Below are 136,629 nucleotides of genomic sequence, written 5' to 3' on the forward strand. Positions count from 1 at the left end.
TATATGTTGACTGTATAGCAGTATATATCTACTGGTTAGCACAAAGTTACTCATCTGACAGAGTGCCGTGGTGAGGCCTAGTCCCGTGCAGAGCCCCCGGCCTCGCCTAGATTGCCCAACCGGCCGAGGCTGGGGGCTGGGCCGCTACCCCCCCCCCCGCGCTACAATATTACTGTCTAAGCGCAATAATTTTGGTATATACCGACCCTATAATAAGTGCACACATTGGGTTGGGGGGGGGAGAGAAAAGGACATGACACTTTGATTAATTTACCTCAGCATTGCGTGTAAATTTTTTTGCATTTTGAACGCGAATGAGAAATTGCGCCACGACCCTCCAGCGATGGCGTATGTGCGTTGCCAGGGGCAACTCCTGTTAGCTTTTCGCGCATGCGCAATAGCGTGCTTTGTCCCACGCCGGGTGGAAAAAGTAAATAAATAAATAACAAGAAAGCGCACAAAAACGCTATTTTAACTTCTTTCAAGTTTCTGGATGGGAAAAACGGAATAGCCTATTTCCACCGCTTAGGGCGTGCTGCCTGGCAAATTTTTTCCTACGTATTCCCCACCATTCGAGAACCAAATCCCTCGCAAGCGCGCGTACGCAGACGGACAGATAGACGGACAGATATTTCACGACAGCGACGCTTAACCTGAATATTTCATCAAGTTCACGTCGCCTTAGGCCAAGAATGTGACCCTTTTGTGGCATCCATGCCACGTTGGAAAATTATGTTTTGCTTGGGAATCCTCGATCTTAAAAACAGAATTACCGCATATTTATTTTATGGTTTGCAAGCCATCGTTGGGCCAAATGCATGTTACATCATTTTAATAGGTTCTTTCAGATTATGGACATCGCTGGGATGAGGTTAAGGGTGTATTGTAAAGCTTTAACATTGATGGTATTCTATTGTGGGTTGTTTTATTTCGTTATACAGTAACCAATTAATACAACTTAAACATTTAACATTAAATTTTAACTATAAGCCGCATTACTTTTCAATAAGCAAAAAATTTATGTAGAGACATCCAGACTACAGAGAGCAATACTTCTCTTGACACCCCAATGTTTGGGGATGTTTATAGTGTGTCAAACGACTAAGGGCCTGATTCAAGTAGTCATTTTGGTTGTGATTCGATAACTTTTTTGCAGAATGGTGGCCAATTTCAGATACAATCAGAAACTTGTCGTATTTAACAATGTTTGTACAGCCAATTTGGCAGTTTTATAAAATGTCCATGTGTTCCACCAATTATTGCCTTAAAGGGACTGCAAGCAGTATGCGCACACCACAGCAGTCACTCATTTGAAGCTGAGTTGACCTAGAAGAGACTCAGAACAGGTTGTGAAACTACTTGCCACCGAATGTGTGCCGTGGCTCGTAGTACATTCCCAAATCACTGTGCTCCAAACCTTACACACACAAACATCAACAGAAACAACAACAAAAGCTTTCATTTGCCACTAAACTTTGAGGTCACGTGAAGTGTGGAAAGCTCACTTGCAGATCACAGGACAGAGACAGGTATTGTGGGTTAACTGAGATGACAATTGCCCACACACAGAATAAATAATGCACATTTATATACACAGACATTTGTACACGCAACACATGCCTATGCACACAAACACAATGATTCTCCATGTCTGTTAGACTTTTTAGATCAATTATGGAGTGGTGAGATGGGTGGTATGCAATAAAGTCTTATGCACCCAGTGACCTGAATTAATTTACTGGCTCATGGCTAATGGGTTTCTCATCACTGGAATGACCACCTTTTATTTTACTCGAACTTACCGCTTCCTGATGGCAGCATCATCATCCCCCTCAAATAACTTTCCCACCTACTTCACGGTCTCCGCAATGTGGCCCATCAGTTGGTGCTCGCACGCAATTTCAACAGTTCGGATTTGACTGCACCCATCGTCGATAGTTGGTCTCGAGGCAATTTTGCCTGCCACAACGGGGTACTCGCCAACGCTGGCACAACCCAGGTATCTTCCACAGCCACCAAGGGCACGTTCGATCTCTTCATTTAACCTGTCCTTGGCCGTTGTCTCTCTCCAATCAGGTCAACCCAAGTCACATTCTGACCACCAGCTTATCATCACTTCTCTACAAGCACGCAGGCTTCTCATGAAAAACCGCTACTCGTGCCATTTCAGAGAACATCGATTTCCCTATCCTTCAGCATCCACTCGCCAACTCCATCTCCATCTTATCGTCCTCTCTCTAAACCCGGGTGTTTGTGCCCTTTAGCTCGAAGCTGATCTGAGGGCAGAGTTGGATTAAAATGGAACTTCTCAAACCTTGCACCACTCGCGCGTTATTACACGGTTCCCACTGCCCATCCACTGTCAATCTACACGAAAGGGAATCAGGAGGCGATACAAACGGACCTACTCCAACAGCAGGCTCGCCACTGACTCACCCATTATAGAGGGGTCTGCAAGAGAGTAAACAAGCTGATTCTTGCATCATGCACCCCTTACATCAAAGGTCGTGTGCAACTGCCTCAGAAAGCCCTCACAACCATTTGAAGGCTATCAAAGACCTCCTCCATCCCGGAAGTACCCTGGCCCCCAGGCACAATGACCCACGCACATTTTAAGTACGCAAATTCCTTTCACACACTTCACCACAAACTTGCTGCCGCTGCCACGATAATCAGGGCCATCCCTCAAACTTTACACAAACCTTTCTCATGCCCCAGCCCCCACGCCCCTGACTCCGATACCAATGTTCCTGTCCTCCGTGCTGTCGACAGACATCTTCGCCCTCATCGAAACACTTCACGCTGGCGTCACGTTCAAACAGTGGCACTGCAAAACTCTTCATAAGTATCGCCAATATCACCAATGGCTCGTTCACACTTGGGCATTTTCTGGCATCCTACAAAACGATTAAAGTCACCCTGCTGCTCAAGAAACCAGGCCTCCACGTGACCACCCTGCCAGCTATGCACCCATAACCAACCTCTTCACCTGCTACAAACTCTGAGAATGGCTTACCCTGGCTTTGTACGGTGCGAAAGAAGTTCAATATACAGCTCAAGGTCCACCATACCTTCTCTCCAAACTCTTGCTCCTTCCAGTCTGCCTTCCGTCAGACCTACTCCACTGAGACTGCACTGAGAGGAGTCCCTGTTGACAGTATCTCAATTGTGGACTCCGGTTCAATCATCACACTCATTGGCCTCTACATTTGTGCAACTGTCAAAACCATTAACCACTCCCTCGTTGGCCTTTCTGGAATCTGACTTCGATATCAGTGGCCCAGCCCTACAAATGTGTGAGCCTTCATCCACGGGACGAAAGCTTGTCAATCAGATTCCCTCAGGGTTCTTTCCTAGTCTCCATGTTGTTTGTGGACTGCACGTCTCCCATTGGTCACTGAATTGAGAGCTTTGGTGTCAAATTCCACTCCTATGCAGATGACACCCTACTCTTCACCTTTTTGTTTTCAGTTGTGTTGTCTTTTCCCCGTACCTCCGATGAGTACGGTTGTCTACGTACGGTGCGAAAGAAGTCCAACATGCAAGCATACTTCCGTTGATTTCACCCGTGCATCATGATTTGAGAGGTTCTCGGAGCCACGATCTCTCCTTGAATTCTTCCAAATCCGAAACGAACCTTATTGGCATCGGAGAGCGTCTCACCACATGTACACACTCCCTTCCAGCATATGCATCGCTGTCTGCAATATCCATTTCTGCAACCATATCAAATTCCGATTTAAAGCTTTCGTGACTGCAGGGATTCATCTTGTTGGTTATTTCGGTAAAGTCACGTAGAAGGGAAATAATAAAATTATAATAAAACATAATAAAATACAATTCTCACGACGTTTCGGCCACAACGCAAACAACCGTCCTCAGGTGAAGAACAGGTCTGTAGGAAAGACAGCGTCTGAATGAACACCACCAAGCTTGGCAGCGTATATTTAAGCTGGGTTAGAGGAGGAGGGCGCCTTGACAAAGGAATTTGCATATCAACAGAGGAGCTGCAGCAGCCAAACCACCACGCGACATAGAATTGTAATGTATGACTTACTGTTAGTAGCTCAGCTTATTGGAGAGTATATTTAGTATATTGATGATATTGATGTAGTTTATATTTTAGTTTTTTTACGTGGTGGTTTGGCTGCTGCAGCTCCTTACTATTAAAATGCCTTCCCTTTATTACTGCTAACCCTACTTCCTCCCTTTGTTGCTGCTAATCCTACATACTGCATAATGCACGGGCATAATATGACTTTGAGACCCCCCCTCCACCTCCTACGCAATCCACAAGTAGTGACTAATCCCATATCTGCATTTTCCATAAATATGCTAAATTCCTCTGTTGATATGCAAATTCCTTTGTCAAGGCGCCCTCCTCCTCTAACCCAGCTTAAATATACGCTGCCAAGCATGGTGGTGTTCATTCAGACGCTGTCTTTAAGACAAACCTGTTCTTCACCTGAGGACGGCTGTTTGCGTTGTGGCCGAAACGTCGTGAGAATTGTATTTTATTATGTTTAAATGTTATTATTTTATTATTTCCCTTCTACGTGACTTTACCGAAAGAACCAAGAAGACATATCAAATTCCTTGGCATCAGTCTCGAATCCCTTCACTCTTACCCTTTGCAGCTGCACTAACCACGTCATATATGACCATAAAACTGTTTATTGGAGTTGAACACGCAAAACTAAAAGACAGCTTGAATGTGATTTGCAAAATACACTTATAGTGGTACCTCGGTATACATCGTTAATTCGTTCCAGAAGGTAGGACTTATACCGAAAATGACGTATACCAAACCAATTTTTACCATAAGAAATAAAGGGAAAGGAAATAATCCGTTCCAGAGTATAAGAAATGATATTTTATATGGCATATTATACATTTATAGGGTTGTATAAAATAATTTAGACACTACTTCTTCCTAAAATGTATACGTAAATTAAAATAAATGCAGAGAGTTATAGCAAAGTTTGTGCACTGAACGAGATCTACTGGACAGGCAGACTGAGGAGCGGTGCTTTGTTTCAATCGTGAACGGGGTATACGTGGGTACATGGTAACTCATCCCGACTCATACAAGTTCTAGCAAGCGCGTAGTATCCCAAGCAAGACATCGTATCCCAATACATTCTCTCTCGTCAAAACACGATGTATACCAAATTCAACGAAATTCCAAAGTGGTCGTATACCGAGGTATGACTGTATATTTTTAAGTCACATTAAAGGTTTATAACAAGCAAAACATTGCTCGTAGGAGCGCTACTGGGGAAGGTCATTATTTTTTGTGAATGCAGTTAGACAGAACAAAACGTTGCCATCGTTAAACTAGTTACTACTATAATGAGCCATTAATGTCTGTGTGTCCCTCGTGTGACGTCAATCCACGTCGGCCAGCCCCCCTCATTAATGATTATGAACAGGTGACGTCCTACACATGGTGCCCCGTCATTAATAACCATAAGCGGGTGACGTCACTCCACATCGAACAGCCCCCCTCATTAATAATCATGAAGAGGTGACTTCCTCCAAATGGACACTCCACCATTAATAATATTTGGCGGGTGACGTCACTCCACATGGGGGCGCGAGGTGCCTCCTCCCCCCTCCTCAACGTCAACTTACAACCCTCACTCCAAAGGCAGAACCCTCACGTCACGCGATCTCCGTGACGCTATTGAGACATAGAAGTAAAAAGGACGTCATGATGACTAAGGCGTTATACGTGTTAAATGAAATAAGTCTGTGTCACCGCGGCCTTACAAATTGCACACAAATTCATGCAATGAATATCACGTCGCGGTCTGCTTTTCACTTGCAAGATTCAGATTTACTCAAATACACCCGTCCTTGGACGGGCAAAGCGCTAGTTGGAAATGTTTGGCCTGCTTTCGCAAACATATTTATGTTTTACAAAATGCACATATGGCAATATACTCATCAGTTGTGGAGTTAACATCAAAATAATTAAATGAAAGAACATGAACATTTATTTTCGTATGGGTCATGGAGACTGTTTGATCATACTTCGCCACTTTAGCCAGGGACTGGTTCAAATATCAGATTATGATGCTAGATGTGGCCAGGATTCTCATCGCCCTAAAAAACTAACAGAACCAGAGGTGAAAACCTCTAATCTAATAACACCACTTGTGTCATGAGCTAACATTACCCAGAATAAGTTTTTTAGGGGCTTTGCTCAAAAACCTGACCATCAGTTAAGTGTTTAATAATTTAAAAATGGTTAATTTCCTTTACAAATGAGCGTTTTAATCATATAGTTTTCATTTTTAACATTCATTTATTTCACTTTTATTTTTTATTACAGCCACGTAAAAGCTGGGCATAAAATTTTCGTGACTGCAGAAATTCACATTCTATGGTTCTTTACCGAAAGAACCATAGAATATGTAAAAGCCTTTGAAGGGCCCATAGAGTAAAGGTACAGAATTCTGGTTCGTATCGGGATAGTGGGAGCAACCCAACTCATACTTACCTGACAGGGGCGGCACCATGATCAGTTAGGTGGTCCTCCCAGGGCGAGGCTCATCCATTGCACTGCGGGTGGGTTGACCCCTGCGATTTCCCCAAATGCGGGAAACTCGACTGTGTAATTTGTGGTACTGGGGGACTGCGTTCGCGCTAACCCCCGATAATGAAAAAATATATATTTTAGGTCGCATTAAAGTTTTATAACATTCCAAAAATTGCACGCAGGAGCGATAATGGCGAAAGTCATTATTTTTTTGACTGCAGTGAGCCAGAACAAACTGTCGCCATCGTTAAACTAGTTACTACTATAATGAGCCATGAATTTCTGTGTGTCCCACGTGTGACGTCACTCCACGTTGGCCAGCCCCCCTCATTAATGATTATGAACAGGTGACGTCCTACACATGGTGCCCCGTCATTAATAACCATAAGCGGGTGACGTCACTCCACATCGAACAGCCCCCCTCATTAATAATCATGAAGAGGTGACTTCCTCCAAATGGACACTCCACCATTAATAATATTTGGCGGGTGACGTCACTCCACATGGGGGCGCGAGGTGCCTCCTCCCCCCTCCTCAACGTCAACTTACAACCCTCACTCCAAAGGCAGAACCCTCACGTCACGCGATCTCCGTGACGCTATTGAGACATAGAAGTAAAAAGGACGTCATGATGACTAAGGCGTTATACGTGTTAAATGAAATAAGTCTGTGTCACCGCGGCCTTACAAATTGCACACAAATTAATGCAATGAATATCACGTCGCGGTCTGCTTTTCACTTGCAAGATTCAGATTTACTCAAATACACCCGTCCTTGGACGGGCAAAGCGCTAGTTGGAAATGTTTGGCCAGCTTTCGCAAACATATTTATGTTTTACAAAATGCACATATGGCAATATACTCATCAGTTGTGGAGTTAACATCAAAATAATTAAATGAAAGAACATGAACATTTATTTTCGTATGGGTCATGGAGACTGTTTGATCATACTTCGCCACTTTAGCCAGGGACTGGTTCAAATATCAGATTATGATGCTAGATGTGGCCAGGATTCTCATCGCCCTAAAAAACTAACAGAACCAGAGGTGAAAACCTCTAATCTAATAACACCACTTGTGTCATGAGCTAACATTACCCAGAATAAGTTTTTTAGGGGCTTTGCTCAAAAACCTGACCATCAGTTAAGTGTTTAATAATTTAAAAATGGTTAATTTCCTTTACAAATGAGCGTTTTAATCATATAGTTTTCATTTTTAACATTCATTTATTTCACTTTTATTTTTTATTACAGCCACGTAAAAGCTGGGCATAAAATTTTCGTGACTGCAGAAATTCACATTCTATGGTTCTTTACCGAAAGAACCATAGAATATGTAAAAGCCTTTGAAGGGCCCATAGAGTAAAGGTACAGAATTCTGGTTCGTATCGGGATAGTGGGAGCAACCCAACTCATACTTACCTGACAGGGGCGGCACCATGATCAGTTAGGTGGTCCTCCCAGGGCGAGGCTCATCCATTGCACTGCGGGTGGGTTGACCCCTGCGATTTCCCCAAATGCGGGAAACTCGACTGTGTAATTTGTGGTACTGGGGGACTGCGTTCGCGCTATCCCCCGATAATAATGAAAAAATATATATTTTAGTCGCATTAAAGTTTTATAACATGCCAAAAATTGCGCGCAGGAGCGATAATGGCGAAAGTCATTATTTTTTTGACTGCAGTGAGCCAGAACAAACTGTTGCCATCGTTAAACTAGTTACTACTATACTGAGCCATGAATGTCTGTGTGTCCCACGTGTGACGTCACTCCACGTTGGCCAGCCCCCCTCATTAATGATTATGAACAGGTGACGTCCTACACATGGTGCCCCGTCATTAATGACCATAAGCGGGTGACGTCACTCCACATCGAACAGCCCCCCTCATTAATAATCATGAAGAGGTGACTTCCTCCAAATGGACACTCCACCATTAATAATATTTGGCGGGTGACGTCACTCCACATGGGGGCGCGAGGTGCCTCCTCCCCCCTCCTCAGCGTCAACTTACAACCCTCACTCCAAAGGCAGAACCCTCACGTCACGCGATCTCCGTAACGCTATTGAGACATAGAAGTAAAAGGACGTCATGATGACTAAGGCGTTATACGTGTTAAATGAAATAAGTCTGTGTCACCGCGGCCTTACAAATTGCACACAAATTAATGCAATGAATATCACGTCGCGGTCTGCTTTTCACTTGCAAGATTCAGATTTACTCAAATACACCCGTCCTTGGACGGGCAAAGCGCTAGTTGGAAATGTTTGGCCAGCTTTCGCAAACATATTTATGTTTTACAAAATGCACATATGGCAATATACTCATCAGTTGTGGAGTTAACATCAAAATAATTAAATGAAAGAACATGAACATTTATTTTCGTATGGGTCATGGAGACTGTTTGATCATACTTCGCCACTTTAGCCAGGGACTGGTTCAAATATCAGATTATGATGCTAGATGTGGCCAGGATTCTCATCGCCCTAAAAAACTAACAGAACCAGAGGTGAAAACCTCTAATCTAATAACACCACTTGTGTCATGAGCTAACATTACCCAGAATAAGTTTTTTAGGGGCTTTGCTCAAAAACCTGACCATCAGTTAAGTGTTTAATAATTTAAAAATGGTTAATTTCCTTTACAAATGAGCGTTTTAATCATATAGTTTTCATTTTTAACATTCATTTATTTCACTTTTATTTTTTATTACAGCCACGTAAAAGCTGGGCATAAAATTTTCGTGACTGCAGAAATTCACATTCTATGGTTCTTTACCGAAAGAACCATAGAATATGTAAAAGCCTTTGAAGGGCCCATAGAGTAAAGGTACAGAATTCTGGTTCGTATCGGGATAGTGGGAGCAACCCAACTCATACTTACCTGACAGGGGCGGCACCATGATCAGTTAGGTGGTCCTCCCAGGGCGAGGCTCATCCATTGCACTGCGGGTGGGTTGACCCCTGCGATTTCCCCAAATGCGGGAAACTCGACTGTGTAATTTGTGGTACTGGGGGACTGCGTTCGCGCTATCCCCCGATAATAATGAAAAAATATATATTTTAGTCGCATTAAAGTTTTATAACATGCCAAAAATTGCGCGCAGGAGCGATAATGGCGAAAGTCATTATTTTTTTGACTGCAGTGAGCCAGAACAAACTGTTGCCATCGTTAAACTAGTTACTACTATACTGAGCCATGAATGTCTGTGTGTCCCACGTGTGACGTCACTCCACGTTGGCCAGCCCCCCTCATTAATGATTATGAACAGGTGACGTCCTACACATGGTGCCCCGTCATTAATAACCATAAGCGGGTGACGTCACTCCACATCGAACAGCCCCCCTCATTAATAATCATGAAGAGGTGACTTCCTCCAAATGGACACTCCACCATTAATAATAATTAGCGGGTGACGTCACTCCACATGGGGGCGCGAGGTGCCTCCTCCCCCCTCCTCAGCGTCAACTTACCACCCTCACTCTAAAGGCAGAACCCTCACGTCACGCGATCTCCGTAACGCTATTGAGACATAGAAGTAAAAGGACGTCATGATGACTAAGGCGTTATACGTGTTAAATGAAATAAGTCTGTGTCACCGCGGCCTTACAAATTGCACACAAATTCATGCAATGAATATCACGTCGCGGTCTGCTTTTCACTTGCAAGATTCAGATTTACTCAAATACACCCGTCCTTGGACGGGCAAAGCGCTAGTTGGAAATGTTTGGCCTGCTTTCGCAAACATATTTATTTTTTACAAAATGCACATGTGGCAATATACTCATCAGTTGTGGAGTTAACATCAATAATGATTAAATGAAAGAACATGATAATTTATTTTCGCATGGGTCAAGGAGACTGTTTGATCATACTTCGCCACTTTGCCAGGGACTGGTTCAAATATCAGATTATGATGCTAGATGTGGCCAGGATTCTCATCGCCCTACAAAACTTACAGAACCAGAGGTGAAAACCTCTAATCTAGTAACGCCACTTGTGTCGTGAGCTAACATTACCCAGAATAAGTTTTTTAGGGGCTTTGCCCAAAAACCTGACCGTCAGTTAAGTGTTTAATAATTAAAAAATGGTTAATTTCCTTTACAAATTAGCGTTTTAATCATATAGTTTTCATTTTTAACATTCATTTATTTCACTTTTATTTTTTATTACAGCCACGTAAAAGCTGGGCATTAAAATTTTCGTGACTGCAGAAATTCACATTCTATGGTTCTTTACCGAAAGAACCATAGAATATGTAAAAGCCTTTGAAGGGCCCATAGAGTAAAGGTACAGGATTCTGGTTCGTATCGGGATAGTGGGAGCAACCCAACTCATACTTACCTGACAGGGGCGGCACCATGATCAGTTAGGTGGTCCTCCCAGGGCGAGGCTCATCCATTGCACTGCGGGTGGGTTGACCCCTGCGATTTCCCCAAATGCGGGAAACTCGACTGTGTAATTTGTGGTACTGGGGGACTGCGTTCGCGCTATCCCCCGATAATAATGAAAAAATATATATTTTAGGCGCATTAAAGTTTTATAACATTCCAAAAATTGCACGCAGGAGCGATAATGGCGAAAGTCATTATTTTTTTGACTGCAGTGAGCCAGAACAAACTGTTGCCATCGTTAACTAGTTACTACTATAATGAGCCATGAATGTCTGTGTGTCCCACGTGTGACGTCACTCCACGTTGGCCAGCCCCCCTCATTAATGATTATGAACAGGTGACGTCCTACACATGGTGCCCCGTCATTAATGACCATACGCGGGTGACGTCACTCCACATCGAACAGCCCCCCTCATTAATAATCATGAAGAGGTGACTTCCTCCAAATGGACACTCCACCATTAATAATATTTGGCGGGTGACGTCACTCCACATGGGGGCGCGAGGTGCCTCCTCCCCCCTCCTCAGCGTCAACTTACAACCCTCACTCTAAAGGCAGAACCCTCACGTCACGCGATCTCCGTAACGCTATTGAGACATAGAAGTAAAAGGACGTCATGATGACTAAGGCGTTATACGTGTTAAATGAAATAAGTCTGTGTCACCGCGGCCTTACAAATTGCACACAAATTCATGCAATGAATATCACGTCGCGGTCTGCTTTTCACTTGCAAGATTCAGATTTACTCAAATACACCCGTCCTTGGACGGGCAAAGCGCTAGTTGGAAATGTTTGGCCTGCTTTCGCAAACATATTTATTTTTTACAAAATGCACATGTGGCAATATACTCATCAGTTGTGGAGTTAACATCAATAATGATTAAATGAAAGAACATGATAATTTATTTTCGCATGGGTCAAGGAGACTGTTTGATCATACTTCCCCACTTTGGGCCAGGGACTGGTTCAAATATCAGTTTATGATGCTAGATGTGGCCAGGATTCTCATCGCCCGACAAAACTTACAGAACCAGAGGTGAAAACCTCTAATCTAGTAACGCCACTTGTGTCGTGAGCTAACATTACCCAGAATACGTTTTTTAGGGGCTTTGCCCAAAAACCTGACCGTCAGTTAAGTGTTTAATACTAAAAAAAAATGGTTAATTTCCTTTACAAATTAGCGTTTTAATCATGTAGTTTTCATTTTTAACATTCATTTAGTTCACTTTTATTTTTTATTGCAGCCACGTAACAGCTGGGCTTAAAATTTTCGTGACTGCAAAAATTCACATTCTATGGTTCTTTACCGAAAGAACCATAGAATATGTAAAACCTTTGAAGGGCCCATAGAGTAAAGGTACAGGGTTCTGGTTCGTATCGGGATAGTGGGAGCAACCCAACTCATACTTACCTGACAGGGGCGGCACCATGATCAGTTAGGTGGTCCTCCCAGGGCGAGGCTCATCCATTGCACTGCGGGTGGGTTGACCCCTGCGATTTCCCCAAATGCGGGAAACTCGACTGTGTAATTTGTGGTACTGGGGGACTGCGTTCGCGCTATCCCCCGATAATAATGAAAAAATATATATTTCAGTCGCATTAAAGTTTTATAACATTCCAAAAGTTGCACGCAGGAGCGATGATGGCGAAAGTCATTATTTTTTTGACTGCAGTGAGCCAGAACAAACTGTTGCCATCGTTAAACTAGTTACTACTATAATGAGCCATGAATGTCTGTGTGTCCCACGTGTGACGTCACTCCACGTTGGCCAGCCCCCCTCATTAATGATTATGAACAGGTGACGTCCTACACATGGTGCCCCGTCATTAATAACCATAAGCGGGTGACGTCACTCCACATCGAACAGCCCCCCTCATTAATAATCATGAAGAGGTGACTTCCTCCAAATGGACACTCCACCATTAATAATAATTAGCGGGTGACGTCACTCCACATGGGGGCGCGAGGTGCCTCCTCCCCCCTCCTCAGCGTCAACTTACAACCCTCACTCTAAAGGCAGAACCCTCACGTCACGCGATCTCCGTAACGCTATTGAGACATAGAAGTAAAAGGACGTCATGATGACTAAGGCGTTATACGTGTTAAATGAAATAAGTCTGTGTCACCGCGGCCTTACAAATTGCACACAAATTCATGCAATGAATATCACGTCGCGGTCTGCTTTTCACTTGCAAGATTCAGATTTACTCAAATACACCCGTCCTTGGACGGGCAAAGCGCTAGTTGGAAATGTTTGGCCTGCTTTCGCAAACATATTTATTTTTTACAAAATGCACATGTGGCAATATACTCATCAGTTGTGGAGTTAACATCAATAATGATTAAATGAAAGAACATGATAATTTATTTTCGCATGGGTCATGGAGACTGTTTGATCATACTTCGCCACTTTGCCCAGGGACTGGTTCAAATATCAGATTATGATGCTAGATGTGGCCAGGATTCTCATCGCCCGACAAAACTTACAGAACCAGAGGTGAAAACCTCTAATCTAGTAACGCCACTTGTGTCGTGAGCTAACATTACCCAGAATACGTTTTTTAGGGGCTTTGCCCAAAAACCTGACCGTCAGTTAAGTGTTTAATACTAAAAAAATGGTTAATTTCCTTTACAAATTAGCGTTTTAATCATGTAGTTTTCATTTTTAACATTCATTTAGTTCACTTTTATTTTTTATTGCAGCCACGTAACAGCTGGGCTTAAAATTTTCGTGACTGCAAAAATTCACATTCTATGGTTCTTTACCGAAAGAACCATAGAATATGTAAAACCTTTGAAGGGCCCATAGAGTAAAGGTACAGGGTTCTGGTTCGTATCGGGATAGTGGGAGCAACCCAACTCATACTTACCTGACAGGGGCGGCACCATGATCAGTTAGGTGGTCCTCCCAGGGCGAGGCTCATCCATTGCACTGCGGGTGGGTTGACCCCTGCGATTTCCCCAAATGCGGGAAACTCGACTGTGTAATTTGTGGTACTGGGGGACTGCGTTCGCGCTATCCCCCGATAATAATGAAAAAATATATATTTCAGTCGCATTAAAGTTTTATAACATTCCAAAAGTTGCACGCAGGAGCGATGATGGCGAAAGTCATTATTTTTTTGACTGCAGTGAGCCAGAACAAACTGTTGCCATCGTTAAACTAGTTACTACTATAATGAGCCATGAATGTCTGTGTGTCCCACGTGTGACGTCACTCCACGTTGGCCAGCCCCCCTCATTAATGATTATGAACAGGTGACGTCCTACACATGGTGCCCCGTCATTAATAACCATAAGCGGGTGACGTCACTCCACATCGAACAGCCCCCCTCATTAATAATCATGAAGAATAATCATGAAGAGGTGACTTCCTCCAAATGGACACTCCACCACATGGGGGCGCGAGGTGCCTCCTCCCCCCTCCTCAGCGTCAACTTACAACCCTCACTCTAAAGGCAGAACCCTCACGTCACGCGATCTCCGTAACGCTATTGAGACATAGAAGTAAAAGGACGTCATGATGACTAAGGCGTTATACGTGTTAAATGAAATAAGTCTGTGTCACCGCGGCCTTACAAATTGCACACAAATTCATGCAATGAATATCACGTCGCGGTCTGCTTTTCACTTGCAAGATTCAGATTTACTCAAATACACCCGTCCTTGGACGGGCAAAGCGCTAGTTGGAAATGTTTGGCCTGCTTTCGCAAACATATTTATTTTTTACAAAATGCACATGTGGCAATATACTCATCAGTTGTGGAGTTAACATCAATAATGATTAAATGAAAGAACATGATAATTTATTTTCGCATGGGTCAAGGAGACTGTTTGATCATACTTCGCCACTTTGCCCAGGGACTGGTTCAAATATCAGATTATGATGCTAGATGTGGCCAGGATTCTCATCGCCCGACAAAACTTACAGAACCAGAGGTGAAAACCTCTAATCTAGTAACGCCACTTGTGTCGTGAGCTAACATTACCCAGAATAAGTTTTTTAGGGGCTTTGCCCAAAAACCTGACCGTCAGTTAAGTGTTTAATAATAAAAAAATGGTTAATTTCCTTTACAAATTAGCGTTTTAATCATATAGTTTTCATTTTTAACATTCATTTATTTCACTTTTATTTTTTATTACAGCCACGTAAAAGCTGGGCTTAAAATTTTCGTGACTGCAGAAATTCACATTCTATGGTTCTTTACCGAAAGAACCATAGAATATGTAAAAGCCTTTGAAGGGCCCATAGAGTAAAGGTACAGGGTTCTGGTTCGTATCGGGATAGTGGGAGCAACCCAACTCATACTTACCTGACAGGGGCGGCACCATGATCAGTTAGGTGGTCCTCCCAGGGCGAGGCTCATCCATTGCACTGCGGGTGGGTTGACCCCTGCGATTTCCCCAAATGCGGGAAACTCGACTGTGTAATTTGTGGTACTGGGGGACTGCGTTCGCGCTATCCCCCGATAATAATGAAAAAATATATATTTTAGTCGCATTAAAGTTTTATAACATGCCAAAAATTGCGCGCAGGAGCGATAATGGCGAAAGTCATTATGTTTTTTGACTGCAGTTAGCCAGAACAAACTGTTGCCATCGTTAAGCTAGTTACTACTATAATGAGCCATGAATGTCTGTGTGTCCCTCGTGTGACGTCACTCCACGTCGGCCAGCCCCCCTCATTAATGATCATGAACAGGTGACGTCCTCCACATGGTGCCCCGTCATTAATAACCATAAGCGGGTGACGTCACTCCACATCGAACAGCCCCCCTCATTAATAATCATGAAGAATAATCATGAAGAGGTGACTTCCTCCAAATGGACACTCCACCACATGGGGGCGCGAGGTGCCTCCTCCCCCCTCCTCAGCGTCAACTTACAACCCTCACTCTAAAGGCAGAACCCTCACGTCACGCGATCTCCGTAACGCTATTGAGACATAGAAGTAAAAGGACGTCATGATGACTAAGGCGTTATACGTGTTAAATGAAATAAGTCTGTGTCACCGCGGCCTTACAAATTGCACACAAATTCATGCAATGAATATCACGTCGCGGTCTGCTTTTCACTTGCAAGATTCAGATTTACTCAAATACACCCGTCCTTGGACGGGCAAAGCGCTAGTTGGAAATGTTTGGCCTGCTTTCGCAAACATATTTATTTTTTACAAAATGCACATGTGGCAATATACTCATCAGTTGTGGAGTTAACATCAATAATGATTAAATGAAAGAACATGATAATTTATTTTCGCATGGGTCAAGGAGACTGTTTGATCATACTTCGCCACTTTGCCAGGGACTGGTTCAAATATCAGATTATGATGCTAGATGTGGCCAGGATTCTCATCGCCCGACAAAATTTACAGAACCAGAGGTGAAAACCTCTAATCTAGTAACGCCACTTGTGTCGTGAGCTAACATTACCCAGAATAAGTTTTTAGGGGCTTTGCCCAAAAACCTGACCGTCAGTTAAGTGTTTAATAGTTAAAAAATGGTTAATTTCCTTTACAAATTAGCGTTTTAATCATATAGTTTTCATTTTTAACATTCATTTATTTCACTTTTATTTTTTATTACAGCCACGTAAAAGCTGGGCATAAAATTTTCGTGACTGCAGAAATTCACATTCTATGGTTCTTTACCGAAAGAACCATAGAATATGTAAAAGCCTTTGAAGGGCCCATAGAGTAAAGGTACAGAATTCTGGTTCGTATCGGGATAGTGGGAGCAACCCAACTCATACTTACCTGACAGGGGCGGCACCATGATCAGTTAGGTGGTCCTCCCAGGGCGAGGCTCATCCATTGCACTGCGGGTGGGTTGACCCCTGCGATTTCCCCAAATGCGGGAAACTCGACTGTGTAATTTGTGGTACTGGGGGACTGCGTTCGCGCTATCCCCCGATAATAATGAAAAAATATATATTTAGTCGCATTAAAGTTTTATAACATGCCAAAAATTGCGCGCAGGAGCGATAATGACGAAAGTCATTATTTTTTTGACTGCAGTTAGCCAGAACAAACTGTTGAAATCGTTAAACTAGTTACTACTATAATGAGCCATGAATGTCTGTGTGTCCCTCGTGTGACGTCACTCCACGTCGGCCAGCCCCCCTCATTAATGATCATGAACAGGTGACGTCCTACACATGGTGCCCCGTCATTAATAACCATACGCGGGTGACGTCACTCCACATCGAACAGCCCCCCTCATTAATAATCATGAAGAGGTGACTTCCTCCAAATGGACACTCCACCATTAATAATATTTGGCGGGTGACGTCACTCCACATGGGGGCGCGAGGTGCCTCCTCCCCCCTCCTCAGCGTCAACTTACAACCCTCACTCTAAAGGCAGAACCCTCACGTCACGCGATCTCCGTAACGCTATTGAGACATAGAAGTAAAAGGACGTCATGATGACTAAGGCGTTATACGTGTTAAATGAAATAAGTCTGTGTCACCGCGGCCTTACAAATTGCACACAAATTCATGCAATGAATATCACGTCGCGGTCTGCTTTTCACTTGCAAGATTCAGATTTACTCAAATACACCCGTCCTTGGACGGGCAAAGCGCTAGTTGGAAATGTTTGGCCTGCTTTCGCAAACATATTTATTTTTTACAAAATGCACATGTGGCAATATACTCATCAGTTGTGGAGTTAACATCAATAATGATTAAATGAAAGAACATGATAATTTATTTTCGCATGGGTCAAGGAGACTGTTTGATCATACTTCGCCACTTTGCCCAGGGACTGGTTCAAATATCAGATTATGATGCTAGATGTGGCCAGGATTCTCATCGCCCGACAAAAATTACAGAACCAGAGGTGAAAACCTCTAATCTAGTAACGCCACTTGTGTCGTGAGCTAACATTACCCAGAATAAGTTTTTTAGGGGCTTTGCCCAAAAACCTGACCGTCAGTTAAGTGTTTAATAATTAAAAAATGGTTAATTTCCTTTACAAATTAGCGTTTTAATCATATAGTTTTCATTTTTAACATTCATTTATTTCACTTTTATTTTTTATTACAGCCACGTAAAAGCTGGGCTTAAAATTTTCGTGACTGCAGAAATTCACATTCTATGGTTCTTTACCGAAAGAACCATAGAATATGTAAAAGCCTTTGAAGGGCCCATAGAGTAAAGGTACAGGGTTCTGGTTCGTATCGGGATAGTGGGAGCAACCCAACTCATACTTACCTGACAGGGGCGGCACCATGATCAGTTAGGTGGTCCTCCCAGGGCGAGGCTCATCCATTGCACTGCGGGTGGGTTGACCCCTGCGATTTCCCCAAATGCGGGAAACTCGACTGTGTAATTTGTGGTACTGGGGGACTGCGTTCGCGCTATCCCCCGATAATAATGAAAAAATATATATTTTAGTCGCATTAAAGTTTTATAACATGCCAAAAATTGCGCGCAGGAGCGATAATGGCGAAAGTCATTATTTTTTTGACTGCAGTGAGCCAGAACAAACTGTTGCCATCGTTAAACTAGTTACTACTATAATGAGCCATGAATGTCTGTGTGTCCCTCGTGTGACGTCACTCCACGTCGGCCAGCCCCCCTCATTAATGATTATGAACAGGTGACGTCCTACACATGGTGCCCCGTCATTAATAACCATAAGCGGGTGACGTCACTCCACATCGAACAGCCCCCCTCATTAATAATCATGAAGAGGTGACTTCCTCCAAATGGACACTCCACCATTAATAATATTGGCGGGTGACGTCACTCCACATGGGGGCGCGAGGTGCCTCCTCCCCCCTCCTCAGCGTCAACTTACAACCCTCACTCTAAAGGCAGAACCCTCACGTCACGCGATCTCCGTAACGCTATTGAGACATAGAAGTAAAAGGACGTCATGATGACTAAGGCGTTATACGTGTTAAATGAAATAAGTCTGTGTCACCGCGGCCTTACAAATTGCACACAAATTCATGCAATGAATATCACGTCGCGGTCTGCTTTTCACTTGCAAGATTCAGATTTACTCAAATACACCCGTCCTTGGACGGGCAAAGCGCTAGTTGGAAATGTTTGGCCTGCTTTCGCAAACATATTTATTTTTTACAAAATGCACATGTGGCAATATACTCATCAGTTGTGGAGTTAACATCAATAATGATTAAATGAAAGAACATGATAATTTATTTTCGCATGGGTCAAGGAGACTGTTTGATCATACTTCGCCACTTTGCCCAGGGACTGGTTCAAATATCAGATTATGATGCTAGATGTGGCCAGGATTCTCATCGCCCGACAAAAATTACAGAACCAGAGGTGAAAACCTCTAATCTAGTAACGCCACTTGTGTCGTGAGCTAACATTACCCAGAATAAGTTTTTTAGGGGCTTTGCCCAAAAACCTGACCGTCAGTTAAGTGTTTAATAATTAAAAAATGGTTAATTTCCTTTACAAATTAGCGTTTTAATCATATAGTTTTCATTTTTAACATTCATTTATTTCACTTTTATTTTTTATTACAGCCACGTAAAAGCTGGGCTTAAAATTTTCGTGACTGCAGAAATTCACATTCTATGGTTCTTTACCGAAAGAACCATAGAATATGTAAAAGCCTTTGAAGGGCCCATAGAGTAAAGGTACAGGGTTCTGGTTCGTATCGGGATAGTGGGAGCAACCCAACTCATACTTACCTGACAGGGGCGGCACCATGATCAGTTAGGTGGTCCTCCCAGGGCGAGGCTCATCCATTGCACTGCGGGTGGGTTGACCCCTGCGATTTCCCCAAATGCGGGAAACTCGACTGTGTAATTTGTGGTACTGGGGGACTGCGTTCGCGCTATCCCCCGATAATAATGAAAAAATATATATTTTAGTCGCATTAAAGTTTTATAACATGCCAAAAATTGCGCGCAGGAGCGATAATGGCGAAAGTCATTATGTTTTTTGACTGCAGTTAGCCAGAACAAACTGTTGCCATCGTTAAGCTAGTTACTACTATAATGAGCCATGAATGTCTGTGTGTCCCTCGTGTGACGTCACTCCACGTCGGCCAGCCCCCCTCATTAATGATCATGAACAGGTGACGTCCTCCACATGGTGCCCCGTCATTAATAACCATAAGCGGGTGACGTCACTCCACATCGAACAGCCCCCCTCATTAATAATCATGAAGAATAATCATGAAGAGGTGACTTCCTCCAAATGGACACTCCACCACATGGGGGCGCGAGGTGCCTCCTCCCCCCTCCTCAGCGTCAACTTACAACCCTCACTCTAAAGGCAGAACCCTCACGTCACGCGATCTCCGTAACGCTATTGAGACATAGAAGTAAAAGGACGTCATGATGACTAAGGCGTTATACGTGTTAAATGAAATAAGTCTGTGTCACCGCGGCCTTACAAATTGCACACAAATTCATGCAATGAATATCACGTCGCGGTCTGCTTTTCACTTGCAAGATTCAGATTTACTCAAATACACCCGTCCTTGGACGGGCAAAGCGCTAGTTGGAAATGTTTGGCCTGCTTTCGCAAACATATTTATTTTTTACAAAATGCACATGTGGCAATATACTCATCAGTTGTGGAGTTAACATCAATAATGATTAAATGAAAGAACATGATAATTTATTTTCGCATGGGTCAAGGAGACTGTTTGATCATACTTCGCCACTTTGCCCAGGGACTGGTTCAAATATCAGATTATGATGCTAGATGTGGCCAGGATTCTCATCGCCCGACAAAAATTACAGAACCAGAGGTGAAAACCTCTAATCTAGTAACGCCACTTGTGTCGTGAGCTAACATTACCCAGAATAAGTTTTTAGGGGCTTTGCCCAAAAACCTGACCGTCAGTTAAGTGTTTAATAGTTAAAAAATGGTTAATTTCCTTTACAAATTAGCGTTTTAATCATATAGTTTTCATTTTTAACATTCATTTATTTCACTTTTATTTTTTATTACAGCCACGTAAAAGCTGGGCATTAAAATTTTCGTGACTGCAGAAATTCACATTCTATGGTTCTTTACCGAAAGAACCATAGAATATGTAAAAGCCTTTGAAGGGCCCATAGAGTAAAGGTACAGGGTTCTGGTTCGTATCGGGATAGTGGGAGCAACCCAACTCATACTTACCTGACAGGGGCGGCACCATGATCAGTTAGGTGGTCCTCCCAGGGCGAGGCTCATCCATTGCACTGCGGGTGGGTTGACCCCTGCGATTTCCCCAAATGCGGGAAACTCGACTGTGTAATTTGTGGTACTGGGGGACTGCGTTCGCGCTATCCCCCGATAATAATGAAAAAATATATATTTTAGGCGCATTAAAGTTTTATAACATTCCAAAAATTGCACGCAGGAGCGATAATGGCGAAAGTCATTATTTTTTTGACTGCAGTGAGCCAGAACAAACTGTTGCCATCGTTAAACTAGTTACTACTATACTGAGCCATGAATGTCTGTGTGTCCCACGTGTGACGTCACTCCACGTTGGCCAGCCCCCCTCATTAATGATTATGAACAGGTGACGTCCTACACATGGTGCCCCGTCATTAATAACCATAAGCGGGTGACGTCACTCCACATCGAACAGCCCCCCTCATTAATAATCATGAAGAGGTGACTTCCTCCAAATGGACACTCCACCATTAATAATATTGGCGGGTGACGTCACTCCACATGGGGGCGCGAGGTGCCTCCTCCCCCCTCCTCAGCGTCAACTTACAACCCTCACTCTAAAGGCAGAACCCTCACGTCACGCGATCTCCGTAACGCTATTGAGACATAGAAGTAAAAGGACGTCATGATGACTAAGGCGTTATACGTGTTAAATGAAATAAGTCTGTGTCACCGCGGCCTTACAAATTGCACACAAATTCATGCAATGAATATCACGTCGCGGTCTGCTTTTCACTTGCAAGATTCAGATTTACTCAAATACACCCGTCCTTGGACGGGCAAAGCGCTAGTTGGAAATGTTTGGCCTGCTTTCGCAAACATATTTATTTTTTACAAAATGCACATGTGGCAATATACTCATCAGTTGTGGAGTTAACATCAATAATGATTAAATGAAAGAACATGATAATTTATTTTCGCATGGGTCAAGGAGACTGTTTGATCATACTTCCCCACTTTGGCCAGGGACTGGTTCAAATATCAGTTTATGATGCTAGATGTGGCCAGGATTCTCATCGCCCGACAAAACTTACAGAACCAGAGGTGAAAACCTCTAATCTAGTAACGCCACTTGTGTCGTGAGCTAACATTACCCAGAATACGTTTTTTAGGGGCTTTGCCCAAAAACCTGACCGTCAGTTAAGTGTTTAATAGTAAAAAAATGGTTAATTTCCTTTACAAATTAGCGTTTTAATCATGTAGTTTTCATTTTTAACATTCATTTAGTTCACTTTTATTTTTTATTGCAGCCACGTAACAGCTGGGCTTAAAATTTTCGTGACTGCAAAAATTCACATTCTATGGTTCTTTACCGAAAGAACCATAGAATATGTAAAACCTTTGAAGGGCCCATAGAGTAAAGGTACAGGGTTCTGGTTCGTATCGGGATAGTGGGAGCAACCCAACTCATACTTACCTGACAGGGGCGGCACCATGATCAGTTAGGTGGTCCTCCCAGGGCGAGGCTCATCCATTGCACTGCGGGTGGGTTGACCCCTGCGATTTCCCCAAATGCGGGAAACTCGACTGTGTAATTTGTGGTACTGGGGGACTGCGTTCGCGCTATCCCCCGATAATAATGAAAAAATATATATTTCAGTCGCATTAAAGTTTTATAACATTCCAAAAATTGCACGCAGGAGCGATAATGGCGAAAGTCATTATTTTTTTGACTGCAGTGAGCCAGAACAAACTGTTGCCATCGTTAAACTAGTTACTACTATACTGAGCCATGAATGTCTGTGTGTCCCACGTGTGACGTCACTCCACGTTGGCCAGCCCCCCTCATTAATGATTATGAACAGGTGACGTCCTACACATGGTGCCCCGTCATTAATAACCATAAGCGGGTGACGTCACTCCACATCGACCAGCCCCCCTCATTAATAATCATGAAGAGGTGACTTCCTCCAAATGGACACTCCACCATTAATAATATTTGGCGGGTGACGTCACTCCACATGGGGGCGCGAGGTGCCTCCTCCCCCCTCCTCAGCGTCAACTTACAACCCTCACTCTAAAGGCAGAACCCTCACGTCACGCGATCTCCGTAACGCTATTGAGACATAGAAGTAAAAGGACGTCATGATGACTAAGGCGTTATACGTGTTAAATGAAATAAGTCTGTGTCACCGCGGCCTTACAAATTGCACACAAATTCATGCAATGAATATCACGTCGCGGTCTGCTTTTCACTTGCAAGATTCAGATTTACTCAAATACACCCGTCCTTGGACGGGCAAAGCGCTAGTTGGAAATGTTTGGCCTGCTTTCGCAAACATATTTATTTTTTACAAAATGCACATGTGGCAATATACTCATCAGTTGTGGAGTTAACATCAATAATGATTAAATGAAAGAACATGATAATTTATTTTCGCATGGGTCAAGGAGACTGTTTGATCATACTTCGCCACTTTGCCCAGGGACTGGTTCAAATATCAGATTATGATGCTAGATGTGGCCAGGATTCTCATCGCCCGACAAAACTACAGAACCAGAGGTGAAAACCTCTAATCTAGTAACGCCACTTGTGTCGTGAGCTAACATTACCCAGAATAAGTTTTTTAGGGGCTTTGCTCAAAAACCTGACCATCAGTTAAGTGTTTAATAATTTAAAAATGGTTAATTTCCTTTACAAATGAGCGTTTTAATCATATAGTTTTCATTTTTAACATTCATTTATTTCACTTTTATTTTTTATTACAGCCACGTAAAAGCTGGGCATAAAATTTTCGTGACTGCAGAAATTCACATTCTATGGTTCTTTACCGAAAGAACCATAGAATATGTAAAAGCCTTTGAAGGGCCCATAGAGTAAAGGTACAGAGTTCTGGTTCGTATCGGGATAGTGGGAGCAACCCAACTCATACTTACCTGACAGGGGCGGCACCATGATCAGTTAGGTGGTCCTCCCAGGGCGAGGCTCATCCATTGCACTGCGGGTGGGTTGACCCCTGCGATTTCCCCAAATGCGGGAAACTCGACTGTGTAATTTGTGGTACTGGGGGACTGCGTTCGCGCTATCCCCCGATAATAATGAAAAAATATATATTTTAGGCGCATTAAAGTTTTATAACATTCCAAAAATTGCACGCAGGAGCGATAATGGCGAAAGTCATTATTTTTTTGACTGCAGTGAGCCAGAACAAACTGTCGCCATCGTTAGACTAGTTACTACTATAATGAGCCATGAATGTCTGTGTGTCCCACGTGTGACGTCACTCCACGTTGGCCAGCCCCCCTCATTAATGATTATGAACAGGTGACGTCCTACACATGGTGCCCCGTCATTAATACCATATAGCGGGTGACGTCACTCCACATCGAACAGCCCCCCTCATTAATAATCATGAAGAGGTGACTTCCTCCAAATGGACACTCCACCATTAATAATATTAGCGGGTGACGTCACTCCACATGGGGGCGCGAGGTGCCTCCTCCCCCCTCCTCAGCGTCAACTTACAACCCTCACTCTAAAGGCAGAACCCTCACGTCACGCGATCTCCGTAACGCTATTGAGACATAGAAGTAAAAGGACGTCATGATGACTAAGGCGTTATACGTGTTAAATGAAATAAGTCTGTGTCACCGCGGCCTTACAAATTGCACACAAATTCATGCAATGAATATCACGTCGCGGTCTGCTTTTCACTTGCAAGATTCAGATTTACTCAAATACACCCGTCCTTGGACGGGCAAAGCGCTAGTTGGAAATGTTTGGCCAGCTTTCGCAAACATATTTATGTTTTACAAAATGCACATATGGCAATATACTCATCAGTTGTGGAGTTAACATCAAAATAATTAAATGAAAGAACATGATAATTTATTTTCGCATGGGTCAAGGAGACTGTTTGATCATACTTCCCCACTTTGGCCAGGGACTGGTTCAAATATCAGTTTATGATGCTAGATGTGGCCAGGATTCTCATCGCCCGACAAAACTTACAGAACCAGAGGTGAAAACCTCTAATCTATTAACGCCACTTGTGTCGTGAGCTAACATTACCCAGAATACGTTTTTTAGGGGCTTTGCCCAAAAACCTGACCGTCAGTTAAGTGTTTAATAATTAAAAAATGGTTAATTTCCTTTACAAATGAGCGTTTTAATCATATAGTTTTCATTTTTAACATTCATTTATTTCACTTTTATTTTTTATTACAGCCACGTAAAAGATGGGCTTAAAATTTTCGTGACTGCAAAAATTCACATTCTATGGTTCTTTACCGAAAGAACCATAGAATATGTAAAAGCCTTTGAAGGGCCCATAGAGTAAAGGTACAGAATTCTGGTTCGTATCGGGATAGTGGGAGCAACCCAACTCATACTTACCTGACAGGGGCGGCACCATGATCAGTTAGGTGGTCCTCCCAGGGCGAGGCTCATCCATTGCACTGCGGGTGGGTTGACCCCTGCGATTTCCCCAAATGCGGGAAACTCGACTGTGTAATTTGTGGTACTGGGGGACTGCGTTCGCGCTATCCCCCGATAATAATGAAAAAATATATATTTTAGTCGCATTAAAGTTTTATAACATTCCAAAAATTGCACGCAGGAGCGATAATGGCGAAAGTCATTATTTTTTTGACTGCAGTGAGCCAGAACAAACTGTTGCCATCGTTAAACTAGTTACTACTATACTGAGCCATGAATGTCTGTGTGTCCCACGTGTGACGTCACTCCACGTTGGCCAGCCCCCCTCATTAATGATTATGAACAGGTGACGTCCTACACATGGTGCCCCGTCATTAATAACCATAAGCGGGTGACGTCACTCCACATCGACCAGCCCCCCTCATTAATAATCATGAAGAGGTGACTTCCTCCAAATGGACACTCCACCATTAATAATATTTGGCGGGTGACGTCACTCCACATGGGGGCGCGAGGTGCCTCCTCCCCCCTCCTCAGCGTCAACTTACAACCCTCACTCCAAAGGCAGAACCCTCACGTCACGCGATCTCCGTAACGCTATTGAGACATAGAAGTAAAAGGACGTCATGATGACTAAGGCGTTATACGTGTTAAATGAAATAAGTCTGTGTCACCGCGGCCTTACAAATTGCACACAAATTCATGCAATGAATATCACGTCGCGGTCTGCTTTTCACTTGCAAGATTCAGATTTACTCAAATACACCCGTCCTTGGACGGGCAAAGCGCTAGTTGGAAATGTTTGGCCTGCTTTCGCAAACATATTTATTTTTTACAAAATGCACATGTGGCAATATACTCATCAGTTGTGGAGTTAACATCAATAATGATTAAATGAAAGAACATGATAATTTATTTTCGCATGGGTCAAGGAGACTGTTTGATCATACTTCGCCACTTTGCCAGGGACTGGTTCAAATATCAGATTATGATGCTAGATGTGGCCAGGATTCTCATCGCCCTAAAAAACTAACAGAACCAGAGGTGAAAACCTCTAATCTAATAACACCACTTGTGTCATGAGCTAACATTACCCAGAATAAGTTTTTTAGGGGCTTTGCTCAAAAACCTGACCATCAGTTAAGTGTTTAATAATTTAAAAATGGTTAATTTCCTTTACAAATGAGCGTTTTAATCATATAGTTTTCATTTTTAACATTCATTTATTTCACTTTTATTTTTTATTACAGCCACGTAAAAGCTGGGCATAAAATTTTCGTGACTGCAGAAATTCACATTCTATGGTTCTTTACCGAAAGAACCATAGAATATGTAAAAGCCTTTGAAGGGCCCATAGAGTAAAGGTACAGGGTTCTGGTTCGTATCGGGATAGTGGGAGCAACCCAACTCATACTTACCTGACAGGGGCGGCACCATGATCAGTTAGGTGGTCCTCCCAGGGCGAGGCTCATCCATTGCACTGCGGGTGGGTTGACCCCTGCGATTTCCCCAAATGCGGGAAACTCGACTGTGTAATTTGTGGTACTGGGGGACTGCGTTCGCGCTATCCCCCGATAATAATGAAAAAATATATATTTTAGGCGCATTAAAGTTTTATAACATTCCAAAAATTGCACGCAGGAGCGATAATGGCGAAAGTCATTATTTTTTTGACTGCAGTGAGCCAGAACAAACTGTCGCCATCGTTAAACTAGTTACTACTATAATGAGCCATGAATGTCTGTGTCCCACGTGTGACGTCACTCCACGTTGGCCAGCCCCCCTCATAATGATCATGAACAGGTGACGTCCTCCACATGGTGCCCCGTCATTAATAACCATAGCGGGTGACGTCACTCCACATCGAACAGCCCCCCTCATTAATAATCATGAAGAGGTGACTTCCTCCAAATGGACACTCCACCATTAATAATATTAGCGGGTGACGTCACTCCACATGGGGGCGCGAGGTGCCTCCTCCCCCCTCCTCAGCGTCAACTTACAACCCTCACTCCAAAGGCAGAACCCTCACGTCACGCGATCTCCGTAACGCTATTGAGACATAGAAGTAAAAGGACGTCATGATGACTAAGGCGTTATACGTGTTAAATGAAATAAGTCTGTGTCACCGCGGCCTTACAAATTGCACACAAATTCATGCAATGAATATCACGTCGCGGTCTGCTTTTCACTTGCAAGATTCAGATTTACTCAAATACACCCGTCCTTGGACGGGCAAAGCGCTAGTTGGAAATGTTTGGCCTGCTTTCGTAAACATATTTATTTTTTACAAAATGCACATGTGGCAATATACTCATCAGTTGTGGAGTTAACATCAATAATGATTAAATGAAAGAACATGATAATTTATTTTCGCATGGGTCAAGGAGACTGTTTGATCATACTTCGCCACTTTGCCCAGGGACTGGTTCAAATATCAGATTATGATGCTAGATGTGGCCAGGATTCTCATCGCCCTACAAAACTACAGAACCAGAGGTGAAAACCTCTAATCTAATAACACCACTTGTGTCATGAGCTAACATTACCCAGAATAAGTTTTTTAGGGGCTTTGCTCAAAAACCTGACCAGTCAGTTAAGTGTTTAATAATTAAAAAATGGTTAATTTCCTTTACAAATGAGCGTTTTTATCATATAGTTTTCATTTTTAACATTCATTTATTTCACTTTTATTTTTTATTACAGCCACGTAAAAGCTGGGCATAAAATTTTCGTGACTGCAGAAATTCACATTCTATGGTTCTTTACCGAAAGAACCATAGAATATGTAAAAGCCTTTGAAGGGCCCATAGAGTAAAGGTACAGGAATTCTGGTTCGTATCGGGATAGTGGGAGCAACCCAACTCATACTTACCTGACAGGGGCGGCACCATGATCAGTTAGGTGGTCCTCCCAGGGCGAGGCTCATCCATTGCACTGCGGGTGGGTTGACCCCTGCGATTTCCCCAAATGCGGGAAACTCGACTGTGTAATTTGTGGTACTGGGGGACTGCGTTCGCGCTATCCCCCGATAATAATGAAAAAATATATATTTTAGGCGCATTAAAGTTTTATAACATTCCAAAAATTGCACGCAGGAGCGATAATGGCGAAAGTCATTATTTTTTTTACTGCAGTGAGCCAGAACAAACTGTCGCCATCGTTAAACTAGTTACTACTATAATGAGCCATGAATGTCTGTGTCCCACGTGTGACGTCACTCCACGTTGGCCAGCCCCCCTCATTAATGATTATGAACAGGTGACGTCCTACACATGGTGCCCCGTCATTAATAACCATAAGCGGGTGACGTCACTCCACATCGAACAGCCCCCCTCATTAATAATCATGAAGAGGTGACTTCCTCCAAATGGACACTCCACCATTAATAATAATTAGCGGGTGACGTCACTCCACATGGGGGCGCGAGGTGCCTCCTCCCCCCTCCTCAGCGTCAACTTACAACCCTCACTCCAAAGGCAGAACCCTCACGTCACGCGATCTCCGTAACGCTATTGAGACATAGAAGTAAAAGGACGTCATGATGACTAAGGCGTTATACGTGTTAAATGAAATAATTCTGTGTCACCGCGGCCTTACAAATTGCACACAAATTCATGCAATGAATATCACGTCGCGGTCTGCTTTTCACTTGCAAGATTCAGATTTACTCAAATACACCCGTCCTTGGACGGGCAAAGCGCTAGTTGGAAATGTTTGGCCTGCTTTCGCAAGCATATTTATTTTTTAGAAAATGCACGTGGCAATACACTCATCAGTTGTGGAGTTAACATCAATAACGATTAAATGAAAGAACATGATAATTTATTTTCGCATGGGTCAAGGAGACTGTTTGATCATACTTCCCCACTTTGGCCAGGGACTGGTTCAAATATCAGTTTATGATGCTAGATGTGGCCAGGATTCTCATCGCCCGACAAAACTTACAGAACCAGAGGTGAAAACCTCTAATCTAGTAACGCCACTTGTGTCGTGAGCTAACATTACCCAGAATACGTTTTTTAGGGGCTTTGCCCAAAAACCTGACCGTCAGTTAAGTGTTTAATACTAAAAAAATGGTTAATTTCCTTTACAAATTAGCGTTTTAATCATGTAGTTTTCATTTTTAACATTCATTTAGTTCACTTTTATTTTTTATTGCAGCCACGTAAAAGCTGGGCTTAAAATTTTCGTGACTGCAAAAATTCACATTCTATGGTTCTTTACCGAAAGAACCATAGAATATGTAAAAGCCTTTGAAGGGCCCATAGAGTAAAGGTACAGGAATTCTGGTTCGTATCGGGATAGTGGGAGCAACCCAACTCATACTTACCTGACAGGGGCGGCACCATGATCAGTTAGGTGGTCTTCCCAGGGCGAGGCTCATCCATTGCACTGCGGGTGGGTTGACCCCTGCGATTTCCCCAAATGCGGGAAACTCGACTGTGTAATTTGTGGTACTGGGGGACTGCGTTCGCGCTATCCCCCGATAATAATGAAAAAATATATATTTCAGTCGCATTAAAGTTTTATAACATTCCAAAAATTGCACGCAGGAGCGATAATGGCGAAATTCATTATTATTTTGACTGCAGTGAGCCAGAACAAACTGTTGCCATCGTTAAACTAGTTACTACTATACTGAGCCATGAATGTCTGTGTCCCACGTGTGACGTCACTCCACGTTGGCCAGCCCCCCTCATTAATGATTATGAACAGGTGACGTCCTACACATGGTGCCCTGTCATTAATAACCATAAGCGGGTGACGTCACTCCACATCGAACAGCCCCCCTCATTAATAATCATGAAGAGGTGACTTCCTCCAAATGGACACTCCACCATTAATAATAATTAGCGGGTGACGTCACTCCACATGGGGGCGCAAGGTGCCTCCTCCCCCCTCCTCAGCGTCAACTTACAACCCTCACTCCAAAGGCAGAACCCTCACGTCACGCGATCTCCGTAACGCTATTGAGACATAGAAGTAAAAGGACGTCATGATGACTAAGGCGTTATACGTGTCAAATGAAATAATTCTGTGTCACCGCGGCCTTACAAATTGCACACAAATTCATGCAATGAATATCACGTCGCGGTCTGCTTTTCACTTGCAAGATTCAGATTTACTCAAATACACCCGTCCTTGGACGGGCAAAGCGCTAGTTGGAAATGTTTGGCCTGCTTTCGTAAACGTATTTATTTTTTACAAAATGCACATGTGGCAATATACTCATCAGTTGTGGAGTTAACATCAATAATGATTAAATGAAAGAACATGATAATTTATTTTCGCATGGGTCAAGGAGACTGTTTGATCATACTTCGCCACTTTAGCCAGGGACTGGTTCAAATATCAGATTATGATGCTAGATGTGGCCAGGATTCTCATCGCCCTAAAAAACTAACAGAACCAGAGGTGAAAACCTCTAATCTAATAACACCACTTGTGTCATGAGCTAACATTACCCAGAATAAGTTTTTTAGGGGCTTTGCTCAAAAACCTGACCATCAGTTAAGTGTTTAATAATTAAAAATGGTTAATTTCCTTTACAAATGAGCGTTTTTATCATATAGTTTTCATTTTTAACATTCATTTATTTCACTTTTATTTTTTATTACAGCCACGTAAAAGCTGGGCATAAAATTTTCGTGACTGCAGAAATTCACATTCTATGGTTCTTTACCGAAAGAACCATAGAATATGTAAAAGCCTTTGAAGGGCCCATAGAGTAAAGGTACAGAATTCTGGTTCGTATCGGGATAGTGGGAGCAACCCAACTCATACTTACCTGACAGGGGCGGCACCATGATCAGTTAGGTGGTCCTCCCAGGGCGAGGCTCATCCATTGCACTGCGGGTGGGTTGACCCCTGCGATTTCCCCAAATGCGGGAAACTCGACTGTGTAATTTGTGGTACTGGGGGACTGCGTTCGCGCTATCCCCCGATAATAATGAAAAAATATATATTTTAGGCGCATTAAAGTTTTATAACATTCCAAAAATTGCACGCAGGAGCGATAATGGCGAAAGTCATTATTTTTTTTACTGCAGTGAGCCAGAACAAACTGTCGCCATCGTTAAACTAGTTACTACTATAATGAGCCATGAATGTCTGTGTCCCACGTGTGACGTCACTCCACGTTGGCCAGCCCCCCTCATTAATGATTCATGAACAGGTGACGTCCTACACATGGTGCCCCGTCCATTAATAACCATAAGCGGGTGACGTCACTCCACATCGAACAGCCCCCCTCATTAATAATCATGAAGAGGTGACTTCCTCCAAATGGACACTCCACCATTAATAATAATTAGCGGGTGACGTCACTCCACATGGGGGCGCGAGGTGCCTCCTCCCCCCTCCTCAGCGTCAACTTACAACCCTCACTCTAAAGGCAGAACCCTCACGTCACGCGATCTCCGTAACGCTATTGAGACATAGAAGTAAAAGGACGTCATGATGACTAAGGCGTTATACGTGTTAAATGAAATAAGTCTGTGTCACCGCGGCCTTACAAATTGCACACAAATTCATGCAATGAATATCACGTCGCGGTCTGCTTTTCACTTGCAAGATTCAGATTTACTCAAATACACCCGTCCTTGGACGGGCAAAGCGCTAGTTGGAAATGTTTGGCCTGCTTTCGCAAGCATATTTATTTTTTAGAAAATGCACGTGGCAATACACTCATCAGTTGTGGAGTTAACATCAATAACGATTAAATGAAAGAACATGATAATTTATTTTCGCATGGGTCAAGGAGACTGTTTGATCATACTTCCCCACTTTGGCCAGGGACTGGTTCAAATATCAGTTTATGATGCTAGATGTGGCCAGGATTCTCATCGCCCGACAAAACTTACAGAACCAGAGGTGAAAACCTCTAATCTAGTAACGCCACTTGTGTCGTGAGCTAACATTACCCAGAATACGTTTTTTAGGGGCTTTGCCCAAAAACCTGACCGTCAGTTAAGTGTTTAATAATTAAAAAATGGTTAATTACCTTTACAAATGAGCGTTTTAATCATATAGTTTTCATTTTTAACATTCATTTATTTCACTTTAATTTTTTATTACAGCCACGTAAAAGCTGGGCTTAAAATTTTCGTGACTGCAGAAATTCACATTCTATGGTTCTTTACCGAAAGAACCATAGAATATGTAAAAGCCTTTGAAGGGCCCATAGAGTAAAGGTACAGGGTTGGGGATCGTATCGGGATAGTGGGAGCAACCAACTCATACTTACCTGACAGGGGCGGCACCATGATCAGTTAGGTGGTCCTCCCAGGGCGAGGCTCATCCATTGCACTGCGGGTGGGTTGACCCCTGCGATTTCCCCAAATGCGGGAAACTCGACTGTGTAATTTGTGGTACTGGGGGACTGCGTTCGCGCTATCCCCCGATAATAATGAAAAAATATATATTTTAGGCGCATTAAAGTTTTATAACATTCCAAAAATTGCACGCAGGAGCGATAATGGCGAAAGTCATTATTTTTTTTACTGCAGTGAGCCAGAACAAACTGTCGCCATCGTTAAACTAGTTACTACTATAATGAGCCATGAATGTCTGTGTGTCCCACGTGTGACGTCACTCCACGTTGGCCAGCCCCCCTCATTAATGATTATGAACAGGTGACGTCCTACACATGGTGCCCCGTCATTAATAACCATAAGCGGGTGACGTCACTCCACATCGACCAGCCCCCCTCATTAATAATCATGAAGAGGTGACTTCCTCCAAATGGACACTCCACCATTAATAATATTTGGCGGGTGACGTCACTCCACATGGGGGCGCGAGGTGCCTCCTCCCCCCTCCTCAGCGTCAACTTACAACCCTCACTCCAAAGGCAGAACCCTCACGTCACGCGATCTCCGTAACGCTATTGAGACATAGAAGTAAAAGGACGTCATGATGACTAAGGCGTTATACGTGTTAAATGAAATAAGTCTGTGTCACCGCGGCCTTACAAATTGCACACAAATTCATGCAATGAATATCACGTCGCGGTCTGCTTTTCACTTGCAAGATTCAGATTTACTCAAATACACCCGTCCTTGGACGGGCAAAGCGCTAGTTGGAAATGTTTGGCCTGCTTTCGCAAACATATTTATTTTTTACAAAATGCACATGTGGCAATATACTCATCAGTTGTGGAGTTAACATCAATAATGATTAAATGAAAGAACATGATAATTTATTTTCGCATGGGTCAAGGAGACTGTTTGATCATACTTCGCCACTTTGCCAGGGACTGGTTCAAATATCAGATTATGATGCTAGATGTGGCCAGGATTCTCATCGCCCTACAAAACTACAGAACCAGAGGTGAAAACCTCTAATCTAATAACACCACTTGTGTCAGTGAGCTAACATTACCCAGAATAAGTTTTTTAGGGGCTTTGCTCAAAAACCTGACCATCAGTTAAGTGTTTAATAATTTAAAAATGGTTAATTTCCTTTACAAATGAGCGTTTTAATCATATAGTTTTCATTTTTAACATTCATTTATTTCACTTTTATTTTTTATTACAGCCACGTAAAAGCTGGGCATAAAATTTTCGTGACTGCAGAAATTCACATTCTATGGTTCTTTACCGAAAGAACCATAGAATATGTAAAAGCCTTTGAAGGGCCCATAGAGTAAAGGTACAGAATTCTGGTTCGTATCGGGATAGTGGGAGCAACCCAACTCATACTTACCTGACAGGGGCGGCACCATGATCAGTTAGGTGGTCCTCCCAGGGCGAGGCTCATCCATTGCACTGCGGGTGGGTTGACCCCTGCGATTTCCCCAAATGCGGGAAACTCGACTGTGTAATTTGTGGTACTGGGGGACTGCGTTCGCGCTATCCCCCGATAATAATGAAAAAATATATATTTTAGTCGCATTAAAGTTTTATAACATTCCAAAAATTGCACGCAGGAGCGATAATGGCGAAAGTCATTATTTTTTTGACTGCAGTGAGCCAGAACAAACTGTTGCCATCGTTAAACTAGTTACTACTATAATGAGCCATAAATGTCTGTGTCCCACGTGTGACGTCACTCCACGTTGGCCAGCCCCCCTCATCAATAATCATGAAGAGGTGACTTCCTCCAAATGGACACTCCACCATTAATAATAATTAGCGGGTGACGTCACTCCACATCGAACAGCCCCCCTCATTAATAATCATGAAGAGGTGACTTCCTCCAAATGGACACTCCACCATTAATAATAATTAGCGGGTGACGTCACTCCACATGGGGGCGCGAGGTGCCTCCTCCCCCCTTCTCAGCGTCAATTTACAACCCTCACTCCAAAGGCAGAACCCTCACGTCACGCGATCTCCGTAACGCTATTGAGACATAGAAGTAAAAGGACGTCATGATGACTAAGGCGTTATACGTGTCAAATGAAATAAGTCTGTGTCACCGCGGCCTTACAAATTGCACACAAATTCATGCAATGAATATCACGTCGCGGTCTGCTTTTCACTTGCAAGATTCAGATTTACTCAAATACACCCGTCCTTGGACGGGCAAAGCGCTAGTTGGAAATGTTTGGCCTGCTTTCGTAAACGTATTTATTTTTTACAAAATGCACATGTGGCAATATACTCATCAGTTGTGGAGTTAACATCAATAATGATTAAATGAAAGAACATGATAATTTATTTTCGCATGGGTCAAGGAGACTGTTTGATCATACTTCGCCACTTTGCCCAGGGACTGGTTCAAATATCAGATTATGATGCTAGATGTGGCCAGGATTCTCATCGCCCTAAAAAACTAACAGAACCAGAGGTGAAAACCTCTAATCTAATAACACCACTTGTGTCATGAGCTAACATTACCCAGAATAAGTTTTTTAGGGGCTTTGCTCAAAAACCTGACCATCAGTTAAGTGTTTAATAATTTAAAAATGGTTAATTTCCTTTACAAATGAGCGTTTTTATCATATAGTTTTCATTTTTAACATTCATTTATTTCACTTTTATTTTTTATTACAGCCACGTAAAAGCTGGGCATAAAATTTTCGTGACTGCAGAAATTCACATTCTATGGTTCTTTACCGAAAGAACCATAGAATATGTAAAAGCCTTTGAAGGGCCCATAGAGTAAAGGTACAGAATTCTGGTTCGTATCGGGATAGTGGGAGCAACCCAACTCATACTTACCTGACAGGGGCGGCACCATGATCAGTTAGGTGGTCCTCCCAGGGCGAGGCTCATCCATTGCACTGCGGGTGGGTTGACCCCTGCGATTTCCCCAAATGCGGGAAACTCGACTGTGTAATTTGTGGTACTGGGGGACTGCGTTCGCGCTATCCCCCGATAATAATGAAAAAATATATATTTTAGGCGCATTAAAGTTTTATAACATTCCAAAAATTGCACGCAGGAGCGATAATGGCGAAAGTCATTATTTTTTTTACTGCAGTGAGCCAGAACAAACTGTCGCCATCGTTAAACTAGTTACTACTATAATGAGCCATGAATGTCTGTGTCCCACGTGTGACGTCACTCCACGTTGGCCAGCCCCCCTCATTAATGATTATGAACAGGTGACGTCCTACACATGGTGCCCCGTCATTAATAACCATAAGCGGGTGACGTCACTCCACATCGAACAGCCCCCCTCATTAATAATCATGAAGAGGTGACTTCCTCCAAATGGACACTCCACCATTAATAATAATTAGCGGGTGACGTCACTCCACATGGGGGCGCGAGGTGCCTCCTCCCCCCTCCTCAGCGTCAACTTACAACCCTCACTCTAAAGGCAGAACCCTCACGTCACGCGATCTCCGTAACGCTATTGAGACATAGAAGTAAAAGGACGTCATGATGACTAAGGCGTTATACGTGTTAAATGAAATAAGTCTGTGTCACCGCGGCCTTACAAATTGCACACAAATTCATGCAATGAATATCACGTCGCGGTCTGCTTTTCACTTGCAAGATTCAGATTTACTCAAATACACCCGTCCTTGGACGGGCAAAGCGCTAGTTGGAAATGTTTGGCCTGCTTTCGCAAGCATATTTATTTTTTAGAAAATGCACGTGGCAATACACTCATCAGTTGTGGAGTTAACATCAATAACGATTAAATGAAAGAACATGATAATTTATTTTCGCATGGGTCAAGGAGACTGTTTGATCATACTTCCCCACTTTGGCCAGGGACTGGTTCAAATATCAGATTATGATGCTAGATGTGGCCAGGATTCTCATCGCCCGACAAAACTTACAGAACCAGAGGTGAAAACCTCTAATCTAGTAACGCCACTTGTGTCGTGAGCTAACATTACCCAGAATACGTTTTTTAGGGGCTTTGCCCAAAAACCTGACCGTCAGTTAAGTGTTTAATAATTAAAAAATGGTTAATTTCCTTTACAAATGAGCGTTTTAATCATATAGTTTTCATTTTTAACATTCATTTATTTCACTTTTATTTTTTATTACAGCCACGTAAAAGCTGGGCTTAAAATTATCGTGACTGCAGAAATTCACATTCTAAGGTTCTTTACCGAAAGAACCATAGAATATGTAAAAGCCTTTGAAGGGCCCATAGAGTAAAGGTACAGGAATTCTGGTTCGTATCGGGATAGTGGGAGCAACCCAACTCATACTTACCTGACAGGGGCGGCACCATGATCAGTTAGGTGGTCCTCCCAGGGCGAGGCTCATCCATTGCACTGCGGGTGGGTTGACCCCTGCGATTTCCCCAAATGCGGGAAACTCGACTGTGTAATTTGTGGTACTGGGGGACTGCGTTCGCGCTATCCCCCGATAATAATGAAAAGATATATATTTTAGTCGCATTAAAGTTTTATAACATTCCAAAAATTGCACGCAGGAGCGATAATGGCGAAAGTCATTATTTTTTTGACTGCAGTGAGCCAGAACAAACTGTCGCCATCGTTAAACTAGTTACTACTATAATGAGCCATGAATGTCTGTGTCCCACGTGTGATGTCACTCCACGTTCGTGTGACGTCACTCCACGTTGGCCAGCCCCCCTCATTAATGATTATGAACAGGTGACGTCCTACACATGGTGCCCCTGTCATTAATAACCATAAGCGGGTGACGTCACTCCACATCGAACAGCCCCCCTCATTAATAATCATGAAGAGGTGACTTCCTCCAAATGGACACTCCACCATTAATAATATTAGCGGGTGACGTCACTCCACATGGGGGCGCGAGGTGCCTCCTCCCCCCTCCTCAGCGTCAACTTACAACCCTTCACTCCAAAGGCAGAACCCTCACGTCACGCGATCTCCGTAACGCTATTGAGACATAGAAGTAAAAGGACGTCATGATGACTAAGGCGTTATACGTGTTAAATGAAATAAGTCTGTGTCACCGCGGCCTTACAAATTGCACACAAATTCATGCAATGAATATCACGTCGCGGTCTGCTTTTCACTTGCAAGATTCAGATTTACTCAAATACACCCGTCCTTGGACGGGCAAAGCGCTAGTTGGAAATGTTTGGCCTGCTTTCGTAAACGTATTTATTTTTTACAAAATGCACATGTGGCAATATACTCATCAGTTGTGGAGTTAACATCAATAATGATTAAATGAAAGAACATGATAATTTATTTTCGCATGGGTCAAGGAGACTGTTTGATCATACTTCGCCACTTTGCCCAGGGACTGGTTCAAATATCAGATTATGATGCTAGATGTGGCCAGGATTCTCATCGCCCTAAAAAACTAACAGAACCAGAGGTGAAAACCTCTAATCTAATAACACCACTTGTGTCATGAGCTAACATTACCCAGAATAAGTTTTTTAGGGGCTTTGCTCAAAAACCTGACCATCAGTTAAGTGTTTAATAATTAAAAATGGTTAATTTCCTTTACAAATGAGCGTTTTAATCATATAGTTTTCATTTTTAACATTCATTTATTTCACTTTTATTTTTTATTACAGCCACGTAAAAGCTGGGCATAAAATTTTCGTGACTGCAGAAATTCACATTCTATGGTTCTTTACCGAAAGAACCATAGAATATGTAAAAGCCTTTGAAGGGCCCATAGAGTAAAGGTACAGAATTCTGGTTCGTATCGGGATAGTGGGAGCAACCCAACTCATACTTACCTGACAGGGGCGGCACCATGATCAGTTAGGTGGTCCTCCCAGGGCGAGGCTCATCCATTGCACTGCGGGTGGGTTGACCCCTGCGATTTCCCCAAATGCGGGAAACTCGACTGTGTAATTTGTGGTACTGGGGGACTGCGTTCGCGCTATCCCCCGATAATAATGAAAAAATATATATTTTAGGCGCATTAAAGTTTTATAACATTCCAAAAATTGCACGCAGGAGCGATAATGGCGAAAGTCATTATTTTTTTTACTGCAGTGAGCCAGAACAAACTGTCGCCATCGTTAAACTAGTTACTACTATAATGAGCCATAAATGTCTGTGTCCCACGTGTGACGTCACTCCACGTTGGCCAGCCCCCCTCATCAATAATCATGAAGAGGTGACTTCCTCCAAATGGACACTCCACCATTAATAATAATTAGCGGGTGACGTCACTCCACATCGAACAGCCCCCCTCATTAATAATCATGAAGAGGTGACTTCCTCCAAATGGACACTCCACCATTAATAATAATTAGCGGGTGACGTCACTCCACATGGGGGCGCGAGGTGCCTCCTCCCCCCTTCTCAGCGTCAATTTACAACCCTCACTCCAAAGGCAGAACCCTCACGTCACGCGATCTCCGTAACGCTATTGAGACATAGAAGTAAAAGGACGTCATGATGACTAAGGCGTTATACGTGTCAAATGAAATAAGTCTGTGTCACCGCGGCCTTACAAATTGCACACAAATTCATGCAATGAATATCACGTCGCGGTCTGCTTTTCACTTGCAAGATTCAGATTTACTCAAATACACCCGTCCTTGGACGGGCAAAGCGCTAGTTGGAAATGTTTGGCCTGCTTTCGCAAACATATTTATTTTTTACAAAATGCACATGTGGCAATACACTCATCAGTTGTGGAGTTAACATCAATAATGATTAAATGAGAGAACATGAGAATTTATTTTCGCATGGGTCAAGGAGACTGTTTGATCATACTTCGCCACTTTGCCCAGGGACTGGTTCAAATATCAGATTATGATGCTAGATGTGGCCAGGATTCTCATCGCCCGACAAAACTTACAGAACCAGAGGTGAAAACCTCTAATCTAGTAACGCCACTTGTGTCGTGAGCTAACATTACCCAGAATACGTTTTTTAGGGGCTTTGCCCAAAAACCTGACCGTCAGTTAAGTGTTTAATAATTAAAAAATGGTTAATTTCCTTTACAAATGAGCGTTTTAATCATATAGTTTTCATTTTTAACATTCATTTATTTCACTTTTATTTTTTATTACAGCCACGTAAAAGATGGGCTTAAAATTATCGTGACTGCAAAAATTCACATTCTAAGGTTCTTTACCGAAAGAACCATAGAATATTTAAAAGCCTTTGAAGGGCCCATAGAGTAAAGGTACAGGGTTCTGGTTCGTATCGGGATAGTGGGAGCAACCCAACTCATACTTACCTGACAGGGGCGGCACCATGATCAGTTAGGTGGTCCTCCCAGGGCGAGGCTCATCCATTGCACTGCGGGTGGGTTGACCCCTGCGATTTCCCCAAATGCGGGAAACTCGACTGTGTAATTTGTGGTACTGGGGGACTGCGTTCGCGCTATCCCCCGATAATAATGAAAAAATATATATTTTAGGCGCATTAAAGTTTTATAACATTCCAAAAATTGCACGCAGGAGCGATAATGGCGAAAGTCATTATTTTTTTGACTGCAGTGAGCCAGAACAAACTGTCGCCATCGTTAAACTAGTTACTACTATAATGAGCCATGAATGTCTGTGTGTCCCACGTGTGACGTCACTCCACGTTGGCCAGCCCCCCTCATTAATAATCATGAAGAGGTGACTTCCTCCAAATGGACACTCCACCATTAATAATAATTAGCGGGTGACGTCACTCCACATCGAACAGCCCCCCTCATTAATAATCATGAAGAGGTGACTTCCTCCAAATGGACACTCCACCATTAATAATAATTAGCGGGTGACGTCACTCCACATGGGGGAGCGAGGTGCCTCCTCCCCCCTCCTCAGCGTCAACTTACCACCCTCACTCTAAAGGCAGAACCCTCACGTCACGCGATCTCCGTAACGCTATTGAGACATAGAAGTAAAAGGACGTCATGATGACTAAGGCGTTATACGTGTTAAATGAAATAAGTCTGTGTCACCGCGGCCTTACAAATTGCACACAAATTCATGCAATGAATATCACGTCGCGGTCTGCTTTTCACTTGCAAGATTCAGATTTACTCAAATACACCCGTCCTTGGACGGGCAAAGCGCTAGTTGGAAATGTTTGGCCTGCTTTCGCAAACATATTTATTTTTTACAAAATGCACATGTGGCAATACACTCATCAGTTGTGGAGTTAACATCAATAATGATTAAATGAGAGAACATGAGAATTTATTTTCGCATGGGTCAAGGAGACTGTTTGATCATACTTCGCCACTTTGGCCAGGGACTGGTTCAAATATCAGATTATGATGCTAGATGTGGCCAGGATTCTCATCGCCCGACAAAACTTACAGAACCAGAGGTGAAAACCTCTAATCTAGTAACGCCACTTGTGTCGTGAGCTAACATTACCCAGAATACGTTTTTTAGGGGCTTTGCCCAAAAACCTGACCGTCAGTTAAGTGTTTAATAATTAAAAAATGGTTAATTTCCTTTACAAATGAGCGTTTTAATCATATAGTTTTCATTTTTAACATTCATTTATTTCACTTTTATTTTTTATTACAGCCACGTAAAAGATGGGCTTAAAATTATCGTGACTGCAAAAATTCACATTCTAAGGTTCTTTACCGAAAGAACCATAGAATATTTAAAAGCCTTTGAAGGGCCCATAGAGTAAAGGTACAGGGTTCTGGTTCGTATCGGGATAGTGGGAGCAACCCAACTCATACTTACCTGACAGGGGCGGCACCATGATCAGTTAGGTGGTCCTCCCAGGGCGAGGCTCATCCATTGCACTGCGGGTGGGTTGACCCCTGCGATTTCCCCAAATGCGGGAAACTCGACTGTGTAATTTGTGGTACTGGGGGACTGCGTTCGCGCTATCCCCCGATAATAATGAAAAAATATATATTTTAGTCGCATTAAAGTTTTATAACATTCCAAAAATTGCGTGCAGGAGCGATAATGGTTAAAGTCATTATTTTTAAATCCTTTATATTAAGTTCGCGTGCTTGCTTGCTTGCTTGCGTGCTTGCGTGCTTGCTTGCTTGCTTAGGACCGTGCAAATATTTCGGTAGTTTTTTAACCCACTTCCCGTGATCCAATCGAGCTGACATTTTCCACACAGACTCGTTGTGCCAGACAATTATTGTTCGTGAAAAAAAATCCCAAAATTTTACACTTTTTAGGAAAAAAAAATTCTTTTACATATATTCAAATAGAACGCATTCATGGCTTTGGCTGAACGTCAGAGTGTAAGAGCCCAGAGCGTAACCCCTCCACAGGCCGTGGCGGAGTAGCGCAGTTGGTAGCGCCCTCGCTTCCCATGCCAAAGGTCGCGGGATCGATCCCTGCGTCCTCCACAGGCGAATATATTTTTAAATCCTTTATATTAAGTTCGCTTGCTTGCTTAGGACCGTGCAAATCTTTCGCTCGTTTTTTAACCCACTTCCCGTGATCCAATCGAGCTGACATTTTCCACACAGACTCGCTGTGTGTGACAATTAATTTTCGTGAAAAAAATCCAAAATTTTACACTGTTTAGGGAAAACAAATTAAATATTTAATTACCAATTGCTTAATGGTGGCAGACAATCATCTGACGCATAGGTGGCAGCCATCTCAAGCCAGAGGACGAGAGGACTCTAGCTACCACGCATATAAAGGATTTATAGTGAAAAACTTCGTTTTTACGGGTTTACTTGTTTTGACTGCAGTGAGCCAGAACAAACTGTTGCCATCGTTAAACTAGTTACTACTGTAGTAGAGTTACCCACTCGATATTCACAAACTGGGAGAGCTAATCGTTGACAAGGTTTTCCCGCTCAAACTCACGGTCAGGGTCTCACAAGTTGTGAGAGCTGACCGTAAGCAAGGTTTTCCCGCGCGACCTAACGGTCAGGGTCAGATAGGGTGAATTGGGATCGAAAAGCAGATTGGGAACGACCAATCACAGGGTTCCACAAGGTGGCCGGGGATTGGACAACCCGGCCAAGAACAAGTATAAAGCCAGAGCGCTCAGAGCTCTCGGGGAGTTCGACGACACGAAGACCCAAGACGGCGGAAGAAGCATAGGACCCTGGACCAAGCCCTCCAGCCCTTATAAGGGCTAGGGTTCAGAGTAACCAGTGGTCAGGGAGACATCTCCCTAGGTCCAGTCAGAGGACACTGAAGGAGCGGGGTATGAGTAGCCTGTAGGCTTGTACGTTCGGAGTGTAACGGGTGAGGGGACCGTATACCCCTCAGTGCATAGGGACTGTATTCACAAATAAAAGTGTGTGCTACTAAAAGACGTCGAAGAGTCCGTCTGTACAACACTACATTGGCGTCAGAAGATGGAAACAAGACGAACGAACCGCACGCGAAGTCCTGATGCAAGCTCCGACTCACCCGTGGGTGCTGCGGGCGGCTCTGTACAACACTACACTACTATAATGAGCCATGAATGTCTGTGTGTCCCTCGTGTGACGTCACTCCACGTTGGCCAGCCCCCCTCATTAATGATTATGAACAGGTGACGTCCTACACATGGTGCCCCGTCATTAAAAACCATAAGCGGGTGACGTCACTCCACATCGAACAGCCCCCCTCATTAATAATCATGAAGAGGTGACTTCCTCCAAATGGACACTCCACCATTAATAATTTTTGGCGGGTGACGTCACTCCACATGGGGGCGCGAGGTGCCTCCTCCCCCCTCCTCAGCGTCAACTTACAACCCTCACTCTAAAGGCAGAACCCTCACGTCACGCGATCTCCGTAACGCTATTGAGACATAGAAGTAAAAGGACGTCATGATGACTAAGGCGTTATACGTGTTAAATGAAATAAGTCTGTGTCACCGCGGCCTTACAAATTGCACACAAATTCATGCAATGAATATCACGTCGCGGTCTGATTTTCACTTGCAAGATTCAGATTTACTCAAATACACCCGTCCTTGGACGGGCAAAGCGCTAGTTGGAAATGTTTCGCCTGCTTTCGCAAACATATTTATTTTTTACAAAATGCACATGTGGCAATATACTCATCAATTGTGGAGTTAACATCAATAATGATTAAATGAAAGAACATGATAATTTATTTTCGCATGGGTCAAGGAGACTGTTTGATCATACTTCGCCACTTTGCCCAGGGACTGGTTCAAATATCAGATTATGATGCTAGATGTGGCCAGGATTCTCATCGCCCGACAAAAATTACAGAACCAGAGGTGAAAACCTCTAATCTAGTAACGCCACTTGTGTCGTGATCTAACATTACCCAGAATAAGTTTTTAGGGGCTTTGCCCAAAAACCTGACCGTCAGTTAAGTGTTTAATAGTTAAAAAAATTGTTAATTTCCTTTACAAATTAGCGTTTTAATCATATAGTTTTCATTTTTAACATTCATTTATTTCACTTTTATTTTTTATTACAGCCACGTAAAAGATGGGCTTAAAATTATCGTGATTGCAAAAATTCACATTCTAAGGTTCTTTACCGAAAGAACCATAGAATATTTAAAAGCCTTTGAAGGGCCCATAGAGTAAAGGTACAGGGTTCTGGTTCGTATCGGGATAGTGGGAGCAACCCAACTCATACTTACCTGACAGGGGCGGCACCATGATCAGTTAGGTGGTCCTCCCAGGGCGAGGCTCATCCATTGCACTGCGGGTGGGTTGACCCCTGCGATTTCCCCAAATGCGGGAAACTCGACTGTGTAATTTGTGGTACTGGGGGACTGCGTTCGCGCTATCCCCCGATAATAATGAAAAAATATATATTTTAGTCGCATTAAAGTTTTATAACATTCCAAAAATTGCGTGCAGGAGCGATAATGGTTAAAGTCATTATTTTTAAATCCTTTATATTAAGTTCGCGTGCTTGCTTGCTTGCGTGCTTGCGTGCTTGCTTGCTTGCTTAGGACCGTGCAAATATTTCGGTCGTTTTTTAACCCACTTCCCGTGATCCAATCGAGCTGACATTTTCCACACAGACTCGTTGTGCCAGACAATTATTGTTCGTGAAAAAAAAATCCCAAAATTTTACACTTTTTAGGAAAAAAAAAATTCTTTTACATATATTCAAATAGAACGCATTCATGGCTTTGGCTGAACGTCAGAGTGTAAGAGCCCAGAGCGTAACCCCTCCACAGGCCGTGGCGGAGTAGCGCAGTTGGTAGCGCCCTCGCTTCCCATGCCAAAGGTCGCGGGATCGATCCCTGCGTCCTCCACAGGCGAATATATTTTTAAATCCTTTATATTAAGTTCGCTTGCTTGCTTAGGACCGTGCAAATCTTTCGCTCGTTTTTTAACCCACTTCCCGTGATCCAATCGAGCTGACATTTTCCACACAGACTCGCTGTGTGTGACAATTAATTTTCGTGAAAAAAATCCAAAATTTTACACTGTTTAGGGAAAACAAATTAAATATTTAATTACCAATTGCTTAATGGTGGCAGACAATCATCTGACGCATAGGTGGCAGCCATCTCAAGCCAGAGGACGAGAGGACTCTAGCTACCACGCATATAAAGGATTTATAGTGAAAAACTTCGTTTTTACGGGTTTACTTGTTTTGACTGCAGTGAGCCAGAACAAACTGTTGCCATCGTTAAACTAGTTACTACTGTAGTAGAGTTACCCACTCGATATTCACAAACTGGGAGAGCTAATCGTTGACAAGGTTTTCCCGCTCAAACTCACGGTCAGGGTCTCACAAGTTGTGAGAGCTGACCGTAAGCAAGGTTTTCCCGCGCGACCTAACGGTCAGGGTCAGATAGGGTGAATTGGGATCGAAAAGCAGATTGGGAACGACCAATCACAGGGTTCCACAAGGTGGCCGGGGATTGGACAACCCGGCCAAGAACAAGTATAAAGCCAGAGCGCTCAGAGCTCTCGGGGAGTTCGACGACACGAAGACCCAAGACGGCGGAAGAAGCATAGGACCCTGGACCAAGCCCTCCAGCCCTTATAAGGGCTAGGGTTCAGAGTAACCAGTGGTCAGGGAGACATCTCCCTAGGTCCAGTCAGAGGACACTGAAGGAGCGGGGTATGAGTAGCCTGTAGGCTTGTACGTTCGGAGTGTAACGGGTGAGGGGACCGTATACCCCTCAGTGCATAGGGACTGTATTCACAAATAAAAGTGTGTGCTACTAAAAGACGTCGAAGAGTCCGTCTGTACAACACTACATTGGCGTCAGAAGATGGAAACAAGACGAACGAACCGCACGCGAAGTCCTGATGCAAGCTCCGACTCACCCGTGGGTGCTGCGGGCGGCTCTGTACAACACTACACTACTATAATGAGCCATGAATGTCTGTGTGTCCCTCGTGTGACGTCACTCCACGTCGGCCAGCCCCCCTCATTAATGATCATGAACAGGTGACGTCCTCCACATGGTGCCCCGTCATTAATAACCATAAGCGGGTGACGTCACTCCACATCGAACAGCCCCCCTCATTAATAATCGTGAGGAATAATCATGAAGAGGTGACTTCCTCCAAATGGACACTCCACCACATGGGGGCGCGAGGTGCCTCCTCCCCCCTCCTCAGCGTCAACTTACAACCCTCACTCTAAAGGCAGAACCCTCACGTCACGCGATCTCCGTAACGCTATTGAGACATAGAAGTAAAAGGACGTCATGATGACTAAGGCGTTATACGTGTTAAATGAAATAAGTCTGTGTCACCGCGGCCTTACAAATTGCACACAAATGCATGCAATGAATATCACGTCGCGGTCTGCTTTTCACTTGCAAGATTCAGATTTACTCAAATACACCCGTCCTTGGACGGGCAAAGCGCTAGTTGGAAATGTTTGGCCTGCTTTCGCAAACATATTTATTTTTTACAAAATGCACATGTGGCAATATACTCATCAATTGTGGAGTTAACATCAATAATGATTAAATGAAAGAACATGATAATTTATTTTCGCATGGGTCAAGGAGACTGTTTGATCATACTTCGCCACTTTGCCCAGGGACTGGTTCAAATATCAGATTATGATGCTAGATGTGGCCAGGATTCTCATCGCCCGACAAAATTTACAGAACCAGAGGTGAAAACCTCTAATCTAGTAACGCCACTTGTGTCGTGAGCTAACATTACCCAGAATAAGTTTTTAAGGGCTTTGCCCAAAAACCTGACCGTCAGTTAAGTGTTTAATAGTTAAAAAATGGTTAATTTCATTTACAAATTAGCGTTTTAATCATATAGTTTTCATTTTTAACATTCATTTATTTCACTTTTATTTTTTATTACAGCCACGTAAAAGCTGGGCTTAAAATTTTCGTGACTGCAGAAATTCACATTCTTTGGTTTTATATTCTTAGGTGTTTTCGGTAAAGTCACGTAGGTAAAACATCAAAATTAATAAAAATAATAAAATAAAAATAAAGATCACGACGTTTGTATGTAAAAGCCTTTGAAGGGCCCATAGAGTAAAGGTACAGGGTTCTGGTTCGTATCGGGATAGTGGGAGCAACCCAACTCATACTTACCTGACAGGGGCGGCACCATGATCAGTTAGGTGGTCCTCCCAGGGCGAGGCTCATCCATTGCACTGCGGGTGGGTTGACCCCTGCGATTTCCCCAAATGCGGGAAACTCGACTGTGTAATTTGTGGTACTGGGGGACTGCGTTCGCGCTATCCCCCGATAATAATGAAAAAATATATATTTTAGTCGCATTAAAGTTTTATAACATGCCAAAAATTGCGCGCAGGAGCGATAATGGTTAAAGTCATTATTTTTAAATCCTTTATATTAAGTTCGCGTGCTTGCTTGCTTGCTTGCGTGCTTGCTTGCTTGCTTAGGACCGTGCAAATATTTCGGTCGTTTTTTAACCCACTTCCCGTGATCCAATCGAGCTGACATTTTCCACACAGACTCGTTGTGCCAGACAACTATTGTTCGTGAAAAAAAAATCCCAAAATTTTGCACTTTTTAGGCAAAAAAAAATGTATTTTACATATATTCAAATAGAACGCATTCATGGCTTTGGCTGAACGTCAGAGTGTAAGAGCCCAGAGCGTAACCCCTCCACAGGCCGTGGCGGAATAGCGCAGTTGGTAGCGCCCTCGCTTCCCATGCCAAAGGTCGCGGGATCGATCCCTGCGTCCTCCACAGGCGAATATATTTTTAAATCCTTTATATTAAGTTCGCTTGCTTGCTTAGGACCGTGGAAATCTTTCGCTCGTTTTTTAACCCACTTCCCGTGATCCAATCGAGCTGACATTTTCCACACAGACTCGCTGTGTGTGACAATTAATTTTCGTGAAAAAAAATCCAAAATTTTACACTGTTTAGGGAAAACAAATTAAATATTTAATTACCAATTGCTTAATGGTGGCAGACAATCATCTGACGCATAGGTGGCAGCCATCTCAAGCCAGAGGACTCTAGCCACCACGCATATAAAGGATTTATAGTGAAAAACTTCGTTTTTACGGGTTTACTTGTTTTGACTGCAGTGAGCCAGAACAAACTGTTGCCATCGTTAAACTAGTTACTACTGTAGTAGAGTTACCCACTCGATATTCACAAACTGGGAGAGCTAATCGTTGACAAGGTTTTCCCGCTCAAACTAACGGTCAGGGTCTCACAAGTTGTGAGAGCTGACCGTAAGCAAGGTTTTCCCGCGCGACCTAACGGTCAGGGTCAGATAGGGTGAATTGGGATCGAAAAGCAGATTGGGAACGACCAATCACAGGGTTCCACAAGGTGGCCGGGGATTGGACAACCCGGCCACGAACAAGTATAAAGCCAGAGCGCTCAGAGCTCTCGGGGAGTTCGACGACACGAAGACCCAAGACGGCGGAAGAAGCATAGGACCCTGGACCAAGCCCTCCAGCCCTTATAAGGGCTAGGGTTCAGAGTAACCAGTGGTCAGGGAGACATCTCCCTAGGTCCAGTCAGAGGACACTGAAGGAGCGGGGTATGAGTAGCCTGTAGGCTTGTACGTTGGAGTGTAACGGGTGAGGGGACCGTATACCCCTCAGTGCATAGGGACTGTATTCACAAATAAAAGTGTGTGCTACTAAAAGACGTCGAAGAGTCCGTCTGTACAACACTACATTGGCGTCAGAAGATGGAAACAAGACGAACGAACCGCACGCGAAGTCCTGATGCAAGCTCCGACTCACCCGTGGGTGCTGCGGGCGGCTCTGTACAACACTACACTACTATAATGAGCCATGAATGTCTGTGTGTCCCTCGTGTGACGTCACTCCACGTTGGCCAGCCCCCCTCATTAATGATTATGAACAGGTGACGTCCTACACATGGTGCCCCGTCATTAATAACCATAAGCGGGTGACGTCACTCCACATCGAACAGCCCCCCTCATTAATAATCATGAAGAGGTGACTTCCTCCAAATGGACACTCCACCATTAATAATATTTGGCGGGTGACGTCACTCCACATGGGGGCGCGAGGTGCCTCCTCCCCCCTCCTCAGCGTCAACTTACAACCCTCACTCCAAAGGCAGAACCCTCACGTCACGCGATCTCCGTAACGCTATTGAGACATAGAAGTAAAAGGACGTCATGATGACTAAGGCGTTATACGTGTTAAATGAAATAAGTCTGTGTCACCGCGGCCTTACAAATTGCACACAAATTCATGCAATGAATATCACGTCGCGGTCTGCTTTTCACTTGCAAGATTCAGATTTACTCAAATACAGCCGTCCTTGGACGGGCAAAGCGCTAGTTGGAAATGTTTGGCCTGCTTTCGCAAACATATTTATGTTTTACAAAATGCACATGTGGCAATACACTCATCAGTTGTGGAGTTAACATCAATAATGATTAAATGAAAGAACATGAGAATTTATTTTCGCATGGGTCAAGGAGACTGTTTGATCATACTTCGCCACTTTTGCCAGGGACTGGTTCAAATATCAGATTATGATGCTAGATGTGGCCAGGATTCTCATTGCCCGACAAAACTTACGGAACCAGAGGTGAAAACCTCTAATTTAGTAACACCACTTGTGTCATGAGTTAACATTATCCAGAATAATTTTTTAGGGGCTTTGCTCAAAAACCTGACCGTCAGTTAAGTGTTTAATAATTTTAAAAAGGGTTAATTTTCTACGCAAATTAGTGTTTTAATCATATAGTTTTCATTTTTAACATCCATTCATTTATTTAACTTTCATCTTTTTATTACAGCCACGAAAAAGCTGGGCTTAAAATGTTCGTGACTGCAGAAATTCACATTCGGTGAAGAACCATAGGATACCATTGGAACCTCAATTGCCAGTAAAAAATATGATAATTGTTTTTTTACCCTTTTATCTGGCAACAAAACTGACACCTTTGTGCGCCTTTTGGCGTCATCTGGTCCAATACCATGTGAGACTAGGCTGAGTGCGCCTTTTGGCGTCATCTGGTCCAACACCATGTGAGACGAGGCTCTAAGGAAAGCTGTCTCGGGTGTGGACCAATCAACTTCAAGGACAGTGCATACATTATCAGAGTTATGTTTTTTGTTTGCATTATGACTGCCGGTATTGTGGTCTATGCAAACATGACTCCTTGTATAAAATGTGTCAGTTTAGTTGCCAGATAAAAGGGTAAAAAAACAATGATCAACCATAAAATACGTAAAAGCCTTTGAAGGGCCCATAGAGTAAAGGTACAGGGTTGGGGTTCGTATAGGGATAGTGGGAGCAACCCAACTCATACTTACCTGACAGGGGTGGCACCATGATCAGTTAGGTGGTCCTCCCAGGGCGAGGCTCATCCATTGCACTGCGGGTGGGTTGACCCCTGCGATTTCCCCAAATGCGGGAAACTCGACTGTGTAATTTGTGGTACTGGGGGACTGCGTTCGCGCTATCCCCCGATAATAATGAAAACATATATCTTGTAGTCGCATTAAAGGTTTATAACATGCAAAAAATTGCTTGCAGGAGCGATAATGGTTAAGGTCATTATTTTTTGTGAATGCAGTTAGCCAGAACAAACCGTTGCCATCGGTAAACTAGTTACTACTATAATGAACCATGAATGTCTGTGTGTCCCTCGTGTGACGTCACTCCACATCGGCCAGCCCCCCTCATTAATAATCATGAACAGGTGACGTCCTCCACATGGTCCCCCGTCATTAATAACCATGAGCGTGTGACATCACTCTACATCGAACAGCACCCCTCATTAATAATAATGAAGAATAATCATGAAGAGGTGACTTCATCCAAATGGACACTCCACCATTAATAATAATTAGTGGGTGACGTCACTCCATATGCACGAATTAATAAGCAGTCACGCAAACGATGGCAGCGAAGCAACAGCAGTGGATGCCCCCGACAGGTCTGTCTCGTGTGCCGACCACCCAGTGACCGCCAGGTGGTGCTGTACACACACGGCGTGATCAGAACGTTGGTTTAAACCTAATGGCTGTGGTTAAATGTAGATACAGTGCGGAATTAAGCTAGTGTGGGGCCTGTAGCATATGCTATAAAGGGGCCCTAAATAAATAAATAAACACATACCTATTAAAGCACAATATTTTTGCTTGAATAGTAAAGTAATTGTATTTTTCATTTACTACACAGCCAGATAATACGACAAATCGCTAACCTTAAACACCCAGTCGTTCATAAAAGTTGAAGGCAGTATAGTACTATAGTAATAGAGAAAGTGCAGAATCACTGAATCGAATTCATAGCTTGAAAGCATTTAGCGTGGGGCCCTTTAAAGTGCGGGCCCCGTAGCATAAGTAGCTACTTTTGCTACTAGGATAATCCGGAACTGTGTAGGTACAGTAGAAGTTGCTGTCTTGGTTGGACTCATAGTAGCATCTGGGTACAAATTTGGTTCAGGCTACTGCTAGACTTCGGCTGAATAACTTGGTTAGGGATAATACTCAGGTCCGAGGGGATAATTTGGGTAAGGCTATCCTTTATCCAATTGACTCTTTCGGTTCTAACAAGTACGTATGTTATTTTGAGTGTTTAGCGTGACTAAGGAAATTAGAAAGACTGGCAGGTAGTATATAAAGTAGCTTGTTTTATATAATTACATATTTTAAGTTCAAGGCCATCTAAAGTGTTAGTTTTCTTTGATTAATGCAGCCTTCACTGGCACACACTTCGCATTAAATTCCACGTGTTTCGTCAATCGCCACACTGTACACCATTTCCAACGAGATGTTCCTTCTCAAGGGATTTTTTCAGGTGAAATATTTGAGCAAATTAATGAAAGACGAAACAACATCAACAACCAACTCGCATGTTTTAGATAGGTTCCTCGGCTACGCCATGTGTGATTTTGTAAGAAATTTTAATTTTAATTCAGTGGGTCATTATCTAATTTATATTTACAGAGCACCTTCACTCACAGCGCTTGACATAGCTTACAAAACAATGACAATGGAATGATGTAGTTGACTGGGGTGTACAAGGATTTAGGAATGAGTGACAGAGATCGAGGGTACTTGGGGATCACGAAAGGGTAGGGGAGGGAATGGAGGGGAGAAGATAATGGGCAATGCAGTCACTTCCCTATAATAGGGCTCTCTGCCTGACAGACTAACCGTGATTTTAATATTTATACTTTCTAATGAAATAAATGATACTCATATGGGACAGCCCGGAGCACACATCCTGTGGGTGACTTTGCCAGGAGTTGTCTGTTTTGGGTTGGGTCTCCCACGCAGTGGCCAGAGGTCCGCAGTGAGTGATGACGCTCGGCAAAAGGCTTTGCCGGATGAACTGCTAATGTCACCAACACAATGCACGCAGGGGACACACAACTCACGGGCGGTTAGATTAATTGTCGCAATTCGTGGCCGCGATTCAACAATCTGTTTGTGTCTCGTTTGCACCGTCTCATTTGCATTGGGTTTTCTCCTACAACATCAGAGTGCAGCGGCACATTAAATACGCACTACAATGACAATAGTTTAAAGCGATTTAAAGCATGTTTTTTTTTGGGGGGGGGGGGCAAAGCCATATTTGAGGGGGTGGGGGTCTGACTTTTTGTGACGCCATGTGACGAGGGGAGGGGTCAAAAATCGCCCAAAATGTCGTGACGTCATTTATGGACGGCCCCTAAGCCTACTCGCTAATAGAACTTGCCCCAACAGTGCTTTTTTTAATACGAAAATATCGATTCTTACACATGCTATTCGCGCAGCATGTATCGTGATCCTCAAGGATGTATATAAAACATGAATGTACAGGTACCCTGCAGGACAGTGGTTCTCAACATATCTTGCTAATCTACCCCTTGTTGAATTTTGTTTCAACCGAGTACCTCCTTGCCTGACCGAACATGGTTCTGAGAAATAAATGTATGAATAATGAACATCAATATTTTAACCAATTGTTCATTTTGTGAGGTATCCTAACGAGCTCGTAACTGCAAGGGAATACAAAAAAATATACGATGTGCATGCTTGACGTAATTTATTCGCGCTTACTGGCTACTCTTGGAAACCGCATTGTTAGCGTCCAACGAGTTTAGAAAGGTTTTTAATATCGTTGTAGGTGACCATATGGATTTAAATCTTATCGTAGCTATTTTATATTGGCAGATTTATACGTGATTATTCACCAGTGACTCTCGCGTATGATATAATGTCACACATTTATAAATCACGTAGGTAAAAAAATGAAATTAAAATGAATAAAAAATAAAAACAATAAAATCACGACGTTTCGGAGGCAACACAAGCTTGGGACATTGTCCATTACCCCGAGGGCTCCGCGTACCCCCGGCTAAGAGCCACTGCGAGCGTGGGACATGCCTCGTGCCCTCGTCACGTCCCTACTGGCGCGTGTCGCCGTGTGTGCGTGTCCACCGCGCGCCGTTCGGGGGAGCGGCCGTGCGGCGGTGAGCGCGCTGCGCTACGAACCCGGCCACCCAAATTCGATTCCCGTTCAGGGCCAACGTCAATGACGATTATCTGAACCGGTTTCCAGCCCTCACCTTGCGAGACTCAGTCTCAAATGAGTACCTGGTGCGGTGTATGAACATCGGCACAAGGGAGACAAAAACGGCCGAGCGTGGCGCTGGCCACCCACCCCCTCGTGTGCTATTCCAGCCTTCATAGGTGCTACTCGCTAACAGCACTTGCCCCAACCGTCTGTTAAGGCTATACGGGGGATCTTTGTCTTTCGACTGCGCGCCACACAGCACTAGGGCACAGTGGACAGCGACTCCAGCCCCCCGCCCCCGTGCCTAAGCCCCGCCCCAAAACATCGAGCCCCGCCTTCTTTAGATCAGTGCCCGGCCCCGCCCCCCTGCGCCCAACGTGCGAACGCGGTGCCGGGATGAGAGCGGCAGCGGAGTCACCGTCAACTTGTGGAGGAGGTGGAAGGGTTCCTGCTCCCTGCGCTCCTACGCGGAGACTCGGACTCTCCCTTCTCTCGCTCTCCCTCGCTCTGTCGCTCTCTCGTGCCCGGGAGGGTGGGTGACACGGAGCGGGCAGCATGGCCAGGTGAGCGGCGGGGGGTGGTGGGTGGGGGGAGAGATGAGTGGCCGTGAGTGAATGAATGGGAAGGGTGAGTGGAGGAGAGATTAAGTGGCCGTGAGTGAATGAATGAATGGGGATATGAGGTGCGTGGGGTGGGCAGGATAGGTGAGCAAGTTGGAGTACTGCCCTGTAGACTGGGAGGTAGAGATGATTGGTCTTGATTGGAGATGAGAGTGGACTGGCGCTTCGGCTATGAAGTGGGGAGATGATGAGTGAGTTGGTGAGTGGAGATGTGAATAATGAGATGAGCCGAGAGATGGTTGGGGAGTTGAGTGGAGAGGTGAACGGGGAGATGAGTGAAGAGTTGGGTTCAGTGGTGAGTCGGCTGAGTATAGAGGTTAGTGTAGAGATAAGTGTGGTAAGTGAAATGTGAATGGCATGAGTGGAGGATGGAGTTGCTGGATGGGTGTGGTGTGTGGCGAGGGTGCGGAGTGGTGAGAGGGGTGTCCAGCGGGGTGATTGTGAGCGGTCCGTTCATTTGAAGTTTAAGCCGGAGTTCGTGGTGTTCGTACCAGTGGCACGAGCTAGCGTCACACAAATATGTTCAGTAAGGACTTGCCGTTATTGCATTGCATACATGAGGGCGTCACGGTGGGGAGATGTTAACTACCTCGCCTGGTATGAGAAGGTCTTGGGTTCGATCTCGACCCCGATGCCTGCTGTATGTATATTTGGAATTCTCCCCGTGTCTACAGTACTATCCCCGTGGCTACCGAACTCTCCCCGTCTCTACCGAACTCTCCCCGTGGCTACAGAACTTTCCATGTGGCCGCGTATAATTTTCTTCGAGTCCTCCGGTTTTTCCCTCCGTAATTTAGAATCAACATGCATTTAGAGTATTTGTCTGATATAAAATTCCACGTGATATGCCACTTTGTTGAGCTATCATTTGTTGCCAGGTAGCTTCTGAAAAGCTCAGTGTTGAAATAAAATGTTTGAAAAAATAATACTGTAATATATTTTGAAATCCTTGCAAAAAATGTTTGCCAACACTAGCTACGCGTGGATGAAAATAACTACGCTCTGCACTCATGTGCGGGCATATATGTTTTTTTTCTGTACTTGACCAGATTGGTTCACTAAATTGTGGTTGCAATGCTTCCTTAACTGAGCTTGGGAGTGTGCATTGCCCTGCTCATTTGGGGAGTGGGCAGGCGATTGGGCAGGCGAGTGGCAGGGGTGTGGGCAGGAGAGTTGTCAGGTGAGTGGGCAAGGGAGTCGGCAGGGGCGTGCGTGGACATGCGAGTGGGTAGGCGAGTGGGCAGGGTTAGTGGGCACGGGCGTGGGCAGGTGAGTGGGCAGGGGCGTGAGCAGGTGAGTTGCCAGGCGAGTGGGCAGGGTTAGTGGGCAGGGGAGTGGGCAGGTGAGTGGGCAAGGGAGTGGGCAGGGGCGTGCGTGGACATGCGGGTGGGTAGGCGAGTGGGCAGGGTGAGTGGGCAGGGTGAGTGGCAGGGTGAGTGGGCAGGGTGAGTGGGCAAGGTGAGTGGGTATGGAAGTGGGCAAGGGAGTATGCAAGCGAATGGGCAGGGGAGTGGGTAGGTTGAGTGGGCAATCGAGTGGGCAGGGTAGTGGGCAGGGGGCAGGGGAGTGGGCAGGGGCGTGGGCAGGTGATAGGCAGGTGAGTGGGCAGGTGAGTTGGCAAGGGAGTAGGCAGGGGCGTGGGCAGGGGTGTGGGCAGGTAAGTGGATAGGGGAGTGGGTAGGGGAAGTTAGGACGTGAGTGGGCAGGAGTACATGCGATTGATCTCTCTGCTTTGCACACTCTAAGTTATATAAATGGGTTTTTGTTGTATGTGATGCGTTCCTTTAGCCTTGTATTTTTGTCCTAGTTGTACCGTTTAGATGCACGACTTTTCCATTCGGCACTTGACCGTGTACAGTTGTTTTTAGATGGGTTTGTTCGTGTTGTTTTTTTTGCTGGAACCAGGTTTCCATGGTGTAACCAGGTCCTCATAAAAATTAGCATCTATTGCCCAATGGGTTTTACCTCTGCCAATATAAATCTAATAAAACCTAGGCGATTGGGTGAGTGGGCAAGTGAGTGGGCAGGGGACTGGGCAGGGGACTGGGCAAGTGAGTGGGCAGGGGAGTGGGGAGGGGAGCGCGTACGGGGATGAGCAGGTGAGTGGGCAGGGGAGTAGGCAGGTGAGTGTGCAGGTGAACGGGCAGGTTAGTGGGTACGAGAGTGAGCAGGTGAGTGAGTAAGGGAGTGGACAGGGGAGTGGGCAGGGGAGTGAGCAGTCATTGTGGTGGGTGGTTGTTTTCCAGCTCGGCCGTCTTCCTGGGCAGCACGAGCAATGGCTGAGGTTGAGTTTGTGGGCCTCATTGTCCCTGAACCCAGACCAGTGGCTGGTGGCAGTCACATAATGTGTGAAGATTTCCCATAGTTTCCTACCCAGGTCAGTGTGAAGTATATTTAGACCAAAATAATTGTACTGAAGCATGTATTTCACTTGGGGAGTAGGCGGAACAATAGTTAGCGTACTGTTTTATTAACCTGTTGACCTGATTTAAATTCCCGACCATTGCTAATGTAATTGGCGAGCAATATTTGAACCAGTGCTCCCCCCGCCCGCCTCTTCACCAAACTGCATTGACCAGCTTGGTGAAGTATGAACAAGCAATCCCCATGCCCAATGCTGCATGAAGAGGCCTTCATCCAGTAGTTGATTGGCACAAGGCTGTAAGGAATTACGATTTGTTTTATATATCACGTGTAATTATGTAATTTATCAACCCAAACATTATACATGAGTCTTAAGACTTTCCGATGGCTGGTTATTTTGTTGTAATACCTGGGGCGGCAAACCTAGGTGATATATTAGGGGTATATACCCGTCAGCACTTTTCGCAGACAGAACTTAGTCAGAACATGAAACAAATTAAATCTATTTGGTTGGTTTGCTACAATTTGTTAACACCTGGTTTAACATAAATGGTCTAGGCAGGTCTGTTGCACCAAAGTAGTTTCCTTTCTGCAAACAGGGCTTTGAGTTTTATGTGAATGTCATAAACATTGAAAATGTTATCTCTTTTATTGACTACACAAACACAATGACCCCACTAAAGATGGTGTCACATTCGGTGACATCGGTTTGTGGTCTAGCCCATGGACTGTGGCCTGAGTTCCTTCATTTTAATCGGAGCAGCAAACGCGACAGTCTAGTACTATGAGGTTTCACGAACGCTTTGTGCTTCCTGTTTCCTGGCAGATTGATCTACCTTGAAGTGTGCGTGCCGTGCTTCCTGGGCGGACAGTGTAGCAAACAGCTTTGCTTGTGATGCTCAGATATCTGTTAGTCCTTTTCCAATTTTCTGCAAGAGTCGTATCACTCTCACGCTGTGTTGTCGGATACGGCAGTATCTAGGCTGAAGTGTATGATGCATTGAAAACACATGACAAGAATGGCATGCATATAATGGGCTTTTCCCTTTCTACACTGAGAGGATATTAATTTCACATCCATCCCGTCCCCTATGTAAATGTGTGGGAGGATTCAGTAGTCGACAATTGAGCCCATAATGTAGTGTACTGTGTATACATATGCTTTTGTTACGAGTAATTGCTAATGCAAGTAAGCTTACTATGCAATGGTCCCTAACAAAGCACCGCAGTTGTAAATCATCAGAGAGCGACCCTTAGTAATGCATGCTCACTGACCGCATGGGAGACCCTTTTTACATTGACAAATCGTGTTTTGTCACCTGTCTCACCGCTGGAACTACGCATCCACTCTCCAAATGCCACTCGTCAGTGTCGAGATCAAGGGTAAGGCCACGGCCATGTGTTCAAGATGATCGCACCAATTCTGACCCTTCGGTACAGAGTCTCCATTGTCGTCCCTGAGTCTCCCCTCGCAAGAGACATTCCTGTCAGTGCGCTGTGTCACCTGGTCACGGATGAAGTTCACGTGTGAGACCTGGCGTTGGACCACATGTCCAACCATCGCTAGGCCACGTCGATGCGGGACAGCCTGCGGTGCCCGCGGTCCCAGCGCGTGTGGGGGTGAGGCGTGGCGCCGTCGTTCCCGGCGTGAGCGTGCGAGCCCCATGCGGCGCATGCGTCAAACGAGTTCGCAACGGAGGGTTTTTCAGGCATGGAACCAGGGATTCCCCCCCACCTCCCTCACCCCTCACCCCCCCTCGCTCGTCCAATTCTCCATCCCCGAGTGTCTGCCACGATTCAGGGTCGCAATGCAATTTAATGATCGACACTTATTTGGTGTAATTTCTATCTTGACATGTGTTGTTTCCCATTATTTTCTGTCTCGCTTGTGTGCCGTTTGCGAGTTATTCGACTTAAAGTAACATTGTCGTTTACAGTAATTGCCCAAATCCAAAATACAGCTATCCCTCGATTTCTTAAATCGAAATGGCTTTTCCCATTAATTTAATAATACAAATTAGGGATGTGATTCAGACAGTCATTCCAACTCTACTCCTAACATAAAAATATACACCAATATCACTCTTCAAAATATAAAAATAATAGTCACAAAGAAGATATATTCAAACGATTGAATAATAGTTAATGAAAAATTCACAAATTTTCCTTTTCAGTGAACTCACCAAAACATGTGATGCATGTTGGAATGCCTGGAAAGGTGTTGTGGAGGCGTCACTTTTGCACTGCACGGGCACCGTGACGCTGTCGCGGCCTCCCGGGTAGCTTCTTGTTTGATGATCTCGTGGCGCGTGGCTGCAGTGAAATTTCTTTAACACGGAAATTGGATTTCGTTCGTCAAAAAGTGTCCATAATTTGTCCATTTCGCAAATGCGAAATTTCGTCAACCGAACGTTCGTAGATCGAAGGATACCTGTAGTTGATTCTCACATGACGCACAATCCGTTGCATGTATCCTGAGTGTAAGAATTTATTTTGAATCATTAACCATTTTATCGTTGCATGCCGGTCACTTTTATAACGGCACCCATGACCTCACCGTCAGAAACGAACCACCAGATTACCGCACGCAAGAAAGATTCAATGTGGCCCAGCTCCCGTATGGAATTGGACCCAAGCGTGTGTGTTTGTAAGGCACGCGGCACGAGCCACCGGGCTTGGTAAAGCTGTGCACGACGGGGAATCCCAATGCCGAGTGCTTACTATGAATAACACATTTGTGTAAATTATATTTTATTCAACTTGTTTATCCAGGAAAGTGTCAATAAGTCACCAGTGACTTGTTCAGGAGGGTCTTGCCATGTTTTCGCAGTGGAGTGCAATGTTGCTGCTGGCGCAATCACAATTTATTTACTTGGAAGTAATATTTAGCCAGAACCAATTTTATGGTGTGTTTTTTTTTTAGCTGTGGTAGGAAATGAAAAACGTGATTGTAATTTCTAATTATATCGAAAGCAGAAGAGGATGCGTTGTATTGTGCACAGTAACGGCTGATGCAGCGGGACACGTATTGAACCCGTTTAATTTTTGTAAATGTTGAAAATTACGATTTCTTTTCGAATAAAAACTCCTCAAAATCACGTAACGGTGCCGTGTTGAGTCGTTCGCTGCCACGTTGCCCACGACGGCTCACAATGCACTCACTGCGTTAGCAGCGACCGTCCTCACGTTCTCATTCATCGATGTCAGATCCAGAGAATACAAATCTTTGAAGGAATGGACAAAAATCTCTGGGTTTAATTTAAACTATGCAAAACTCTCGAAAATTACAAACACAGTGCTGTACCATATGTTTACACCAATATCACAAAAGCTTCAAATCAAGAGTGCTGTACCAGTTTATCATCTAGCCAGCCATGAATCAAGGCATTGTTAACAACATTTCTCTTAATTTTAGCCAAAACGCCTGAAAATAATAACGTTTCGAATGTAACTGTGCATCTAAAACAAACCTCTTTCAAGACCACCCCTTTGATTGTCTCTCTTATATTTTTTGCTTTTAAAGTTCATCACCGCAATGTCTGGGCGTCGATGTGAAACCTCTGATCTGGTATCGCCGCGCTCATTGCATACCATGCCTGGTGGTGCGTGTGGTACAGCCTGTGTAGATGAAAGGACCCCGTGGGAAAGCAGTCGTATGTATTAACTCGGATGCGACTGACATTAATTGAAATGATGAAAGTTCCCGGTTCAATGGAAGCGTAGAGTTAAAACAATGGCATAGATTTTTTATGAAATAACTTGCACGTCGCTGTAACGGAAAATTATGCTTTACAATTTTCGAATGCTGGAGTGTCAGTTTGCTGGCCCATGAGTGTAGATTATCTGGTGCATTTTCTTAACAAAATACTCATGCAAACCATTCCTGTGTATAACAATGAATAGTCATATATATTGGCCTCAAGATACAATAATGGGACGGTCTATTAGATGCGCATTTGTAAACAATTTTAATAATGACATAGATTAGCGAACAGCTAAGAGTCATCAATGTGTAAACATACTTCTATTATAAACTCCCGACGTTCCATTTGTCAAATAAATTATAAGAGCCTTTCAGAAGGGCCGAATCAAAAAGTGAAATAAAGTGGACCCCGTCCATAGATGTGGGGGTAAAAAGTTGATCCAACGGGTTTACAACAATTTTCGACCCCCCCCCCCCCAAAAAGAGTATTTCTACATACAATCGAGTACGTAGTATCTGCACACATTTGGGGGGGGGGGCTGGTGGGATAAGACATCAGTGGGGGCGATGCGCGAGGTGGATTGCGCCGAGAAGCCCTCCACGGGAGCTAGAATAAGGAGGCCACAGGTCACCGAAATTCTAGTTTATAAAATCCTCTCGGTGTGAAATGAGAATCTGGAAAGAATTATTGATCGATAACATGAAAATGTGACCTTGACTTGGGCGCTGTGTTTACCTATAATAATGATACATTTACATGTATTCATTACAAGTAGCTTCTTGCAATGTCACTCTTTTGTCAATCGACTGCTGGATGAAGGCCTCCCCATCCCATGTCCGTCATGGGGGTTATTGGGCCCACACTTCACCACGCTGGTGAATGTGTGGAGGAGGTGGCAAGGACGGGTTGAGATATCGCTCACCACTAACGAGAGCCGTGGCCGGGAATTGAACTCGGCGCGCTGTGTTCTAACCACTGCGGCCACGCCGCATTCCAATCTCATAGCTTGGCGTGGAGTCTGATTAAACAGCCACAAACGTTTGTTGGAGAGATTGTCCACACGTTATAGAGCAGTGGTGCTTAACCTTTACTGCGGCCTGCACCACTTTGGTTCTCAATCGTAAAAAAAGTATAATCTTAATAAACACATAGGTTTGATTAAACAAAGTAGTTGTACGTACGTGCCCATGCTTGATTTGTGTTTTTGATTATTTACCTTCTAAAAAAATATGGTCATGTCTCGCACCCCCAGAAAGGGCATCTCGCCCCCCCCCCCCAGGGGGAGCATGCACCCCAAGTTAAGAAGAGCCACTGCTGTAGAGTGTGAGTGTCTGTGTCTGTGTGGAGGGGTGGGGAGCTTGTCCTCATCAGTGGTGCCTGGACCCCTGGCAGGGTGTCGAATGCTTCTTCACGGAATGTTCTCTTTTCACGTTGATTGAGAACTGTGCAGCTGAAGTGATTCTGAAGGAATTCCAATATGTACGTATGTATGGCTGGCTCAAATACTGGGAGTATGTTAGTTTAATGGACATAGTTAAATGCTGCTGCTGCTTTTACTGTTGGGGACTGCAGAGCTCAACTTGAGAGTAATTGATTGGTCTGGTCTTTGTCTTGCAGAGGAGCCTTCCATGTTCTTTAGAGCAATGCGTTAGTGTTGGCTGTCGTTATGGGGCGGCAGGGTCGCGCAGTGGCAACACTCGTGCCTCACGGCAAGAAGGGCCTGGGTTCAATTCCTGATTTTAGTGCCTTTCTGTGTATAATGTCTACATTTTTCCACCGTTCTGTATGACTTTCCTCAAGTATGCTCTGCTTTCCTCAACGTTGATAAAACAACAACACAATTTAGATGGCATTGGCCAAAACCCAGGAAAGCCTCACCGAGTCTAGAGACTTTTTTCAGGAGTGTCCTGTCAGGTTTTCACAGGTAATTTTTCAATACTGGGATTGTTTTTGGCAATTACCAGTCAGATGTTGTTGTTTTTTTTTGCGAGGCGAGGAGAAAACTGGAGAACTCGCAGTAATCCCATGTAGAAGAGAACACACTGTCACCCGAGTCAGGAATCAAACCCAGGCCCTACTTGCTGAGACACGAGGGTCAGTCACCACTGCGCCACCCTGGGATGAGCACAACATTGTTGATGCTGCCGTTTCTCAATGAGTGAAACATATATATGGGTTATTTTCCAGTCTAGACAGCTGTCAGGGAGGAACAGAAGAGAGGGAAAGCTGCAGAGACAAAAGAGTGAACATGCATGCGTGCACAATTTATAGTGTTCGGCGGCGGAACGTTTATTCACTGCAAACGTAAACAGCAGGCCCCGATGTTATTCCAGCTATGTCCCAGAAGCACACAAAAAAACTTGCCAGAGATAATACATCACCTATGTCATTGGGTTAATAAACATGCTCCCTTGAATTAAATACACAGTCCTTGCCACATTAGGTACAAGCGCGTGATGAGCGAGGCTTCCAGGTTGAATGTTTACCGCTCGTGTAATGCGGTAAGATCGTGAATGAAAGTGCCTGTTACAGAAATAATAGTTGTGCAAGGCTCGCCGCTGTGGTGTGTCCTTCGTAGCCCGTGTGACACTGCACACATGTCCCAGCTTTGCTTTTGCAGAGAGAACCCATTGCAGTTTGTTTTTTATTCCTCCTGGTTTCAGCTGGCAGGTTCGATTTGTTGTTACTGTTGAGTATAGTGTGTTACTGCTTTCCCATGCCTTCAGGTTTTTTGGGTGTCTGAGTTTTTGGGTCTCTGTTTGAGTCTGTGTGAGTTTCTGTGTGAGTCTATGGGTCTCCGTTGTGAGTCTGTGTGGGTCTCTGTATGAGTCTGGATCTCTGTATGAGTCTGTGTGGGTCTCTGTGTGAGTCTCTGTGTGAGTTTCTATTGTGAGTGGGTGGCGGGGAGTGGTAGTGGAGCAGTTAGCGCTTCACTACAAAGCCGGCAACCCGACGTGAATTCCCGTTCACGGCCAACACTAGTGACGATTATCTGAACTGCTCCTGGCCCTCCCCTAGTTCGACTCAGCCTAAAATGGGTACCCGGTGCCAGAACCGGCCCTAGACCTTTGGGGGCCCTAAGCAAAATTTGGTTGGAGGCCCCTTTGATGTATGATTTTTTTCACCCACGAGCTCGCAGTGACTCTAAGGGGCCCTCTGCTGGCCACGGGGCCCTTTGCAATTGCAAGGGTCGCTTAGTGGCTGGGCCGGCTCTGCCCGGTGCGGTGTGTAAACATGAGCACTGGGGAGACAACGGCGGTCAGGCGTGGTGCTCGCAAAAATGATGTTAAGGCTATGAGAGCGATTTTTAGTATTTGTATGGGGGATGCCTCTGGGATTTCCCCATTGCTGCACACAATGCTCGCACTCCAGGGAATTCAACCCAATTGTCTAATACATTAATTTGATTGTAGATTCGAGTGCTGCTGTTGTGCTTTCTGCCGATGCACGCAGCTGACTGATGCTGATCGTTTGTCATTGCAGGTGGTTGCTGTTGCGGATAGCGGTGCTGGCGCTATTGTCGACGGCTCGCACACAGCACAGTAAGTCTGCGCGAGCGGGAAGGGTTTTTGCAGAATGCAGCTTCGTTTGTCGTCGAAACCAAATTGCGGTGCGTCTCGCGCCTTGTCAACGTCGCGTACGCATCAGTCGCCCTGAAGGACGGCAGTACGGCGGTGTCTGTGAGAAGGTTTGACAAGGATCCCCACCGAGGCACTTGCGCGAGTTATCAAGGCATGAGATTAAAACGTCGAACGTTAACGTTGCGCACATTTAGGCGCGGTGATTTTGTTAGGAACGATTCAAGCCGTGGAGACGTTTGTGCCGGAGGTGTCGATTGCTGGTAAGCCGAATTTCCCTTCTCATGATGTTTTTATTATTACACGCTTTCTAACACATTCCTGCGGAGGGAGCTGGTAAGAACGTTGGGTTGCTCAGTCAATGGCCAGGGTCAACGGCGGCGTGGTGTATTCCGCGTATATGCCCAACTGTGAGGGTGGGCACAAGCCGGCGTGAGTAGGTTAAACGTTGAGTTTTATAAGGGCACCACGGGGTGACCAGCCCCTCCCCACCCAGCCCCACCCTTCCCACCCCCCACCCAGCCCCACCCAGCCCACCCTAGCCCCTCCCCACCCTCCCCACCCAGCCCCGCCCCACCCAGCCCCACCCAGCTCCTCCCCACCCAGCCCCACCCTCCCCAACCAGCCCCTCCCCACCCTCCCCACCCAGGCCCTCCCCACCCAGCCCCTCCCCACCCTCCCCTCTCCACCCAGCCCCACCCCCCCCCACTTTTGCATGCACGACGTACGGACGGACACAATAATCCCCTATGGGCTGGTGGAACCGTGAGGTTCCTACCAGTATTAACTCACTCTGTTGTATCCTCGAATCTTGTAACTCAATTTTAACCCACTTCCCAATGTGGTATCAACTGCAAACTTGGTATACTTATGTCATATTGATGACAATACTATATTATATCATTAAGCATTTATATATTTTTAAACAATCTTTTTCACATGTTATGTTTCGGCTTGGGTCTAATTTTCCACACTCAACTAACTTTGGTTGTAAATCACCACGGTCCCTTACTCTGTGGCAAGCCTCGGGGCCACTTCATGGAGTCGTGAAGTTCTTCCATTACTCGTACGGTACATTTCATTAAAGCGTGTTTTAAAAAAAAGTTTTTTTTTAATATTACTGATTCCTGTGTCGTGGTCAAATATTGCAATCAAAATTTAGTCCACTTCCTGTTGTCCAATCGATTTTCACATTTTGCACATTTACTCAGACCCGGTGACAACGCATGCCTGTATGAAAATCGGCATCAATTAATCAATTAATTCGCTACTTTAAAGCAATTAACATTTTGTATGGACGTCTTATTATTTATATATATATTTGTGCAGGTAAAAAACGCTGCGGTCACTAAACTGTGGAATTGCCTGCTCCCTGTGAATGATTTACGAAAGTAATCAATTCAAGTAAGTGTCGATGTGGGAGCAGGCGCCACATCATTGACGTACTTCTCGACCGTGAGTTAATTCGAAGTTGTTAATAAAACCGTTGTTTAAAAAAAAGAAAACATTTGTTTAAGGATTTTATTGTTGTTGTTGATGGAACCTCGGCGTCGCGGCGAGGGTTACTTTCGTGTTCTAGTCGACGTCGTCGTCGTAGCCGTCCTGCGGGGGGCTCTTCTTGACCTCCCGTACCTTTAAAAAGGCCCACGCCGGGTGAGGCTCTACTTCTCCTTGTGCCCGTGAGGGCCGGAAAAGTTACCGTGGCGCGAGGTGACGCCCGCGCTGCTGCTGCTGCCGCTATTCAATATGCAGTGGATAAACAGTTGTGTAAAGATGTGTTCATGATCATTACCTGCATGTGGATGATACTCGTTTACTGTTGAATAGCTGCCGTGCTACTTGGCTCTGCGCTGTACTTGGGAAGGTGGCACTATGAGCAGAGGTTCTGTGTTCAAGGCGATCGCAATACTGATTGTTACCATCGCCAGCGGTGCTTGAACACTCTGCTGCACAATAGCACCTCCGATTATTCCAGTTTGCAACGTACGGTGGGGAAAATAAGTTCAGTATCAGAAGATGTATTTCTACTGGAGCAATCTGATGCGCTATAAAGCTCTTTTTCATAGATGTACAGTCAGGGTGGGTCAGAACGTAACAACAACAAGCAATACAAAGACATGATAGGAGTGCAAAGTATAGGAAAAGTAAACAAATCACTTCTACAATGTCTACAAATAAAACTAAACCATTTTTTTTTTATCATTCCAGGCAAAGCTCACGAAGCTATTAGCTTACTTTTCAGAAGCGACCTTGCCACAAATGATAGCTCAAAGAAGTGGCTTATTAAATGAAAATGTATAATAATCATCATCAGCATCATCACACTGGTGCTGATGATAATTGTGGTGACTTCATAGGGCTCAAAGAAAGGAAGACGTCACGCAGCTACAGACAAAATTAACTCTGTAGCTCAGCAAAGTCTTCCTGCTTGCATAGAAACGGTGAGGCCCAGTGAGCTCTATAGCTTTTTTCAGAAGCGACCTGGCCACAAATGGTAGCCCAACGAAGTGGCTTATCACCAAATACTCTAAACGCGTGATGTTAATTCTAAACATGGAGGGGAAAAACCGGAGGACCCGGAGGAACATCCACGCGACCAGGTTCACGGTTCAAAACAGGCATGCCACCCTGGTTGTTATTCTTGTGGTGGGGCTGAACGTCAGATGCGTGCCGGCTGCTTCACAGTGGACGATAAAGATCCCATGAGGTCATTCGAAATGAGCAATAATAATTGGCATTTGCAAGGTGAATTTCATCTGTAGATCCCACCAATGTGCCGCCGTGTATGGAAAGCAGCAATTAAACAATCTGCAGGGTAAACGGCCAGAACTAGGGGGTAAAGGTCAGTTTAACGAAGTGAGTTTTCAAGACAGACTTAAATAGAGCTAACGACATTTATTGTCTGATTAGCAATGGCAAAGCATTGTTCCAAAGATTGGGAGCTGCACTTGCAAAAGCCCCATCACCCCAGGGAACAGAGCCTTGACCTTGGAGTCCTTAGAAGAAGCCATCCTAAGACATCAGGGACCTCGCTGTCCGTTGTGTGCTGGCATCGTGGTCCAGGTTTTCCAAATTCGAAAAAGAATACCTGAAAATTGCTGAATTGGGATTGCACAGAGAGCAGCATCGCCCCCTGCTATGGAACTACTGCAGGTTGTCTGTGAAACGCAGTGGGGCCTTCGTGAGAGCCCTTGCTGACCTCGTCATAAACCATCTTCACGCGGTCATCCTCGCAGCAGCAGCGGCTTTTGGCTAGCCATCGAACAAAGACGGTCACTTGCATCGTGCACTGCTAGATGTGCTAGAACGCTGTACCTTCCGATATGAGGAAGCCACTGGAGCTATGCACTTTTAAATATAGATTGAAAACTCGTTTCTTCAGAACTCATTTTTGGTTTTGAGTTTGTTGTCCTTCCCCCGTACCTCCGATAAGCATGGTTGACTACATACGGTGCGAAAGAAGTTCAACGTACATACATAAGAACGGCGCAAATATATAACGTACTGAATTAATGTTTTTATTATTATTAAAAACTCCAAGCTCAGTAGCTCCAAATTTAACATGGAAATGAAGTAGGCTCAGCGCTTCTAATCAGCCAAGGTTGTTGCTATACAGCTGCTTAGGGGGGCAGCCCGTAGGTGCTGCTAGTGGCAAGGGGCCTGGTCTGCCGCAGGCGACCTGATTAGGCGCTGCGCGTTCCCCACCGGCCCTTGCAGCCCCCCATTTCAGCGAGATATATTTACTACGCTCCGTGATTTTGAACGCATCTGCTTGTTGGAAATGTAACTTCCACGCATACCTGTTACGGCATGGGTAATTCGTTTGTTGACAAGCACGAAGGGAGAGGAGAGGGGTCTTTGCCAAACGCGCTGATAATTTATTTTATTTTATGAACGTCGCATGCGACGACTGTGTGCGGTCAAATATGCGTATGTATGTACGTTAACTCCTTTTGCACCGTGCGTAGCCAACAGTGTTAATTGAAGGTACGGGGGAAGAACAAACTAAACACAAAAAGCAGTTCTAAATAAATGGTAGATCATGCTGAATGCCCAAAACCGCTTAGATTAAAATATTACGTCTCTTTAGAGAATGTAAGTTTACCCTCATACATGTGTTTCAGGGCAACAGTATTGGCATTATTCTCGTGATTAGCGTTCTTTAAAAGTGATTAAAGACCCTGAAAATGAAGAGCCTAAAAAAGTATGCCGTCTCAGGCGTGCGCCGGAAATTCCACAAATGTGACTCTGGGGATCGTGTCGCCGTGGGGCCGGCCGACTTCGCCGTGCGGTTTGGGTGGAGCTCCCATGACGTAAAACTCAGCAGCCGTTCAATTACCCGTCAGGGGTGGTGGGGGGGGGGTAATGGGAATTAAAGAATGCTCCACGGTGGCTCGGAGATGTTAACTACCTCGCCTGGTATACAGGAGGACGTGGGATCCATTCCGATCCTGACGCCTGCTATATATTTGGAGTTTGCGTGTCTTTCTCCCTGTGGTCACGTGGATTTTTCTCCGGGTCCTCTGGTTTTTCCCTCCACGTTTAGAATCAACATCACGCGTTTAGAGTATTTGGCTGCTCTAAATTTACACACGATGAGGCACTTCGTTGAGCTGTCATTTGTGACCAAGTCAATTCTGAAAAAGAGCTATATAGCTCAGAGGGCCTTACCTGGTAAAATAAAGTAGTTTATAATTTGTATTTTAAATAGTTTTTATCGATCCTACGTGTTGTATATTGCGACCTCTCTATCATGTAACGAAACGTCTCAGAGCGCAGAGCCCCCTCTTGGTAGCTAGTCCTTGTGCGGCACAAGGTCACTCAACACCTGCTTTGCGATGGGCGCTAGCCTGACATTTTATGTATTTTGTATTTTCGTTTTGGGGGGGAATGGCGTGTGGGAAGAAACTTGAGTGTCCAGAAATAAATCCCTGCATGTGATTGGGATATCACTTGGACATCTGCAGAGTGGATTCAAGAATCAATTTGCGGTATCACCATCTCCTGGCCTCTTTGCGGGCCAAAGCTACAACCACTGGTATTGCCAGGTAGTCTCCCATCCAGATTTATCCGGTTTAACTCTCGAGATCTGACGAGAGTGGACGCATCCAATTTGACTTGGTCGTAAACTGAAGGAGAAGGTTTTGCTCTTTTGGAAACTTGGCCCCAACAGCAGCGTGCAACAGAGCGACAGAAATACTGCAGCACCGAAACACAGTCTCGATTTAGGACGGCATGCGTGTCTGACCTCGACTTATGCTCGTGATTGATGCGCGGCCAACAGAGCGCACCACTCCAGCCTCCGCTCCAGACCTGCTTCACACAACCACAGCATTGCACACTCTGTGCCACGTTTGAATGAAGGTATGCAACAAGAGAGACCCATTGAATAAGTTGTTCAATGACTAGACTGAGACCATAGACGTTTCCTTTTAATTACCGTGTGGTTTTAAAATTGGCCGTCTTGTAGAAAAAAATAAATGACAAAGCACAGGTGCATCTCTGTAATTTCTTGCTCACACCACTGCGGGCAGAAGAGCCTCCACTAGACAGCGCTCTAGAGAGCCCACCTCGGATGTTTTTGGCCTACTCTGTTATGCAGGCCAGGTGTCTTGGATGAGGTAGGAGTACCCACACTTAACTCCACCGTACGCAACCTGCCGATCGACAAACTGGTGAACCAAGTCACAGATGCTGGGTGGACATCGGTTGGGGCGTTTCAAAAACGTGCCCCGTTGTTTCAGCTGCCGCACTGGGAGATGGAATCGAACCGGCGAACTCTGGATTGCGGGTCCAGTGTGCTGGCCATTACACTGCTGTGACAGCAGTATCCCTCTCATGGGTATTTCTTATACTGGTAGGAACCTCCTGGTTACACCAGCCCACAGGGGATTATTGTGTCCGTCCGTCCGTCGTGGATCCAAAAATGAGAGGGGTGGGGCTGGGTAGAGAGGGGAGGGTGGGGAGGGGCTGGGTGGGGAGGGTGGGGAGGGGCTGGGTGGGGAGGGTGGGGAGGGGCTGGGTGGGGAGGGGAGGGTGGGGAGGGGCTGGGTGGGGAGGGTGGGACTGGGTGGGAGGGTGGGAGGGGTGGGGCTGGTCACCCCGTGATACCCTTATAAAACTCAACGTTTCACCTACTCATGCCGGCTTGTGCCCGCCATCACAGTCGGCCATATTTGCGGAATACACCACGCCGTCGTTGACCATGGCCATTGAACGAGCAACCCAACGTTCCTTCCAGCTCCCTCCGCAGGAATGTGTTCTTTGTTTGCGTTGAATATGGCGTGCTCTGCCACAGCTGTGTGCCACCACATGGGTTTATCTATTGCTTATATATGATCTTATTGGTTCTGGGTTAAACATATTCAAAGTGAAAGTTATGATTTGTAAAATGGATTACGATGCTCTAATGGTCGCATTATTTGACACAATACATTTTTGAATTGATTTCACTTTCAGTGGGAATTAATAATTAGAATGATAATTCAGCATTTAGTACGATTGGCACTTAATTTCACAGACGACACTAGTCTTCCAGTAGTAGGGGGCAGTGATTGCTATGTGTAATCCCAATTGAGTAATTTTACGGTCAAATAATTTTTTTAAAAATGTGGACCGTGACGCCAGCCCACGATGACCAACTCGTTTGGAATGACATCGGGGGAGGGGCTTGCGGCACCTAATGCAATTCAGATGCCCGCAGTGTTAACCCGGGCGGCCTGCCGGAATTCGAACCACGAACCACTGCAACAGCGCATGCACGTACGCATGCACGTACGCATGCACGCCGAACTTATTTTCGCACCGCTGTACGTAGCCAACCGCGCTGATCGGAGGTGCGGGGGAACGCGCTGCCCTCTCGTTGTCAACGCCGAATGGCCGTTGTGAGGGGCGGCGAGTGAGAGGGGCCCGCTCCCCTTCCCGCCGTCGGAGCGGCGGGAGGACAAAGCGGTCGAGGCAGGGGAAGAGCGGCCGCTCGTACAGCGCCCGCTTTGTGCTCAGAGCAGCGGCGAAACCGCCGAGCGGGTTTCGGACAGTTACGTTTTTTTTACGCGGTAATTTTTGGCGTTTGGAAAAAAGGAAAAAGACATCGTCAAATGTCGGAATGTTTGCTGTTTTAAAGCGTGAACTGCGTATGAAACCTCAACGTTGCAGTTAAAAGAGATGCAGCGGCGATTAGCGCAGAGTGTGTACCGCATCCGTACGTGTGAAAACAGTGGGATCTATGAAGCTCAATGAAGACAGTTGCCTTTTGTACTAAAATACAGTCTTGTTTGAATGTGGTATACAGTACCACGGTTGACTGCACCCAGTATTTTAATGTCAAAGCTCATTACTCTGGATACAAAAGCAGGGGTTGAACAGTTCCGCATTGATTTATTTTCTTGAAATTCCAAATTAGGCGGCCTTTTGTAGTGTCCTTTTCGCACAGACTTCTGAAGACGCTTTGCTTGGCACACTTTTCCCCATTGTATCGTCGTCCGTCTTTAAAGGGCGGAGGGCCAACACGCGTGTCACGCTCGCTGTCATCGGGCACCGCGCGGTGGGGGAACGTCCGTCTGTGTCGCTTGGACCACGTGCGAGGGAGAGGATCACCTCCATGTTTGGTGACTCGCCAGCGAGCAAACAATCTGCAGAAACGGGCACGGTCCGTTGAGTTCACTTGACCCCGTAACTCCTTGCCGTGTGGCCTGGCCGTCACGTGTTTGACCGTGGAAGGATGCGGAAAATGCGCACCAGCCACAAAGGGAAATCATACCTGTAAATGACGAGCAAAAACGAATAATATAACAGGCTGGAAATGCGTGAGTTTCAAACAACACACAGATATGTGTAGAAAGTACAAGGCCGTTGTGCCTACATGCCCACGAATGATAAATAAAGTCAACCTTGGCAACACTTGGCAATGTTGCTACGTGTAACCCAGCTTGGGTATATTTATTAAATAAAGCATTGCATCCCAATGCAGGTACATTTTCAGCACTGGACAATAGACGTTACACTGTGGTTTTTTTAGCTGTGGGAGGAAACGGGAGAACCCAGAGGAATCCCATGCAGAGCAGGGCGAGCGAGAACATACAATCTCTGCACAGAAATCAACCTGAGTTGGGATGTCAAACCCAGGACCTTGTTGCTGTGAGGCACGAGTGTTCACCACCGCGCCACCACCCTGCCACCCCAAAAGCAGTCTCGAGGTCTAAACTGCACGTGGGTGCGAACTCAGTCAATCTTTATTTTACGTGCCAATATCGCCCTCAATAAAGTGGGCATCGGTGCACATTACAGCGGAACGGGAATGGTACAGGGGGCACAGGGGTACAGGAATTAAAAAAAGAAGCCCGTCACGCTCTCAGCAGCTAACACCGACTGAGCAGAGTAAATTGCAACCGCGCGCAAAATGAAGTGCAACTGTGCGCAACGAATCGCGTAAGAAAGTTAAGTAGTAAATAAAAATAAATGAAAAGTAAAGAGACGGTTTTTTTATTTCATGTCTGAATAGGTGTGTGTCTTGCACAGAACTGCAGGGATGACTAAGGTTGGCTGCAGATGAGGGGTTATCTTACGCCCCAGGTATGACTTGAGACAGGATGGCGAACAGTATATTTTGGCACAGCTTTTAACTTTCCAGCCACAACAGCATTTTGAAGCATGCCGATCAAAAATTGTCATAGTCATCGCCTGGGAATTCAATTTTTTTTCATTCTGAAACGATTGCCAAAACCTGTATAATGGGGCCGCCGCTTGGATTTTCCACTGTGATGCCCATGTAGGCGGGCGGGTGGGTGGCCTTGCAAGGCAACAGAGGCCTCGCCTGTCACCGGCCGCCACGTGTATCCCATGGAAAATCTCGGCCGGATTCCGCTTGTTCAAAGAGAACTCGCGCCGCAATCTCCGTCGCCAAGCGATGCGTTCGGAGGATCGAGGATAGGGGCGCGCAGGAATGGGCATAGTGTCAAGTGCGCCGTTCTCATTCGTGGCGGGCGAAACAAGCGAGCGTAATGCCGCCAGCCCGGCATGTGTGGTGAGGAGGGGTGGGGGGGGGTCCCAGGGCTTGCAGGGTTCAGGTGCAGGGGCCCCCCACTCAGTGGCCCGGATGCGGGCGGCAGGTGGAGCCAAGAGTTTGTCGCATGGAGTGAGCGCCGCTTCGTCGTTCCCGTGCCGGCTGCAACGAAGGTGACCCCCCCACCCCCCATCGTCCCAGAAGGGGCCATTCTTCCCACAACGTGGACCACACCCCTCCTCCTCCTTCTCTGATAGCCACGGCGCAGTGACCCATGGTTTATATTTAAGGAGGCGACGTTTCGGGCAATGTCCCTTCTGGTCGGTTTATGTGTCGTGAAGGAACGCAATTTGACGAAAGGTCGCCTCCGTTATAATGAATTTTTTTTCGGGCTACAATGTTAATGATGATGCCTGTTTTGAGCGTTTTGTTATTTGTGTTTGCTGTGCACCCATGTCAACGCGGTATCACCAATTAATTTGTTCACACTTTACACGTTTGCTATTTGGAATTGGTGATGGGCAAACATGTTCATATCTAGTCTCGGTGCGCATTGGCAGTTCTAAAATCTACACGTGTGTGTGTGTGAAACCCAGCTGCAGTAGTTCCAAGGTTCTGGGAAAGCAGGCGGCTGTCTACTAGAGCTGAACAATTAATCGATTTCAAATCGAAATCGCAATTTGTAACAATGCAATTAGCAAATCGCAAAGGCTGCGTTTTTTGCGATTTGAAAAGTCCTATTACTTTCTTATTGGAATTGTTTTATTTTGTATTATTCTAACTTTATTTATTTAACTTAACAATTGTTCTATGTTTTATTGTTCGATTTCTTTTTTTATTAATACATGTTGCAAGCAATTCATATCTTTTAAGTTCTCATCCTTGCATTATAATATATGGAGCAGTTCATATTTTGATGGTATCATGTGGTAATGCTCCATCACATGTTTTAAATCTATTACACTTAATATTGAACTGAAGCTTGACTTGAAATTTTTAATCGCAAATAAAATGGACATTGCAATATCTGTCAGAAAAATCGCAATTAGATATTTTCCCCAAATCGTTCAGCCCTACCCGTCTACTTGATCGTGCACTCACAAACAGCGCCGGGCCACTCTCGCAAACGAGCACGGGCCCTGGCTGCTACGATCTGTTCACATCGTTTGGCACTCACTACTCACGTTATCACAAATTACCAGAGATTAAAAACGAAAGCGGCAATTCTGCATTGCTGAGCGGCCATACATCTCTTTTTTTGGTTTGCGCGGAGTGAAGACGTGCAGCTAAAGCCATGCAGATTCTCTGCTCTTGTTTGTTTTACCCGAGGTCATGTTAGACTGCATGTGGTTGTTATGCCATGTTCGTTGGCTATGATTAAGAGATGCAGATAGGCCTTCGCTTTGCACGCATATGCTTTTAAACAAGCAGGCACACACACAGAGTGTATGCTTGTGGTTGTGTGCCTCCTCTCGCATCTGCTCCACGACACACATGGGCAGTAGGCACACTGCTGTGCACCCTCACCCACGCACGCGTACACAAACACTCCGGTACTCACACCCATTCCTTCGCTTGGAATACAATATCATCATTTGGCGTCACCGTTGCGGAGAATATAAGCGACAACAGATGAGCAGGCAAAAAGTCCCCCTAATATATTATAAATTCGTCTGTCCGCGTAAAAAATTGCTAAAGTATTTTTTATACAACCCATCAGCACCACGGCTTTCTGGGAGTGCTTCATTTCTGCAGCATTGATTCGGTACCGTACAAGCAAACTCTGGGACGGTTTCGACACGCAGCGTCTCATCAACAGTCAGGCTCACTGTATATCGAAACCGGTCCAGAGATAGCTTGTACTGAATCAACGCCGCTGGAATGATGCATTCCCAGAAGGCTGTGGGGCTGATGGTTGTGTAAAACATGTATTTTTATATTTTTACATGAAGAGGCTGATATATGAAAAATATGTGTTTTCTGCTTAGATTACAATGTTTGGTGCCCAGTGTGGGAGTGTTATTGTAATAAATACTTTTCTTTTTTGTGGACGGACAGACATGGGAAGGAGGCGTATTTTGTTGGTTGTCTGCTTATTTTTCTTTTTGTATTACTTATACGTTTAACGCGCTTGTGTGTGGCCAATGTAAAGGTAACGCATTCACGTGGCAGAACTGAGGAATAGCTTGTTCTTCTTGCCAAGTCATCGAAACGAGATAACATGTTCGGACTCTTCAGCTGCAAACATCTGAACAACAGGTGATAAACCGATGAGTCACTGGCCTGAGTGTGCATCACCAACGTACCCTTAGGCTTTTGTTCAGACTCTTGTTGTCAGCAGCAAACAAAATTAATACTCTGTAAACGACGTGCCTGGATTGCCATGTTAAAGGGTTTTCACACGAGCGAGCGACATTTTGCCGCAACAGCTTCTGGACTAGGGTGCCCTCACCTGCAGGGAGGCTGCTGTCTGCGTCCATGAGCCCTCTTTATCTGCAGCTCTTATCCATGGCTGCAGGGTCCAGCTGAACTGAGCCTCATTCCGTTATCCACCCATTTAGCCTTTCTCGTTGTCTGCAAATTGGTGGATGAGAGTAAGTCTGTACAGACTTTATGATCCTAATGGACCGGCTCATTTCTTCTATTATATAAGTTCCCGGCGTTCCATTTGTCCGTTTATCAGTCAACAAAATGTATTAAAATGATGGTTCCCGGTTCAATGGAAGCATGGAATTAAAACAATGGGATACATTTTATGAAATAACCTGCATGTCGCTGTAATGGAAAATGATGATTTACAATTGGCGAATGCTGGAGTGTAAGTTTGCTGGCACGTGAGTGTAGATTATCAGGTGCATTTTCTTAACATAAAATACTCATGCAAACCATTTCTGCGTATAACAGAAGAACTAGTCATATATATCGGCCTCAAGATACAATAATGATATATATGATGCGCATTTGTAAACAATTAGAACGATAACAAAGATTTTCGAACAGCTAAGAGGCATCAAAGTGTCAACACACGTCTTCTATTATAAACGCGCGGTGATCCATTTGTCCGTTTGACTGTCAACTAACTTATAAGAACTTTTCAGAATGCTTGAATCAAAAAGTGAAAGAAAGTGGACCCCACGCCAGATGTGGGGGTAAAAAGTTAATCCAACAGGTTTACAAAAATTGTAGACCCCCCCCAAACATTTTTTTTTACTCCCCCCCCCCTACAGTTTTTATTAATTTTTTGTTCATTTTTTGTCATTTTGTAGGCATATTTGCCTACACACCCTAGATACAATAGAGTCCAGATTTATGTTATAGGCAGGAGTTAGAATAAAGTGGCCATAAACACAGAAATTTGTCTGACAATGCAGACATCAGCCTGGCCCAAATTTTTCTCGTGTGTGCCAGCCTTTGTGGCAGATGAAGCAAGCGTGAACATTTCCTGTTATCCATGGGTCCAGTTAATGCAAAGCATTCGTGGACCTGAGGTCATATTGATGACAGCGAGCCGCGTTTATTTGGTCCACAGAGTTGCTCCATACAAACAGAACAGCCCTGCACTCACCGCAAGCTCTCAATTGCAGGCCTCCAGCATACGCGTAAATGCATGCTTACATAGCTGAATGATTTAAATTGGTTGTTATGACTGTGTAATAGGAGTTGAAAAAAAATAGTGATGGAGACACCTAATTGTTACCTTACAACTGATGCCTCTTACTCCTCTGCAATTTCTGCTATACTCAGCCTTGGATGTTTTCTGCCGACACAAATTCATTGCAGTTCTGATAACGCAGCTGTCGCGGAGTTTTTTGCGTTGCGATGTGGCTTCCCCGTGTGCCCTGGCAACACAGACATCACATCCAGGGGGAATCAGAACTACCGTTCATCTTGACATCTGTCTGAGTCACGTAGTGGACACGTGTAATGTGGTGTTGGAGCATCCCTATTAATGGACTTTGTAAGAAAATAAATACAAAGCAAAATTCTCTGTGAACAGTATTTGATCTTGGTACAGAATATCATTCTGCTTCCTGGGGAGACTGGGCAAGGTCACCTGGGTGCTGGCTCTGATGACCTCCACCCAAGCTGAGTACCACAGCAAAGTTCCCGGGTCTTCTTCTTCTTAGTCAAGTTATTGTAGTTTTGTAGTAAATATGGCCGTTAAAACATCACTCAGCTCACCAGTCCCACGGGAACACATGGGGAGCGATAAGAGTTCTGCTGTCCGCGAAGAAGTTCGTTATCCAACTCAAGTGATAATTATTCAAGGGGAAGCAAACACAACCCTGTGCAGTTATTAAACCCGGTCATCGAGACACTGCGACAGTGTCTTTGAACCCCCTTCTTCCTTATCTCATGACTACAAAATGGACTGTAAACACAGCGGGGCAAAAGATTTACAGCGTGAGAATGAGGAGGTGCACTCGAGGTACTGGCAAGAGGCAAGGCGCAAAAAATGCCAGATCTGTCTGTGTCGTTGGCTTCGAGGGATTGGAGGTGAAGTGAATCCAAATTGGCACGGCTGTCGGTCGGTGTGAGTAATGTTATCATCTCAGTGGTGGGTATTTTGCCCAGTTTTAACTCTGCGCGTTGCCAAACCAGAACATGACACTAGAGTTCATTGTGCGGCATTTGTGTTCCTTGATTCTGTTGCCAAGCGACCTTTACCTGTTTCCTCCGAATCTTAAATCCTTGCGGGTGTCGCGCTCAACAACATGCGAGCGTCGGATAGGATCTTTAACATTACATCATAGAGGGCAGAATGGAGTGCGGGTATTGAATTGTGTACCACGTGAATTGTGTACCAACGCAGGTTGGGAGGGTGGCCCCGTGGTAGCGCTTGTGCCTTGAAGCAAGATAAGGCCTGGGTTTGATTCCCGACCTGGCACCTTTGTGCGTGGAGTGTGTACGTTCTCTCTCCCCATGTTCTGCATGGGTTTCCTCTGAGTTCTCGGGCTTCCTCGCATAGCAACAAAACAAATGAAACAATGTAACTAGAATTGGCCATAACATCCCACTTTTGAAAAACGACCGACAAACTTCTCAATCGGGATTACTCACAGCAGCAACATCGCTCCCTACTGCAAAACCTTGGCAGGACCCCCCCCCCCCCCCTGAAAGAGACACCTTGAGACTGAAGTGATGCTTGCCTGGGCAACGAAGGGCTAAAATTGTTAATAATATCAATGCTGTTATATAGTAGGCAGCTATTTTAATACAAAGCTTTATGCGTACAGTACAGTATAGAGCACTGCATCTTGTCGTGCCTCTCGATGCACGCGATGCCAGGTCACTATCTCTGATGGACGTTGTCAAAGGTGTCGCGCTAGATCGTGGGCTCAGCATTTGGCTGCGAGTGCTCGGATGATTTAAATGTGGACGATCTGACCCCATCGTGGCTAAACATTAGCGGCTAACTCAACGAAGTTTGTTGACACAGGGGCACAGACGTGCAGCAGCCTCAACGACACAGGCAGCGGTAATGTAAGAGCCAAACGCGCCCACGCGTTGCTCCCTTCCACCCGGCCATCTGGACAGTCGGGTAGAAGATGCCGTCCTTTTCACTTTGGCTGTGGGTTCGGCCGAATACCGAAAATGATTAACTTGGCCAGTCCAAAAAGTGTAATTCATTGCACTCGTCACGATAACCATTCTAGATTACAATTACGTTGGATGTTATCGTTGTGTGTCACGAGCCCTGTGCCGTATAGCAGATCTATGGCATGGGAGACATTAACCAGAGACTCCTGATGTATGGCCTGATTATCTTATCTTATAGAGATGTATATAGTGCCTAAATTCCCAGGGGCCGTGCAACAAATATAAAATTGTACATGAGTTGATAAAGAGTGGTTTGGTTATTAAAAGTGGTGGTGTAGTTATTGTGACAGTTCCAAGAGGTGTGAGAGGTTAAGGAGGGTTGGGGTATGGTTAGGAGTAGCGATAGGGGTAGTGATAGTGGTAGTGTTAGGGGTAGTGGTAGTGATAGGGGTTGGGGTAAGCATGGTCGTAGCTGGGGGGTGGGGGCAAGGGAGTAGCAGTAGCAGTAGGATGGGCTAGGGGAGGAGAGAAGGGCCTTAAGGAAGGCTAGTGAAGATGATTTTTTTTATGTTAGTTACTGCTGGAGCCAGGCTTGTTCCTGTTTCAACACTCCACGCCTCCAATGGTCGACCATCAACCGAATCGGGACCGGGCACGGCCGATGCGGCCACCCGATGCATGAATGGTGCATCGAAGATTCAGCGGCCTGCGAGTAGTGCGGCCACGAATCCCAAACCATCGACCGCATCGTCAACACTCCGCCGCTGCTGCCGTCTTCACCCCTTTCAGGCGGGGAATGGACGAGCTCCACTCTGCTTCTGAACAGACAATTGAGTGGATAACAAATCTGCTGCTATTAATCCATACGAAATAAAAAGACAGCTGGAGCGTGGAGGAACGGCTGGCTAATGAGCAGAATATTTAAAAAGGCTCGCTTGAGCGACGTTCGGGCCAATACATTTCCTTAACCGCTACGTTTCTGTAGAGTTACCGCTGAGGGCATTGCATCTGTTGTGGGCCGGAGGAACGAACTCGGAACACATCGAGAGAACGCGCCGCAGCTCTGTCACCACCATCTCTCTCTCCCTCCGCTCCCGCGCACGAGAGGGAGTGGATGATCCTCCACGATCACTCGTGGGCCGTCTTTCCCGAGCCCGAGCGCACAGATTGTGGCCATTCTCAACACATTCCTCAAGCAAACCTGCCCAGGAGAAAAACGTGGCAAGAAACGCAAACGGAAAAGTTGAGGCTACATTTTTATGTTTTGATAATGTTAAATGTTACGTGGTTCAATCTCCTCCCATGAATGTAACAACATCTGGCCTGCATTGACTTGTCGTACTTATTTTCTGCTTGTTGAGGGGTGGGGGGGGGAGGTATTGTTTAGTAAATTCCTATAGTGTTCAGTTTTTTTCTATTGAAACATGATAGTGTGCTAGATAAGCACGAGTTTGGCAGAATGGATCTTAAAGCTGGTACAGCCATGGTGCACTCGTCCTGCACTGCCAATGCGAACAAAACCTGCTGGCTGCCTTAGATCTGTTAAAATTCCTCAGCCCTTTTTTTTGCTATCGTAACTAACATTGTCACGTATCACACGAAGAAGACGAAGTACGATTATCGAAAAAGCGAACACGAGCAGTTAGGTACAGGCGTGGGTCTCGGGCAATGTGATCAACGTCCTTTTGCCCTTTGAGAAAAATGTTTGCCAAGTTAATTTTGGCATACTCTGTGGTTGGTAAAATAAGAACTACTTTTTCGGCTATCCATCACGAACGACGATGACTGCAGAGACCAGCTAGCAGCAGCATTTCCCTGCGCGCCGGTGGGATGAGAGGCATCAGCCCCTTGGGCAGAAGCATTGGCCGCACTGTGGCCAAGAATGGCAGCTCGTCTGCTGAATGGGATTTGTGTTGTGCCATTGCTGCTGCTGGTGTTGATGCTGATAGGTTTTTTTTTCTCCCCTTTTTTCTTCAACTCTTGACCTAGTCGGCCACAGCAGCCACTTCTCCACTGCTTACGACGAAATGAGTACCACTTGGTGAGGAGTGCGCATTGTTCATCCCATGGGAATGTGGAATTCCCACCGCTGGCTCAACGGAGATGAGAGCCGCCCCCAGCGATCGTTTGGGGAAAGAGAGAACTTGACGTGACCAGACCTGTCACGAGGTCCTCATGTGCGCATCCTTGCAATTCAGTCTGCCGTTCATTGCAAATGCAGCGGTCCCTTGGTTAACGTTTTTAATCCGTTCCGCGGAAACTACTGTTAACCAAAATAACTGGACATAGAATTCGCTTATACGTTGATAAAATAAGTAACAATCACTGAGTCTGCAAGAGAGCTGTTTCCACTGCCAAAACAGAGAACATAATGTTAAACATAACCAGTCGAGGTCTAAACGCTCATTAATGGGCATCGCTGATTGGCTGAGGCATGCTCAGCCCACTTACGATTGGATGAAATTGGTACCCGCGTACATAACGTAAACATACCATTACATCAACATTTGAACGTTAATCGAAACCATGGGGGTCACTATGGGATGCAAAAACGTGAACCGATATCACTGTTAACCGAGGGACCACCATATGAGAGAATCCACGACGAACAACGACGAGTGTGCGAAGTGTCTTGGTGCAAGCTCCATGTACCCGGGAGTCCCTTCCACCGTGAGATGACACTGAGATGCGCAAAGGGGAAGCACACCAGGCTGATTGATGCGCTGGTAGCGCCGTGGAGTCTGGCATGGCCAATGGCTCTGCGGCCGGAGATGGCTCGCGCAGAAAACCTGAAGTATTCTGGGGAAAAATATGAAACATGACGGAGGGTTTGTGCAGCCATGCAAAGGTGGCGTTCTCTTCCTGACGGCTGTAGGAGACGAGGCTTTGCCTGTTACGTGTGCCGATGCGCGCGTGTAAACGCGACTTTGTTGCTATTTGCCATCAACCTTGGTACCCATTCTATCTGTTCTTTCATCACGGTGCCTGCTGTCTCCCTTAAGCTGATGATCCGTAATGTTGTTTCATTTTCACTTTGTGAAACAGGTCGTTGTCTGTTTAGTCATTGTTTTACCACCGATAATCTACCAACATTGGTGTATTGCACTTAATGGGCTCCATTGCATTCATGCAGTGCTCTTTGCTATAATATCAGGGCACCGACAAATAATTAACAGGCCGGACACTGATGATCAGACTCATTAAGTCAAAACCTTTTGAGAAATTGTATTTAACAAATGCCATTCGATTGGGACCAAAATGTTATTTTGATGCAGCTAACATGGATTCTTATTTCTCCATTTGTCGTTACTGCTATATTCATGTTGCCTGCCAGGCGTCTTGGAAGAGAGCTAGGAATACCCACACTTTACCCCACCATGCACAAGATTCCTAACGTATAATTATGGTGAACCCATTTGTGCCACTGGGCCAACAGAGGCCGGTGCATTTAAGAAACTTTCAGCCATTTTTTTTTATTGGCATCCCGGTTGATGGAATCGAATCGGCGACTTCTGGATTGCAGCTCCAGCGTGCTGATCCGTTACACCGCGGCAGCGTGTTTCTCCGCGTGCGAATGTATGTATGTTGAACTTCTTTCACACCGTACGTAGCCAACCACGCTAACCGGAGATGTGGGGGAAGGGCAGCAAACTAAACACCAAAAGCAGTTCTAAAGAAAATGTGTTTTCCATATAGATGTAAAAGCTCATAGCTCCAGTGGCTTCCTAATATCGGAAGGAGTGTTCCAGACGCCCGCAGAAGCGTATCTGAAAACGCGCGATGCTTTGACCGTCTTTGTTCGATGGTTAGCCAAAAGCAGCTGTGAGGATGACCGGAGTTCGCATGATGGTTTATGCTCCTTGACAACATCAGCAGGGTATTGTGGTTCATTTGTGGCAAGCACTTTGTGTGCAATGAGTGCGTTCTTAGGACCCATGGGATATTCCCACACAAGTTGACTGTGCAGTGGTGATGCTTTGCTGTGAGTCCACTCTTCCACTCGCTTGGCTACAGCAATGTTTCCATGCCGTGGAAACTCCTCCGTGCTTCCTGCTGATATCCCCAGTGGGGGCTTAAATGGCATGGGACATCCTCGTGCTAAAAACGATTAACAAAAATAAACACAGGTTTTATTGCTTATGATTTCGCCATGAAATCCACACGTAGGTGATTGTTTAACTAAATATGTGACAGTGTTATATAAGGCAAATTATGAAAAGCGTCCATGAGGTATTGTGGGCCAGATGACCTCCTGGCTTTGCTAAAGCAATCATGTCATTTATATGGCCTGCACAAGGATTGTTTAATAGTCTTACGATTACTTACAATACAATACTTCCAATATAATTCTCAATCAAAGTCTTAACCTCCGCACACGTTGTTTCATTTAACGAGGAACGTCGTGGACCGGAAGAGGTTTCTGGTTTGCTCAGAGAGTGTGTTGTCTTAAACAGTCGCAGACACTTTATCATAGTTTCTGTGCAACGACCAGTCATGTCTAAATGTCGCACTCGGAGCCAAGGGTGCAGGGGGCCTGGCAGCTCCTCGCCGCTCGAGCATTCTGGCCATAGAGTCGAGGGGACGCTAACAGCACTCCCCCCGGCATTTGAAAGGCAGGTGGGCCTCATGCCAAAGTCAATTAAGTAACTTTTTGAGAACCACAGTTTAATACATCTCAAATATTTAACAAATCTCAAAGAGTTATGAAAGGCTAATTGCTCCTCCGCATGACCCTATCTGTTTTTACACAAGCCATATACACGGGGATTTAAAGAGCAAATTCATTGCAATTTTTTTTATGTTTGAATAGACTACTTAAATGATGAGAAGGAACGTTATGTTTAGATTATAAGACGTGTTAATCATTTTGACTTGGAAACGCGATGTGTTATGGTAAGTCCAGTACACGGCCTGAAGAATACTTCACGTGAAATAGTTCGGCATTGCGGGGACGTACCGTGTCTCCTGTGTAGATAGCTGATGCACAGCAAGCCTGCAACATTCCCCACAGTGGTGGATCTAATGGGGGGGGGAGATGGGGGCAACTCCCCCCCCCCCTCCTTGAAAACCTAGAAATTGGTATTTATCAGGGAAAAAAATGTGAATGTGTATTAATAATTTAGGGCCTAATTAAAACAACTTGAAATTTCAGGACCCCCCCCCCCATCCTTGATAAGTTTCTAGACCATTCGAACCGTTCGATCTCCGAACAGACCTTGGTGCTTGAATCGACGGACATGCAGCCGTGGGTTTTGTGGATATGGCCAATACCGTGCATAGTGCGCAGTATACGTTTTGCTCTTCTGAATTACAGTGCTGTGACCCAGCGTGTCCATTATGCACCATTGTTGTGTGCGAACGAGCGCAGACCGGACAGGTAGCATAATCCAAACTTCCACAAGGCCAACGGATGTCCCAATTTTTTTTTTATTTTTACTGCAGAAACAATGGGGGAGCGGTTTGGCCAGCTGCGTTTCCCCAGGGGACGTAACGTGCGGAGGGGTGCGTCGTGGACTTACCTAACGGCAAGACGCGGTTGCCTCGTCTGCCTTTACGACAACGCTCCATTTGGGTCATGGAAAATAGCCGTAACTTGCTTGGGGCATAATCGGTGCAGCTGACTTGTAATGTGAAGGATGACCGTGGGTGCGTATCGCTGTTGTGGTAACTGTAGATCATTTCCATACAGCAGCAACGACAACAAAAACAGTTGGAAAGCCCGGTGACACCGCCCTTTGGCAACTTCTTTTGAACAGTTTAACACGTAGCAGGCTTTCGTGACCAATGCCATCCATAATAGAGGTTTTTTGGGTGCGATCGCGTAAATATATGTGTGGTCCCCACATCTACGCCTCTATATAAGGAACGAAACAGGTGGATTTCTCCACAAATCTAGCTGTCGCCTGATGAAGATAGTTGTAATTACTGGCGAAACGTCGTATTCAGATTGTAAATACTCTTTGGTTCTTTCGGTAAAGTCACGTAGGTATAAAATAAAATGAAATAAATTAAATCACGACGTTTCGATTGGAACACAAGCAATCATCATCAGAATAATGCATAATTTTGATGAGTATGGATCCCTGCAGTCACGAAAACTTCAAATCTAGATTCAGATTGTAAATGTTGTGGCTTGGCTCTCCAACAAACCGGTGTGCTGTACTAGTGACGAATTGCCATGTTCTGTTTACGTGACAACCCTTACTAGTTGGCTGTGTCGGGTGGTGGTGGGTTTTAACGACACATTTATTGATTATTTTAAACATTCAGCCTTTGCTCTCAGTTGGCCCCCACCCCGTGCCGTGCTCTTTGCGTCGCTCTTTGCGGCCTGGCGCCTCGCGTGAGCATCGCGGGAGGTGCGAACGCCGCGTCTTGGTCTCGTGCTCACCTCGTCGCCGTTCACGGCTGCCGCAGGTGCAACAACAACCTCTTTGATCCTTGCTTGAGGCAACATGAAGAACGGCGGCTAAATAGTCGCGGAGAGCTTTACGACACACACACGAGTAGATGATTTGGTATATTTTTGCACTCGTTGATTTGTGCAAATTTAAAACCATATAGAATTCACCTCCTATGTTCGTATGCTTTTGAAGACCTATTGGGCTTATATTACAATTGTTATTTTCCTAATGCTTCCTGGTATTGTGAATACAATATCAAAGGCATTCCTTCCATGCTTGATCTATATGCTGTACTTGCCCAGTCGCCAAGGAAATACATTGCAATTCATAAAATTGTTTTGAAATTTGTTACAAATATTTTGCTGAATTGCTTTTCCCTGAAGTGGATGAAAACCTCTGCTCCCTTACCCTGCGCTTACCGTCATTTCGACTCTAGCAACATGCTTCCCCTATTTTTGGAAAGGGTACGGTTCAAATGATGATGAATTAAAGTTGACATTTTGTTATTTTACAACCTACAATTGGACTTCTTCAACAGCTGCGATTCGTTTGCCCTGAACTGAAAGTGTTTGATAATCTCGTTGGTCACCACGGTTTGTCCGCATGCTGTTCGCCGCGTGAATGGATGCGTTGCTTCGCGTGTTCGTTCGCGTTTTTGGCAGTAGAACCCTCCGATGCAGGGTGCGAGTAAGAGGAGATAACAGGGCGTGAAAAGTCCATTCACGTTCGTAAAGAATGTGAGACTATGTTTAGCAATGTGACTGCAGTGTATGGATCGTTTACTCCTTGACAAGTTTTTGCACCGCGTAGAATTAATGCTTAATATCGCCGTTTGATGCTTTAAGCAAAACATAGCATGGTTAAAAGTCTTCCTTTTTAACTGCAATAAATATTTTTGTGCCATTTAATGCAGAGACCTGCGAGTGTGGAGATTTTAGTGTTGGTTGGTTCGAGGAGTTGCCACCTTACACCCGGTGAATGTGTGCAGGGTCAAATGACACTTAGCACGAGAGGCGTTTATTTACTTAATTCAGTGATTCTAATAACAACAACAACCGCCATTCGCCACTAAGTGGCGGTGACGTCACCACGACGCTTGTGCCAGGCCATGTGCACCTTGAGGCCACGTGAAGTGGCGAGGAGGTCACGGGGCAGACCCAGGTGCCACGGGTCGACTGACTGAGATGACCAAGATGACTGGCTGATGCACCACCTGTGCCCCCTACTGTGCCACCTTGCTGTGCTTTAGCCACCCGGTGCTCCGCTCGTTGTTGTGAGCGTCGCTCCTCTGCCCTCCGTTGTTGTTGGAGGGCGACTGCCTCCAACTGCCCAGTAGCGTCCTTCACGAGCCTCCTCCACTGAGGCCGATCTTGACACCGCTGGTACCAGTCATCGGCAAGTCCACTCAGCTCCGTGTCCTCCTGTACCACATCACTCCATCTCTTCTCTAGCCTGTGCCGCACCCGTTTCTAATAATAATACACATTTACACACACATTCTATGTTTTGAGCTGACATTTTATCAATCATCTATAGCAAAAAACATCAGAATGTTGATATTTACTCAGCTAATTTATGGTGCACTCTATAATGCCACATTTACAGTAACTGGAATGTTGTCCTGATACTATATTTAAACTGCACAGATAATATGCGGTAATGAACAGATTGTAAAATCCCCAAAATACTATTGCACTACGAAAAAAAACACAATTTATTCACAGATTTGTGATGCTGTGCTTTTCATTGACTTCAGAGGCACAGAAACCACCAAAGGATAAGGAAGCCAGAACCGGCGATCCCAACAATCGCTCAAGCTCTGTGCTCCTCCATATGGACAGCGTGCACTGTGGTCTGTGTTGAGTGCTTTTCTTTCACCCGTCACACTGCAGCCCTCAACATTCTCTATGCGGCCACATGGCCTCTCGATGCCCGGTCCCTTTTGTCACTAGAGGCACGGCGCATGTGTTTTGTTGTCCACTTGCTCTTGACAACCTGAGAACACAAACAAATTTGATTCACGTGGGATGCAAATTTATCATGCTGCATTTCCTGCATCACTTTCAATCAATATCAGCTGCCTGTTTATTTCTGAGCTCAAATATGATGTCTCTTGTGGAAACATTGCCTTGAACTTAATTTTTTTGGGATAATTCACAAATGTAAGCTTTGGCGGAGTGTTTTGGTCTAAACTGAGGAGTGCATTGCTCAAGTTGATTCCCTGTAGAATTGTGACTTTGTGTTTTAAATGGTGATGCAGATTCAGCTCGTGTAAAATGAGCTGTTATGTTCAGGATGCTTGAATTATCGTGCATATGAGAGGCAGTTGCTTGAGATTTTAAAAAAATTGATTCGTATGCGAACGATTCTTGAAACCCTTATTGTGAAAAAGCATTTTTTTAAATAAAACCGTGTCCTCTGATCATGTCAGATCACGTGATCATTCACAGCGACAGGACACAGTGACGTACTACGAATTGACTCTACGGTTCCTGGCCAGCGCGTGAGCTGTGATTGGTTGCGCTGTGGCACGCTCGGCCCTCTTTGCCTCCGTCTCCTGCGTGAGGGGTTTTGCACCGTCCTCTCGGGCCGTGTTTTGCTTTAACACAACCGGTATTTATGCCTCTAATGACCCAGATGGATTGGATTACAAATATCTATGTGGGCATAAATCATTTTCCTTCAAAGACACGTGGCAAATGCATACATGTGTGTATATTAAACTGTGGAAATTGGAAGCCAAATTCGCGCAATTTGGTGACAGATATTTTCATTTGGCAAATCTCAAGCATGCCCTGAAATGACCTCTTGCAGGCATGTTGTGTCTTTGTGTTACACAAACTGTGAGTGCAGAAACTACAAACCATGGATTTGTCAGTCATGGACGGATAGATTATTTAAAGTTCAACCAGGTGAGAACCTGTTAGGCAAGCTAATGGCTCCCTAGAGTATAAAAGAGGTACGTCCTTCCATATATGGGGCTCTCAATGGCAGATGACAGCATCCAACAATTGGCGACTGTACTGATGAGTCCTAATGAGGATGAAACCAGGCGACAGTTGAGTCCTTTATTTCACTGGTTGTCTACCGGGATGGCCACATTTTCCCCAACTCGTGAACACATTGTGGTGTAAGCAACAAAAATGGCCACACGCGTTCAGTTCTTGTCAGCTGGTGGTCTGGATAAGTGCAGAGAGCTTGTGTGCGTGCAGTGCTGCACACCTGCGTGCGTGTGTGTCCGCTACCTCTGCACGTGAGGTACCCGTTGAGACATTGCAACGAATGTACAATAATAAACATTCTTCAATGCAGAAGGAAATATATTATTACAGAGACGTATTTATACGTTTTCAGGCAGGGGGTAATTGCACGGTAAACGTAACCGTTTGCGTGCGTGCGTTTTCTCACCGTCACCAAAACTTAAACAAGCATGCGGGGGGGGGGGCGTTCATGCGCAAACGCGAGCTTAGTTGTGATCACTGCCGATAGAGGCAGAGCATGGGTTCTATTTAGCCTGGGGGGTTTTACGAGATTTGCTTCCTTTATAGCTTTTGGCAAGCTTTCATGTGAAGCATAAAATAGCGGCACTGACACCATACCTGTTGCCACAGGACGTTGGATTACCGAACGTGCTTACCTGCAAAACAAGCACGCAACGCTGCATGTCTGTTTGTGTAAAATACATAAGAAACAGGATATATGGACCGTTGTCATTTTCATGACTGTGTATTTGAGTTTTTAACGAAGTAGATGTTCTGCAATAAACAACAATCAGGAGAGACATCACTGATGCCTCTGTTGCTCCTTCCCCTCTGCAGTACAAGGCCACTGCTGCTCGTTTGTTGGCCCTCATTCTCACCACTCCTCCAAACCAAGGCATTCTGCATCTTTGTAGTTTAACGTCCTTGTTTCGCAGGCTTGATACTCCCACTATGGTTTGCTGTTGCACGTGCTAAATTATATTCTTGCGAGCAGATTTTTTTTGCGGAAAGAAAACGAAACCTATGCGCAGTGCAAAAACAAAACACATTGTCCCTTTGTGTTCAGATTTCTTTGCTTAAAATATATATATATAACGTCTCGCTTAATGCCACTGTGGCGAGATGTTAACTATCTCACCTGGTATACAGGAGGTTGTCGGTTCGTTCCCGACCCTGACGCTTGTATATTTGGAGTTTGCATGTTCTCCCCTTGATTGCGTAGCTTTTTTTCCTGGGTGCTCCGGTTTTTCCCTCCACATTTTGAAACATGCGTTTAGAGTATTTGGCTGCTATAAAAGTCCACGTGATAATTATAATAAGCCACTTCGTTGAGCTATCATTTGTGGCCAGGTCGCTTCTTAAAAAGAGCTATATAGCTAAGTGGGCGTTACATGGTAAAATAAAAAAAAGTTTAGTTTATACTTCTTAATTTCGTCTAGTTTTTAGCTTAATAGTTTAGTTTATAGTTTTTATCCACTTAATGCACTGGCACCGTCATTCCGCCCAGTGCCTGGTGATGTCGTTTTGTACATTATATAGATGCGTGTTGCGTGGTGGAGCCGCGTGCGTGAGCTCAGTCATGGAGAGACGGGAGTGGCACGTGCACTGCTCCGTCGCACGGCTTGAGCAGCGTGCAACCACACACACCACTCCTCGTGGCACCACGTGGGCCCCTTGAGGACTTCTGCCGGGGCCTAAAGCGGCCTTCCCCCTCCTCGCACCAATTGGACCGCGTGTCAGCAATGTTGTTTTTCAAGCTAAAGTTTGAATTGTGGCCACACTTAAATCATCGTTGGGGATTTGAATCTGCCATGTAAATGTCGATGCTGCTAACAACATGACGATTCCATAAGATAAAGAAGTAGGCGTACTGCAAACATCCATTGTGAAAGTGCAACAAGCTATGCGACTCATGAACTGGCTGAGTGGCCCTGAATGGCGCTGTGGTTACATCATGGGCAGGGGTTGGCTTCTTGTTGTGTTGCATTGCCGCCGTTGTGTCTGAGTACACCTCGTCGTTCTCTGTATTGGGTCCCTCGTCTCCATTGCACCATAGCCGTGTTTACATAGGCGCTCATCATCATCAGCCATGGTCAATCCACTGCCGGGTGAAGGCCTCCCACAGCCACTGCCATCTTTCGTGGTCCTTTTCATCGCTCCGTCTCCTCGGTGGCCGATGGACCTCAGATGCGTTCCGTTTTTCCGCTGGCACTCCGTCACTATATCCTTGACTGTCGGTAATCGTCTCTTCTAGCGACGTGTCCCGCTCACTTTTCTTAACAGCTATTACGATGTTGTTATGAACCGGTGTATGTTCTCTAATCCATGTGCTCATCTGTCTGTCTCTCAATGCAATTGCAGGCAATTCTTACCTCTGTGATATAAACTGGGTGGATTTGAGCTCAAAGCTTCCATATTGCAATGCAAGCAATGAAGCTTGAAGATGGTGATTGCTTGTTATGATATGCGATCGTTCACTGGTAGTTTGCGTGCCGCAAAATGTAAACAACACATTGCAATGTATGATTGATATGCCTTATTATTGGAACCTCATTCCTCACACATTTGAAGTTTTTTAGATGTGGTGATAGAGAAAAATTCTGACAATTTCCATCATGATCGAATAGGAGAAGTTATAAAGATGTTTTTTGGCTGACATATGGCAATGCTGTACTACCGCAGGAAACATGGCAATCAATGCTATCTACATGAAGTAAAACATTATAACTTTGTCATGTCCCAGTATTGACATTTCCAACGTTAGGGGCACCGTGGAGGCAAGATGTTGACTACCTCGCCAGGTGTACAGGAGACCGCGGGTTCGATCCTGACCCTAACGCCTGTATATTTGGAGTTTGCATGTCTCTCTCCTCGTGGTCACGTGGACTTTTCTTCGGGTCCTCCGGTTTTTCCCTCCACATATAGAATCAACATCACGTGTCTATAGAGCATTTGGCTGCTATACATTTCCACGTGACAAGCCACTTCGTTGAGTTATCATTTGTGGCTAGGTCGCTTCTGAAAAAGAGCTATGTAGCAGTTCAGTGGGCCTTACCTGATAAAATAAAAACAATAGTGTAGTTTTAGAAAAAAAAAACCTAGATTCACTGACAGCATTTTGGGCCTGAAAGAGGGACTTTGTTTTCCTGCAGCACAGAGACGTGGGACTCAGCGAGGGTGTGGGGAACGTCGTCGTTCTCCCCAGATGTTTAACTTGGCAGAGTGACTCATGCCAAGGGGAAGTTGATCAGCACACAGCACTTTTTTTCTTTTTCGAGGCCTCCCTTCCCATGGTGCAGGCTGGGTTAAGCGGGAATGACGTCACTGTGGAAATTGGAACGCATTATAGGAGCACCTGCTGTGCAGAGAAACTTGTAGAAAGCCACTGGAACAAACGGCTTGCCTATGGCATGTTCGTGCGAAGGGCTTGCCTATGGCACGCTCGTACTAACCCCTTCCCTACTGCACGCTCGAATTAATCGCTTGTGTGTATGCGGCAAAAATGCTGACCATTCTCCGTGCGCTTGTGGACGTGCTGCCCATTGGCACCGGCCAAAAGTCGGTTATTCCCCCTTCGCAGCCTGGTCGTTCACAACAGTACTACAGCTCTATCCGTGATCCATTGTCATCGTTCATTGTACAAAGTGTTTTGTGACGCTAGGCAGTGATGCATATTTTACTAATACACACGTTTTAGTTTTGCTGCAAATAGTCATATCAACATTTTTATTTAGGATTCGAGGAATTTTTAGATGGACATCAGCAGCCGGTCTTGAGGCCTCTCGGAATGCACAATGGAACCCTCGGTGTAATTTTAACACTTAAATACATATATATATATTTGTGGAGATCGTAGCAAACATGATTATTCCAGGAGACATTCGAAAGCCATTGCTCGAGCAGATCCGCTCGGATCTGCATTCTATTAAATTCGAAACACGACGTGCTCTGTTCTGGGTTGGCAGATTCAAAAAGACACGTTTCTTAAATTATAATGCTCTTGTTTCGAGTCCGCTCCACGACTGGACTGTAGGGCTGACCTCACAGATCTACAAGGTGAGTAGAAACCCTCGGCCGGCAACCAGGAGCCCACGTGTGGGGCAGGCGGGTGGCCCTTGCGCCGCGGCTTGCGCTGTCGGCACTGCCAGAGTTTGTGCAGATGCTGCGCCAGTGCAACTGATTTCTTCTCAACGCGTTTGTTTGTCCCGTAGAATGAGTTAAAAAAGAAGAATTATATTCAGGATAAAAGGGGTTTCCCACTGAAATAACTTGCAGCTCATATCCAGGTTTACATTCCACATTCTTACGGCAGGGGCCAGTATATCCATAGGACGACCACTCTTGATGTCCCACAAAGCGCTATTCGTGTTGTTACCCTAAAAAGAAATGGACGGCCCTGCGTCGTATCCATGCTGGCCACGGCAGGTGCAGTCACATTTTCCACAAATGGAAAGTCAAAAAATCGCCAAAATTAAACTGCGGTGCACAGCAACAAACATAACTTGTGTCCGCTGTGAGTCTGTAGGTCTCTTTGTGAGCCCGTGTGTCTCTGCGTGAGTCTCTAGGTCTCTGTGTGAGTCTGTGGGTCTATGTGAGCCTATGGGTCTCTCTGTGTGAGTCTATGGGTCTCAGTGTGAGCCTATGGGTCTCTGCAAATGTTTGTCCACTGCAAGCGTTCTCCAAGTGCATGAATGGTGTTCACATTTGCTGTGCCAGCAGCTGAATGTAACAACCGGGACATGGAGTGAAAGTTGCTCCTCAACTCGTATCCACGGGACAGAAGAGCCGAAGAAGGCTGAAGGACTGAGTTGACCCCCAAGTGTGATTTAAAGTGACAACCTTCCGACTCAATCCATAATATAGTTTTTTTTGGGTTAGATCGTGTAAATTAATAAATTGTCGTTAAACCCGCCACCACAGCCAATTAGTAAGGTTTGTCACGTAAACAGAACATGCCAATTCGTTAATACAGCACACTGGTGTGTTGGAGAGCAAAGCCACAACATTTACAATCTCTGCTATTGGCCGCGAAAGCCGACATGTTAAACTTCCAACTCCGATCTGCACGCTCCGATCACCGCACAGCCCGGCCAAACCTTCGTCGAATATCTGCACACGGCAGTTGGATTTTAAATGCATCAGTTATTGTAATTAGCATTTTAAAAATTTACTTTAATAGATGAAATGTACGTTGGAAATTGTTGAGAAATTGTTGTATTCACATGTCGTGGGCAAGAGACTGGACATTTTTAAATGAGTCTATGGCCTGCCTTGAACAATGGAGTAGTTAATTTTGCTTTATTCAATGCAGGGGTTTTGGGTCTTATTTTTAAACTACAAGGGCCACGTTGTTAGTCATGGCTTGGCTCTGGCTCGGCCTCAATTGCTCAGGCTCAGCTCAGGCTGGAGCCGCTCGTTTGGTTTATCTGAGACGCACGAGGGAGCGGCTCAGCCACGGCCTGGCTCAGGCTCGGCTTCGTGGGAGCCACGCTCAAGAGCCAGCGCAAGTTAAGCACCGTAGCTTTGAGCTGGCTCACTTGAGCCTGGGCGAAGCCTGAGCCGAGCCGTGACTAAGAATACGGGTCTAAAACTGGCCTCATGAGTGAACACACCTCTGAACTGGTCCGTTACTCTGAGGGGCAGGGTGTGACCACGTTATTTATCATTGCTGCATGGCATTTAGCACAGAGGCACTGTGAAAGTGTGCATGGACGTGTTTGTGGCACATTGAGAATGTCTGTCGTGCGTAGAAGTGAAAGGCAAAATGCAAGCTGGTCTTCATTGTATCGCAATAATTTTTTAGGCATTTTCATTTATTTTTCCTGTGTTGCCAAGTATAAAAAAGTGTTATTGAATTACAACAAGAAACAGATGATTAAAGTAGCAACAATGGTTGATGTGAAATTGGACAATCAAATAATAAAACATGTATCCCTTTTACAATCCACTGCTGGACGAAGGCCTCCCCACAGCGTGTGAGTCATGGGGGTTATTTGACCATGCTTCACCGTGCTGATCAGTGCGCGTTGGTGAAGCGGGGTACCCATAGACGCTCCGACATCACTCGCCATCGATGTTGTTTTAAAAGGCCGATATTGAGCAAATGTCGTTCTAATTATTTTTCTGTGGCAACTCGGGGAAGGGATTCATGGCAAGAGAAGCTGTGGAAAGTGTGGCGGTGCATATTATAATTAGTGTGCAATTCAGTTCGTTGTGGGTATATCCATAATGCACATTAGGCCCATTGCTGAGCTTAACAGAAGCAGATGTGGGTGCCTCTGCAGATGAGTGTCTAGGGAGCGTTTCGTCAGAGCAAGCGCGTGAAATGGCTGGAAGGGACGAGGGAACCGTTTGTGTGTGGTAGGACGCGGATTGATCACGTCACACTCAACCTGTACAAATCTCGTATTCGGTCCCAGAGTAATAATGATGAAGTACTGAAAGATTAGTTGTTTTTTTTATTATCAGAAGAACATTCCTCGACAAAGATAAAGTGCCTCTATGCTCACATGAGTGTGGGGTGGTTCTCTCCTCTGTAGGGCGGCTCTGAGCCAGGACTGGAAAAGAAAAAAAATACTTTGGCAGGGTGGCGGGGTCCGTTCTCTCTCCGTTGGACACCAACTGCTGATCTCTACAAGTGGTTACACATTTTGATCAGTCTCGGAGAGAGATGATGGGCTGAGTTGACACCCTGAACTGCGATGAGACTGTCCACTTGTGCATTGAGTGCATTGCCACAGCACCCAATCAGGCCACAATGCTTGTGCAGTATCTTGAAAACCAAGTCAGATCTCATACAGCCTCACACTACCACATTTTTGTCGACAATAATCGCAGATTAACGCTAAATACCCTCATGTACTACAGTTAAGCTGTTAAACGTTTATTTAATCCGATGGAAGAATTTGCCGCAGTTTGAAAGAGTTGTACGTGTAACGAACCGTTATAATATATGTTCAGCATTTGCTGTGGAGATCAGTATCTCGCCTGGGAAAGGTAGGAAATCGGATGTCGATGGTACATAAACTGTGAGCAGTTTTTCTCTGCTTCAGACCCACATTCCATTTGCATTCAAGTACATTGAAGTGTATCTGTTAGGCATTATATCCCGTTCACGTTTTCTTCGCAATAACTCCTGGATGTTATCTGCCTGCATGCATTTGACCATTTACTATCAAATAATCAAAAACTGCTCCCTACCCACTGCTAGGTGAATACGTATGTATGCGTGTGTGTGTGTGTGAACTTCGTTCGCGCTCCGTAAGTAGCCAACCGTGCTAATTGGAGGTGCAGGGGAAAGACAACACAGACCACTCTGTGTTGTGAGTTTTGCCACTGGCCATGTCGAATAGTAATTCACTTTACTCATGTGTGCATCAGCAGGCGAGCTCACGATGATCAATGACAGCTGCTGGCTCCGGACAGCGTGTGGAGATGAGTGCTGCCCACTGCTTGTTTGAGCATGTCAGGCGTTTTCCATCGAAGGAATAATACGAGTGTATCCATGACAAATAGTGCAGTCCCTGGAGATTTGACGATTAATATATATTTCGTATTAATGGTCGCTGCCTTTCCAGACTGCAGAGAACAACTTGTCATTGTTCTTCCTGAGTGGGAAAACAATCTTACTTGCCATCCCTCGGGGTGGGGGTGCCATCATTTCCACAGAGCAAACCCGGACTTATTTCCCAGTCAGCACGAGGTCCCTCGACACTGCGCAGTACCATGACTGTGGTCAAGTTCGGTCAGTGCCAGATCTCGGCACAAATAAATTCCTGCCACCGGGAAACAGTGGCCAATTCCCCGGGTAGTCTGGGTTTGACCCGGGACTGGTGGCGACCCGAGCCAACCTCTTTCCAGCTTGAAATGTTTCAGATGAAGGGGCGGTTAATGGTAAAAAGTGCGTCTCTCCAATTGTTTGCTCACGCCACTGCTGGCCAGGATGGCGTCGAGCAGAGAAGGAGAAGCCCCCTCTAGAGAACTTTCGGATTACTTTTTCCCACTGGCCAGATGTCTTGAAACTGTGGTTGAACTCATCTATACCGCTGGGAGGACAGGGGCAAGGCGGGGTGGGGGGTATGTTACTTTTTATTGCGAGAAAACGCAAGCCCGGTACAATACGCCGATCGACATCAGAGGGGGGAAGAAACTTGTGCCATCGTTTCAACTGCCAGCACTGGAAAATTCGAATTGCATGGAACCGGCGACGTTCGGGTTGCAATCCCAGTGTGCTGACCGTTCAATACACCACTACAGCGTGCCGTAAAAAGAGGCAGTAACGGACCTCAGTTTTGGTCTCTGACACAGGTTTCTTCTCACTTTGTCCACAGAGCCTCAGCCTCACTGTTGCTCCAGTCAGAAATCTTCACACGGATAGAGGGGGCCCACTGGGAATACGCATCGGGAATGATCCCCACCTGCAGGATTAAGCAGTGAGACTTGAAATCCCCATTGCCACATATTACACAGACTATGTGAAATTCTAGGCTAGACTGCAGCCATGTACATAGCCTCGGACAGGACAAGCGATGTTCTGGGCCAAGTTGTGCAGCATTGACCACGTGCACACGGCCTGTCCAAGACTTTCACTCACGTGGTGTTTCTCGGGGTGACATTGTGAAAATGCCAGAGACGTATTCAAGGCACCCGTTAAGATGTGATCCATACCGATGCCTGTGTACATTGTTTTCTGCAGTGCATATAATTAATATAAGACAATGTATGCTGCGTCGTTTGTGAATGTTACATCCCACAATGCTGTAGAACTTGGAACGTGCACAGACTTCATGGGAGAAGCCACAGACAAAGATGGCCAGAACCGGCGCCAACAATTTCCCAAGCTCTGCGACCCTATATTGGGATGTTTGGCCAACTTCACGCTTCGGAGCAACTAAACTAAACGGCTGCCCGTTAATCAGAACGCCGCATGCACGTGCTTCTGTTCAATTGTCACTTTGAGCGCTCCTAAATGTGCATAGTATTATTGACGTGTGCACATGCGCTCGTGCGCCCGTGCCTCGGTGCATGTTCAATTGCATTCCAGCGTTCACCCACTGCCAATATTTAAGCGGAGGAAAGCTGAGTGTTTGCGTCGCATATGTCTGCTTTGTAGCCCTAAGCGCACAAATTTGTACGGTGCAGAGAGGAGTGTCCACACGGCTTGGACGTTCCCACGGCCGTGGCACGCCGCCGCGGTGCAGCCACTGCAGCTTGCGACGGTCTGCACGCTTGAATTATTTATTGACATTTTTATTCCACAAGAGGCCCAATACAGAACGCACACGGTCGGGCGAGCCATAGGCGAGCAACAAAGTCGGGGACAGGTTGCCCGCGGAATCGGGACTGGCAAGAGGTGACTGGACTCACTGCCTTACTCTCGTCGGGATGACAAATCGGGAACGTGGCATTTTTAAGGTAGGGGGAGAGGAGGGGGGGGGGAGGCACGTTTTTTTACTATTGCTACGCTTGCATACCGAGGAGAGAGCCTCACTGAGTCTCAAGACTGGTGCTGGAGGGTCATGCCAAGTGTTTGGCTGCGTGAGATCCCAGTTGAGTAATGTGCAGATATTTTTCAAGCATTGAAATGTTTTGGCCAACACTAGTTATGTTGTAGGATTTTGTTTTTCTCTTCTTTTAGCTATGGGAGGAACAAGGTCATCCCATGTGGAACAGGGGGCGAGAACCTCCACACTCCACGGAGAAAGGTGCACGAGTTTGGGAAGTTACCCTAAGGCCCTGATTGCTGCGAGGTACGAGTGTTACCACTGTGCCACCCTGAGCAACTGATGAATGAGCCATCTGTGGGGCCCCCATCATGATTTGACTTGAGGGGTGCCAAGTCATGTGTCCTGCATTTGCTGATTCTGAATGCACGTTTTTATTATTTGTAATGTCTCTCAGGGTTCCCTGCAAAATGTGCTCCCTGATAAATAAAACTCCCCTGCAACTAGCTGCAGTCATGGCAACGACAAAAAATTAAACCGACAGGACGGTTATTTGGTTTAGAATTTAATTTACTCCACTTCACTGCAACTGCAAGGAGGAGGAGGAGGGGAAAAGGGCATCCGAGTCACATTTCAAAACACGCCACGCCGTGTTTGTCAGAAAACATCACTGAAGAATTTTTTGAAAAGTATTGACATAAAAACCCGCAAAAACGCACGATACGTAACGATGGAAAAATGCAACCATCGCGAGATGAGCATTTGCACGTGGCCGGCATGATATCACTCCGCTGACACGGACTGCCACCCGTGCGATTATGTTCGACCGTCGTCCACGTGTTGTGTACACATTTGTCAATGTTACGAGTCAGCCAGACACGAGCGTCGATTCATGTATATGGGGGCTTAATGTGATCAAATCAATTCTGCTTTTTGTAAGAGGGGGACACATACCATTGGCAGCGATTACAAATTGTAGAAATTGTTTACATTCTGTAAAACAATATCTATGTAAAGCAGAGGGCCAGCATTTTCTCAGTGGCTTCGTTACTTGGAAAATCGTCGGATGTAACGCTTGTTTCACCCCCTCCCGACTATCGCTAAGGGCCGGGCCGTCCAGGCATTGATGGGAACCAGGGCGCAAAGGACACGGATAATCCCTTTCTTTACGACACCGTGGCAAGGGCCAGCATTGTCACGCGCAAGTGTTGCGCTTTTGGTTTTTTGCGCGAACAATCAAAGTGGAAGAAGAAATATTTGAGGGGAGCAATTAACCGAGGCTGATCACTTTGTGTTTACTGAGCTTACTTTGTTTCGCGCGGTGGTTGTTGTTTACGTTTGGTTCGCTCCTTTTGGTGGAAGCCTCAAAACTTGATCGAACAGCTGCACAAACACGGGGAGATGTTTAGCGGCAGAAGGGGGCTGTGGTTAGGGGCCATCCATTTAGTATGTACGCATGGAGGGGGGGTTAACCCAAATGCGTTCGCTTGCGTATGGGGGGTCTGCTGACAATGTACGGATAGGATATGGGGTGGGGGGGCGGTGAAGCCTCGATAATAATTTGTCTACTTTGGCCTTCAAATGAGTTAGATAGTCCGGCGGTGGACTATCTGTTTGCTTAAACACGTCAATATTATTAATCCTTGATCATTTCTGCGTAGATTAAATATTGACCGTTCTATAGGATGTGGGGGGGGGGGGCGTCAAGCAAACGTACGCAGGTGGTAAAAAGTCCGCGTGTGTACAGGGAGGGAAGTCAAGTTTTGACAGATTTTTGCGTACCTACTAAATGGATGGCACCTGAAGATATGCAGCTCTCTGCTGCTGCTGCAATCCTTTCCCCCCCCCCCCCCCCATGAGTTACGTGATTCACGCTGCGAGTGGTATTAGCGGGACACTTCTTCAAAGCGTTCTATTTACGCTGCTGTGTGTGCTGAACGCGCGCACACGTACTCCACAACTTTCGATGTCAGCCTTCGCAAGTGAACCGAATATCATTCGATATTTGTCAATAAATTCTGAGTGCTGCACATTTATACTTTGCTTTGAACGGTTTTCTGAGCCAATCGGCCAGTGACAAACAGCTCCGTCGTCAACGATGCAATTTATAATGAGCGTCAACGCGCTTTCTGGATTGAGCAAGCTCACTGTGAAAGCTCGGGTTGAGAGACGATGAGAGGGAATTCCAAAGTGGAGCAGTGCGAGGGAAGAAGCAAAGAGAGGAGTGTTGTGGCCTGCAGTGTGATGAGTGAGTGGGTGGGTGAGTGGGTTAGTAGGCGAGTGAGTGAGTGTGTGAGTGTGGTGTTGTGGCCTGCAGTCTGGTGAGTGAGTGTGTCAGTGCATGGGTTAGTAGGCGAGTGAGTGTGTAGGTAGGGTTAGTAAGCGAGTGAGTGGGTTGGGTTAGGGTGTTGTGACCTGCAGTGTGGTGAGTAGGTGGGTGGCTTAGTAGACGAGTGTGTGAATGTGTGAGTGTGGTGTTGTGACCTGCAGTGTGGTGAGTGAACACTGTGGATGAGACAAAAGAGTCAGTCTAGGAGACCGAGTCCTCATCATGGGTGGAGGAATCGGTGAGAGATTTTCATGGAACTTCACTCATTCAACCATGAAAGTCGCGATAGAAGATTGATTAGGAGGCGACTGAACCCTAGTGAGTGAGTGAGCGGAGTGAATAGGTCAATATATAATGGGAAACAGTGATGTAATGGTTGGCGCACTGTGCTACGAATATTTGAACCGGTCCTGGGCCTCCCCTAAGTCGACTCAGCCTCAAATGAGCACCTGGTGCGATGTGTAAACATCGCCACTTGGGAGACAAAGTTGGCCAGGTGTGGTGTTGGCCACCCACCCCCTCGTGTGCCGTGCGGGTCTTCATAGGTGCTCGCTAACAGCATTTTTCCCAACAGTCTGCTAAAGCAATACGGGGGGGGGGGGGGATCATTGTTTTTGGAGTGAATGGCAGAGTTGTAGATCATCAATAAATCTAACTGCTGCTTTACTCTGAATTCTATCCGGCACAAATATTTTACTATTTATTGCCATTATCTTCAAACGCTAAAGATGAAGGTGACTCTATATTGTTTGCATTGGCCGCTTCTTATAATTCCTCGGCATACACGTGGAGAATCTCGCTTGAGACGATGTCTGGGTGAGAAATCCTATCGGTAGAAAAGCAACGGCACGTCTATCAAGTGGAACAATTAATCAATTGAAGATGTATTCCCCCAATTAATAATAGTATAGCCTTAAACTATAACAGCATTGTACTTCTTTTTGGTTCTTTCGGTAAAGTCACGTCTACATGACTTTACCGAAAGAACCAAGAAGATGAATCCCTGCAGTCACGAAAGCTTTAAATCGAGAATTGTACGTATTAATACAAGCTAACATTTTTCATCAATTTATATTCATTTATTTTCATCAGTAATATTTCAAACGTATCACAAGTTATCCATTTCACATTAAAGCACTCGATGAATTACATCGCACTCGCTTGCTTTAGCCTTTACATCGTAAATAATTAACAAGTGCTGGACAATTGCGTACAACTGAGGATTCGAAAACGTGGATAAAAAACTTCGTTAACGTTCTGGGTCACGTTTGGCACATTTGCCACTGATCGGCAGCAGTGCCCATCATGGCATCAAAACTGGGGCCAGTTGCCATCAGGGAAAGTGAAACCCCTTGAACCGATGCGGGCGGGTGTTGTCGGCCTGTCAACCGATGCTTGATCACCCGCTTACTCTCAGAACAATTTTTCATGGCTGTATACTTTTCGACTCAAAAACAGATCACTTGAGAGGCATTTGTTTTTTATTGCCAATTGAGGCCTCTTGTCAGAAGCAGTGTTTGGGTAACCTTTGCTTTCGTTTACGTTCAAAAAAACGTTTACTTATTAGCTGGATCTTACAGACGCCCACGTTCCCTAACCACGATATGGCCGGTGGGCTTGCCCAGTGGTGGCGCGTTCGCTGCTTTGTTTACGGTTGAAATCCAGCGACCGCCCTGGGTATCGCTGCGTGTGTACGAACCGCGACAAATATGAGCACCAACCACTTCACAGTGGACGTCATTCGAAAGAATAGGCCATTGTGTTGGCTTTTTTGTGTTTAGTTTGTTGCCATTTCCTGCACACCTCCGATTAGCACGGTTGGCTACGTACGGTGATGCGATGAAAGTTCAACGTACATACGTCCATATGTCAGGGTCAATACTTGCCAAAAATATTAAAATTATGTGCAAATGATTCAATTGGGATAATACACATAGCAATTATCATCCCCTACTGGCAGAGTGGGCGCCATCGTGGCAATATGTTAAATACCTTGACTGGTATACAAGAGGTCATGGGTTCGATCACGACCCTGACACCTGCTGTATATTTGGAGTTTTCATGTTCTCCTGATGGTTGCATGGATTTTTCTCTGGGTCCTCCGGTTTTCTCCTCTGCATTTAAACATGCGTTTAGACCATTTGATAAGCCACTATCATTTGTGGCCAGGTCGCTTCTGAAAAATAGCTATATAGCTCGGTGGGGCCTTAACTTGTAAAATAAAAAAATAAATAGTTTAGTTTAGACAAATGCCCCAGGTCACGCTTGCAAATGAAACTCATCTTAGTCTCTGGTTACACAAAACCAACTTGAACTTGAAAATCTGAGCTCTCCTGCTCTCCTCATTCGCTCTTCATCGTCCCACGCTTTTCCTGCCAACTCCCCCTACCCTCCACTACAAAGCCACCATCCTTGTTCACACCTGCCTTGTTATTCCGGGTATTTGAGCCGTCAATTTAATCAATTCACCACGTATACATTCATGCATTTTGTAAGCCACATGTGCTGTGCCAATATTTCTCGAACACTTGGGCTGATAATAACTATGTTGCAGCTGTGATCAAAACATCTGTGAATACAATATAAGCTGGACTTGCCTAAAAAAATGTAGTTATTTCCGCTCTCGTTGATGTACCATTATTATACTTATTTGCCCGGAATAACTTTCCTGAATCTCAAGAAATTCGTTCAGGAGGGTCCTGCATTGTCCTGCATTGTGGGTGGGGGTGGGGGTTGGTTGTTTGTTTTAGAAATGATAGCAATACAGTCCATACAAATAATTTAAACACATTGTTCAGATCGGAGAGCCAAATATGGATTGCATGCCTCGGAAAAAAAGAGTCATATCAACGATAACACGACGAGGAACGGCCGTGGGGGTGGCTGTGGCTGCGATGCGTCGACAATGTGGCGGTCAGGATTCCCAGGGAAGTTCTGGCGATGTGGCCAGAAACGGCGGTGGCGGCGGCGCCCCCGGCCGCTCCCCGGCCCTCGGCGCCACCATCAGCTGCCCCACACTGTGTGTGCGTTCGCTCCCCTCGAGAGAAACAGCTCGTCCCACCGCGTTGCGAGAAACAATTAGGAGGGAACTTGACCCCAGCGGCGTGCAGCTTAGGCCCCCACTTGAGCTGGCCCAACATTCCTCAGGCCCAACGGATTGACGTAAGGCAGATAATTTCACCATTCAAAGTTTTGCGCACTTTTTAGTGTTGCTTCGGCGCCATGAGGCGAGATGTTAACTACCTCGCCTGATATACAGGAGGTCGTGGGTTTCATCCCGACCATGATGCCTGCTGTATATTTGGAGTTTGCGTGTTCTCTCCATGGTTTTTCTTTACACATTTAGATTCAAGTTGCGGTTACAGGACTGTATTTGGCTGCTATAAATGTCCACGTGATAAGCCGCTGCGTTGAGCTATCATTTGCAACCAGGTCGCTTTCTGAAATAGAGCTATACAGCTCACTGGGGTCTTATCTGGTAAAAAAAAAATTTGCTGCAGTGTTATAAAGGAAGCTCATTGTAGACACGAGGCCTTGGGAGCGCGTGGCCCTTCACTCCGTGTCAGCGGCAGGGTGTGATTCACGGTTGTGAGACCGTCTCTCTCCGTGCTGCGGCAGGTCCAGCGCCCCAACAACCGTAGCCTCCGCAACACACAAGCGCACATTGTCGCACAAGCTGAGAGGAATGTTCAGCATGTGCACGTCAGTGTTTGAAACTCAGATTATTTTCATACTCCTCGTCTCCAGCTGTCATCAGGCCACGATTATATTTTGGAAAAACCCGCCGGAACGTCTCGTGCCCTCTCCGCCGATGCCCTTGTGGTGGAAGGGATGCGCACCGCGCTGCACGTTCGCTTTGGATCCTTTCCCACGTAATTAAGCGAATGTGAACGTGGAATTTAAGAGGCCACGGAGAAACGTGCGCTTCTATTCCGTTGGCACGTTCAACATCACGGATGCTACACTCGGTGGTGAAGTCAAGGGTGTGAGCGAGTGTGCCCCTCTTGGCACTTTATTTCATAACGAGCAATACGACACGCTCTATGCATTTCAGTCCTCCTCGCTTATCCTCACTCCACGACTACCCACCAGCCTTCCTGTAGGACCAGTCTTTCTTGCCTGTTCAAACCCGCATAAGCACGGTTGGCTACGTACGGTGCCAAAGAAATTCAACATACATACATCCATCCCAGCCTTCTCACCTTGTCTGCGCATCCTCCCAGCTTCTGCATCATCGCTCTTTGTTGAGAGCCTCCTGCCTCCTGCCTCCTGTCTGGGCCTCATAGCTTACTTCTACTACTCTTTTTATTTTACCAGGTAAGGCCCACTGAGCGATATAGATATTTTTCAGAAGCAACCTGGCCACAAATGATAGCTCAATGATGTGACTTATCACCTGGAAATTTATATCAGCAACCAAATACACTCAACGCATGTTGATTCTGAATGGGGAGGGGAAAACCGGAAGACCTGGAGGAAATCCACGCGACCATCGGGAGAACATGAAAACTCCAATATACATCAGGCGTCAGGGACGGAATCGAACCCACGACCTCTTGTACAACAGGCGAGGTAGTTAACATATCCTAGCCACCGTGATACCCCTTGCATTTCCCATTCCCAACCGAGTGCCCTCCCAGCCCCAAACGGTTGTCCCGTGGCCTCGTGCCAGAGCCTCACTTCCCTCGCCCATCATCTCAGCCTCCCACTCGCGAGTCTCAGGTTTCCGCTGAGCCCTCACTTCTGTTGGGACCTCCTCGCTTGTAGCTTTCATCCTTCCTCTGTCGACTCACCTCTCTCTTGCCTGGGCTTCCTCCTCTGCCTTCCCACGTTTCCCGCAGGAACAGATACTTTCTCCAAATGTATTTTCCAGCCTCGTGCTATTGTGACAGCCTGCCCATCACAGTGATTCATGCCCTATACATTACTTGCTTTGTTGTTTTGTTTTTGTTATTCAACCGATTTGAACGCTGGTTTGTAAACATCAGTTCCAAAAGTTATGATTTAAGGTGTGTACCTTTTATTTTTGATCGTAAACCCTTGTGTATCACTTCCATTATTTTTATTATTGTTTTAACATCGTTTTTTTAATGAGGACGATTCAGAAAATTACGAATACTTTACTGAAAACAACAACATGAAACTTTACCATCAACACGGTACAATCTGTTCCCCCTGCGGAATTTCCACGAGTTAGGGCAGCAAGCTGGCGTAGTGGTAACACTGGTGCCTCACAGCACAAAAGACCCTGGGTTCGATTCCTGACTCGGGTGCCTGTATGTGTGGAGTTTGTAGGTTCTCTTTTCTGCATGGGCTTCCTCCTGGTTCTTTGGTTTTCTCCGAGTTAACTGGTTTCCTCCCATAGTAAAAAAAAATAACAACAACACAATGTAACTGCGATTGGTTAGTCATCCCAAAGCTGAAAAAATACCTGCTAAATTACTCCATTGGGAGTACAACGACAAAGGCAAAGATCCCCCGTATAGTCTTAACTGATTGTAGGGGCAAGTGCTGTTAGTGACCATCTATGAAGGCCAGAACGGCACACGAGGGGGTGGGTGGCCAGCACTACGCCCGACCGCCTTTGTCTCCCCAGTGGCGATGTTTACACACCACACCGGGTACTCATTTGAGGCTGAGTCGATCTAGGGGAGGCCCAGGACCGGTTCAAATAATCGTCACTGGTGTTGGCCGTGAGCGGGAATCGAACCCGGGTCGCCAGGGTCGTAGCGCAGCGTAGCGCTAACCGCTACACCACCGCTCCCCACAATTGGGAGTACACACACAGCTGCAGCAACAACAGGAGCATCACTCCCCCTCCTGTGTAAACCTAGCAGGACCTTCCTGAAAAAGAGTGGAAACTCAGTGAGGCTTTCCTGGGTGAGTCACTCCGTTGTGTTATATATCATTGTCCAGTGTGTCCTGTATGATTACAGTTCACTGCAAGTAATACGTGTAGACATGCATTGTTTGAAACTCTCTTCTTCTAATGAAGTACTGCATGCCTTGCAAACTTAGCACTGACATCTTTGTTGTGTAACACACTTCAAAGACCTACTTTTGTTTTGTGGATACACATGAAGTCTGCATTTGATATCAGCCAAATAGTCATTCGAAATGCCATTTGTTTAGCCAAGAGAACATCAGTAACCCTTTTTTCTTGATAGATGAATATGAATTTGGACGTTTGGCCAGTTCCATTTTTGATTGTTTGAAGTCATTCATCACTGTGTTCACATTCTTCTTTCCTATGGCTGATGTAGATGCAGAGCAACAACTACAATTTCACAAGCAGGTGGATAATCCAGACAATCGCGTCAGGAGCAAGCGGAGTGTATCATCGCTGTAATGTCTCCTTCGTATTTGTGGATCAGGCATTGCGTCGTTTCCATTGTACGCTCTGTTCTGGATGACCACAGTCGCACACTACTGCAGAGTTTTTTATTTTCCATGTGTGCATCAGGTATCTACCTTGGTTTGTGCAGTTGTGATTTAGGGTGGACCATGAGCTTCGTAGAAGATCAAACCCAGAGGTCCTCTGCATTGGATCTTTCACAAGGTGGTTTTGCGAGTTCTTTTGAACTCCATTCAGCTTTCCAAGCTTTATCGGGGTTGAATTTGCATTGTTAAGGTTGAGCGCATGGGTCCAAAAGGGGCTTAAAGGGACTTGCGTGACTTCAAGCGATGGCGAGGGACGTTATTTATGTCCTGATGAATGGGAAGGAAACTGCTTTCCTCGATTCACAGGACTTCCCTGAGGGTTGCAGTGGATGGGTGTTGGAGAGATTTGGTGACAGCACGCGGAGCCCAGGGTGTTGGGGTCAACTCGCGAGTTCCAGTGATACACCGCATTGCAGCGTTCCGTTGGACATGACAAGTCGAGTGGTGACTACTTCCGGTTCATACTGGTGCCACGGTACTCGGCGACAGAGTACACGGGGGCCATCAATGATGCCCGTAGCACTGAGGGTGCTGATGCTCCCCAGCTTGTGCTTGCCACTTTCTGGGCCAGGTTGACCCTTGTTTTTGGCGGCTATCTTTTTCAAGTCGTCATGGGAGGTTAGCGTACGGTCCAGCTTCACCTCGAGATAGGTTGGAGTGGGGTCATGTTGCACACTTTTGCCGCAGAAGGTCACTTTTAGAGTGCGCTTGGTGCTGCTATTATTAAGATGGAATGCAGTGACTGTGTCGATTGGTGGGGATTTGGCTTGAGCCTCCATTTCCATAAATATCGCTTCATGTATTTAGGTCTTTGTTCAGAGTCGATTCGATGTCGTTGAAAGTTGAAGTTGCTGCTTGCGTTGCCAGGATAAGGTCATCCAGATAGACAAATTTGCGTGACTCGATTGGCGGAATGTCAAGAGCATTGGCACGAGTGCTGAACCTCGTGGCAATCCACTGTTGATGAACCAGGGTGAGACACGTAGCATTTTAATGTGTGGTAATGTCAGGATGCTTGCCGATCTCAGCTCTTCCCTCCAATATTAGGAAGCCACTGGAGCTATGCACTTTTAAATCTAGATTGAAAACTTTATTTTAGAACTACTTTTTGTCTTTAGTTTGCTGTCCTTCCCCGATTAGCACGGTTGACTATGCAGGGTGTTAAAGAAGTTCAACATACGTGCTGTGCAACAAAGATGTTAACAAAGAAATCAGGATGTGCAGGCAATTCAAATGGTTTAACCGAGCGAATTCATATTGGCACTTATTTGCAAGGAGGAGAGGGGATAAGGTAGTGGTGCAGGATGCATCTGCGAGATACTTATCTCAGAGAGTGCAGTGGAGACGTCAGTTTAGTTTTGCGAGTTTAGTTGTGATTCGAAGGGGGCGATGACATCTGCGGTGCCGACAGTAATGGGGAGAAACATCTAAACAGCAGGGGCAGCTGAGGAGAAAGTGGGCAAGATTCGATCGGTGGCCGGCTATGCGCTTATGTGGGGATCGAAGATGAGGCTTGTGGTCTCTTCAGTGAAACTTCTCACAAAGCTGAGATGAGAGAGAGATAGCAAAGGGGCAAGCCCTTGAAGAGTCTCGTGTACAATGGCAATCTTCGTGGTGCATCTCCAGGTGGATTAGGAGCCAGTGTTGTGGATCAGAGCGTGTTTTGTCTCTTTCAAGTTCGCACAAACAGCTCAATGCAGGAAACAATTAAATTAATGTTCACACTTAAAGGCACTTTTTGCGGAAGGTAAATGCCCCCCCCCCCACCCGTTACGTCTGCAACCCAATGACATTTGAATACAACAGCAAATTGCTTGATGCAACAAGTTTGTTTTCCCAGAGACAAAACACAGCACAGGCTCTGTAAGTGCTCTGTAAACATGTCCCGCCAGACACAGAGGCAATGAGCTGATAGCATCCGTCAGGGGTTACAAATACCAGCGTTTGTATTGTCTAGTGGTCGCCAGAGGTCTCGTGCACCTATCCGATGTACACACGTGATGCCAAACCATTCATTTTATTCCACACACTCTCCGCTGCTCCCTTTTTTTATTGCCGTTTTTGAATATTGCATTTCATTGGTCACCAGAACTACACAAAATACCACAGACACAATGGCTGCTTCCCTTGACTGTTGCGGATATAAAGTTAAGTCCAGTGTTCCGATCCCGCCCGGGTACTGTATTCAGGAATTCTCAGAAACGTTTATGTTACTTTGAGGCCTGCGCTGAGCCTCTCCTTTGGATGAATCTGTGTCGCGGTTTTGTGAAGCGCTTTGCTCCATGCACGGAACAGAAGCCAACCTTTGCTGCACGCTGCAATAACAGCCTATTCACGGAGGGTAATTCTAGCTCTTAATCAGCCCTGTCACATGGCATAATCTGCACAATCGCAAGCATTCTCTTATACCTGGAAATCCTTCCACCCATCACACACGCTAATGCTCTCATATGCACACTGGGGGAAAAACCACCGCACACTGTGGTTTTGTGTGTGCAATACCTTCGCACACGCCGGCACGCATTGCCACACTCTTTTGGGGCTTGCGTGTGCGGCTTTTGTCAACGGAGTTGTTTTCGTAGCCGGCCGGACGACGGACGGAGAGAGCCGCAACCCTCGGGGAGAGGCGTGTGTGCCGTGCCTGAAGGCCGACCGAGAGGGGCGCCCGTGCCGGACGGCCGGGGGCTCCGCCGGGCCACGAAAGGGGCCCCCTTTGAGGCCAGCACCGACACCCGACACGCAGCCCACTTGCTCGGCAACACAACCTATTGGCATTGGCTGGAGCAACAGTATAATGCCGACGGGTGACTCGCGTAACCCAACGGCGATGAAGGGTTTGAGTGCAACTCGTAGAGGTCGAAGAGAGAGGTCACTCGCTGCGATTCTCCGTGTACACCGTCTTCGAGCTGAATTTGAAAGCGCAATGGTCGAGTTTTAAAGTGAGCTCATGTCAGCTTATAAAATTGTTGATTTCTCCTCGATATAACTGCTTAATGCTTTGGTGTTTGCCTTTCGGCATTCTTTACATCCATAGCACAGGTGAGAGACAAAGCCATAACGGAAGGCTGTCTCTGGTGTAGGCCAATCAGTTTCAAGGACAATGTTACATCTTCATCAACGCATATATATTTCGATTTAAAGCTTTCGTGACTGCAGGGACTCATCTTCTTGGTTCTTTCGGTAAAGTCACGTAGAAGGGAAGTAATAAAATAATACGCATATATATGTTTGCCACAAATCTGTGTAGTTAATGCAAACATGATGCCTTGTTATAGGTGTCTATTTGGTGTTTGAACATCTTAACACCTCCTGTATTTATACCTTTTATATCTATAAAGGTGAGGTCTTATTATGTTTATGCTATTATTGGTTGTTATTTTGTGCTATTATTGCCAAGGTACAGTAAAACCTTGGATTGCAAGCATAATTCGTTCCGGAAACGTGTTTGTAATCCAAAGCACTCGTATATCAAAGCACTCGTATATCAGTTGTGATCACGTGACGCTCTGCAGACAAAGCATATACACATACTACTCGTATTGCAAGACCTCGCTCGTTTATCAAATTAATATTTACTAAAAAAAATTGCTCGTCTTGCAAAACACTCGCGCAGACCAAGTTATTCGCAATCCAAGGTTTTACTGTATATGTTAATGCATGGCCCGCTAAATATATATCTGCCGGCCCTATTCTGCCGTTGGTGAGGAAAAGGTTGCGCACCCTTGCATTACACGGAATCTACGTTGCCTGTAATAATAAAACAACTCGGGGGGAGGTGGTGGCTCTTTTAATTTGTTGGTACAAGAGCCCTCCAAATGAACGTTATTCATCAGAATTCTCCAAGCAAGACAACATTATACTGGCCTTGATTCACACTGACCCCTTGCAAGCATGACCTCAGCCACTAAATATTGCCGCTGAGCACCAGTTATTGTGGTCATATCCTATTCAAAAACAACGCCAGACCCAAATTTGGCCACAGCATTGTGTGCAGCAAATACAAAAAAGGATGTTCTGCCTTAGCGAATTTATGTATAAATTTCTGGTTGTATTTTTTTGGGGGCGGCAGGGTGCTGGCGCAGTGGTAACACTCGTTGCCTCGCGCCATGAAGGGCCTCGGTTCAATTCCGCATGTAGGTGCTGTTCTGTGTGGAGTCTGTATGTTCTCTCCCCCTGTTCTGCATGCTTTTCCTCTGGGGTTTTCAGTTTTCTCCAATAGGAAAAAAAAAACCTCATACAATGTAACTGCGATTGGCCAAACATCACAATGCTGAAAATTAATCTTCAAATTACTCGTGAGTTCAGACAGCAGCAACATTGCCTCCTGTTGCGAAAACCCTGGCAGGACTTTCCTGAAAAAGAGTCTTGAGACTCAGTGAGGCTTTCTGACTAAACAAGCATCAGCACAATAATATATATTTTGTAATGTTTGTCGGTTTAAGAACTTCCTTTTCCGAGCTTTAAGGGCTTCCACTTAGCCAAACAGCCACGAGGTATGGTATGCTGGTGATTAACTGAAGGAATATTTTTTTCTTATCCTAAGCCTTTATTATAATCCCGTGGATATATTAGGATAGAGTAACTGTCCTCAAGCCGGATGTATGGCTGTCTGTGCAGTTTCATGTGACCAGAAAACTAAACAGTGAAACCCTACAATAATAAAGCCAATCCATCATGCGTGGAGGTCTTGTGTATGTGACGCCGTTGGTCGTATTTTGAAAACTGTATTCCAGCATTGCATTTTTTTTTACCCTTCTCTGCTTTTACAAAAATGTGCGATAACGTCGACGAGTTGACAGGAGGTATCTAGACATTGCTTATTCGCAAGTAAATTACAAGTAAATCATTTGTTATTTTTTTTGCGGTAATTGCACCGTCAAATTCTCGCCATTCTTTTCGATAACGTCTGCTCTGGCCACCGATACATTTTTGCAACCTGAGATGTGACCCAGCATTTCTCTCGCCGCATTCCAAAACCGAATGCAAAAATCGGTTGGAGATATCTTTAATATCGCACACTGACCCGGGATGACGTTGTGGACTATAAGATCCTGCTGCCGACCTACAAGGCACTCAATGGGTTAGCCCCGCAGTATTTAAAGGAACTGATCCATCTGTACACTCCAACGAGGACTCCAAGGTCAAGGCTCTGTTCCTGGGGTGATGGGGCTTTTGCAAGTGCAGCTCGCAAGCTTTGGAACGCTTTGCCCTTGCTAATAAGACAGCCAGAGTCATTAGATATATTTAAGTCTGTCTTGAAAACTCACCTCTTTAAACTGACCTTTAGTGCCTAGTTCTGGCTCTTTACCCTGGTTATGTTTATTTTCAACTTTCCTGAATCTACGGATTAAATGGAGCACTTTACAAGTGTAAATTATTATCATAGCAATACATTTTTATTTCAATTAATTGGCAGCCGTGGATGTAAACGTCAAAAGAACGCACACGTTGGCAGAGCCATGGGGCTCACTCGCCACAGATGCTCACCGCAGAGGTTCACCGCAGGGCTTGTGTAACATAAATATTACTTTAATACAAAACAACCTTGTAATGCCAAAGAGAAACAGATAGTTGATAAGTAATTTAAAATATGATGATTTGGTCTTCATGTTCCTCTTTGCACCTATCCTGTGACACCTACTGACAACCTCATCAGCCCTTTGTGCCCGCCTGTCCCTTAGGTGTGTGTACAGACTAGTAGTGCAGTATTCACCGTAAACATACACGCCGTCCGCTTCCCAGTGGACATTAGAGATCCTGTGACATCATTCGCGAGAGGAGGCCATTGTGTGTCTATATCAAATTACTCAATTGCGATATACATCGGAATTATCGCTCCCCCCCCCACCTGCAACACATAGGTAAGACCATCCTGAAAAAGAGTCTATCAGACTCAATGGGTGAATAAGCTTAATAATACAATTGTCAAGATGCAGGCCTCTGAGCAATGTCTAATTTCAGAACGTGGGTCTCGGGTGCACGATTCAGCCGTGAGACCCCACAGCAAGCACCCAGAGCGAGCGTGGGTGGTTGGAAGAGAAGCATTCCACAGCGGTGAACGGGATAGCCACCCTGCCACTTGCAGTCGTTTCCGAACGGGAAAGGGTTAGCGCTCTGTTGGTCAGCCATAAAATACTACGCGCCATCTGCTTCGCGGTGGACGTTAAAGATCCCTTGACGTCGTTCCAAACGAGTGGGGCCATTGCACGGCCGGTGCCATGGTCCAAATTGGCTCAATTTGAAATGTACCTCCTGATAACTCATTGGGTTTACGCTCGGCAACGTCACTGCCTCCTGGGAGACGACAGCCGTCCCATATCCGCCCCGTGCGATAAGAGTGGCGCGAATACTAAATTAACGAAGTTACAATTAATTGTTTATTCATCATCATTTTATTCTGGTTGTATACTGTACTACGCATAGTCTGCACACACACCTGCCGTACAGGCGGCTCAGGCTGGCACACATGACACATCACACAAAGGGCTGGCGAGGTTGTCAGTCGGTGTCACAGGATAGGTGCAAAGAGGAACACGAAGGCATAATCATTCCATTTTCAATTGCTTATCAATTAACTGTTTCTCAGTTTAACACGTAGACTTTCGCGACCAATATCATCCATAATAGAGGTTTTTTTGGGTTAGATCGCGTAAATATATTAATTGTACTAGTGACGAATTGGCATATTCTGTTTACGTGACAACCCTTAGTTGGCTGTGTCGGGTGGTGGCGAGTTTTAACGACACATTTATATATTTACGCGATCTAACCCAAAACAAACCTCTTATGGATAACTGTTTCACTTTGTTATTACAAGTAAGAAGGGTTTTTTTACGTATAAAAGTCATATATATGTTACAGAAGTCCAAGCAAACAGGATGCGTAATTCTTCTGCGCATTTTAAGCCGATCTTCCTGAGGCCAGCGTGCAGTGCGCAACGATTCCATCCTGTTGCGCGTGTTTGTGCGGGGATATGATGAATGAGGGCTGTGCCATGCGAGGACTGCGGCAGGGGAGGGGGGTAAAGATACCGCGGATTTCTTGAGAAAAGAAACAAAAGGAAGTAAACGCATCCCCCTCCCATGGGAGTGTCAGAGCGATGTCATATTTCTCGTAAAGCCGACGGAGAGGTCAGTCGGGGGGGGGGGGGGGCTGCTCGAGCAGGCTTTGAATTAGAATCCTTTATTATTGCAGGAGGAATCCGATGAGCTATGAAGCTCTTTTTCTCACAGATGTCCAGGTAGGGGCACGGGGGTGGCGCTCATCTCCATTCGCGGGGGCGTAAGTCGCTCGGTTACATTTTGGGAGGTTTTTTTTAGACGGGTTGAGAAAAACGGTTACCGGTTCGCTGTACTGTACATCGTGTAGAAATGTCCAGAGTGACAAAAGTGCCGTGTTCACGTTTTGAAACTGAGAAACGGAGGCAGCTGCCTTTGTGTGTTCAATCTGTTGTCCCATCTCTCCGCTCCTCCGATTAGCACGGTTTGGCTACGTACGGCACGAAATAAGTTCAACATACACGCACTCACAGCTGCCCACGTGGTGTAATGGGTCGGTGCGCTGGGTTTGCCATCCAGAGGCGGTCGGTTGGATTGCCACCTCTCGTATGCTCGGCAGGTGAAACAATGGGACAAGTTTCTCAAATTCTTCTCCCACCCCCTCGCAGTATCAATGGGTTCCCCACCGTCGATCAGCAGGTCGCATCTGATGGGGTAAGGTGTGAGCGTGCCCCCCTCTTCCCTGTCAAATTGCACTGGAAAAAAACGACCGGTTCCTGACTTACCGAACCGGTGATCGATCCTCATACCGGTTATTGGCGGTTGTTTAACTACCCTGGTCTGAAGGCAGCGGTGGAATCTCCACATTTCTTCAAGTAAAAAGTAAAGGTGCAGCGCTGCATTTGCTTGTTCACACCACTGCTGGCGGAAGGGCCTCCACTAGAGGAAGCTCTGGAGAGCCACTCTGCAGAGGGTATTTGGTCTACTCTTCTAGGGCGACCACACTTCTTGGAAGAGGCGGCGAGTCACCCCCGCACGCGACCTGCAGGCGGACTAACTGTGGTGCACCCATTCACATTGCTGGTGAAGGGGATTTAAGAAACTTGCACCACCGTTTCAACCACCTGTGCCGGGGAGATGGAATCGAACTGGCGCCCTCCAGGCTGCAAGCCCGGCGTGCTGCCCACCATTGCACCACCGCTGTTGCTGCTCCCTTCACCTAGTCGATGTTAATTAAGTAAACGTTCATGGACACCACCGTAATTGGAATCACCGCGCACTAAGCAAAACCAGTGCTTATTCATCATCGGTTTGCCGTTTGGAGAGTAACCACCTACACTTTACGTGAAGGCCTTATCCGCATATGGTTGCGTGCCTCAGAGCATGTGCATCAGTACTCGCATGCGAACCGCAGTAACGGCAATCTAACTTTGGGCTCTGATGTCGAAGCCTTTAAATAGATCGTGCATCAGAAGCCAAACATAACCGCACGTTGCCAGCCGGTTTGCAGACAGACACAACAACGTCGGTGCAGCCTCCCAGCACCTTGTCAGCGCACCTCGTCCACGCGTGACTTCAGGTGCACCACCGGCTGCCACCGTCTCGTTCTCACGTGTCGCCTCCTTTGAAGTCTTCGTCGGAGTATGGTTCATTTTCTCTGTAATCTTATCTCTGCTGGCTGGAAATGACAGCGAATTTTTCAATGTAAATGTTTACGTTGCCCGATGCACAGGAATGACCGATGCAACAGACTACCGTGACAAGAGTCGCAACAATTTATAACAGGCGATGTAGCAAGATATGGTTGATGTTGATACACTGCATTATTTCAATGTCTTTGTTCACTCTATATTCAGCAGCGAGCCTGTCCCTGATGTTGTGATAGGGGCGCTGCGATGGCGAGATGTTACCCATCTTGCCTGGTATACAGGAGGTGGTGGGTTCGATCCCGACGCTGATGCCTGTATATTTGGAGTTTGCAGTGTTCTCTCCATAGTCGTGTGGATTTTTCTCCGGGTCCTCCAGTTTTTCCCTTTACAGGTTGAATCAACATCACGCGTTTAAAGTATTTGGCTGCTATAAGCCACTTCGTTGAGCTATCATTTGTGATAGCCAGGTCGCTTCTGTATAACTGTATAACTCAGTGGGCCTTACCTGGAAAAAGCAAAACGAGTTAAGTTTAGATATCTCCGGCCGTGTGGAGGAGAAGGGCAGCGCGCCAGGCGCGGCGCTGCCCAGCAACACGAGGCCTGCAACCTGGACACAACAAGCGCACAGACTGTCCACCCCGTTTGATTCTGATGGTGATACCCAGGCGACTCTGGCAAATGAGGATATCCCGGTGTCTTCAACTCTCACCCGATAAAATGTATGAACTTGACTTGACTTGATAATTGGTTCTTTACCCTTCTATCTGGCAACAAAACTGACACCTTTTTGCAAGGAGTCATGTTTGCATAGACCGCAATACCTGCAGTCATAATACAAACAAAAGAACATAACTCTGATAATGTGCACTGTCCTTGAAGTTGATTGGTCCACACCCGAGACAGCTTTCCTTCGAGCCTAATCTCATATGGGTTGGACCAGATGACGCCAAAAGGCGCACAACTCAAGGACAATGCACCATCAGAGTATGAGAGCTCGGGGCAAGCATCTACACTATGGGGACCTCATTTGCCAGTAAAAATATGATAATTGGTTCTTTACCCTTCTATCTGGCAACAAAACTGACACCTTTTTGCAAGGAGTCATGTTTGCATAGACCGCAATACCTGCAGTCATAATACAAACAAAAGAACATAACTCTGATAATGTGCACTGTCCTTGAAGTTGATTGGTCCACACCCGAGACAGCTTTCCTTCGAGCCTAATCTCATATGGGTTGGACCAGATGACGCCAAAAGGCGCACAACTCAAGGACAATGCACCATCAGAGTATGAGAGCTCGGGGCAAGCATCTACACTATGGGGACCTCATTTGCCAGTAAAAATATGATAATTGGTTCTTTACCCTTCTATCTGGCAACAAAACTGACACCTTTTTGCAAGGAGTCATGTTTGCATAGACCGCAATACCTGCAGTCATAATACAAACAAAAGAACATAACTCTGATAATGTGCACTGTCCTTGAAGTTGATTGGTCCACACCCGAGACAGCTTTCCTTCGAGCCTAATCTCATATGGGTTGGACCAGATGACGCCAAAAGGCGCACAACTCAAGGACAATGCACCATCAGAGTATGAGAGCTCGGGGCAAGCATCTACACTATGGGGACCTCATTTGCCAGTAAAAATATGATAATTGGTTCTTTACCCTTCTATCTGGCAACAAAACTGACAGAAGGGTAAAGAACCAATTATCATATTTTTACTGGCAAATGAGGTCCCCATAGTGTAGATGCTTGCCCCGAGCTCTCATACTCTGATGGTGCATTGTCCTTGAGTTGTGCGCCTTTTGGCGTCATCTGGTCCCACCCATATGAGATTAGGCTCGAAGGAAAGCTGTCTCGGGTGTGGACCAATCAACTTCAAGGACAGTGCACATTATCAGAGTTATGTTCTTTTGTTTGTATTATGACTGCAGGTATTGCGGTCTATGCAAACATGACTCCTTGCAAAAAGGTGTCAGTTTTGTTGCCAGATAGAAGGGTAAAGAACCAATTATCATATTTTTACTGGCAAATGAGGTCCCCATAGTGTAGATGCTTGCCCCGAGCTCTCATACTCTGATGGTGCATTGTCCTTGAGTTGTGCGCCTTTTGGCGTCATCTGGTCCAACCCATATGAGATTAGGCTCGAAGGAAAGCTGTCTCGGGTGTGGACCAATCAACTTCAAGGACAGTGCACATTATCAGAGTTATGTTCTTTTGTTTGTATTATGACTGCAGGTATTGCGGTCTATGCAAACATGACTCCTTGCAAAAAGGTGTCAGTTTTGTTGCCAGATAGAAGGGTAAAGAACCAATTATCATATTTTTACTGGCAAATGAGGTCCCCATAGTGTTGACTTGACTTGTTATGATAATGATGATATTTGACTTTGATTTAAAAAAGACAGCCTTCATACCGGAGCGTCTCAGAGTGCTTCATGCACACGATAAGTGACTTACGTTTCATCTCATCTCAAACATTTCAAAGGTCACCCCCATTGGCAGCTCTCACTGTGTGGCACAAGGCGACTTCGTTGGCCAGTCGGGGGGTGGATGGTTGCTTCCGTGCGTTATCCCAATTGAATGACCGCGTGTTGTTAGACTGAATAGCCATTTGGATCTCTCTCAGGTAAGAGCCGAGACCCTTTGCGGTAGAGAACGGCTCACCAAGTGGATGTTGCGAGGCCCAATGGCGGCCAGGAAGTTAGTAAATTAATTCCTGATAAGAACCTTCCTTGTGACATCTAAATATGGCAGATGTGGGGACACTGTTATATCATGGGTCAGTGTGTGAGAATTTTGGACGAAAAGGGTGAATTGATTTCTGGTTACACCAACTCTTGTTTATCAGATGAAGAGTAAGGAAAATAACCAAAACATTACGTTTTCTTGAGAATAGGTTTTCTCCTTTTTTCTGGCAGCAAAACAAGTGTCAAGATGTTAAAACACCAAACTAATACCTTTTACAAGGTACCTTTTACAAGGTATCATGTTTGCATTAACCACATTACTTGTGGTCCGAACAGGGGCGGTTTCTTCATTAGGGCGATTGGGCGACGCACCACCAATGTCATTCAACCACAGAGTTTACGCTAGCCGTCACTGTGCCTCTGGATATAGTCCAATCAGCGTCATGTCACGTTCTGTGGAGTACCGCCTCTTTTTGGGCGATTTCACTCCGGCTGAGAATCGCCCCGAGTGGCCCTATAGACTTACATGCAAAGATGTTTTTTTTTCGAACGGCGGGCGCTCCAATGCATTCTCTATGGCTTCCGGGAGGGCTCGCCCTAACGTGCTTACGTCATCATACGTTATCACGTTTCATCCAACAATATAATTTGTCGCCACCTAGTGGAATCTTTAATAAAAGAAACTTGAGTGGATTGTATTAATAGTGAGTATGGAAACATACAAGATGTATTGTAAGAGTCACTTTATTTTTCATTAATATTAAAGAGGTGAAGTTGCCGTTACATGCTTAAGCTGTTAATTTATCCATTGCATGGATGGACCTTATCCTTATCAATCATCCAGACAATCGCCCCCCCCTGAGAGATTTTGCAGGAGCCGCCACTGGGTCCGAATGCAAACAAAATAGTATATGCATTATCTTAGAAACTGATTTGGTCCACACCAGAGACAGCTTTCTTTCGAGCCTAGTCTCAATCGGTGTTAGACCAGAGGACGCCAAAAGGCGTACAGCACAAAGACAATACACTATCAGAGTAATGAGAGCTTGGGGCGAGCGGCTACATCATGGGACCTCCTTTGCCAGTACCAAAATATGAGAATAGGTTTTCCCCTTTTTCTTCTTCATTAACGTTAGACATTAACGACCATTAACAAACATGCCGAATAGAGTTCAAATGTTGCTTTTGTTGTCACTAAGGAAGCATGGTGAGATGCATGCTGGGAATTATGCTGAGAGTCAAAACTTATCGCACGGATCCAGAGAAAGCCTTCACTCTTGACGAGCTGCAAGCGATCTTGGGCCGGGACGCTTTGTGGCTAGAAGGGGCGATGGAATGTACTTGGACGGAGAGCACACGCCCCAGAGTACGACCACCGTGGAGATGGAGCGATGAGATCGGCTCGTGCGCAGCACGGAGGTTGCTTGTGATATCGCAGGACCACGAGGCTATGTTGATGGAGTGGGGAGGCCTTCATCCAACAGTGGATCGGTAACGTGCTACGCTTATTTTCATCTCTTCCAACTCGTGTGTTCCAAACGTCGCACACATCGATGCATCACAAACCCGTGTCATGTTTTGTCCTCATTATGACAAATTACAAGCCAAATGTCATCTGATATGTAAGCCTGCTTGAAACGAATGGTATTTTATTGTTTACAAGGGCAAGAATGTGTTCGAAGAGTGATCGGTAGATTTCAGTGTGATAAACATCAGAAAATAGCTTTAGGAGTCGGTGATTTGCAAGTCAAAAACCCACACACGCAATATACATCTGTGTGAGATGCTCGTTAAATGAAGCAATTCTTCATGACGGTATTACAACGTGGGTCTGCAGGTTGCGTGTGTGTCGGGGTGAAGGGTGGCTCTACTCCCACCCCTTCGAAGGCCCCTCGTCCGCACCACAGCGTTTATGTAACGTGCGAGCTGTTCGACATCGAATATAACACGAGGCCCGCCCATACTGACACCTGTGAAAAGAGCTTCATAGCTCATTGGATTCCTCCAGTCCAAATACATATTCTGGTTGTGCTAATCTGCAATGTAAGGATCACTGATCGTGATTAACCAAATTATTTGTCTGTCGCTGGTGAGAAGTAAATTCTCGATGCAAGAATACCTCTCCTGAACCTGCGGCCGCACGGCAGGCGCTGCCCGTGAGCCCGTTTGGGGCATCCGTGCCTCCCTCGCGCGGTGGCGCCAGCAAGACTGGGCACGCGGTGTATGTCCCTGTCCCGTGGTCGCCCCGTGAAGCTACAGTGAATGTATTTCTGTTACAGAGGAAATGACAATGCCAGCGCACGAGTCGCAACGAAGGGCCACTTGTGGGTCACCCTTTCTCCACACACACACAAAAAACACCTCATGCAATTTCCCACCAGTAAGTTGATGAATTATCGTGATTCAGGATTTCAGTCCAATTCCAAAATATTTGTTTGTATTGATTGTTTTTCTTTGGGGTGGATGTTGCAGCCCCGAGTTGCTTTCAAGGGTCATGTGAACCCACAGGCGGAGGAGGAAACATTTTGGCCGACCGCCCTACAGCGGTGATGTTGTCGTTATCGGTCAGTCACCCCGCAGGCGGGGCAGGCGGGGCAGGCGGGGCAGGCGGGGCAGGCGGGGCAGGCGGGGCAGGCGGGGCAGGAGGGGCAGGCGGGGCAGGCGGGGCAGGAGGGGCAGGCGGGGCAGGAGGGGCAGGCGGGGCAGGCGGGGCAGGCGGGGCAGGAGGGGCAGGAGGGGCAGGCGGGGCAGGAGGGGCAGGCGGGGCAGGAGGGGCAGGCGGGGCAGGCGGGGCAGGAGGGGCAGGCGGGGCAGGCGGGGCAGGAGGGGCAGGCGGGGCAGGAGGGGCAGGCGGGGCAGGCGGGGCAGGAGGGGCAGGAGGGGCAGGCGGGGCAGGAGGGGCACGCCTCGCAGCGAGGAGGGTCACATTCGATTCCTGACTCAGGCGCCTTTGAGTGGCGTTTTTGTGTTCTCCCCCATGTCTGCATGGGTTTTGCTCTGGGTTATCCTGGCTTCCTCCCATAATGAAAACACATACACATGTAGCTGGCATTGGCCAAACATTGCAATGCAGAGCAGTTTTTCCCCCTCCTGAGAAACATTTGGCAGGACCCTCATGACAAATTAATCTTGAGACTCAGTACAGTTTTCCTGGATAAGAAAGCGTATTTAGTAAAACTAATAAGAATGTACACATTTACAGGTGGGCCAAGAATAAAGGTTAAGTTGAGCCAGTGAAACGATTGTTTGAACCATTTCAGCGAACGACTCCATACGTATGCTTTGGGCAATGAATCTTTATCTCCAGCAGCTTACAGTTAACAATGTGTGTGGCAGAATGGGATTTTCAGATTACAAGGGAATTCCTGACATTCTGTACCGATCCTGCCTGTCATCTCAGGGGGACAGCAGATCAGTCATTTTGCCACGTGGGTGTCTTTCTCACAATGCCTGGATTTCACTCAGTGTACCGTCACCAGAGGTGGCTTTAAGCACGTTTGCCTGGGCAAGTCTCTGCCGGTGCATCAGCGCTGATAATGTGACAATCGAGAGAATGCTGGCTTTATGAAATCATTGTTGATTTATAGCTTCTGCATTAAAAATATTGGGTGTATAGACCAAAAACACCCCATAACTGTTATTATTAACATAAAAATATATCTTTGGCTAAGGCAGAATAAATGATCAACATCATTAATACTTACAAAAAAAACCACACTTATTATGTAACTGGTATTGGCCAAATACCCCAATGATGACAAATTATACCACAAATTACTTAATTGTGCTGGTACGCAGCAGCAACATCAGCCCCCGACTACAAAACTTCGCAGGACCCTCCTGAAAAAGGGTATTGAGACACAGTGAGGCTTTGGCTGGGTTAACAGGAGTAATAATAAGAATGATCATGATGTTTTTTGTCTGTACGAGTTAAACTACCACTGCAAGCGCAGTCCCTTTCATGTTATTTTCAATCCAGCACTGTGCATGGAATTGATTATTCTGCTATTGAAAGCAACTTGATTCTGACATATAGTTTATTGGTGGCTAGAGTTTAACAATAATAATACGAGTATTTAAATATAATTCAAGTTCACAAACTAAATTAACATATCCCGGAACTGCATATTAACCGTACAAATACTGGAGAAAGGGCCTTTTCTATTGATGCCCCCAGGGTCTGGAATGCTATCGCCAATAAACTGCAACTTGGATCACTACCTGTGAGATCTTCACTCAAAACTGCTCTAGAGGAGTTGTACACCCCTAGCTGCAACTGCTATTCAGAATGGCCTGAAATCAAATGACTCATTCTGGATGACCGCTGCAAAGTATGGTCTTGAGTTTTGATTATAGTGTGCTGATCATTAAATGTGTATTGAAAATTTTAGATTCTGCTACTGATACTCCAGCTGTTATGGAGTGACTCATGCAGCCAACTATGGCTGTAAAGTTTAGTCGTACATGTTATGTATATCGTTTATTGTTAAATTTGAATCAAAGTTCCTATGATCACTGTTACATTGTTTTTATAGCTTTATTTTGGTGATTTTGAAAACGTTTTGGTTTAGCCATGTTTGTTTTTTGTAGTACAGAGTTAGCCTGATAAATTTAATCTACTTTGTCTTATGGTTGTCATTGTTTGACTTGCATCCCACTGGGATTTTTTTGCACACAGCGTTGAAATGCGGCGTTTTTTTCTGGAAGACTTTGCTGTTTTTTCCACAATTTTTCTGTTGCGTGTAGTCACTTTAAGATGTTTCTTGTTCATGTTTTTATTTTGTTGCGGTTGCACCCGAGTCAAGAGCCACATGGCTCACAGGGTTATACCTAATACATGAGACTGAACTAATTTAGTCTGATGTCAGGACGTATCTATGCACCTTCTTCTCCCACGGCCTCGAGCGCCGTTTAATGATTAGCTTCATGTTGCCCCATTTCTGAGCCAATATTTCCCAGTGTTAGGTTCACGAAGGCATCCAGCTTTAGATAGTTAAACATTGAAATGTGCAATGTATGCTATGATTGGTTTCACACGTAGGCATCCGCGATCAATATTATCCGTAATAAAGTTTTTTTTTTGGGCTTCGATGGTGTAGATATAAATGTGTCGTTAAACTCGCCGCCACCTGACACAGCCAATTAGCAAGGTTTGCCACGTAAACAAAACATAGCGATTTGTTACTCTCAAACACACAAGCGGTGCGCTGTAACTAATTGGCACGTTTTGTTTATGTGACAAACCTTACTAATTCGCTGTGTCGGATGGTGGTAGGTTTATCGAAACGTTTATATTTACGTGATCTAACCCAAAAAAAACTCTTATGCTATGATTGTTTGCACTTAATTACCAACAACACTGCCTCCGGTCATACATAATCATCTTAATGCCCTGACATGAGAATATATATTGTTACTATGCATTGTTACCTAAGAAAGCCTCACTGAGTTTCAATACTTTTTTTATGAGGATCCTGCCAAGTTTCCACAGTGGTGGGGTAATGTTGCTGCTACTGTGTGTAATCCCAGTGAATAATAAGAATAATTTACATTTGTAGGGCGCATTTAATCTGTCGTAGATTTCAATGTGCCACCTTGTATGCAAAGCAGGAAATAATCAGAACCCACAGGGTACACCAGCCAGAACTAGGATGCAAAGGTCAGTTTGAAGAAGTGATTTTTCAAGACGGGATTAAATATATTTAAGGACTCTGATTATAGTTATAGTAAAGGCAAAGCGTTCCAAAGTTTGGGAGCTGCACTGACAGAAGCCCCATCACAACAGGAACAGAAGCCCCATCACAACAGGAACAGAGCCTTGACCTCGGAGTCCTTAGACAATCCGAAGATCTCAGGGACCTCGTTGGTGTTTAAATATGGATCGTTTGAGTAATTTTCAGGGATTTTTTCTGCATTGGGATGTTTTGGCCGAATACCATGTAAATAATCTTACGGGGTGTTTTTTTAGCTATGGGAGGAAACAGGAGAACATAAAGGAAACCCATGCAGAACAGAGGGAGAACACGGACACTCCACACAGAAAGTCACCTGTCGGTAATTGAACCCAGGCCTTTATTCACAGCAATCATTATTTCGTGCTCACTTCCCCACCTCTGCTGTTCTCCTGCTCTCTTCTCCCGGCTCTTCCTCTCTTGCCCCGTTCCTCTCCTCCCATTCCTCCCCATGGCCTCTTCTCCCTCACTCCGTCCGTTGTGCCCTTTCTCGTCATCTGCCACCCCCCCCCCCCCCCCCCCAGCGGCAATACCGTGTTTAATACCCCGAGATTTAGGTTGGAAAAGTGTCAAAGTGATATTGAGTGGCCGGTGATGAGACTGCAGAACGCCAAACAGGGAAATTGTCTACTCGCATAATACAATGAAGTACTTCTTCCACAGAAGCCATTGGACAAATACGCAGGCACGCACGCGCACGCTCGCACACCAACATGCTTTGTACACGTACTTGTGCGCACGCAACCAATGAGATGGAAACATTTCGTACCCATCCATAAAGAAAGGCTTTTCTTCTCAAAGGGGACATTCCTCGCCATGGAATTTGCTGCCGGGAGAGGGTGAGGGGTCTGGACCGCCTGTTGAATTATCTCCAGAGAGGTCATGTGCACGTCGTACAGCAGTGGGGAGTTGACTGCGATGTACGAATTCCTCCCAGCACTGCCAACACTGCAGAGCTCAATGGCTCTGAGGGAGGGGATAATGCATACACAGCAGCACACACCGCTGGTGTGTGTACACGAGGGCCGGGTCACTGATAAAGCAGCAGTGCAATGGGGGGCAAACTTAAGTTATTGTCCAAGCCTTGGGAAGCTGTTTAATTCCTCACAATCAGCTGTTGAGCCCTTACAACGTAGGGTATGTGTCTCAGCAGAGTAAAGAATGTAGCCGTGCTTTAACAACACGCTTATGCCTGTGTCGCTTTGAGTGCAGTTTAGATTGCGTGCCTGAATGCACAGCGGCCCCGTAAGTGTGCATGTTTGCTCAGCGCGTACGGTTTCGCGTTCGATTCCTAAAAACTAAACTATACCAGGTAAGGCCCACTGAGCGATATAGATCTCTTTCGAAAGCGACCTGGCCACAGGTGATAAGCTCAACGAAGTGGCTTATCGTCATGTGGAAATGAAGAGCAGCCAACTACTGTAAATGCATTTTCATTTTAAATGTGTAGGGAAAAACCGGGCGACCTGGGGAAAAATCCACATGACCACAGGGAGTGAGACACGGAAACTCCAAATATACAGGCGTCGTCAGGGTTTGGATGGGGCCCATGACTTCCTGTATACCAAGCGAGGAAGTTAACATCTCCTGGCCACCGCAGCGTTGGCGATGGCGAGATGCTGCTCAACGGTAGATAACACAAAATCAGTTTAACACGTAGGCTTTCGCGACCAATATTATTCATAATATAGGTTTTTGGGTCAGATTGCGTTATTTATAAATGTGTCGGGTGGTGGAGGGTTACGACACATTTATAAATAACGCGATCTGACCCAAAAACCTATATTATGAGAACACAAGATGCCTGTTTGTCTCTAAGGTCATCCAAACATGTTTTAAATTTTTGATGTTAATTACCTTTACTGTATTTGTTATCGTAATGGCTATTGTTTGCATGTGTGAAACACAGGGCACATAAAATGTGTAATCCACATGAAGTTAAATATTAAAAATATTATTATTATGATTACACTTGTTTATCCAGCAAAGCCTCACCGAGTCTCAAGATTATTTTTAGGAGGGTCCTGCCAAGTTTTCTTTGGAAGCAGATTTTGCTATTGTGTACACCAATGGAGTAATTGGCTGCTATACATTACCACGTGATGAGCCACTTTGTTGAGCTATCGTTTGTGGCCAGATCACATTTGGAAAAAGAGTTCCAGTATATTTTACAGTGGGCCATGCCTGGGTAAAACCAAACATAGTTTAGCCGTTTTAATTGCTTCAAAGTCATGTTTCTGTCCTTTTATCAAAAACTAGCCTTTTGTCCATCCAAGGACGGGTGTATTGCAGTAAATCTGAAACTTGCAAGCGAAAAGCAGACTGCGACGTGATATTCATTGCATCAATTCGTGTGCAATTTGTAAGGGCGCGGTAAGACAGACCCATTTCATTTAAAGGTTATAATCCCTTGTTCATCATGACGTCCTTTCTACTTCTATGTCTCAACAGCGTTACGGAGATTGCGTGACGTGAGGGTTCTGCCTTTGTAGTGAGGGTTGTGAGTTGACGCCAAGGAGGGGGGAGGAGGCGCCTCGCCCCCCCATGTGGAGTGACGTCAGCCGCTAATTATTATTAATGGAGGGGGTGCCCATTTGGAGGACGTCACCTTATAATGATTATTAATGAGGGGGGCTATTCGATGTGGAGTGACGTCACCTGCTCATGATTATTAATGAGGGGGGGTGTCCATTTGGAGGACGTCACCTGACTATGATTATTAATGAGGGGGGGCTGGTCGATGTGAAGTGACGTCACGAGCGTTAAGGACAGACATTCCTGGGTGATTACAGTCGGTATAGAAATGGCATGAGCTACTCAACAAATGTCTGGCTCCACCATAGCTTCTACTTAACTCGTAAGCGGTTCTGCCAACAGCGTTGCTTAGCTCCCCTTGTTAGCTTCGCGCGACACTGTTTTGTGTATTTCTATTCGCGTTCAAACATGAATAAACGTGACGTTAGCCCGAGACATCCTCTGACATGGCGCAGCCGTTGCGTGTTTTTGCCGCTTGTTGCAGATATTTTCCTGGGCCAAACCTGGCAGGCCGCCCTGGTCATTCCTGTGGGTGTATTCACCTGAACATTCTACGCGGCGTCCACTTCGCAGTGAACTTTAAAGATTCCGTCAAGCCACCGCGTGCCGGCGTCGTGGTCCAAATTGCGAACTTGGGACTACGCAGAGCAACATCGCCGTCGACTCTGAAACTACTCCTGACTTTGTCTGTGGAACATAATGCCTTCGTGATATGTATGTTGAGCATCTTTCACGCCATACGTAGCTAACCGTGCTAACCGGAGGTGATAGATGGCGCTATAAGAATGTCGGGAATACCAAATGTATCAATATCCTTAAGTAAAGTTCGTTTACAAGCGAGTTTGGACCAGAGTACCAAACTCTTCTTCATAGGTGGCGGCGCTCTCGCGGGTGATGTTGCGGCTGCCTCCTGACCTGTTCGGTTGAGGGTTCACCTGCAGTCGCGTGCTGGTGACTCGGCTGCTCCAGGTCATGAGCGCTGGGCCTGCTCCGTACAACGCTGCTGGCTACCTATCACGGGCTCGCTGCTGCGCTTACCGCAACGGAGCAAGGAGTCCTCAAAAATGTGGTTTGCTTCCCATGGCCACTGTCCAAGGGACCCCAAAATAACTGGGCTTTTTATTTATGTAAACACGAGGCAGTTGTGAATGGCTTGCTGGGATGGAGAGTGGAGCCATATAAAGTCAGGCATGCTAAGTTTTCAAAACACGGCTGTGTTTGTTATTAGAATATTTTTTGCAGTATAATTTAAGTCAACATGAAATATATTTCCCACTTGCTATAATTTAAGCTCCGAGTCTTGACGAGTTTTTCTCAAACACGAGCTCCTCAAAGTCAGCGAGTCCTGGACAGCGTCCCTGGCTTCGCAGCTGGTGCAGTGTGATGGATATCCTCTTCGTTTCTAGTGGCATGAGTGTTGTTTTCAATTTACTGCCCTGGGCCTGGTAAACTTTAAACTTTAACAGACCCGGCCATATCATGCATAACCGAAGGGTTGTGATCTCATGACCTCGTACAAGAACAAGGAAATCGACATGGCTTATCAGAAATAGTTTCTAATCTTGCTGATTGGAAGCACTAATTGTTGTCCTTGCCTGCAGAGAGAGGTAATGCCACAGGGGCCAATCGCTCGTAGGGCGTTTTGGCGCTGCCGCTCACAGCTGCAGATGTGTCCGGGCTGGAGGAGGGAGCTTTTACTGTGACCGTTCACAGAGTTCATGAAGAAGGGCCCTATATATTACATGGATGCTGTATTTCGGAGTCTGGTGGCATTTCCCACAAGGAAATAATTTAAAAAACGCCAACCACCAAATGTGGCGTTCACACAACTGCCACGCGTGCACGCGTGCCGTTTGCCAAATTGGCAGTACTTTAACAGGATTTAAATCCGTAATTAGGGCAAAATAAGCCATTGGAAACTATTTTAATTACACCAGACCAGCAATGTTCTTCGAGGCCACTAACGTTGATTACACCGCAGGTAACTTCAATTTCAGCCTGTATCAGTTTGTATTATTGTTCGCCTCGCTTGCTGCACGTAGGAGTGAGTGTATTCAAGCAGTGATGCGGAGGTGAATGCCAGGAATGTAAAGATCCCAGCACTTGCTCGAAGTGACATTTGCTGGGAGAAGTTTCTTCAGTTCGAGCCTGCCGATGAATGCATTTGGTATTCGCGTCACTGTTTTAGCACGAGGCTTATGATGACAAAGGAAGGCCCTGCTGTGATGCCCAGACACAGTCTGCAGTAGTATCATAGTAGTATCACAGTAGGGGGGTGTGGGGGGGGGGCTGGGCGGGGATGTTGCTTAATCCCAATTGAGTAATTGGCGGGTAACTTTTCAAAGCTGAACCATAACACCGGCACGCTATGGCCTACTCGAATCAAATGACATTCGGGGATCTTTAACGTCCACTGTCAAGTGGAAGGCACGTATTTTACGTCGATACACCCGCGGTCTTAACCAGGGTGGCCCGCCCGAATTGAACCGCAAACCCACTACAGCAAGTGGCGAACGCGCTACCGCTGGGCCTTGTCAGCGTTGTTGATCCACTACTTCCGTGTTGAAATGTTCTGGCACCCCTGCTGTCTGCACGTTGCATGAGTTTAGGTGTGTTAAAGGTGGGCATGCTATGTGGCGATGACAGCTGGAGTAGGTGAGGAAAGAGCTGCAATGCTAAGTGTTGGCTGCCCGTTAGACATTCAAGATCCCCTGACGTTATTTGAAACGAGTAGGTCATTGTGTGCCGGCGACTCTGTGAAATTTGAAATTAGAAAATTTGTAAAATGACATCACAAATGACTCCATTAAAAACTATTACGAAATTAAACATTTTTTATTTATTTTACCAAGTAATCTCCACTGAGCTATATTGATCTTTTTCAGAAGCGACCTGGCCACAAATTATATATTAAAAAAATGGCTTATCACGTGGAAATTTATAGCAGCCATATACTTTAAACGCATATTGATTCTAAATATGGAGGGAAAAACCAGATGTACGCAACCACTGGGAAAACATGCAAACTCCAAATATACCGGCATTGGTCAGGGTGGGGATCGAACTCACGACCTCCTGTATACCAGGTGAGGTAGTTAACATCTCGCCACCATGGCGCCCTAAATTGGAATAACACAGCAGTAACATCGCCCCCTACCGTGAAACTACCGCAGGCTCTGTCTGCAAAACACAGCGGCGTCCTGCGCTGCAAGAACGGCACGAGCATGAAATGTGCAAAATTATAAACTTAATTTCATGATTGTGTAGCGTTCCCACTCGGAGTCCTGGTTTCGCGTGGCATTGGCATCAGCAGCAGCAGGCAAGGCCCAGCCAGCGAGGCCACCTGCACCCTTGTGTGTGGGGACCGCATGCATGCAGCAGCTGTTGCGGCAGCTGCTGCTGCTGCCTCACGCAGAATTGTGATGAGTCCCGGTGGGTTTCAGCACAAAACAAATAAACTTAAGAGCAAGCGGCTATTTTGCTATTTCATATGTTTTTAAGGGATTCACTGCGAAATATATTGATTTGAAAAGTCCAATGAAGATCTAAATCCTGGGATTACCATAGTTTGTGCACATCCATTCGTACGGTACTCTTATAAAAAGTAATAATATGTATTTGGTTATTTTAAAATTGCATTTTGTACGTAACATGTGATGGGAATCCTCAATAACTTCCCATGGACGTTTTGTGACTCGATTTAAATCATTTTTACTGTGTTTAACTTTAAAATCCAGACAATGCGGAAGAGTTGTGCAGCCATGGACGACGAGAAGCAGTTTAAACCCTTTCATATGTGGCCCCGTTTACAGCTGGAAGTGAGTCGAGTTTCCTGTGCAGGACAGCGTTATGAATGTGTTTGGTGATTCTACGCTTGGCCTCACAGATAAAGGCTCTCCCTAAAGGGACCGTGAATGATCGCATACAACTGACAGACAGGCCTTCGCCAGGGCTCACCATAGTGGTGAGATGTTAACTACCTCGTCTGGTATACAGGTGGTCGTGCGTTCGATCCCGATCCTGATGCCTGCTGTATATTTGGAGTTTGCATGACTCTCCCCGTGGCCACGTGGATTTTTCTCCAGGTCCTCCGGTTTTTCCCTCCACATTTGGAAACATGCTTTTAGAGTAATTGGCTGCTATACATTTCCACGTGATAATCCACTTCGTTGAGCTATCATTTGTGGCCAGGTCGCTTCTAAAAAAGAACTATATAGCTCAGTGGGCCTAACTTGGTCAAATGAAAAAAAAAGTTTATTAGTTTGGACAGTACTTAAGCGATAATGTATGCAAAAATCTTTAATTTTTTCTTCACTGGAAATATGAATTGCACTTGCTGTTGAAAACGTAACATCTGCAGATGGAAAACAACAGAAAGCGGTTGATCAAACTAGGGTGGGAATAATTCAGCCCCCTCCGCTATTCGATGAATTGTCACAAATTCAGGGCCACGATTATTAATGGTTGACTTGATGCACAGACACAGCCCTCATGCAAACCAATGTTTTGTGCATTGCCTGCATATTGTGAGAATGGACAAGGAACATTTTTATTATCCTTTGTCACTTAACCTATCAGCGAAGGAGCAAGCAAAGGTTAAGCCGTTGTCACTGATCAAGCACAGTGGCCAGATGACTATTTGAGGTTTAAGTGTGCAGCCCTATTAATCATTAAACGAGGCAATCAAGTTACATTTTTAAATGTGTGCACTCTGGGACAAGCTTAGACGTGACCTTGGATGCAGTCATGAGTTTACGTATGTATGGAGGGCTGGCCATTGCTGCCTTAATAATAATAATGATTAATTGTCTAAACTTGTTTTTAGATGGGTCCTACATTGGGATGTTTGGCCAGTTTCATTTGAATGAGCGTTTTTCATGTGGCAGGAATTCAGAGTACTGTGCTCAGAAAACATATCAGGAGACGCACTTGAAAGTCTGCACAGATGGGTTCACAAATCCATGAACCCAGCTGCTACCTCATGGCCACCTCCCAGCTCCGCAGATTTTGGAGTTCCACCAGCTGTGTTTGATCCATCAACCCTGACCTGGAGTGGCCAGGATTAGCGGTGTGTGCCATCGCAGTGCGCCGTAACATCACCGTAAACCGAGTCCGTGCCTTCAAACTAAACTAGATATTAAATACCTCGCCTGGTATACAGGAGGTCGTGGGTTTGATCGCAACCCTGAAGCCTGCTGTGTATTTTGTAGTTTACGTGTCTCTCTCCCCGTGCTCGCATGGATTTTTCTCCGGGTCTTCCGGTTTTCCCCTTCACACTTGGAATCAACTTCATGCGTTTAGAGTATTTGGCTGCTATAAATTTCCACGTGATAAGCCACTTCGTTGAGCTATCATTTCTGGCCAGGTCGCTTATGAAAAATAGCTATTTAGCTCAGCTGGCCTCACCTGATAAAATAAAAAAAAAACTTATTTACAGTTTTGGTTGGAAAATAGTTTAATAGTTTCAGTGACTCTCTAAAATATGTGTGGCTGTCAAACTCTATACTTCGGGGTTAAGCATAGCTTACACGAAGGGGTTTATCTAAATCTGTAAAGTAAGTCAATTATCCTCAATCCAAAAATCGCTGAGTGTATGAATCCCCCCTGCAATGCGAAGAAGCTACCACCAAGCTGAAGCCACTGCTATTTGCTCTCTGGCCGTTATCACAGTGCCGTACATCTCCCGCAAAATGCAAACACCAAAGGAAGAGCTGAGAACGTGACTTGGCATGCGGATGAGATAACAGATGGAATACGAAGCCCGCACTGTGTTTTACAACCTGCCATTGTGATTCATTTTCAATATCTGTAATATATCATTCTCATCCCATTGGATTTTCTTTAATGAAAAATTGGCCAAGCATGACTAATAACAAAGACAAGTACAAATGTGTGTTTATTAAGTATATAGGTTGCCTATCAACCACCCTCTAGAGTAAACGCAATGCTATGTGCATGTCCATCACAAGCTGGGTATGTTAATGCCTAAGTCGCTTGCGAATGGAAGTGGCTTAGGTTGCATGGCTGTGTTTCATCACGTACCCATGCATAACAGCATCGCTGTGAGATGCATACTGGGCGATGGAGGAACGTCATATTTATATTGCAATGAGCTTCCCCTGTACATGAAGCAGTCCACCTCCTTAACCTCCTTCCCTTCCTCTCTCAAAGCCCTCAACCTCTTCTCCGTTGCCAATTCCCTTCCTCTTCTCTGCCCTCGCCCCTCCACTTCTTCCCATCCCTCCCCTTCTCCGTAGCCCCCTGAGTATCCCTCTATCGCGGTCACCCATTCCTCAGCCCCTTGAGTGGAAGGTGCGGGCAGCCTTCACGCGGCCCATCTCTTGTTAAGTGAGAAATCACGACGAACGCCATCAACGCGGATACTGAACATCGATCATCAATCTCTCCCGCTCTGCGGAGGGACAGCACAAGCCCTTGCACGCCCTGCCATCGAAATCAGTCCGGCATTGTACCGGTTTTTTTTTTAACTATGTTAAGCGCCTTGAGCGAAGGCGATCTATAAATATAAAATAAGATAAGATAAACTAATGCCAAAGTTTACAAAAAACCCATTTGTTTTGAGCAGGACACGTCTTACAGGTGGCTGTGGGTGTGCACTGACAAAGGGCTCTCTCTCTCTCTGTGCCTAATCGCGATAACAATATTATTAGTTCTCGTAGCACGCTGTTTTCGTGAAAACGTGGACTTGTTAACCACGTGCTTGCTCCCTCCCCTCGGTTTGTTGGGGCGCGGTTTGCGTGGTCAATATCGATGCTCCAGAGTGAGGGGGGTTTTGTTGTTGTTAAACAACAATGCAATAAAAGCGCCACAGCAGCTCCAGCAAATTGCTGCGTCATCAATAATCGAGTGTCAGGCATAAGATGTGACGAGTTCGTGCAGCAGCCCTCTCTTTGGTGAATTCTTCTCATTATGGGCACCGTTGCTATGGACGGTTATTGTGCCGGCGTGTAAGCAACACGCTGGTGGGTCGTGGCTTCCCCTAAAGGTGACTCTTTCTTGTCCGACAACTCCCATGGTATCACTCTTCAGAGGTCCTCTGCTCTGTTGTTTTTTCCATGAACTCTCGATATGCTAGACTGTGTTTTTGCACATTTGTGCATTCTCGCTGATGTGGCTGTTTTTTTTAGGCCCTCGGATAAATGCTCGGGTTGTGCTTTTTCGACTTGAGATAATAATTAAAAAAATCATAATCTCTGAATGCCCGCCTCTTGGGGCTTTTGCTAGATTTTTCGTGTTTTCACTTCACTGCTGCGAGGTGTGTACGTGATGAAAGATGGAGCATCCTTTTCCGAATGCAGCTCAGTTACATGGTCACCGTTTGGGTTCCTGGGTGTCCATAATTCAGTGTTGGTATTTGCGACCGCGTTATGGTGCTTTATTATCACCTCTTACGGTTGTTTATCCGAGAAAGCCTGACGAGTCTCAAGACTTTTTCTGGCGGGCCCTGCCAATTTTTGGCATTGGGGTGCGGTGCTGCTGCGTGCAATCCCATCAAGTAAAAGTTGGACGTTTGGCCAGTACCAGTTACGTTGTGTGTTTGTTTCAGCTATGGGACGGAACCGGCGAATGTGGGACAGGACCGGCGAATGTGGAGCGAGCCCGTGTAGAAGAGGAATCAAGGAATGAGCTTGCCATCTATCTTGCGCTCTCTCACAGAACAAAACGTCCCATGGCGCAGATCCCCCCCCCCGCCGCCCCCTCGATTGGCAGCTGTTTCTGTGTGGGGGGCCGGGGGGGTGAAGACGATACAAACTCCGTGCAGAAAGAGATTCAAGATTCAAACCCGGACCCTTTTAGTCTGTGAGGCGCGAGCGTTACCGCTGCCCCCCACCCTGCCGCTCATGTCTGAAAAAGAGGTCGATTGTGAACTGCAATAGAGGTTATTTTTTGTTCAACTATTATTCTGTGTTTGGATGGCAACAACAGCTCCAGATGTGAAATGAGATTCGTGGGGGATTGTATGAAGCCAGGACTGGACCGACAGTCGTGTTTTTCAAGGTCAGGAAGTAACACCCATGCGAGTAGGCGTATCCGTGTGTTATGTCTCGATGTGCATGGCGTTTGTAGTCGTGTCTGTGTCGATGTGTGTATGGCATTGTGTGGTGTCGAGCGGTGGTGCAGCGGTTAGCGCGCTGCGCTACGAACCCGGCGATCCGAGTTCGATTCCTGCTCACGGCAACCAACACCGGTGAGGATTATCTGAACCGGTCCTGGGCCTCCCCTAGGTCAACTCAGCCTCAAATGTGTACCTTGTGCGATGGTGTGTAAAACATCACCACTAGGGAGACAAAGGCCAGCCGGGCGTAATGCTGGCCACCCACCCTCTCGTGTTCCATGCCGGCCTTCATAGGTGCTCGCTAACAGCACTTGCCCCAACAGTCTGTCAAGACTATACAGGAGAGGGAATCTTTGTTATGGCGTTGTGTGGTGTCGAGTGATTGTGTAGTGGTTAGCGCAAAGCGCTACGAAGCTGCTAATACGAGTTTAATTCCCACTCACGAACAACATCATTGACGATTGTCAGAACCTGTCCTGGGCCTCCGCTTGGTCGCCTTCGCCTTAAATGTGTGGTGGGTAAACATCAGCATTGGGAAGACAAATGTGGCTAAGCATTGTGTGAACCCCCCACCACCTCATGTACTGTGCTGGCCTTTAAAGGTACTCGCTATCAGCAGTTTCCCAATCAGTCTGTTAAAGGCTATATGGGAGATCTTTATCTTTGTGTTTTTATGGTGTGCTGTGGGTATGATACACGTACGATGGGTGTGTGAAGAATTATTCACGTCAAATTAAAGTGTCTCCACGCTCGGAATGAGAACGGGGCAGTGCCCATCTTGGGGTTTGGTGGGCTTGAGACAGTGGTGGAAATTCCACATTCCTACGATGCACCTGTTGATACTTTGGTTCGATCCCGATCCTGAGTACGCCTGTATATTTGGAGTACGGCATGTGTCCAACCTGTGGTCGCGTGGATTTTTTCCTCCGGGTTTTACCTCCACAATTTAGAAACACGCGTTTTCGATTGTTTAGATTATTTTGCTGCTATAAATGTCCGCGTAATAAGCCATTTCGTTGAGCTATCATTTGTGGCCAGGTCACTTCTGAAAAATAAGTTAATCGCTCAGTGGACTTTACCTGGTAAAAAAAAAAAATTCGTGATTTGTTTACCTTTCGTATACTTTGCACTCCTATCGTGTTTTTGTATTGTTTGTTGTTGGAATGTTCTGACCCCGCCCCTACTGGACATCTGTGAAGAGGAGCTTCATAGCTCATCGGATTCCTCCTGCAGTATAAATAAATATTATGACTCTGATATTAAAGAAAAGTTCATATACAAGCGCAAAGTGAATTTCGAGTACAGCTGAGCAGGACCCTCGCTGGGAGGGGCGATGGCCGGAGGTCGAGACTACGGACGGAGTGGCAGCCAAAGGAGAGAGAGCTCTTGAGAGGATGTCAAGTGTGGGAATTTGGGCGATGAGATCGGGTTTCGTGTAGGAGCTGAGTGGATTGGCTTGGGGGAGGCCTTCATCATGGCTAATGATGACAGTGATGAATTCTGTTCAAAGATTCCCAATGTTTTCAGGCACCGCATCATCTCCAACTGCGAGTCAATTTTTCCACTGTCGCTATTCTAAAGAACAGCCCCTGCCCAAACATTGACTTGCTCTGTGCTGTTATAATGATAGTGGCTATTGCACCAGCCACCACAGCCATTCTCACAGTTGATGTCCCTTTCCCACACTGAATGAATGATGGATGGTGCGCGCTCCCCACTCACTCTTTCCTTCCCTTACTCGGACAAGCGCCGCTGTGCACTCCTCTGCTGTTCGCTCATCAACATCCATTGCTTTGCGGCTCGCAGATGGCAGTGAAGCAGTGGTCGCTGAGCTGTCAGTTCTTTACATTTAATGTTTGTGCCTGTTTTCGAGGTCAGGTCATGCCCTCTTCAAAACACACACACATGCACATTTTTTTTAAAGGGTTTATTTTTACAGATTTTCTTTGGTGCATTGCTCATCCTTCGTTGTACCACATTTGGTCGTGAGGCTATAACCAGTGATGTTGATGATGGTGATGATTCACATCTACAGGGTGAGCATGTGGCCTGGCCTCCTGAGATCGTGAGAGGCCATGATAAGCACCACTGGGGGAGAGGGGGGGAGGATCGGGCCTATAAAGACAACTGGGAAGGCGCGGTGAGGGAACGTGGTGAGGGAGTGTGGTGAAGGAGGGGAGTGCGGGTTGCTGAAGCGAGCGGGAGTGAGGGGGGGGGCTCGGTACTGCGTATGGCTCTCTCTGCGGGCCCGCAAGATTCCTTTATGTTTTGGCAGAATGGTAGTTTAATGGGTTTAAAATGTGTCTCGCAGGGATATACAGAGCTTTGCCCTGATTCTGTGTCGGCTCAGCACGTGATGAAAACGTCGTGATGTTTTTACATCGACTCACTATACAGTTGAAAACTGGTTTATAGTCGTCGTTTTTTTATCGCATGCCAATGTACATGTTCACGTGAGTACACTTGTTTGAGGTCGTGTGGGTTCGCGTGTGTACGTCGTCGTGCGCGCACACGCGTCTGTGTGCTTGCGCAGTTGCGGTGGTGTCACGGTTAGCGCACTGGGCGACGAACCGGGGCCACCCAAGTTCAACTCCCCGCTTATGGCCAACACCAGTGACGATTATCTGAACCAGTTCTGGACCTCCCCTAGGTCGTCTCGGCCTCTAATGTTGTGTAAACATCACAACTCGGGAGACAAAGGCGGCCAGGCGTGGTTGCTGGCGAGCCACCCCCTTCATGTGCCGCAGTGCCAGCCTCCCATTGGTGCTCGCTAGCAGCACTTGTCCCATAGGTCTGTTGACGGCTACCCGGGGATCTTTGCAGTTGTGCCGTGAAAGTGCTCGGACATGAGACACCGCGCGGTGCCCTCACTCTCCCAGCTCCCCCACC

The 136,629-nt window shown here is 45.6% G+C and overlaps 28 non-coding genes across 28 annotated transcripts; all 28 read left to right on the forward strand.

The window, feature by feature from the left end:
* The first annotated feature begins 6,497 nt into the window (after positions 1–6,497).
* LOC133346251 (U1 spliceosomal RNA) lies at positions 6,498–6,661 on the forward strand. Its single transcript, XR_009755519.1, has one exon. It is a non-coding gene; the product is annotated as a U1 spliceosomal RNA (small nuclear RNA).
* A 1,295-nt stretch (positions 6,662–7,956) lies between these two features.
* Positions 7,957–8,120, forward strand: LOC133346263 (U1 spliceosomal RNA). The gene has a single exon (XR_009755529.1). It is a non-coding gene; the product is annotated as a U1 spliceosomal RNA (small nuclear RNA).
* A 1,296-nt stretch (positions 8,121–9,416) lies between these two features.
* LOC133346264 (U1 spliceosomal RNA) lies at positions 9,417–9,580 on the forward strand. The gene has a single exon (XR_009755530.1). It is a non-coding gene; the product is annotated as a U1 spliceosomal RNA (small nuclear RNA).
* A 1,297-nt stretch (positions 9,581–10,877) lies between these two features.
* On the forward strand, positions 10,878–11,041 carry LOC133346265 (U1 spliceosomal RNA). The gene has a single exon (XR_009755531.1). It is a non-coding gene; the product is annotated as a U1 spliceosomal RNA (small nuclear RNA).
* Positions 11,042–12,339: 1,298 nt separating this feature from the next.
* On the forward strand, positions 12,340–12,503 carry LOC133346266 (U1 spliceosomal RNA). The gene has a single exon (XR_009755532.1). It is a non-coding gene; the product is annotated as a U1 spliceosomal RNA (small nuclear RNA).
* Positions 12,504–13,799: 1,296 nt separating this feature from the next.
* Positions 13,800–13,963, forward strand: LOC133346267 (U1 spliceosomal RNA). Its single transcript, XR_009755533.1, has one exon. It is a non-coding gene; the product is annotated as a U1 spliceosomal RNA (small nuclear RNA).
* A 1,279-nt stretch (positions 13,964–15,242) lies between these two features.
* LOC133346268 (U1 spliceosomal RNA) lies at positions 15,243–15,406 on the forward strand. The gene has a single exon (XR_009755534.1). It is a non-coding gene; the product is annotated as a U1 spliceosomal RNA (small nuclear RNA).
* A 1,278-nt stretch (positions 15,407–16,684) lies between these two features.
* On the forward strand, positions 16,685–16,848 carry LOC133346269 (U1 spliceosomal RNA). Its single transcript, XR_009755535.1, has one exon. It is a non-coding gene; the product is annotated as a U1 spliceosomal RNA (small nuclear RNA).
* A 1,296-nt stretch (positions 16,849–18,144) lies between these two features.
* LOC133346270 (U1 spliceosomal RNA) lies at positions 18,145–18,308 on the forward strand. Its single transcript, XR_009755536.1, has one exon. It is a non-coding gene; the product is annotated as a U1 spliceosomal RNA (small nuclear RNA).
* Positions 18,309–19,604: 1,296 nt separating this feature from the next.
* Positions 19,605–19,768, forward strand: LOC133346271 (U1 spliceosomal RNA). Its single transcript, XR_009755537.1, has one exon. It is a non-coding gene; the product is annotated as a U1 spliceosomal RNA (small nuclear RNA).
* Positions 19,769–21,048: 1,280 nt separating this feature from the next.
* Positions 21,049–21,212, forward strand: LOC133346272 (U1 spliceosomal RNA). The gene has a single exon (XR_009755538.1). It is a non-coding gene; the product is annotated as a U1 spliceosomal RNA (small nuclear RNA).
* Positions 21,213–22,507: 1,295 nt separating this feature from the next.
* LOC133346273 (U1 spliceosomal RNA) lies at positions 22,508–22,671 on the forward strand. Its single transcript, XR_009755539.1, has one exon. It is a non-coding gene; the product is annotated as a U1 spliceosomal RNA (small nuclear RNA).
* Positions 22,672–23,967: 1,296 nt separating this feature from the next.
* LOC133346274 (U1 spliceosomal RNA) lies at positions 23,968–24,131 on the forward strand. Its single transcript, XR_009755540.1, has one exon. It is a non-coding gene; the product is annotated as a U1 spliceosomal RNA (small nuclear RNA).
* A 1,295-nt stretch (positions 24,132–25,426) lies between these two features.
* On the forward strand, positions 25,427–25,590 carry LOC133346275 (U1 spliceosomal RNA). The gene has a single exon (XR_009755541.1). It is a non-coding gene; the product is annotated as a U1 spliceosomal RNA (small nuclear RNA).
* A 1,296-nt stretch (positions 25,591–26,886) lies between these two features.
* On the forward strand, positions 26,887–27,050 carry LOC133346276 (U1 spliceosomal RNA). The gene has a single exon (XR_009755542.1). It is a non-coding gene; the product is annotated as a U1 spliceosomal RNA (small nuclear RNA).
* A 1,293-nt stretch (positions 27,051–28,343) lies between these two features.
* LOC133346277 (U1 spliceosomal RNA) lies at positions 28,344–28,507 on the forward strand. Its single transcript, XR_009755543.1, has one exon. It is a non-coding gene; the product is annotated as a U1 spliceosomal RNA (small nuclear RNA).
* Positions 28,508–29,801: 1,294 nt separating this feature from the next.
* LOC133346250 (U1 spliceosomal RNA) lies at positions 29,802–29,965 on the forward strand. The gene has a single exon (XR_009755518.1). It is a non-coding gene; the product is annotated as a U1 spliceosomal RNA (small nuclear RNA).
* A 1,294-nt stretch (positions 29,966–31,259) lies between these two features.
* Positions 31,260–31,423, forward strand: LOC133346279 (U1 spliceosomal RNA). Its single transcript, XR_009755544.1, has one exon. It is a non-coding gene; the product is annotated as a U1 spliceosomal RNA (small nuclear RNA).
* Positions 31,424–32,717: 1,294 nt separating this feature from the next.
* Positions 32,718–32,881, forward strand: LOC133346241 (U1 spliceosomal RNA). Its single transcript, XR_009755509.1, has one exon. It is a non-coding gene; the product is annotated as a U1 spliceosomal RNA (small nuclear RNA).
* A 1,296-nt stretch (positions 32,882–34,177) lies between these two features.
* LOC133346242 (U1 spliceosomal RNA) lies at positions 34,178–34,341 on the forward strand. Its single transcript, XR_009755510.1, has one exon. It is a non-coding gene; the product is annotated as a U1 spliceosomal RNA (small nuclear RNA).
* A 1,296-nt stretch (positions 34,342–35,637) lies between these two features.
* Positions 35,638–35,801, forward strand: LOC133346243 (U1 spliceosomal RNA). The gene has a single exon (XR_009755511.1). It is a non-coding gene; the product is annotated as a U1 spliceosomal RNA (small nuclear RNA).
* A 1,294-nt stretch (positions 35,802–37,095) lies between these two features.
* Positions 37,096–37,259, forward strand: LOC133346244 (U1 spliceosomal RNA). The gene has a single exon (XR_009755512.1). It is a non-coding gene; the product is annotated as a U1 spliceosomal RNA (small nuclear RNA).
* Positions 37,260–38,575: 1,316 nt separating this feature from the next.
* On the forward strand, positions 38,576–38,739 carry LOC133346245 (U1 spliceosomal RNA). The gene has a single exon (XR_009755513.1). It is a non-coding gene; the product is annotated as a U1 spliceosomal RNA (small nuclear RNA).
* Positions 38,740–40,035: 1,296 nt separating this feature from the next.
* On the forward strand, positions 40,036–40,199 carry LOC133346246 (U1 spliceosomal RNA). Its single transcript, XR_009755514.1, has one exon. It is a non-coding gene; the product is annotated as a U1 spliceosomal RNA (small nuclear RNA).
* A 1,298-nt stretch (positions 40,200–41,497) lies between these two features.
* On the forward strand, positions 41,498–41,661 carry LOC133346247 (U1 spliceosomal RNA). Its single transcript, XR_009755515.1, has one exon. It is a non-coding gene; the product is annotated as a U1 spliceosomal RNA (small nuclear RNA).
* Positions 41,662–44,350: 2,689 nt separating this feature from the next.
* On the forward strand, positions 44,351–44,514 carry LOC133346248 (U1 spliceosomal RNA). The gene has a single exon (XR_009755516.1). It is a non-coding gene; the product is annotated as a U1 spliceosomal RNA (small nuclear RNA).
* Positions 44,515–47,251: 2,737 nt separating this feature from the next.
* LOC133346249 (U1 spliceosomal RNA) lies at positions 47,252–47,415 on the forward strand. Its single transcript, XR_009755517.1, has one exon. It is a non-coding gene; the product is annotated as a U1 spliceosomal RNA (small nuclear RNA).
* A 3,033-nt stretch (positions 47,416–50,448) lies between these two features.
* Positions 50,449–50,612, forward strand: LOC133346261 (U1 spliceosomal RNA). The gene has a single exon (XR_009755528.1). It is a non-coding gene; the product is annotated as a U1 spliceosomal RNA (small nuclear RNA).
* The last annotated feature ends 86,017 nt before the right edge of the window (positions 50,613–136,629 follow it).

The sequence above is a fragment of the Lethenteron reissneri genome, chromosome 23 (genome assembly GCF_015708825.2).
Source record: "Lethenteron reissneri isolate LAM-NWPU_2019-01 chromosome 23, ASM1570882v1, whole genome shotgun sequence".
NCBI lineage: Eukaryota > Metazoa > Chordata > Hyperoartia > Petromyzontiformes > Petromyzontidae > Lethenteron > Lethenteron reissneri.